The sequence below is a fragment of the Coturnix japonica genome, chromosome Z (genome assembly GCF_001577835.2).
Source record: "Coturnix japonica isolate 7356 chromosome Z, Coturnix japonica 2.1, whole genome shotgun sequence".
Taxonomy (NCBI): Eukaryota; Metazoa; Chordata; class Aves; order Galliformes; family Phasianidae; genus Coturnix; species Coturnix japonica.
The window spans coordinates 46,142,980-46,287,158 of NC_029547.1; the positions used below are offsets into that span (position 1 = coordinate 46,142,980).

The 144,179-nt window shown below is 42.3% G+C and overlaps 2 protein-coding genes and 1 long non-coding RNA gene across 7 annotated transcripts; 2 read left to right on the forward strand and 1 right to left on the reverse strand.

Moving 5' to 3' along the window:
- The first annotated feature begins 9,648 nt into the window (after positions 1 to 9,648).
- Positions 9,649 to 22,765, forward strand: CLTA (clathrin light chain A). Of its 3 annotated transcripts, XM_015849509.2 has the most exons (7): positions 9,649 to 9,946; positions 15,825 to 15,862; positions 17,409 to 17,526; positions 18,510 to 18,621; positions 20,001 to 20,054; positions 21,271 to 21,306; positions 22,333 to 22,765. In XM_015849509.2, exons 1-7 carry the CDS (start codon positions 9,739 to 9,741, stop codon positions 22,502 to 22,504), a joined length of 738 nt encoding a protein of 245 aa, XP_015704995.1. In that variant the 5' UTR covers positions 9,649 to 9,738; the 3' UTR covers positions 22,505 to 22,765. The 3 variants fall into 3 exon arrangements, with proteins under 3 accessions (XP_015704995.1, XP_015704996.1, XP_015704997.1); XM_015849510.2 differs by lacking the exon at positions 21,271 to 21,306 and having other exon boundaries at positions 9,650 to 9,946; XM_015849511.2 differs by lacking the exons at positions 20,001 to 20,054; positions 21,271 to 21,306 and having other exon boundaries at positions 9,652 to 9,946.
- A 2,940-nt stretch (positions 22,766 to 25,705) lies between these two features.
- Positions 25,706 to 55,795, reverse strand: GNE (glucosamine (UDP-N-acetyl)-2-epimerase/N-acetylmannosamine kinase). Of its 3 annotated transcripts, none has more exons than XM_015849508.2 (12): positions 55,743 to 55,795; positions 40,327 to 40,535; positions 39,307 to 39,758; positions 38,680 to 38,832; positions 38,045 to 38,257; positions 37,273 to 37,360; positions 34,378 to 34,588; positions 31,325 to 31,454; positions 29,279 to 29,500; positions 28,854 to 29,036; positions 28,214 to 28,330; positions 25,706 to 27,901 (listed from the first exon to the last, which is right to left on the reverse strand). In XM_015849508.2, exons 2-12 carry the CDS (start codon positions 40,488 to 40,490, stop codon positions 27,666 to 27,668), a joined length of 2,169 nt encoding a protein of 722 aa, XP_015704994.1. In that variant the 5' UTR covers positions 40,491 to 40,535; positions 55,743 to 55,795; the 3' UTR covers positions 25,706 to 27,665. The 3 variants fall into 3 exon arrangements, with proteins under 3 accessions (XP_015704994.1, XP_015704993.1, XP_015704992.1); XM_015849507.2 differs by lacking the exon at positions 55,743 to 55,795 and adding an exon at positions 52,765 to 52,891; XM_015849506.2 differs by lacking the exon at positions 55,743 to 55,795 and adding an exon at positions 44,037 to 44,130.
- Positions 55,796 to 59,338: 3,543 nt separating this feature from the next.
- LOC116652555 lies at positions 59,339 to 65,431 on the forward strand. Its single transcript, XR_004305704.1, has 2 exons — positions 59,339 to 64,439; positions 64,947 to 65,431. It is a non-coding gene; the product is annotated as an uncharacterized LOC116652555 (long non-coding RNA).
- The last annotated feature ends 78,748 nt before the right edge of the window (positions 65,432 to 144,179 follow it).

Consider the following 144,179-nt stretch of genomic DNA (forward strand, 5'->3'; position numbering starts at 1 on the left):
GGGGGAACAGGTTGAGAGTCTTGTGGGTTAGGATTAGAGATGGGACTAAGAAGGCCAGCTGGTACTAGGTGATACTACAGGCTAACTGAATAAGGGAGGCGTTTTGACGAGCGCTTTCCTTGCTCCAGAGTGGTGAGGTGTCTGGCTCACAGGCTCCTGTTCCTGGTGGGGGACTTCAACCATCTGGGCATCTGTTGGAAAACCACACGGTGACTGCAAGAAGCTCCAGAAGGACTCTTGGACCTCCATTGATGATAGCTTTCTGGTTCAGGTATTGGACAACCGACCAGAGGTGAAGTGTTGAATGGACCTGCTGCTGCACCCACGCGAGGGAGATCATCCAAAGGCATCAAAGGTTGGAGGCTGCTGGGCCCAGGCGACCATGCCCTGGTTGAGTTTGTGATCTCAAGCGATGTGGGCGCTGGCAAAGAGAGGACCAGGACGCCTGAACTTTAGAAGAGCAGACTTCAAAGCTCTCAATGGATTGGCTGGGCCAAGATCCCTGGCTCCCTGCCCTCAAAGACAAGGACGTTGAGGAAGCTGGCTGCTCTTCAAGATGCCTCCGGAAGCACAAGAGGTGTCCATTCCCTGAATAAGAAAGTGGGCAGGCAAGGTAGGAACCGGCATATGGCTCAGCGAGGCCTGCTGAGAGAACTGAGGGCGAAGAAAGGTGGGTGTAACAAGCGTCTGGAAACAAGGCGTGTGTCACTGGGAAGAATACAGGGGTGCCATCCAGACTTGCAGACAAGGGATCAGGGAAGCCAAGGCGCAGGCAGAACTGAACATGGCGAGGGACATGAAAAACAATAAGAAAACCTTCTACAGGTCAGTTGGCCAGAAGGAGAACAGGCAAAACGGGCGTACCGTTTGCTTTGGTAAAATTTAAAAGGAGAATCTGTGCTTCACAGCAGATGAAGAGAAAGCTGGAGGTGCTGAATGAGTTCTTCACCTCGTCTTCACTGGTGCCAGGATTCTAGTCTTTTTCACGACCCTAAGCCCTGCATCCCCAAACCGTCTCATGTGGGGACCAGAGGTAAATCCTCCCCACTGTAAGGTAGAGGCAAAGTCTGAGAGTGCCTCCTTAGAATGAATGAGTACAAGTCTATGGGGCCAGATGGCGTGCACCCAGGGTCCTGAAAGGAGCGGCTGAGGTGGTTGCCGAGCCGCTCTCCACCATATTTGAGAATCGTGGCTGTCAGGTGAGTCCCCGGACGATTGGTGGAAGCGTTCCAGTCACTCCCATATACAAGAAGGAGAGCAGGGAGGACCGCGGGGAAAATACAGGCTGGTGAAACTCACCTCCGTGCCTGGGAAGATTATGGACAGATCCTCCTGGAGCAACATGCTCGTCACATAAAGAATGAGCATGTGATCCGAGACCGCCAGCCAGCTATGCTTACCAGGGGAAGGTCATGCTAAGCATAATCTTGTGGCCTTCTATGATGGAGTGACGGCATTAGTGGACGAAAGGGAAGGCGGCCGATGTCATTTACCTGGACCTGAGCAAGCCCTTTGACATGGTCCCCGCCACATCTGTCAGTGCGACACATCTTCATCTCCAAATTGTTAGGATGGGTTTTGATGGGTGGACAACTAGATGGATAAGCAATTGGTTGAAATGGCGCGGGCAGACAGACGGTGGTGGTCAATGGCTTCTATGTCCAAGTGGAGGCCGGTAACGAGCGGATCCCTCCCTCAAGGGTCCTTTTTGGACCGGTGCTCCTTTTAACATCTTTATTAATGACATTGATGAAAGGGAATGGAGTGCACCCTCAGCAAGTTTTGCTGACCAAGCGGGCAAGCTGAGTGGTGCGGTAATGACGTGGAGGAAGGGATGCCATTCAGAGGAACCTCAACAGTCTGGAAAGCTGGCTCGGGTGAACCTTAATGAGGTTCCACACAGCAAAGTGCAAGGTTTGCACTTGGGCCGGAAGACCCTAGTCACCTGTACAGGCTGAGAGGAGTGGTCCTTGGAGTGCAGCTCGTCACGAGAAGGAGCAGGGGGGTCCTGATGGACGAAAGCACTCAACATGAGCCAGCAGTGCGCTCTAGCAGCTTGGATAGCAATGGGATCCTGGACCACATCAGGAAGAAGGGGTTGTCAGCAGGGATAGGGAGGTGATCTGTCCCTCTCTATCTGCTCCTGTGAGGCCCCATCTGGAGTACTGTGGTCCAGGTGTGGAGCCCATGAGTACAAGAAAGACTAGAGATTTTGGAAGGGTCCAGAGGAGGGCCACGAAGAATGACAGGGGTGGAGCTGGAGCATCTCACCTATGAGGAACAGGCTGAGGGAGTTGGGACTGTTCAGCCTAAAGAAGAGAAGGTTTGCGGGTACCTCATTGCAGCTCTCTTCAATAACCTGAAAGGGCTGAGCGACAATAGCAGGACTAGGGAATTGGTTTTACGTTAAAAGAGGGAAGAATTTAGGTTGGTGTTAAGGGGGAAATTCTTCACTGGAAGGTGTTAAGGCCCTGGAAACAGGCTCCCAAGGGAGCGTTGTGATGCCCGTCCTTGGAGTGTCAAGACAGGTTGGAACGGGGCCCCTGGCACACCTGAATCCTAGATAAATTCGTGGTTTTTGGTGGCCCTCCAGTGAAGATGTGTTGGAACTAGCATGCCGTGATGCCCTTCTAACCAGGGTCATTCTGTGTGATTCTGTGTGTGATTCTGTGTAAGCAGAGCACATTGTAAAGATGCGGTTGCGCTTGACTGGTGGAGATGACCCACCTCATGCCCTGCATAAGAAGTATAAGCGGTGCTCCCGTCTTCCACATTTCCCTTTGCAGTGTGCTGTGGGAGGTTCCCCAGGAGAGGTAAGCAGCGAGCATTGGAGCCTCCAGGCCCAGCAGAGGTCAGACCTGCCCTGTGCACGGCGCAGACGGATGCACTGGTGGCAACATGAATAATTTTTATGGAATTTTATTGGGGAATCAATTCTTAGGAAGGGTGGATAAGGGTAGGACAAGGGGAAATGGTTTCAGGTTAAGGGAGGGAAGATTTAGGATGGATGTCCAAGGGCGGAAGTTCTTGTACTATGAGAGTGGTGAGAGTGGGGGAACAGGGCCCATGAGGCGTGGATTGCCTCACCTGTAGGTGTTGCAAGGCCAGGTGGATGGGGCACTGGGCAGCCTGGTGTAAGAAATACGGAGGTTGGTGGCCCTGCCTGTGGCAGGAAGGGTTGAAAATTGTTGATGTTTGAGGCCCCTTCCAACATGGGCCATTCAGCGTCTCTGTGGTCCGATTCGGTCCGAGCCCCTGAGGGCTGCTTGTGGCCTAGTTGCAAGGCCGGGTCCGTGTTCTGGCCAGGCTGGGGTTGGTGTCCTAGCACTGCCCTGCGGGGTGGCCTCTTGGCAGAGGTGCAGAGTCCTCCAGGTGTGAGTCTCCTCCTCTTTGGGGCTTCGGCCGAGGCGCCCTGCGTGAGCTGCATCCTGCCCGTGCTGGCACTGTGGAGGGACCTGGCACGCCATCCCCCAGCGCCCTTGGGCGGCTTCCTTGGGCCATCCACCGGTTAGCCGGGTTGGATGGAGGCTGGCTGGGTCCCTCACAGATGGCACTGGTTGAAGGGCCAGGAAGCTCCTCCTCCACATTGCCTTCCCAGGTGCTGCTGGAGGGCTGTGGCTCAGGAAGGTGTGCTGGGGAGGCTTCTGCTCCATGGGCTGCTACAGGGCTGCTCTCCTGCCCTGTGGATGCATGGGAGGCATCCTGGGCAGGCTGATGTTGCTGCTCCCTGCCGCACAGCTGCGCAGCTCGGACAGCGAGCCATCGTGCAAAGCGGGCAGCCTGGCTTTGCAGGAGCTGATCAGCGCGCAGTCAGCGCTGCCTCGTCCAGGCCAAAGAAGGACCGGCCTGAGCTGACAAGGGCGGCTGTACTGGCAGAGCGTGCCCCCGTGGTCAGCCCAGAGAGCTGCCTCAGCTGCCTGCCGCAGCATGGGCACCAGGGCTGGGACACAGACCGGAGCTGGAGGAGTGGGGCTGCCCCCTGTGTGCCGCTAGTGCGCAGACTGGCGTTCGTCTGCGTCCTCTTCTGGCCCTTGGCTCATACTGTCGGAGGACAAACTCTTCATAAGTGTTGTCAGCACGCACCAAGTGCCGGATGGACATCACCCTGCCTCTGCACAGGGGGCACTTGCGCCTCCTCTGGAACCAGCGCCGGATGCAGCCAAAGCAAACCCTGGTGCATGCACGGCATTACATGGCTGGCAATCATCACGCTGTCCAGGCAGATAATGCGCGATAGTCCATCCACAGTGGCCATGCTGTTCAGGCTGTGATGGAGGACAGGAGAGCTCAGGCGCTGAGGGCTGCTCCTCACCACGCTGCTGCAAGCAAGCAGGGGTCCACACCTAGGAAAGGAAGAGAACGGCCACAGTCACTCGCTTTGAGCCCGGCAGGGGAGGAACAAGTGCCCACGTCCCTTGCCAAGTGCCCAATTCCCTCCCTCCCAGCTGCCCAGGGTGAGGTGTCCCCTTACCGGCTCCCTTTGCTGCTGGGGTCTTCTGAGTGCCCCGGCTGCCTGAGCCAAGGCAGTCGGTGGAAGAAAGCTCCGGTGGCTCTGGGGACGAGCACTGAGCTTGCTGGTCAGCAGCTTCCCAGAAACGAGACCGAGCACCAAAGGCAAGACTTGCCGCTCGCTCCAAACCTCACAGACACGCTCGGCTGGAGTTCAGGCACAAGCCAGACTGAGAGAGAGACTCTGTGGCCCGGCTACAAGCAGTGAGGGCCAGGACGTCACAATCCACCTTAGTGACGTGCTGCGTGTGTCACTGCCAGTGACATCACAATGGGGCCATCATCATCTGCTTTTTGACTCCCAAACCACAGCAATGGCGCTCAGCTTTTCCACAGTTCTCTTCCACTTTATTATCCAACATCCATATTGAAACTTGCCTGCTTTCTGGCAGTGGATTGTTCTGGAAATGTACTGAATGCGCACTTAGAATAGTAAAAAGGCTGCTTAGAAGATGAGAGTGAGAGATACATTATGAGAGAGATACATTAATGGATCATGTTCATGCAGCAGAAGTAAATAAATCAGAAACTGAGCATAGGAAGATCCACGACAAATATGCCAGGAACTGTTTATGGTGAGGGTGACAGAGCACTGGAACAGGCTGCCCGGGGGTTGTGGAGTCTCCTTCTCTGGAGATATTCAAGGACCGTCTGGACACTAGCTGTGCAAGGAAGAGGGCAAAATAAGGGCCACTGGGGTTGAAACGGGTCATTCAAGGGATTGTACCAGACTCCGTGGGCAGATATGGCAGAACTGCCAAAGGGAGGGAGTAGGGCAGGGGGATTGCTGGGGATGCTGCTGTTGCTAGCGGATCTGGATCCTTAGAAAGGTGTCAGGATGGACAGCCCCCGGCTGAAAGAGCCCTTCTACTAATGCCACTTCACCTGAGTGACAAAGAGGAGGAAACTGGGAAACTGTGATGCACTCGGAAAGTTATGACATCTGTTGCTATCACAGAAACGTGTGGGAATGACTCCCCACAATTTGGATACTGCCATCGACAGCTATAGACCTCTTTAGGAGAGATAGGCAAGGTGGAAAGGGGGGGGGAAGTTGTTTCTCATGTAGAGATGTGGATAAACTTGTGAGGAGCTCCCTATGAGAAAACAGGAAAACAGGTTGAGGCTTGTGGGTTAGGATTAGAGATGGGACTAAAAAAGGCAGCTGGTACTAGGTGTATACACAGGCTACCTGAATCAAAGGGGAGGCTGTTGACTGAGGCTTCCTTGCTCCAGATGTGTGAGGCGTCTGCTCACGAGGCTCCTGTCCTGGTGGGGGACTTCAACCATCTGGCATCTGTTGAAAAAACCAAACGGTTGAGCTGCAAGAGCTGCCAGAAGGCTCTTGGAAATCCATTGATGATAGCTTTCTTTGGTTCAAAGGTATTGGACAGACCGAACCATGAGGTGAAGTGTTGCTGACTGGCCTGCTCACAACCGCTTGAAGGAGATCATCAAAGGCCATCAATAGTTGGAGGCTGGCCTGGGCTCACAGCGACCATCCCCTGGTTGAGTTTGGTGAATCTCAAGCGATGTGGGCCTGGCAAAGAGCAGGGAACCAAGGACGCTGATACTTTAGAAGAGCAGAACTTCAAGCTACTCAATTGGATTGCTGCCAAGATCCCCTGGCTCCCTGCCCTCAAAGACAAGGACGTTGAGGAGAGCTGGCTGCTCTTCAAGGATGCCCTCCTGGAAGCACAAGAGGTGTCCATTCCCCTGAATAAGAAAGTGGGCAGGCAAGGTAGGAAACCGGCATGGCTCAGCGAGGACCTGCTGAGAGAACTGAGGGCGAAGAAAGGGGTGTACAAGCTCTGGAAACAAGGCTGTGTCACCTGGGAAGAATACAGGGGTGCCATCCAGACTTGCAGACAAGGGATCAGGGAAGCCAAGGCGCAGGCAGAACTGAACATGGCGAGGGACCGAAAAAACAATAAGAAAAACCTTCTACAGGTACATTGGCCAGAAAGAGACAGGCCAAAACGGGCGTACTGCTTTGGTAAATTTAAAAGGAGAACTGGCTTCAACAGATGAAGAAAAGCTGAAGGTGCTGAATGAGTTCTTTCAACCTCAGTCTTCACTGGTGGCCAGGATTCTAGTCTTTTCACGCCCCCTAAGCCCTGCATCCCAAACCTCTATGTGGGGACCAAGGAGGTAAATCCTCCCCACTGTAAGGGTAGAGCAAGTCTGAGAGTGCCTCTTAAGAATGAATGAGTACAAGTCTATGGGGCCAGATGGCGTGCATCCCAGGGTCCTGAAGGAGCTGGCTGGGTGGTTGGCCGAGCCGCTCCCCACCAATATTTGAGGAGTCGTGGCGTCAGGTGAAAGGTCCCGGACGATTGGTGAAGGGTCATGTCACTTCCCATATACAAGAAGGAGAGCAGGGAGGACCCGGGGAAATACAGGCTGGTGAAACTCACCTCCGTGCCTGGGAAGATTATGGAACAGATCCTCCTGGACAACCATGCCTCGATCACATAAAGAATGAGCAATGTGATCCGAGACAGCCAGCACAGCGTTCACCAGGGAAGGTCATGCTTAACTAATCTTGTGGCCTTCCTAATGATGGAGTGACGGCATTAGTGGACGAAGGGAAGGCGGCCAATGTCATTTTACCTGGACCTGAGCAAGGCCTTTGACATGGTCCCCCACCACATCTTCATCTCCCAAATTGGAGGAAAGTGGGTTTGGATGGGTGGACAACTACATGGGATAAGCAATTGGTTGAATGGCCGCAGACAACGGTGGTGGTCACTGGCTCTATGTCCAAGTGGAGGCCGGTAACGAGCGGTCCTCCTCAAGGGTCCTGTTTTGGACCGGTGCTCTTTTTACATCTTTATTAATGACATTGATGAGGGAATGGAGTGCACCCTCAGCAAGTTTGCTGACCACGGCAAGCTGAGTGGTGCGGTAATACGGTGGAAGGAAGGGAATGCCATTCAGAGGAACCTCAACAGTCTGGAAAGCTTGGGCTCGGGTGAACACTAATGAGGTTCAACACGGCAAAAGTGCAAGGTTTTGCACTTGGGCCGGAAGAACCCCAGGCACCTGTAAGGCTGGGAGGAGTTTGTCCTTGAGAGCAGCTCGGCTGAAAAAAGACCTAGGGGTCCTGATAGATGAGAAACTTAACATGAGCCAGCAGTGCGCTCTGGCAGCCCGGAAAGCAAAATGGGATCCTGGGCTCCATCAGGAGAGGGGTGGTCAGCAGGGCATAGGGAGGTGATCGTCCCCTCTCTACTCTGCTCTTGTGAGGCCTATCTGGAGTACTGTGTCCAGGTGTGGAGCCCTCAGTACAAAAAAAGATATGGAGATTTTGGAAAGGGTCCAGAGGAGGGCCACAAAGATGATCAGGGGGCTGGAGCACCTCCCCTATGAGGACAGGCTGAGGGAGTTGGGTTTGTTCAGCCTGGGAGAAGAGAAGGTTGTGTGGGGTGACCTCATTGCAGCCTTTCAGTACCTGAAAGGGAACTTACTCCAGGAGGGGAGTAAACTCTTCAAACAGGGCTGATAATAGCAGGACTAGGGGAAATGGTTTTAAGTTGAAGAAGAGGAAGATTTAGGTTGGATGTTAGGGGTAAGTTCTTTACTAGAAGGGTGGTTAGGTCCTGGAACAGGCTGCCCAGTGAGGTTGTGATGCCCCGGTCTTGGAGGTGTTCAAGAAAGGTTTGGACGGGGCCCTGGGCAACCTGATATAGTAAATGTGTATGTTGGTGGCCCTGCTAGGCAGGGGGGTTTGGAACTACATGATCCTTGAGGTCCTTCCAACCCGGGTAATTCTGTGATTCTGTGTGATTCTGTCAGACATGAGAAGCCTGACCGCCCGTGAAGACTGGGGCTCTTTGCTCATTCTGTGAGTATCATTTGCTGATACTCATTGGGTATCAGCTTTTTCTATGTCTGAGGAAGCCAGCTCCCCCATTGCCTTTCATCAGAGGGGGACCACTCTCCCTTGGCAATGTCTCCTCCTGCCTATGTACCTGTGAACCCCTTCTTGTTATCTTTCACATCTGTTACCAAGTTAAGCTCCATCTGTTCTATGGCTTTCTAATCCTATCTCTACACACATGGACAACAGCCCTGTATTCCTCCCAGGCTACACAACCCTGCTTCCACTTCCTGTACATGTGTGTGTGCTTTCAGGAGAAATAAGGGACAAGGACAGTAAATTTCAGTGTGAGCATGACATGCGCTTCATGGGGCAGTTTAATTTTTACAGTCTTCTGTTATGAATGAGGCAGTCACTGCTGTTATTCTTTATTCCTTCACCCTTCCTGTGGCTGATAGAGATCCATTAAAATAAATCTTAAAGGTCTGTTAAAGCGTTTAACGATTCTGCGGTTAGTGGCAGACCTGGCTGTGCGTGGTTAACACTTGAACTCCTCGGAGGTCTTTTCCATCATAAAAGATTCTATGATTCTTTTGCGGCTCGCTGCGATCACAGAATCACAGATTGACCCGGGTTGGAAGGGACCTCAAGGATCATGTAGTCCAACCCCCTGCCTGGCAGGGCACCACAACATACACCTTCACTAGATCAGGTTGCCCAGGGCCCCGTCCACCTGGCCTTGACACCTCCAAGGACGGGGCATCCCACAACCTCCCTGGGCAGCCTGTCCCAGGGCCTAAACCACGTCTCCTAGTGAAGAATTTCCCCCAACCTAACCTAAATCTTCCCTCTTTTAACTTAAAACCAATTCCCCTAGTCCTGCTATTGTCAGCCCTTCAGGTATTGAAAGGCTGCAATGAGGTCACCCCGCAACCTTCTCTTCTCTAGGCTGAACAAGCCCAACTCCCTCAGCCTGTCCTCATAGGGGAGGTGCTTCGGGTGCGATCCCAAAGCACACACAGCACAGCTCAGCACTGATACCGGGCGCCAGGGACACAGCCCCACGCTGACGGAGTCACGTGACCGCTATCGACGGTGGGGGGGGGGGGAGCCGCGCGCGCTCCCGCAGCCGAGCTTGCGCGCTCCCGTCCCCACGTCCCCTTTCCGCTCCCCCCTCCCTGCTCCCCACCACGCTCTTGGCGCTGATTGGTCCGAGCCCGCTGAGGCGCGCGGAGGATTCCGTTAGCCCCGCCTCCGCCGCTCGTTGATTGGCTTTGCCTCTAGGCGCTGCTCGTCTCCCATTGGTCTGTGCGGAGGGTCCTCCACTTCCGCGCCGATTTCTGTGTGAGGCGCAGGCCCCGCTTCCCGCCGCCGCCCGCTCCCGTCCGGTGCTGCCGCTCGTCCCTATGGCCAACATGGAGTTCTTCGGCTCGCAGCAGCCGCCGGCCACCGCCGGTAACGGGGCGGCGGACGGCGCCGAGGAGGATCCGGCCGCCGCCTTCCTGGCCCAGCAGGAAAGTGAGATCGCGGGCATCGAGAACGACGAAGGATACGGCATTCTGGAGAGCGGCGACGTGCCCGAGGCGCTGCAGGCGGCGGACGGCTTCGACTCCGGTACGGTGCGCGGCCTCTCTCTCCCCCATCCCCGTTGGCCTCCGGGTCGCTCCGACCCGGTGTGGCCGGCTGGCTGCATAGCGCCTAAAGCGGCGGGCTGCGCTCACAGGAGCGGCTGGGCTAATGTTTAATTGTACTCAGCCTCTGGCTGTTGTGTCTCTGTAACCTTTGTACCGAAGGTGAGAAAACTGACGCTGCAGAACGGGTTGTTGTGCTCAGAGTAGTTCTGTATTATGGGGATCTGCGTGAGGGGGTTCTCCGTTAGTGTGAGTGTGGGTGAAGTGATCCTGAGCCTCTGGCACCAGTGCCTTTAATCTGGATTCTAAGTGTAAAGGAGCTGTGAACGTACTGAATGCTGTTCCTGTGTTGCTGCCTCGAGTTCATCTCTGCGCACAGGGGAGCGTGTGTTGATCTTGAGGGCCATTCCTTTGTCGCTTCCTGAACTGGCAGCCTGCTTCTTCAGTCTGAGCTGAATTACTTTGCTTGCCAGTTCACTATTGAAAGTTCTTCAGATTTAAGTTTTCAACATGAAACACACTGAAATGAGTCGTTTGTGGGGCTGTTGGTTCAAAATATCCCTTAGAACAAAGCGCAGTTAAGTTAGCTGAGTAATGGAGACCTGCTGTATCCACTGCTAACCTAGAGGTACTGCAGCGCTTAGAACCTGGCTCATTCATTAAGGACTGGCTATACAGACTGCATGTTTCCATGCAAATATCTTTGTCACATGAAGTAACATCCTCAAGCACTAAAACACGAGAGTTATCATTAGAACGCCATCCTCTTCCAATAGCAGGTATAATGTGACTCGCAGACTTTATAAGACAGAAACAGGCTGTGTATGAATCCCCTCTCAGAAGCCCCAGATGTTGTTCTGTAAGACTTTATATGGCAGAGAAGAAAGTTGTTGGATGTTCACATCTCAAAGGGTGCTGGAACCAACTGGACTTGTGATTTCTGTGTGTGCGGTCTGGCTCTTGCAGTGTGATTCCTTGCCAGCTTGTTAAATGCTTCCAGGTTGGGTGGAAATGGAAAAGTAGTTCAGCTGTGGCTGAAGAAATTTTTCACTTCCTTTGTGAAACTGTTACTGGAGAACTTCCTGTAGAAGGAGAGCTGTAAAGCAGTGTGTGTAATAATTTGATCCAAGCATTTACAAAGTCTAGGTGTGGTCTGTATGTCATTTTGCTTTTTGGTATGAATTTGGATTTTCACTGATGCTCTGGCCTGTTGTACAGGTGTAGCTGATAATCTTTTTTGGAGTTCTGGTGGTTGCCTTGTTAATACAACATCTATTTGTTGACTGTTGAAGCCTTTATTCCCTATTAGGAAGAATAGAAGGTGCAGTTTGCAATAATGCAAAGTGTGCTCGTTCAGGTGAACTCCTGATTTATGGATCTGCTGGATAATTTTGTTTCTTTCTCAATGCTGTACAAGAATTGTATCTGAGGCAATTCTCTACTAAAGTGTGAAGAGCTTAACTTCAAATGTTATGAGAAATAGTCTCCAGCTTCCTTAAATAAGCTTGTGAAAAACATGCTGTCTCACACAACAAACTGTTTAAGCTAAGTCTATTTAGAAAAATAAGTTAAACTCAAGGTCAGTGTTGAACTTCATGTACTTAGGCTAATGAAAACATAGTTATGGTAATTGAAACTGTATGCCTGTTAATTGTAGCAGCATTGGGTACTCTGTGTTTGGGGGAAGGAGCATAATGTTGTTGAGCTCACATGGGCTCACTGAGCTTCACTTCATATTGCTTCTGTCAGGTCTGGAATATTGGCCCTTATGTACATAGCCATTCCTGGGCATGTAAAAACTAGTCTTGTTTTCACTTGAAATGTGAAGCATAATCAGTATCTCAGAAGACAAATGCTGTGTAAATATAGCACTATAGAGCAGTTGTCTGGTTATTTGTATCCTGATCTCTTGTGGGATCCCCTTTCCAGTGAGGAAACAGTTACAGTGGTTCACTTGCTGTGTCCACTCAACAGGAGTGAATATGTTTGTGTTGAAGCATCTGCATGTCAATGTAAAAATCCTGTAACAGCTTGTTGGTGGCTTCCTACTGAGAAAAACACTCAGTGGCAAGCAGTTCTGTGTTAACAATCATGAAAATACTACTCAAGTTTAAGATAGTCTGTCTGGTCTTAAACATTGACTTCAGTTTCACATTCAGTTGTCTTTACGTGAACTTCAGGGAGTGATGCATCTCATCTTCTGAAGAGAAGCACATGAGCCTTATGAGGTTTTGGCTGGAAAGCAGATTTCTTCCTCAGTGATGCAAGAAATTATCTTAAAAGAATAAGGAAGCAAAGCCCTCAACTACTTTTAGAAAATAAGCCATGAAGAGAATACTCACTATTTAAAAGGTATGCTAGAAGTAGCTCATAAAAGCAAAATTTTACGCAGTCGTATTTTAGTTAATTTCTCTTGTGTGGGGGATGTTGTCTAAAGTCTACTTGATAAGAAGAAATCAGAAGGAATTAATCCATGAAATACAAAATGCCTGGGCTTGAGTTAGAAATGTTACTCTTCATGGTCCTCTGTTTGGTTCTGTTAGCCTTCATCTGTTGTGTTGACTGTAAATCATTGCAGAGGCTACTGAATAAGGCTGAAACCATTTTGTGCTGCATAGCTGTGTGGTCTTAGAGCAAGGCATTGCATTTGATTTAAAGAAGAAACTATGGAAAATATTTTGTTAATGCTTGCTTGCAATACCACAGTAGTCTTTAGATGTTGTGGATAAGTGGGATTAAGTTTTGCAGAAGGAGAGGTGTTGTAAGACTGCTCTGCTTTAACAAAGCTAAAGAAACGACAGTGGAACACCTAAAATGAGACAGCATTAAGATGTTGCCCTTTTTCTTCCTTATCTCTGTGTACAGACGTTTCTCCAACTGTCCTTGCATTCCACTGCAATCTTTAGGATAAAAGGGGTGTTGGAAGTAAACAGCTCCTAGAAGAATGCTAGAAGGACTCTAGATGACCCTGAAGATCGCCTAAATAAGGCCATGTCTGTTGGGCAGTCGTTGGGAGTGGATAGGATAATGAATTTGGGAATGTAATGAATATGTAATACATGTGAAAATATAACCTGTTCACGAATGATCAACTGGTGGAGCATTCTTGGAGAGTTATCTCGATGCTACCCCAGCGCTGCCAATAAAGAATACCTTGCTTAACGGTAACAAAACTTTGCTGTTAAGTTTCTACTCATCAGTTTCTTTAAATCACTTTCTAAATCAGTTGATCTTCACTTCAGCAAGCTTGACAGCTCAGTTGCTGGAATTCAGTTCAAAGCTAACTTTAAATGAGAATTGTGTCAACTCTGAAGGCCAAACCTTTCCTTTGGCACTGGGATTTGTCTGTAGTTTTTCCTTACTTAGTACTACCAGGAGAACAACTGCTTTCGGATTAATTTTATTCCAAGTCCGGTGCTGTCTGCTTGATCTGCCCTGGTCCGGAAGTTCAGCTTTCTTGGTTGTTCCTTTCAGCTTGAAGCTGAACTTTGCAAATTAAATGCATGCTAACTTGTAGGACTGAAGTGAAAAAACTGCTCTGATCTTCAAGGTACATGGCCAATTCTCTTGTAAGCTGTTGTACATTTGGAGGACACTGATTCCAGCTGTTTCTAGCAAGCTCAACTGTTTTTCCCTCCTGTGCAGGCAGACAGTGGATACAGCTGATACAGCTTCTGCTTAACTCACAGGCTCAGGCTAAAAGGTGTCTGGGTGGAACTCTGGAAGTTTGTTACTTTATTGCCAGCATGTTCTGGAATTGTGGATACTTGGATATTCTCTGTGCTTTGTCCAAAGTTCAGAAGGAAGCACCAAGGAATATGGGTTGTCCTTAACTTTATCAAAAAGCATGGTGTTAACTTCCGGAGCTTTAAGGTGCTGTGTTAGGCATGGATGGACTCTGAAGGCAGTAGAGAACTGTCATTGTTCATAACTGCTGAAAACATTTTTCTGGGGAAGTTGTATACAAAATGACGTCCCTTTGTGAACAAGGAAATCTGATACACGGATTGCTTTGCTTTCTGAAACAAAGATTGGCTAACTTTTTTTTTTCTATATTTCATAGTGAGTTACACAAATACTGAGACATTAGAGCTGAAGAGAGAATATCTGACTGTTGATTCTGTTCCCATTAGTGTACTTGTGTTGGCACATGATAGCACAACAATAGTGTTCTTTTTTATTTTCAGCAGGCAGTGTGCTTTGTCAGCATGCTGACTCAGCATTGTAATCACAAGTTCTAAGGAAGCTTAAAACAGATGAGAATCTGTAGTATTTTTTAATGCCTGTGACTTGTGTGCCCTCTAACCATACTTTCTGCTGTACCAATTAATGTCTAAGCAGAAGAAAAGTAGTCTTAAGACAAACACAACTGTTTTTCATCCCTGCAGGAATGTTGTTCCTTTTACCTCTTGCAGGCTACCAGCTTGAATGCTGAAGACTTCAATGAAAGTTTTCTCTTTGCATTATGACAAGAAAAATCTTAAAGATGTAATCCCCCTTGCCTAGCTGGTCCATGGAGCAACTGCCTTCCCTCCGGATATTAGAACTACATTTATTTCAAGACTAACCTTTCTTGGGTTCTCTCTCCAACTAGGTTCTGTCTGATGGTGCAGGTTGCTCTTGGCTCTTCCCATGTAGGCACTGTGGACAGCTAATTTGTATTGACAGAAACCACCAGAACAAGTTACAGATCCTGGCTTAGCTGTAATTCCAACCCAGTCTAAAAAGGTGAAGAGCTGCAGCATCCTTTTGTAGCGTGAAGTGTAAGCAGGTTTCCTTTGCAGCCTTTGGTCTTCCTGAATCTAATGAGGACAGCTGTTGGTTGTGCTTGGTAAGGCACCAAGGGCTTGGTAACAACCAGTGTTTAATGGTAAAGGTACAAGGAGAACTTGCAACAAATAGAGCATGCGGCATCATGACAGTCTGCTCCAGGTGAATTAATGACCTTATTTAGGAAGCTAATGTGAAATGCTTGAGTTTCTGTCTATTGTTTGTTGACTTTGGTACTATCTCAGCTTTCGCTGTAGAGTGTGTTTATGTGGCAGAAACACTTGTGACGGGCTTATCCAGGGTAGCATTATGGATGAGGCAAAGTTGTTAATAACTTGATATATTGCACAGGTACAGAAAGTGGTTCCTGAAAATCTTGCTGCCTTCTGCATTGTCTGGAGACGCTTTTCACAGTTGATGCATGTTTCCAGGTCTTTCTTCTGATGAGATTCTAAGCTTCTGTGGCAAGGATTCCAGCTGATTTTGTTCCAGAGACTCTGCTGCAGTGTTGTTTCAGAAGGAGTAATGCAGCTGGAATTAGGAAGCTATCAAAGATATCATTGCAGGAGAAACGTGAAAGGTGATTTTTGGTGGGGATATTAATATAAATTTTGGACTTGCTGGGAGTTAGGGGGTAACAAAACCATGATAAGATTTAGGAAGTGTTGCCCTATCAGATTGTTAGTCTTCCAGGTAGTGTGAGAAGAGTAAATCATATTTAACTTCTGAACAGTTGTCTAGTATTCATTTTCTGAGACAGGGATGAGAAAATTAGAGAAACTCCAGGACATTCCCCAAAGCAGCTTCTCAGCAATATCAGCTCTGCTTTTTGAGTAGCCTATGGTGAGACTTCATAGTGAAGAACTGGCTTTAGTTCTGAAGAATAATGACTCACTGTCTCTTGTGTCCTGGAAAAGGAAGAAAAGTGTAGAGAATAAGGAATTGACCCTATGGGGGATTGAGTAACATTCACTTACATAAATGTCCTACTGGAGGTGCCGTAACAAAGGATTTCAGACAAATAACTGTCTGTAATAAATCTAATTGTATTGTTTTTCTCAGATTGTTAAACTACAGTTATTTCTCTACAGGTGCTGTTGATGGAGTGATGAATGGAGTTGTCTATCAGGTAAGATAGAAGTAATCTTTGCTTAGAATGTGCTGTTTACTGTGAGAACTTCAATCTTGACTTGCACTCACCATTGCTTCTCTAATGTGCTTGTCTCATGACCTCCTAAAGCTGCTGGTGCTCCATCTCTGAACTTGAGGGCATCTAAAGGCAGCAGTCTATTTTGAGCTATGGTTGAATGGGACGTGATCACTGTGAGCAGGCTGACAGGCTCTGTAATATGACTTAACATTTACTTGATACTGCCTAATAAACCGAATAGAACATGTTCTGACTACCTACTTCAGAGTCAGGTTTTATAAGTTGCTTATTCTTTGAGGGTAACTCATGTTGTCTTATCAAAGTTGGTCTTACGAGGAACAAATTGACTGAAAATATTGTGTATTTCTTAGTGATGTAAAGTTGCATCACATTAAATGGCTGGCAAATGGCTCATTCACATTATGAAAGCATGTTTGTCGTATTACAGACAATGTTTTGTCTGTGTTAGGGAGAAACAGCATGCTCACACAATTGTTGTGGAATAGTTGAATTAATACCAGTTTGGATAAGGCGTTGCTGATTGTTAAGAGAGTTATTTGGGTAGCCCTGTTTACTTAAAATACTTAAAAGAGAGCAGGATATAAGCTACTTTTCCATAGACATAAGTGAATGCTGAGATGGATGGAGACAAACTGCTTTCACTGCTACCGTTCTTATATCCTCACTGTTGCTGTTAGGTTCTTGGGAAAACTGCTCTGTGTCGCATTATACAATAAAAGGCAGATGAAATTCCTTGATTGTTTTATTCTTATCAACTGCTTTGTTTGATAGAGCTTCCACTTGATGAGGTATTTAATCTGGTATGGGCATAGTGAACCAATGGAAAGAGTTGGACTTGGAGTATATTCTGTGGCAATGCGCTCATCTTTGAAAGTCTAATGTGTTAATAACCCTATGCACTGTAAGTCTTTGAACTGCTGTATGTTAAACTGCAAGTGCTAGCATAGCTTTTAACATTTAAGGAAAAAACCAACAGTGCACCTTGTGTTCTAAGCAGCTTATAGCAGTCCCAATTCTGTAATGCACCTAACTGATATTAGAAGCCAACTTCCTTTGAGGCTTGCAAATTTCTCTAAAGCAAACGTGCAAATTATAGAGAACACTTGAATCTCCTGTGCACAAAAAGACTCTTCAAAAATATACTTTTGTTGCAGATATTTAATGTGAAATGAGCTGGGTTGTTTGTAGGCCTACAGCTGAGATTCTAGGAATCATCTTCTGCTTTCTTTGGTCATAGACCTCTGGCACAGTTTGAATTCCCAGTCAGCTTGAATTTGTTTGATCCCCAGTTGCTAGAGGCAAATCCACATTAGTTCACAACAGTTGTGCTGCCCTCTGTAGCAAGGGATTTTTCATCACGTGGTACAAATGTGGTATAGCATCAGAAGAATATCATACATTCAGTTCAAGTGTCTGCTTCTATGTAGCTTGCAGGTAGTTATCTGAAATGTACAGTTTCAATGTATAAATGACATTACTATTCTTTCTCTTCCTTCTCCCCAAGGAGAGTAATGGCCCAACAGACTGCTATGCTGCCATATCACAAGTAGATCGACTGCAGTCGGAACCAGAGAGCATTCGTAAGTGGAGAGAGGAGCAAAAGGAGCGCCTTGAGCAGCTTGGTAAGAAGAGTGTTTGTTGTAGTAGTATTCTATGTTGGAACTCAGAAGTGGCAGTTTCTTAAGCAGGAAACCTTTTCAAACAATGGCTTCTAGCTCTTTGGAGTTTAACTTGCTGCTTGAGCAAGACTTGCAGTAAGCAAACTTTTAATATTGGTGAAGGACTTAGGTAGCAAGTGGTTCTCTGAACTCCTTTCCGAAACTACTGAAGTGACCTGTGCTTAACTTACCAGTCAGTTCCTCATTTCTGTAAACAGAAAATGAACAACTTTTATCAGCAGAAAAGGATTGAGTAGATACACCGGTCAGCACTTTTTTCCAAGGGAGTAGATTGCTCATTTTAAGATTGCTGAGGCCACTTGTTGTGTAGGTATTAATCCAAAAGCATAATTAAATAACCAAGTAGTAACTAAATTTATCTATCAAAGGCAGCCATACCCACCTGTGGGCTGATCCTATAAGCTGATGTTCTTTCCAGTTTCAGGCCTTACTTTGAGAGTGTCAGGACAGCCTTCTGAACATATGATTCCAGACAGAGCTGAGCCTGTTGTTCCTCTTTTATACCAGTTACTACAGACGAGTTTATCCTGAACTTACGTGTAAAGGCAAACTGACTATCACATTCCCTTAATTTGTTTAACGTAGAGAGTTTACTCAGCTTTATTCTAGAACAGTCATAGCAAGGTAACAGTTTTTTAGAATGGTTTGTGGGCTAGCAGACTTACTGAATTATAATTAGTCCACAGATGCTTAGACTAAACTGAACTAGACTGTCTCAGTGCTGTACAGAGACATTCTGTTTAGCTCACCTTCTGAATGTTGAGGGCATTAGAATTCTCGTGGCCTAAATCAGGAAAAAAAAAATCTATATTTGAGTGGACTAAATAACAATTTGCACTAGACTACACCCTTGAACTATCAGTTGAAATGATAATGAAATCCAAGTTGAAGAAACATGACTGACAAATCTATTCTTGACTCTTTAGATGCTAATTCAAGAAAACAGGAAGCAGAATGGAAGGAGAAAGCAATAAAGGAGTTGGAGGAGTGGTATGCCAGACAAGATGAAAAGCTCCAGAAAACAAAAGCTAGCAACAGGTAAGGTTTCTCCAGTCATCTGAGGAGCTATATTGCTGGCTGTGGAAGTAATCAGGTGAGGGAGAGAAGAGTAGAATGTCTACTGTATCCTAAGACACTGGTCCTTTAGCCGCTTAAGTAACCTATCCAATTAAGAGATGAGTGTCCAGTTGTAGACTAGTCTTAAGTTTCTTTAAAGATTAGCTTAAATGAGAACACTAAAATTATGAGCTATTCCAGAAGCTTCCTTAAGACAACATTTGAATTTGGACAGAGCTGATCAGTCTGCTTGCTGCTCTGTATGTATGCAGCTGTACTACTCTTCAGTGACTAATTACCTGCAGCTTGCAGCCTTTCTTGCCACTTCTCAGAAACTTGAAAGCAGTCTTGTAGTAATTTTGATACAAATCATTTTGTTAGATATCTTAAAACATTTGGCTGCTGCTTGTGGAAGTTTGAGAAATAAGCAGAGCTCTGTGAGTGAAGAATTAAACACTGACTGCTTAACTCATTAAATGTCATGCTTGAATTAGCTCATTATGGGCTGTGGAACAGAAACAAATGACCTAGACATAATCTAGTAAATTCTTACATTTCCTTAGAAGCTCCCTGCATTTTGACTTCTGGCTACATAAAGGTAAACATGATAGTGCTGACTTAATAACACTTAGGTCTTTACTTCTGACCTAAGGCTGCCAGAGTCATTTTCTTTAGGTAATCATTGGGGCTGCTTTAACCTTTGGAAATCTGTAGACTTAAAGTTGAAGTGATTTTTGAAATGCCATAACCTGAAGGGCTATCAGGTTTATTTTAAGTAGTCTTAGGTAGACTTTACTTACTAAATGAGAAAAGGAGACTTTGTACTTCCTACAGAACTATAGATTTGACAGTCCTATTCCCTCAGATATAGTCTTTCTGTTGGGCTGAAAACAGGATAACTGCTGTTACAGGTAGTGGCAAGAGGTCATTACCCCTTTAGCTTGGCCAGTGGTTTTAGATGAGAGAGTGCATTCTGGAGAAGGGTCGATTTTAAAAAGAGTTGCAGTCAGAAAATTAAAGTGTTTATCTGAGGGAGTGTTCAGCATTCTCACCAACCTGGTGAGATCTCTCTACTACGAGTAGTCTCTGCTACCTGGAGGTGATTTAATGCTAACACAGAGTCTAGCCCTAAACTAGGTGGTCCTAATTTTCTATGATGTAGGAGGGTATTTGTGTTGCCTCTCTGAGTCAGCAGCTTAATTGGTATGTTCCATATGGTAGCTGCTTCCGTGTTTCAGTGAGTGTAAGTGATACTAGTTAAATCTGCTTTTTAAAACTGCCTTCAGTTGTGTTCTGTACTTCTCATCCTTATCTCTTTTCTCCTGCCTGCTTGCCTGCCTGTTGGACTATTTGCTACCTAGGGTGGCAGATGAAGCTTTCTACAAACAACCCTTCGCTGACGTGATTGGTTATGTGTATGTTGCTTAACTACTAATTCTGTTTGCTAGTCAGCTAGGTAATGAGGAGGGTCAGAAATAGCACTGAATGTCCAAAGGTGTCTTCTGCCAAATATTTCAGCCACTATGAGTAGAATAGCCTTTTTTCCCTGTTGTTCCGAATATGATCTGCAGCATTAAGTGCTGTTTTTCTGTAAAGATCATATCCAGCACGTTTAAATTATGCAGAATACATACCACTGGAATTTTGTCAGTGATTCAGTAGCCTGTAATGTGTTGGGCTTCACAGTTTACTGACTTTCCAGGCCAATACAGCAAGATGCTTTGATGCATATATAGGTTACTGTCAGATGGAATCTCATGTGGGTGCTGTATTTAGTCCCAATCATTCCCATGGTTAAGTATAGAGTATAACTGCATTTTTTTTTTTTTTTTGGTAATAGGCATTGTGTGCCTGGTCTGTGCCACTTGCCTAAATAACCAGAAAAATATTAAAATGAGGTTTGCATATTGTGCAAGAGGAAGAAATCACATGCTTTAATCAAGGTAGAAGAGGTGCCTATAGAATTTAGGATGCTATTAGAGAAAATGTGGAAAAAACAAGATGATGGTACTAGATGGCTAGCATTAGCTGCTGGCAAGAGAGTGTCTATGTGTGGATGTATTGCCAGCCTCACAGGTCAGTGAGAAGGCAGCCATGATTTTCAAGCCACAGTAACACAGTAACTATGCTGATTTCTGTGGGGAAGAGGGTTGCAATGTTCATTGGCTCGTTTGTGTATTTTAATTTCTCCCCTTAATTTTTAGACTTTAATTGAAATATAGCCATGTCACAGATTCTAAGGTGACACCTTTAGAAGGTGTACTGCTGAATCATGGTGTGTCTTTGTGTGCATTTATACTGCAGATCAAGTGTGGAATTAATTACCTAATTGTAGACAGATGTAAAGCAAGACTTGTGAAATGATGGATTTACAGGTGGTGTTTGACTTTGTTCTGAAGTCTCCTGGAGTTAACTTAGATTTTTATTTTTTTTTTCCAATAAAATCCTTATTTTTCCTGTAGCGAATGTGCTGTGCAAGTGCTGCAGAATAAAATTGGCAGCATGCTTCCTGAATGTAGGCCGAACTGCTAGTGCATGTTGAGCCAGCTGACCATCTGCATTAAACTCATTCTCATTTTCTATATCTGACTTAAACTTTCTCTCGTTTCTTTTCTTCTCTTCACCTTTAAGCACAAACATAAATCATCCTTGCTACAGCCTAGAACAGTTAAGTAAAAAATCTTCACTGCCCCTTAAAAGTGTCATGTCACATAAAGTAGCAGTGTTGTAGTGATCCTTGTCTTCAGTGGTGTCTGTAACCTTATCATCCCTGTGAACAGTGCGAACCCTCATGGGGGAGTCATCCTCACTGCTTTTTCTGTACTGCTTGTTGGAGTAGATGGATTTGGTTTGATCTCTGAATGCTTACTGCTCTTTTACTCAGGTAGCTACCAAAGCTCCAGAGTTCCAGTAAATGGTACTGGAGCGTTACACGTGCGTTGAAGCAGTGCTGTGGGCAGCACAGAAATGCCAGAAGGGTACTTCTGGGAAGCCATTGGTGCTAACCTGTTCATATTGTGTAAAGCCTCCTTAGGGTGAGAAGAGGGGGAACGTGTTTATCGTGCTAGCTGACTTCAGATGAGTCATCCTATCTGCCAAGATGTGCTTTAGACTACAGCACCCACAGGCATGGAATTCATTAATTACATTCCTTCTGATTTGTGCTGCTTCCGTACAGCATTGGGAAACATCAGCAGATAGTTTTATGATGGCCTAAAGGCCTTGAGACTGATTTAAATCCTCAAGTGGAATCTGTTTTAAGATAAGCTTGCGGGGAACTGTATATTTCTAGTTGGCAAGTGTCCAAAGCAAGCCATCAAGCAGCAGAAGCTTAAATATTTAAGACTTGGGTGTTTTTTCCTTAAATAAAATGTCTACATAGGAGTATCTTACCTTCTGGCAGTTTGGGTGGTGACCCCTGCTAGGCAAAGACTCAAAGACTACTCTTAAAACCAAACACCTGTATTCCAACATTTTACACAGCAATCTTTTGCACTGCTTGTGCACAGCATACTACTGCAGCCTACTTCCATCTCCAGGGCTGGGGCAGTGGGAGCTTAAGTAGCCATAATGTTCACAAGCAGCTGTCAGGTCACATTTCTTATGAAACGTGCTGAAAGGAACTGCATCCTGTAAGTGGGAAGGAGTGCCTTATGTTGGGCGTTAACACAAGGTCCATTGCATTGCTTTCAGGGCAGCTGAAGAAGCCTTTGTGAGTGATGCAGAAGATGTTTTTCCGGGCACTGAGTGGGAACGTGTGGCTCAGCTCTGTGACTTTAATCCCAAGTCTAGTAAGCAAGCTAAAGATGTGTCCCGCATGCGTTCAGTCCTCATCTCACTCAAGCAGGCTCCGCTGGTTCGCTGAAGGAAAGCACAATGGAAACACTACAAATGCAATATCTTAACCTTACTCAGAGAAGCTATGTTTGCTGTAATTGGATTAATTGTTTCTATGTCTTTGTTGGACCAAACATGATGTATCTAGAGTCGATCATTGTTTGATTGCATGTTCTTCTTCATATTGTCTTTGTTTTAAATGAGAGTCTTCTGAACTGTAGTCTGTGCTGTTTGCACTGAGAAGTCACTTCCAGCGTTACTGATATTAAAGATGTGTTAAACTGCAAAACGTGTGGAGTCTGGATGAATTGATAAGCTCTCCTGCACCCTTTTCACAGAGAGTGTTTTAGTCAAGTGTTTCTCTTAATTGGCGATTTCACTGTGCTAGTGAACAGCCAGACAGCAGTATCTCTAGTTTCTCGGAGGCTTTCCAGCTTGTGTCTCTGTAAGCTTTCTTTAAGCTCTTGAGAGTGCTAGTTAGAACTGCTTCCTTATCCAATTTGTTACACAAGACAGAAGCTTTGGGAAACTGGAACACCAGGCTTGTTAAGGAGCTTATCTTAGTTCTGGTGGAACCAAGGACACCACCTTCTGCAGGTAAGCAATTCTGCATGGTTTTCTACTGTGTGTGTCAGACTCACTCCAGCTATAGCTTTTAGGTTAGTAAAATAATACAAGGGCACTGAGTTCTTAAAGGCTCTGACATTCATCTGCTTGTTGGGCTGTCTGTTTTGTCATATAAGTATTCAACACTGGTTTCATGTGCAGAGCCCTTTTGTGTGCAGGCTGCCTGCAGCTAAGCTGCCAAGCAAAGGGAGGGAAAATTCTGCTGCTGCTTGTGTAGCAATTGGATTGCAGCTCTTTCCCAGAGTGGGTTGAAACAAACTTGCTTGGAGATGTTCCTTCCTTGGTTCTTCTGCCTCACCCAGCATTCAGATCAGATTGCAGCTTTGCTCTGGTTGGTACAGTAGCTTAGCTGGTGTGTAGAATTTCTTAATCTTTAGTGCATGAGCTGAGAGCCTAACTCAGTTTGGGGAGGATTCCAGATGCAGACTAAAGCTCTCTGGAGTTTAGAGGGAGCTTTCTGTGTGCCAGTGTGTGCCCCTTGTGTCCTGTCCTGGCACTGGATGTTTCTGCAAAGAGCCTGACTCTGTTTTTTTTTATGCTGTCCCTCCAGCTATTCATACACATTGATACGATCCCCCCGAAACTCCACTTCTCCAGGCTTAACAGTCTCAGATTTGGTCCTCTTCCATCTGATGCTGTTTGTTTATTTATTGGAAGTTGTCAGTAGCTATGAACCCCCTTTATTTTTTCTGTGCAGCTCGTCAAGAGGAGAATGCATAGTTTACTGGCAAGTATTTGAGAAGGGACAAGGGATTGTCTGTTGAGGTTGACAAAAGAGGATTCATCTGGTGGTACCTGTCACACGGGCAAGCTTGTTCCTCTGCAGAGCAGTGATGCTGCAGCAGCATGCTGGCACTGAGCGCAGCCTGCGCAAGGCTGTGCAGTCTGCAGATCTTCACTGTCAAAGGTTGTCAATGGAGGCCTTTGTGCAGTGACTGGGTATGGGATGCTCTGTTTAAATTAGGAGTTGTAGCAATGGTGGCCTAATTGTAAAAGCAAAGCAAGAGTGGTGAGGGGAGGTACTGTCTCTTTTTAAGCTTCTGGAAAAAAAAATTGTGAGCTCTCAAACAAGACTGTCTTCAGCTAAAAGTTAAAGCTTTGTAATGATTTGTGGTTTGCTTATGGTACTGCTGATACCTGTATGGGAGCGGGAGGAGGGCTGCAGACATAAAAGCTCTCCTCAGTTATGAAAGTAGCAGAAAACTGGCTGTTTCCCATGTCCTTGTTGCCTTCCTCACTCTGAAAAAGGAGTAATCTTAGTCTGACTTCACACCAAACTGGAGCGTACCATGCAGTCAGTGTTTTGGGCATCATTCTGTTTCCACAGAGCAGACTACATAGTTTGTGTTTTGTGTGAATTAGCTGATGGACCAACCCAGAAGTGCTACAGTCATGTATTCAAACTTCATCCATGGACTTTAGCTGTGTCTTCTTCAGAACCTCATGAGCATCTTTAGCTGTTTTTAAAACACATACTTACAGACCCAGAGCGCAAAACATCTGCTTTCAGAGTACAAAGCAAACATAGCTGTGTGCCAGACTAAAACACAGCTGTACTAAATGCACAGCATTAGCAAGGGTATTTCAGCTGCCAAAGCAAGGGTTTCAGTGTGCATTTGATGAGCAGTTTTCCAAAGTTACTTGGACTTCCTCGAGGGGTGCACAGTTCCAGCATTTTCCCCTCACTAATGGCTGTGAACTCCCCGCTGCATTTGAGAGACGTGGTAATCAGATTTCACCTAGGCAGGTGACTGAATATAAACTGTTGCTGTGCAGTGTGATTTGTTTCTGCAATACAGCATTGACATTATTTCTACTGGTTGTGCATCCCAACTTCTGATAACTTAAATGGAAGGATCACCAGAAGGCTGAGGCATTTGTTGATTTTGACTCCCTGGATAGCAGATCAAAGACAGAAAATACTGAATAACTACATTTGCTGCTCAGGAGACTTAAAGAGACATTCCAGACATTGTTTGCAGTGCTGACTAGCTGTGCTGCTTGCAAAGCATTGGCAGGAATCAGCGGCAGGCAGAACTCAGCTGCCCCCTCACTGCTCCAGCTCCTGGCTGTGTCTGTGCACAGGCAGAGTTGGGTGGAGCAGTTTTTCCTACCAGACGCAGCAGTGCAGCACTGTGGACTCATAGAAGTTTTGTAATGATTACATTAGTTGTAAGGTACAGCAGTAAGCCTGCATCAGTGTAAATTACTTGTCAGCCTTTTGGCACTATGCAATTTCAAGTACTGCTGGTGCATGTTAATACTGATGATTGAAGTGCATGTCCCAAGGGTCTCCTACCCGTGCTCCTCAGTGCCATATGCCATCTGCTTGGAGGGCTGACTGTGGCATGCTTGGCAACACTGTTAAGGCTTCAACACAGTTGTGATATGACTTTCAAGGAGTGGTGCTTTAAAGTGCATAAGGCCAACATCAACTAACCAAACAGTGTGGCACTGCAGATGTTCTTCCCTGGCACTCGATAGAACTGGGAGTCAGTATCTATGAAACCTCTGGTTCAGAGAAAAGTGCCTGAAGTGTAACAGGATTCTGAACATGGGAGGAAGAAATAACAAAACAAGTGAACAAAAGTCACTGCTACACTTTTAAGTATGAAGATCTTTTTAATTTTATAAGCTGACAAATGTCTCAGGAAAACCCAAGGACTTCTGCACCACTTGCCCCTTTGCAGCTGGTTTTTGTCCAGTTGCCAGAAAAAAAAAAAACCAACAATTTCAAAAGCATTTTAATAACCATTTTCTCAAAGAGAACAGACTTTAGGTTTATTTTATCAAATGCTCTGAGATGTTTAAATATCCTTCCTATTTTGTCACTGCCTGCCATCTCCCTTCAGCTGCTAAGGAAAGATTTTATCTGAGATGTCAAAAGGAAAACAGCACTGGGAGGTTTGGAAAGCAGAATCTGGTCCCACTTTTAATCAGACATTCCTCATTGATGCTGGGAGGATGGAAAGGTCAAATGATAGGGATTCTCCCTGTTAGAGCCTCAATACTGTCACCCCCACCCTGAGCTGCTGTCACTGTAGATCAAAACAGAGTTCTTGGCCTGCTCATGGAGCTACTGCTCTGGTATTGAAGTTACTGGGACTTGCCCACAAAATCCAGACACTAAGGGAAAAAGAACACATAAAGCCTGATGCAACTTAGTAAAGGGTTAAGAGCCAGCACATCCTTACTATGGGGCAGATGGCTGAGGTCATTAAATGCCAGAATACAAGATTGTTTCTCTGGCAGCTGTCTTCTTTCTGAGATAGCTGACCACTTATATTGTCCTGTTTTTCAGTTTTTTCTTGTATCAAGTAATTGTCAGTATTACAGCATCTTGAAAGCATGCTAAAAAGCAAATCAATAAAGACAGAACTATGTACCCAATATGTCAAAGAAACCTGCCTTCCTTAAATGTACAAGAGGATCACACTGTGTGATCTTCGGCCTTTACCCAGGTCCCAGAAAAGCCTTCTCTCTCTCCCAGAATGTTTCTTGTAGAAACTTCCACAGTGTCATATAAATTATCTTTTAATGAAGCAAGCCTTCAAGCCAAGGTTAGTTGCACCAAGGCTAATGAATACCTTGGATGTGAGGATGAGGCTCAGATTTGACTTTGCATCCTCTGAGCTGATGGTGAATATAGGACATCACTGACACTTCACCTGCAGCCCCAGCACCACGTTATGTCACTGCAGTGAATGAGATATCTCCAAAAGACAGTCTTTATGGTCATCTGTACCGCATTACTGGCTGTCCCATAACTGGCCACCGATGAATAAAGTCCCCTCTCTGCTAATTTGGGAGACAAAGTGGTTGTCTGAGTCCCTTGAGAATACCCAATAAAACGAAACTCAAAGTCAACAAGAACATTATTTACTGCGGGCTGTAGCCAGAACACAAAGGCGCTCGCTGCTACACTTGTCAGTTTGTCTGGACTCCTCTTGCAGTCTGCAAGCTCACAAGACGATTGTCTTTTTCCTTCATATGCAAAGCTTCTAAAACGGGACTCTGCCCTCTAAAGGCAATGTAATAAATAACCTTATCCTCCAAGTCCTTCGCAAACCACTTCTAAACAGAGCTTCTTTGTCTGTGGAGGCACCTTCCCTTGCTTCCACCTGCAGAAACTAACACCTGCAGTTGGTGATTGTAAATAGAAAAGCTGGTCACATCTGTAGACTTCTCATTTCACAAAGGTGAAAAATGAGAACTGGATCCCCAAGTATTAGCTATAATTTGACACAATACGTGTATTCCCTACCATACATCAAGATACACTCATAAATAATTCAGCTACACTTAAAGCAACATCTGGGCTTGCCAGCAGAGGTGATTAAAATCAAGAGAATTGCACAACAGTTCCTATGAATTCTGGTGAAATTTAGAAAAAATACAAAAAGGCAATACTTCAATTAGGAAATGTTGAAGTAGTCACTAACTATTCAGAACATCGTTACTCTGATTCTGTAGCTGCTCTGGTCAAAGAAAGATTTTGGGCAAAGTATTCCCTCCACCCATATGGAATCTGAATAGTTCATTTCTGTAATTCTTCCAGGCACCTAGTATATTCTACGGGTAGTATAATCCAGTACCAGGCTAGCAGCTCCAAGAAGAGCAGGGTCTGCTAGATTTGAGACCACCACATCCACAGTTTTAACAGATGACAGAGCCTGTCGATGTATCACATCCTTGACAGCATTAATATAGTGGCTGGCTAGGACTCCGGAAAGGATCACAAGAGAGGGGTTCATGGTGTGCAGAATGTTCACAACTCCAAGTCCTAATGCTGTACCAGCTGAAAAAAATAAAGTGAAAAGAAATTACACGGAATACTCAAAGCAGAGCAAACACAATTTTTTGAAATAGATCTGATAGCAGAAAATAACTTAGTATTCAGAAGAGTGTTTTCTTCCACATGGCAATGAGTTTTGATTGTATGTTATCAGACTGTATTAGTCTGTCATTAACCTTTCCTTTAAGGGGAAAAAAAAGTGCAGTAGTGCATCATTCAGTGATATGGATGTGAAAGACCAAGCTGTGTATTACCACACTTGTACTCCAGAAGAAAATAGCAAAGCATTATTTTAACCTTTGGTTATCTTCTTACCTGTTCTGAGAATGCCCTCTGCCTTTGTGTTTCCAAGTTTAGCTGCTTGAATGAGATGTGCAGCACTAACAACCTCTTCGATCTTCATTGACATTCCTTCTACTAAAAGCAGATCCTCTGTTTGAAGGAGAGAAGAGAAAGCCAAGAAATAAGAATGGTGATGTGTTAAGAAATGGAATAAACAGGCAGTTAAGGTTTCTGCCATCTCTACTTACACTCTGAAGTCTGAAACGTGAGCTATCGGCCCTGCCCTGAATTTAGCAGTCACAGTTCAGGGAACTAGCATCAAATTCAAATGAAATAATTAACTAATATGATCACCTGCACCAAACCTTCATAAAATCAAAAATAAATGTTATCAACCTCAGTCAATAAACTGAGAAATATGGCTTGTGGCATACTGCCATATGTGACAAAGAATTGTATGGTACTAATACAAGCTGTTGCAGCTCCTCCACTGCCTATACACAAGACCTCCTAGCTAGCTGCCTGTATACCTGTTGTTGTCTCCTCCTGGTGGCAGCTCTGTTCTTTTTTTTCAGCATCTCCTTTGAATTTTTGTTTTTATTTTTATTCTTTACTATACTGAAGTTTGGGAATCATTTAAATATTTTCAAAAATAAAACACATAGCTACGTACCGTCATGCAGTTTCTTAGCTTCTCTCTGCAATGCTATTCCAGAGGCATATGCTTCTATGCATCCTTGGCTACCACACAGGCACTCTGGTCCATCTAAAGATACTACAATATGCCCAAGCTCAGCAGCACAGAAAGAACTGCCATGGATCAGTTCATGCTGATGAATGATTCCACCTCCAATTCCTGCAAAGACAGGAAATCAGCCCATAGTAAAAAAGCCAAAATGCAGTCTTCAAAGTTCAGTTCAGTAGGACATTGAAACTGGCTGATTCTAAAACAGATGGGAAAAAAGAAAGGGGGAACCATGGTCTTCTGATTGGAGCCCATAAATGGCTCAGGTGTTTATGCTTTTAAAACTAGATGAGCCTCTGAGTGACAGTGCTGGCGTTTTGACTTCATATTTCACTGAACAATAATGCACTCACCTGTACCAGTGATGAGTGTTACGAAATTTTCTATTCCTTTTCCATGACCAAATTTCCTTTCTGCTAGTGCAGCACAGTTTCCATCGTTGTCCACCCAGACTGGCAAGTGCAGAGCATCAGATATTGGGGTTCTGAGGTCTACAGAGCTCCATTCTTGAATGAGTTTTGTGGAGTGAAGTACAATTCCTTCTCGAGGGTTTACCCGTCCACCTGTGGAAATACCTAAGTATACAGGAGAGAAAACGCAAAACTAAGTCTATTTAAAACCACTAGTATAAGTTAGCTTTTCTCTATGCACTGAGAAGTGTTATTTCTCCTGTCAGTATTGAAGCACAGTGGTGAATATTCTATGTATTATTGGCAGTATTACTGCTGCTACTGACATGTGAAGAGAATTCACAGAACTAGATTGCTCTGAAGACAACACACTCAGTATCTCAGGACTAGCTAGAAGGGGAATGGTTCATGTTAGTCAACAGAGAGTTAGTCTTCCTACTTCAAGCAAGACTGCAGCAAATCTTAATATCTGCATTTCTTTTTAGTAATGCATGAAAGACAACAACATAGCAAACTGTGCAAAGTAAATCATTAAAACTCTGAACAGTTCAGTCTACTGAATGGAATCATGGCTAATAATTGTTACCATTAAACAGTTTTTCTCCAGCTGGAGAGGATTCCAAAGCTGATGGACTCTTTCAGGACCTCTGAGGAATAGGCCACTCTATTATAGAGATATTTAGTTCTAAACACCACAGTCTGGGTATTTTAGCCATAGCTCTTGTGTAGACATTATCTAATTCTGTAGTTTATCTCAAGATACTCAGGAAATCCTTACCAAAAGAAAAAATTATTCATGCTAACTCAGCAAGAACTTATTAAAACATGCCTTTACTTTTACCATTACCTAAGATAAATAATCAGTACTACTAATAGTGGCTCTAGGATCACGTCTAGTTCTTCTATGTATTTGCAAGACAGAAGAGAATACCCTGAGTTTATGATTTTTAGCCTTAGGGAAATAATGATAATCTAGCAAATCAATTATTCACATAGAAATTACATGTCTTTCTCTAAAAGAAACCTTAATTTCAAGTAACATCCTGACTCAAACTATGAGACTGAATGAGGCAAGTATCAGACAACAACAGCAAAATAACCTGGTACAAAATGTATCTTATTCTGTAGCAAAACTTTTCCCTTTCTTCAGGAGCAACCAAACAGTAATGGTCAGTCACAAAGAAAGTGGGCTGACAAGTAAATAGGAATGTAATTCTGGAATAATTAAATAAATGAAAGAACAGTTTTTTTCCCCCATATAAGAACTCTGTATATTGGCTCCTGTAGCACATAAGCTGCGGATGCCCCATCCCTGGGAATGTTTGAGGCTAGGTTGGGGTAGTTTGGGCAACCCGAATGTGTGTAGAGTAACCCTGCTCATGGCAGGGGCACTGGAACTGGATGGTCTTTAAGGGTCCCTTACAAATTAAAACATTCTATGATTCTACTACAGTGTAAGCAAAATGGAAATGAATGAAAAGGTTGCTTTTGTCTCTGTTAGCTGCAAAACTGATCTAAGATTGTAACCTTTTTACTCTGCCTAATGCAACTGAGAATTCTACAGCACAGCCAATCCTGGCCATAAAGAAAGGCTTACAGGATTCAATGGAAAATGAACGCAGTTGAAGTTGTTTCAGGAGCTGCTTCAATACAAAGATTCTGCAGGGAATTTCACAATCCATTTCTATATACTACAGACTTCATGCATGTTTAATTTAGAGAACCTTTCTGCCATTCAAATTTAGAATAACAGAGACAATGTAATACAGTACAGCAGATCACCTTCCTGGCTGTTACAGACAAGGGCAGCTTCAGTATTTATAGTCAGCTTCCCGTTTTCATAAAATTAATTTTTTCAGATGCAGGTAGGAATGTAAGAGTTCAACACACAGGATCAGTGTGAAGGAAGTGCTTTATGTTAGTCAGTAGTGATTTCGTTACATATTGAAATTCTCAGATGAAAAGACAAAAAAGTATTTATTAACTTACCTACTCCCAAAATTCTGCAGTTCAGATTTACTGCCTCTGATGCAGCTTCTACACACATCCTTAGAATCAAGCTTAGTCTGTCTTCATAAGTTTTAGGGTTGAGCTGGGTATACTTCTTAACTATTTCACCCTGGAAAATAAAAACCATAAGTCTTCTCCAGAGAAATTTGCTCTCTATTGAAATTTCTCTTTAATTTCAACACAGATCAACTTAAAAATTGACAGTTTTTTTCTTTTTCTTTTTTTTAAAATACAATATATAGCTTAAATGTTGGTCCTACAGAACTGACTGTCCTCTGATTGTCCCCAGCTCAGTTCTTAAGTAAGTGTTAAGAAAATTCATAATAATTGCTAAAAAGAGGACAGAATCCACAGCAATCCACACAGAATGAGGTGTTCCTAATCTGACCATGTGGAAATTTGATGTTGTTGCAGACACTGCTATTTTATGCAGTTGCATTTTGTTGCTATACCAGCCAGAGAGAAGTGCTTGGAATTTTAATGTACAACTTACTATGCTTTCAGAAATAATCCCTCTTCTAAGTGGTTATGACTCTGAGTCACTGGAAATATTTCTGGAGTACCATCTACTGCGACATCTGATGTATGTGGGAGGGAGGATGCAGAACCAAGGGATTATTTTTAAAGCCTGCAAGTCATGCAGTGCTAGTAAAAAAAAAAAAAATTATGCATATCTGAATCTGTGGTACAAAAGAACTAACCTTAATGTAATGATAATATTGCAGGACAAGGCAACGAATATGCAGAAGATGAGATTTTGTTTAACAAGGCTGTTCTTTGTATTATATAATGAGTACTCTATAAAATATACCTAAGCGAACAGCCATGTATTTGCATAACTAAGAACAAAGGAATAACAAAGTCAGTCAGTCTATATGCAGCACATCTCACATGTTCTTGACAAAATAACTAAGAAAATGCCAGAATTTTGATCTTTTTGAACACTATATTTCACTCTACCAGCACCAGCGATGGTGTTTCCTGCTGTTGTTACTTTATATGATGCTCAGTTTACTCTTCTAGTTTGGGGAGGAAGGAGAAACAGAGGAAGTTATTTGTAAGACCAGGCTACAGCAGACCTCCAAAGACAGCAGCTTTCAAAAGGAGCACTTCCTGAGTTCTTGAAAACTACTATTTTCTTCACGAAAACCTCACCTTCATCTCTGCCACTTGCTGTTAAATGCTTAAAACTGTGGTGTAAATTTTATTATGAAGCTTCGATCATTTTGCTGTAATTTGCTAGCACTTTAACTTTCATAAATGCCACCCAAACTACACACTGCAGAACAGACAGCATTTTTTCCAATTCAGTTACCTTCATGTTTGTGTTGGCAGAAACCACGGTATTAGTTTGATTGCTAAGAAAAATTACACTTGATAAAGTTTTCTTTCAGACCTTAGCTGCCACACGCACACTTTCAAGTGAATACAAACATTCTGAACCATAACAGTCAACTTAGGCAGCTCTTCCTATGTCTGCAGGGAGGATATTTTGTCCTCCCATCTAATTATGTCTATCTGATTTAGTTATCTGAAAGAACCCAGTGCAAAAGGAGCAGTATTCCAACACTACTGAGAATAAAAGCCAAAAGCTTCCTCACACAACTAATCAAATCCTTAAAGTGCTGCAGAATTCAGAATTTTTATTTTTTATTCTTTTGCTTTCCAAAGCGGAAAAACTGATGTTTAAGTGAGTTAAATTCTTCAGTCTTAACTGTATTCTCATCATCACCTGGGTAATAATTATTTCAAGTATTTTAACACGATACCTAAATAATACTTACGTCATTATTACCCCTACCTTGAAGCTCACAAGTTCAAGTAGATATTCTGTAATTCAGGGAAATCAGCTGATGATCATGGGGGTGTATTTACTTGTTTCTGTAAAGGACACCTTTGCAAGTGATCCGACACCAGGCTGATACTGATGCCATTTTGGTAGCTTCACTTATTCCTTTTAGGACTTCAGTTTTCATTACCTTTCACCAACTATGTTACTAAGTCAGTTGGCGAGCACTCATGACATGCTGTCTGTAAGAAGCAAAGCTATGCACACAGTGCATCCTTATCTGTTCCATGGCACAGGCAAAGAAAAGGCTCTCACTGTACCACATTACCAGACAAATGGGTAGGTGAAGTTCTAAGCATTAACTCTCCATACACACTCTAACAGCTGTAATTTCAAGCCTATTTCAGAAGAAGTTCCTACTATTTCTGTGATGAAGATATCATACTATCCCAAACTACCTATTCCAGCTTTTGAATTTACAACTAAGTCAGATAGTAAAAAATCCTTTAGAATAATTTTCTACTCTGTAGTTTTAATCCATTGCTACTGCTTCATATAAATGCTGAACTGATTTTTCTCCTTGCAGAAGAGGCTTCTACATAACTTTTTTTTACCGCCAGTTTTTCTTCCCCATACTAAACAATTGCAGCTTGTTCAACTCCTCCCTGTTTTCCAGGCTTGTAATTAGTCTTTTATTTTTCACCTGATTCTCTACAAGTGGTCAACATCTCAGTGGTGTTACATCTTACACCAAATGCTTTTCCATTTACGGTTTGGTGCCATTACTGATCATGCTGCTGTGTAGGAAGATAGTAAGATTTTTGATTACTACCTTTTCTTCTCCAGATAGAAGAAATGCAAAACTCTGTATCTTGTGACCTCCCACTACCTCCTCTGAGCAGACTGCTTTTATACATACTGGCTGTTACTAAAAATGGTTCTCTGCATCTGTCACAGAGCTGTGTAAGTAAACAGAAAAGGAATGAGACAGGGTATGGAACCTTTCCCTCTTGGTTGATAAATGAAAAGCTGCACGGTGAGTTCAGGCAGCTTCTACAGGAAACCACCACATCAGAAACTTGCCCTGTACTTCTAAGACTGTATGACTTCGTTCAGATGGTAGACAACTAGGACCATGCTGTTTCTTTCCTCAAGTCTTCTGCATCCAAACCTATATCCATCGTAGGAAAAGAACCATAAAGCCCTCAGAAGTCTGCAGACTAGTAAGAAGGATAATATTTACCTTCATGCTGACAATTGCTACTCGGAGATTTGTTCCACCTAGGTCCACAGCCAAAGCACTCTGCGTTTCTAGGATGTGGTCTATATCTTGAGAGATATTATCTTTGACGGGAGGAAAACAGAATTTCTTCTGCAGTGGCTCTTTGAGATCAATAGATTTAAGGAACTTCAAAATCCTTGGAACAGCATTACCATCACCGTATATTTTTGAGCTAAGAAAAAGAAAAATAAATAAATCAATTTAAATGGAAGTAACACTGCAATCTGCAAATCTTTTTAAATGACAGAAGGCTGTAATATTGTATCATTACAAAATTCTGATATCGCTATTATGAGAGTGCTACACATTGGACTAGTATATTGTGGGATACAGTAGACAGAGTACAGTAGCTTGAAGATCACACACAACAGATTGTGCAAGCCTGACATTAGCTTCATTTAGGAATATGGAACATAGGATGGAAAAAATGGAAAGCTTTTAAATAGAAACAAACAAAAAATAAATAAGAGTTCAAAATTAAAGGCCCCTCAAAATAACAATCTAAAATCACAGATATTACGAATTAAGCTTCCGAACATGCTACACACACAGTCAATATATGCTTATCACAGAAACGATAAGTAGTAACAGTAATAAATGGTATGTTCACAGAATCATCGGGGTTGGAAGGGACTTCAGAGGATTATCTAGTCCAGCCCCTGGTAAAACAGGTTCCCTACAGTAGGTCCCACAGGAGAATATCCAGATGGGTTTTGAATGTCTCTGGAGAAGGAGATTCCACAACTTCTCCGGGCAACATACTCCACTGCTCTGTCACCTCCACAGTAAATAAGTTCTTCCCTGTGTTTGTACAGAACTTCCTGTGTTGCAGTTTTTGTCTGCTGCCTCTTGTCCTGTCACTGGGCACTACAGAAATAATCTGGCCACATCCATTTGACTCCCACACTTCAGATATTTATAAACAGTGACAAGATCCCCTCTCAGTCTTCTTTTCTTCAGGCTGAAGAGTCTGAGATCTCTCAGTGTTTCCTTATATGGGAGATGCTCCAGGCCCCTCATCATCTTTGTGGGGTCCTCTGATGGAGTCTCTTCTCCCCGTTCATTCATGTAGGTCTCCTGCCACCTTTGCAAAATTTCTTACTCTTAGGGATGCACTGATCTTGAGCTTAGAAGTGGTACTTGAATGTTAGCCAGCTCTCTTGGGCCTCCTTACCTTCCAATGCTCTAATCCATGGGATACCTCCAAGTAGGTCCTTGAAATGGTCAAAGTTGGCTCTCCTGAAGTTCAGAGTGGCCATCCTATTTAGTGCCTTTCTTCTTCCACACAAGGTCCTGAACTTCCCTATCTCATGATCACTGCATCCCAGACTGCTCCCAACCTTCACATCCCCAACCAGCCCTTCCTTGTTAGTAAGAACAAGGTCCAGCAGCACAGCTCTCTGGCTCCTCCACAATCTGCCACAAAAAGTTACCTTCACCTCATTGCAGAAACCTCCTGGACTGTGTGTTCCTGACAGTATTGCTTTTCCTGCAACTATCAGGGTGCTCAAAGTCTCCCATTAGAAACAGCACCTGTGACTGTGAGACTACTTTCAGCTGTCTGCAGAAGGCCTCATCAACTTCCTCCTCCTGATCAGGCAGCCTGTAGTAAACACCCACAATGGTGTCACCCATATTAACTCATGCTTTACTTCTCACCCACAAGCTCTCCACTCATTCATCATTCATCCCAAAGTGGAGCTCAACGCATTTCAGTTTTTCTTTCACAGAAAGAGCAACTCCAGCAGCTCACCTTACTGGCCTGTCTTTCCTAGAAAGGACATATCCATCCACGACAGCATTCTAGTCATGTGAGATGTCCCACCATGTCTCTATGGTAGCAATGAAATCATGGCCCTGTGACTGCACATAAGTCTCTGTCTCCTCCTGTTTATTCCCCATGCTGTATGCACTGGTATACAGGCACTTCAGAGAAGAAAAGGGAGCAGAGGATGCAGGTTTCCCTAGAGGGATGCAAGAGGATCCCCTGTAGCTATAAACAGCTGAGAGGCAGCTGGCTTTGTGGCTCCTGTCATGACACACAGCTAAAAAACATCTGCCACTATTCTGGTTGGCCTGATTCATCCCCCAGTTGATTGCAGTGGAATTTTATAGTCTCCTTTGGTTCTGCCCATGTTCTGCTTTACTGTATCCTCCATGCCCACATGAATGAGCAAAATGGGATTTGAAGTCTGTGCTCTTGACAATCTGTGGTACCCTCTCAGCAATATCCTGGATCTTGGCTCCTGGGCAGACCTCTCAAGACTCCCATTCACGTCAATTTGCTACAGATAAGTCTCATTTCTAAATATCTCTATACATAATATTATCAGACATTTAGTACTCCATTGTTTAGTTTTATTATTATACTGAAGTCTTTAACAAATATACTCTTGAGTCTTGTCCTTAATTAAACATATGTAATATCCTATAGTTTTTAAGAGCTCAGATGTCTTATAACTGAGGGTCAGTACTGGAAGTATGAAGAGCAGTGAATATATCCAGCAGCCTTTCTGAGAGCTTGCACTCATGGTTCTCCATTTAGCATGACTGAAGCCAATCCAGCTACAAAGTAGTGTGTCTTTCAAGCAGGTGTCAAAGGTAGACAGGCAGGATGTTCTCCCCCATGCTCTGTGTTATACTATGGAACGAACCATCCTCATAATTCTAGTCTAAAATAATGCATGAATTTTCTCCTCTTTGTTTTCTGCTGGATGTTAAACTACCAGTTATACCAAAGCATCATTAGTAACCTCAGATTAGCACACTAAAAGGTCTGTGATCAAATACCACAAATCATCTCTAAATGCTTTTCCTCTACCACTTCAACATCCTCCCAGAGTGAAACATACTTACCATGGATACTGTTTACCAAACTGGAGCTGTAGTGCATGCAGAATTTTATCCTGTGTGTCAGCATCACGAACATGAAGAACATTTTCACCTAAATGGTAAAAGTTAACAAAATAGGACAAGTCACCTACAGAAATGATGCCAGAGGATAAGAACTGCTTTAGATGAATCAGGAAGTAATTATTTTTGTTTCTTCTGAGCAGGAAACTACAGTCAAATCAACATTACTCTTCACTTTATGTGTACTTTCCAAATAAAGCAACGTTGACTCCTAGAGTACATTATCATGCCTAGCAGAACGTGTAGGGCAGAGTACTACTTTTCAAAAGAATTCTGTAAGTACAATGAAAACCATGGGCAAGTGGTTATTTATGTCAAATCTGCATGACTGAAGTATCACAATACAGACAATTCCTAATGTGGTGATGAGTTCCTGTTTCTAAAGTGAAAGATGCATACAAGTGAACATGAAAATAGCTATAGAGGACAACAGTTAGTTGCCTCTTCTGCTAAATGGGAAGCACTGCAAATGCAGTTATATATTTAACTTGTATACATATTAATGCTTCATTATCTCATCACTAACATGATACAGATATACAGGAATAGCCAGCAAAGCTGTAACAGGCCAAAAATTAAGTTGCACTGACACTGTAGGACAGTCTCTGTAAAGCATCTACTTTGCTTTACCAAGTACATTTACATTTACTTTACTAAGTGAAACAAAAAACCTTCAGAACTACAAAGAAATTGAAGTAATTATGCAAACATTTACCTGTTTCTCTTCCTGTCTGACGTGTCCCCAAGTTGATGACAGGTGTGCCAAATGCTCCCACTTCTCTGACACCACAACTGCTGTTACCAATCATGCAACCCGCATGGGCAACCAGCTGAATGAACTGGTCAAATGGGACATGCTTCACTGCCCGAAAATTGGGATGATGTTCAATGCCCTTCTTCCTCATCACCCGAACCATCTCTTTGCTTCCTACAGAAAAACAGAAGACATGAATAAATGAATCAAGTTCACTGAAAGTCTCAACACACAAAGAAGCTAATAGTCTACTGAACTGTCATCTCTGAGTTGTTTTCATTCTCTTTCAGGCATTTAAGTTTAATCCCCAAAATCATTTCAACAAATCTAACATATTTTTCAGTTAGTGCAGGAGGCATTACACATTGCTTCCACATGTAATACACTTTCCCTTCATCATCCTTCCCACACTGAAAAGCTGAAATGTCCTCCAGCAATTTGGACACGGAGTTGCAGTGGATGCAGATCTGATGCTGAGATCATCCAGCTATTTCCATCCAGCTGGAGATTCTGGGAAAAAGCACTCTGTGTGAACCAATTTATGCTTTACAACCAGTTGTAAACCAATTCTTCTGTCATGCAGGCATTTTACTCACCTGCATCTACATTGGGGAACAGAACAAGTGTTCTCTTGTTAAAGGAAATGAGTGCATCTAGTGTCAGTTCAAACATCTTTATGGAATGCTTAATATCTGTGGTTACAGGATGTTGCAGAGCAACTATATAATCTCTGGGTTTAACATCTTCACCTGTTCAAATGGAAAAAAAAAGAAAGTGTTTGTTGTTTTTCAGCAGCAGAGAACAGTAAGAGGAGTGAGTGATGTAACAGCTTATTATTTGCCTCTCTAGACATGATTCACAACTTTTACCTCTCCAAAGCACAACACACTGTTAACTTTCAGGCCTAGATCTAAATCTCTGCTGGTCTAAACCAGAGCCAAGGGCTGTTCTCACATCTCTCTAAGTCTGTAATAACACGACAGCTCTGAAGCTGCTCCTAACTTGCACTGATGGCAGCAAGAAAAGAATCTACCTGAAGGGCTGCTTCACAACAGGAGACAAGTAGGTTTGATCAATCTTACTGTGATTTGCGATTCTCATTATCATTCACTGCTCAGGTTTTAGATCCCCAGTTGATCCCCACAGCACCACAGACCATGGATTAAGAACTCAGCGAGTTTGTCTAAAGTCATTTGAAAACCATAAAGAGGTGAATTGCTTACCCAGCCACATGCGTATAACGCTCATGTAGTCCTTATTTTTGGCAGAGAGAAGCTTGTCATACGAGGGACAACCTGCTAAAAGGATGCGATCGTGGTCTTCACACATGGCTATCAAATGCTGCTCTGCACTCCTTGTGCAGCACACGTGGTAATGGGCCAGTTTGGTTATAGCATGTCTAATAGAGTCGTCAATGGTCCCACTGACTTCCCCACCTTCAATGTGAAGAATGCGAATATTCATCAGGGCTGCAGATGTGGCTAGTGCCAAAGCATCGAATCTGTCACCATGAACTATCATTATGTCAGGTTTCAGACGGTTCAGGACATCTGGTAACTTCACTAATGCGAGACCTACTGATTCCACCATGGCTGCTTCATCCTCCCCTCTCACAATAGTGTGCAATCTTGTATGAATATCAAAGTCATCTTGTTCAATCATGCGATAAGTGTTACTGAAGGTAAGAGAGAAAGTGTTAGAGGAAATAGAATTTGGGTTTGCAACAACACAGCTTGACAAAATAACTGCATACTAAAACACTAGAACCGTTGTACTATATTTGAACTAAGGCCTGTGGATCAAGTCTCCCCCACCATGAAAACTAACCTGGGCACACTCTAGTCTATACAAAGATCATCCCCCCTACTCCAATTCCATCAAGTTTTCTGGACACCTTTAATAAAACGTTTTGCTGAGCATGCTCCAGATTCTATGGTAAGTCTGAATGAACTGAATTTCTCACTTTGTTAGAAACTGTTGAAAAACTCAGTTCCAGCACTTACACAAAGCTTTCTAAAGTTCCAAGACTGATTCATTAAAAATAAATAAATAAATAAATAAATATAAAACAATCTTAGAAGATTCTGAAAAGTGAAACAGAATATATCAATAATGTATGAAAAATGAGGTTTAAAATTTTGTTATGTGCTTCCGTGACAACAAGGATTCTGAGACCCAGTATTCATGACTTTACTGCCAACATTTCAGAAACAGAATGGGAGAGGTAGAAAAATCCACCTTACCCATAATCATCAATCAAGTGGGAGCCAAGCACTACGACATCAAGCTCAAAGAACTGTGGTTCTGCCTTAATACCAAACATAATAGGAGCTAATTTAGAATAATCAGCACGGTTGCAAGTAGCAACACAGACACGAAGTTTGCGGTTGTTTCCATTCTTCTCCATGTCTTCTTTTTGTTTCTGTCTTGAAAGATTCTTGAAATACAGTTCCTGTAAAATAAATGAACAAATAAGCAGAAACTATTAGTAACAATCGTATAGCAAATAAATGGCACACTTAATATATCATATAATATAATCATACATATGTAATAGATCATGCATAACTGCAGCGCAGAAGTATAGACATACTGCTTTACTCAGTGACAGCAGACAACCAATGCCTTGCAGTACAGATTTTAGAAAAAAAATAGGGTTGCTTTTTCCATTTATTTAGAACTCACTACTTAAACACGTTTTCTTCTATAAGTAAATCATGTATTCTACCTGAAGAGTATTTAAATACTATAAAATTCAATTGTAACTTTTAAACTGTGGAACACTGGAAAAGGGTGCTGGCAATGTAGCAAAACTACAAAGCTGTTGTCAACTTTGTCAACATTTTAATTTATTAATGATTTGGATGTGGGGATCAAGTGCACCCTCACTGAATTTGCTGACAATAACAAGTCAACAGCAGCAGAACATGAACCAGCAGTGTGCAAGAAGACCAACAGCATCTGAGCCTGTATCAGAAACAGACACCAGCAGGAGCAGGGAGCTTACTGTCTGCTTGCAATGGTGAGACCAAACCACGAATGCTGCATTCATTTTTGGGCCCCCTTGCTGCAAGGAGGATATTAAGTTACAGAGAAGTGTTCAGAGAACAGCAACGAAGCTGGTGATGGGGCTAGAAAGCAGAGTCATGAGAAATGACTGAAAGAAATGGGCTGCTTAATCTGGAGGAGGTTGAAGTGAGACCTCATCACTCCCTGGAAGTACCTGAAAGGAGGTTGCAGCAAAGAGTGTGTAGGTCTCTCTTCTCAGGTGATAAACACAAGGAGGAAAAACTCAAGTTGTGCCAGGGATTTTTTAAAATAGACATTAGGAAGAATTTCTTCCTCAAGGGTGTGATCAAGCACTGAAATAGGCTGCCCAGAGAAGTGGTGGAGTCCCCATCCCTGGAGGTATTTAAGAGACGTGCAGAGGCATAACTAAAGGAGATGGATTAGCAACCAGATTTGCTAGGTCAGGCAGCTGGTTGAACTTCATATGATCTTAAAGGTTTTTTCCAATTTAAATGATGCTGTAATTCTGAACAATAGAATGATTTTTTCTTATTCAAATGGAAATTTAAAATTTCTAGCTAAGAAAATTATTGGCACATAAGTAAATCAAAGGAAAAAAAAAACACACAACTATAATAAAATCACAGAATGGAGAAAACTGCTCAGAGATACATTCACTGATAGATTCTGTAAACAAAAAGAAAGTTGTTGCTCAAGCCAGTTTATGTATCTGTCAAACACAGTTTGGTGAAAGGCACTGAGTTAAATATTGACTCCTAATCCCTTTCATTCTATGTTGCAGGCCAAAGTACATCAAGATATTAAATAATACAACATTAGGTTAGGTTACTGTAAAAGAACAATTTTTGGAGTTAATAATGGCAATAATCATTTGTCGAGCTGGAGTATATTTCTGGGTGCTGTTGTTGTTTACTTTTAAAAAGGAGTCCTTGACAGTGAAAACCAACTGAATGTTTGGTTCTTGTGCTTTTTTGTTGTTTTTTTTCTTAACAAACAACACCAGCAGTTAATGTAACAAGACATTTCCTCTAATGGACTCTTCCAACCTGTTAAGTAGCTGATTAAGCTTTGTAATCACGTTTAATGTTTACCTACCCCACGTTTACCATTTTACCTTGCTCTTTTGACTTACTTCAGCCAAAAAATATACAGGAACCCAATGTACACCACTGCCTCCCTTTCTCCCCCCAGCAGAAACCACCGTTTTGGTAGGAGAACATCAGACCAGGTATGTTTTTGCAGTTCTCCTTCTGGGAATAACTGGATTTTAAATAAGTACTATCCTCAGGGTATGAAATCCGATGCTATGTCAGATTTTTACTGCTTTTTAGTGGCAAGTAAACAGGAGGTGACTTCTTCCAGCTTAATGCACAAGGACTGCTCACCTCTGACACAGATACAGCAGCATCAATCTCTCTACCCGTTCTGATAGCTAGGGAAGCTCTTCCCAAGCAGCTGCTGTGTAAGCATGACAATAACACTGACTGTCCAATTTCACGCTCCTTTAATTTTTGTTTTTTTACAGTGCAATAAAAGTTTGCTGTGGGGAAAACAGAGAATTACTCCTGCAAGGTCTTGGAAGGATCAGATTTTGTACTTTCACAGAAGATTCAAGGTCAGACGACAGCCTGGGGTTACATGCTGTGCACTGCACACAACACAGAAAGGAGAGATTATTTTTTTTCCTAATATAACTCCATCAGTCAGGATTCACTTTTGAGAACGAAAGAAGAGCAGCAAAAAGCAACGACAGCTGCCATGACTGAGCTCATCAGAAATGGCATTTCTCATTCAGCCCTGTAATCCAACAGTGCCAACCACCTCAAGCAGAAGAGATACAACCTGGAACTTCAGCAATTTATTCTTGTGACAAATAAAGCTGAATTCTATAAATTCAGCCACAAATTAATAGCATTTGCTCTACAGTGAGCTGTTACATTTGTATTTTCATTAGGCTTAAAAAGCACTGTGTTAATTAAATGCTGGTTTACACTTTCAGATGGTCACACCTCAAACTAATTACTTCCTCCCGCCAGAACTTCCGCAGTTATGTGTTTAGATGGTGGCTGCTCTAATTTGACCTCATCGTTCTTTGCATCCAACGGGCTATTAATATTTTAAGTATATGTATGGTGTTCAGTCCCTCGAATTGAAAATGGGAGAAAAAGTGCTTGCAGACTCCCAGAGACACATACCATTAGCTCAGGGTGCACGTTACCCTTTATCACCTTGAATCACACCACCTGCACTCAGACCTTACAGCATCTCTGCTCCCCCAGCTCTAAACCAGCCCCTTCTGGAGATGCTCCTGAGCAGGACATCCCAGCTCTGCGTGTGTAAAAACAGCGATGAATTCAAATGAAATCACAGGGAAGATGCACGCGTGTCTTTGAAGCTGCACGAATGACGTTCCCAGATCAGACACAAACCTCTCACCAGAGTCCCCTGCCGCACACACATTCCACATTTCAGTTTCGGTCAACGTTAAGTTTTGGGCAGCCCCAAAGCGGGATTATTTTTAGTACCTTGCTGACCCTCTGCAGCACAACTTTAACAAACAAACCGCCGTGAGCCACCCGCAGGCCTCGGTTCAGGCGGCGGGTTCGGGAAAGACCAGACGCATTTTCCCGAACCTCGCAGGCTCCCCCCTTAAGACAAACGACCCGCAGCTCCCCGAACCGAACCACCCGCAGCAGCAGCAGCATTGAGGCGCTCCTCCCCACACGCTCGCTCCTCCTCCCCCCGGGTCCCACCGCCTCACCGGGGCCCGCTTCCTCCCCGCGCCCATCTCCGCCGCGCCCAGCCATGCGCGCCCCGCCCGGCGATGCCCACAGAGGCCCCGCTGCTCCGCCGGCTGCCCGCAGCCCGCAGCCCTCCCTTTACCGGGGCCCATCCGCCCCGGTAGGGCCCGCTGTGCAATCACCTCAGCCGGCGGCCGCCTCTCCCCTTGCCGCGCAGTACCGTGCGGAGCCGCGCGCATTGCAGCCCCGCCCACGGGGGGCGGGGGGCGACGGCCCGCCTGTCTGTCAGCGGCTGCCCGGGGCCGTAGACTGTGCTGTGCAGTGTGGCAGATCTGTGTGCTTCAGATGACTGTAAGACACGTAATTTTCTCAGACTGGGTCTGACCTGGATCTGGGTTCTATTCCTCTACACCCGCTACGTTTCCCTATGGAAGCAGCTAAATAAAATGCTGTAGTGCCACATAATCCTGTAGTGCCGCATAATCGCTGACAATAGCAGGACACGGGGAAATGGTTTTAAGTTAAAAGAGGGAAGATTTAGGTTGAATGTTAGGGGGAAGTTCTTCACTAGGAGAGTGGTTAGGCCCTGGAACAGGCTGCCCAGGGAGGTTGTGGATGCCCCGTCCTTGGAGGTGTTCAAGACCAGGTTGGACGGGGCCCTGGGCAACCTGATCTAGTAAATGTGTATGTTTGGTGGCCCTGCCAGGCAGGGGGGTTGGAACTACATGATCCTTGAGGTCCCTTCCAACCCGGGTCATTCTGTGATTCTGTGACAAAGGAGGGTTCTCAGCTGCGATTTTCCTCCCTGTGACGGATCTCTGATTAGTGCCGCTGAAGCCTGAGAAACTGACAGACTGATGTGGCAGGGCCATCCATCCTCAGACACTTAGAAAATACCAAGCTCATGTCACATTCATCTATTTGGCACCTATGCTCTGACAGTTCTTCAGTCCAAAGCGTATCTTTATTCATCCCCCCCCCCAAGGGCTTCTCAATTACTATAACACTGGCCCACGCCATCAGAGGTGGTACAGCAGTAGAGGTGGATCCTTCCCACCACTATCCCATTACACACTGTTGTCGTGTGACTGGTGGTGGCAGAGGGGCAGTCTGACACCACAGCAGCTGACATGGAAGCGTATATGAAGCAAAGGTGTGTCACTGAATTCCTCTGTGCAGAAAAAAATGGTACTCATTGGCTTTCATTGAAGCTTGGTGAACTTTTATGGGGACCAAACAGAGGATGTCACATATTGAGGTGGTGTGTGGCATGTTTCAGCAGTAGTGACAGTGATGTGAAAGACAAGTCATGTTCCAGATGGCTACACACAGCTGTCACACCATGAAGCTAAGAGCGTGCTGATCAGCTCATCCATGCAGATAGGAAGATTATGAACAGAACTGAATATTGGCTCCTGTGCATGATGGTTGCAATGTCAGAATAGCACAAAGTTTGCACTGGTTGGGTGGGTCCCACAAATGCTCTCACAGAAAGAACACCATATGCAAGTTTGTCAGGACCTACTGAACCAACATGAGGCTGAAGATGACAGTTTCCTGGATCACATTATTACCGGTGACGAGAGGCGGTGTCTCCACTATAAGCTGGAGTCAGAATGGTCATTCATCAAGTGGTGACAAGTGAATTCCTCATCAAAGAAAAAGTTCAAGACACAGCCCTCAGCAGGTAAAGTGATGTGCACTGTCTTTTGGGATAGGAAAGGGATGACCCTCCTGGATTTCCTGGAAACCAGACAAACCATCAGTTCTGTCTGCTATGTGATGACACTGACTAAGATGCAGGCTCAAATGTCCAGCGTCAAGTCAGAGAAGAAGACAACCTTTCTCTTGCAACACAGTAATACCAGGCTCCATACCAGTTTGAAGATGGTGGAGTGCACTGCCAGTCTTGGTTGGACTGTCCAACCATTCCCACCACATAGAGGGGTACCTTCCAACTTCGTCTGTTCAGGCTGATGAAAGATGAACTCTGTCACCAACATTTTCCTGGCAACGAGGTAGCCTTCACTGGTGCACACTGATAAAAGAGCAGCATGCAGGCTCTGCTCATCACTGTCAAAAAGCACAGCTATTGGTGGGGACTATGTTGAAAAAGAGTGTTTTGTAACTGAGAATTTACTCTTCAAAACAGTGCTGTTGTGCTCTTTGTTGTAGTTTTCTTGTAGGTAAGTAGGAGACATTACTTTCAGATCAACCTACGTAATGTGTGTTACATCCCTTCTGCTTTCAATTTCAGCTTCGCAAAAAAGAGAAGCTCACAGCACCTCCTGCAGGCAACTCAACTGAAAAAAAAAAAAAAAAAAAAAAAAAAAAAAGTTGCCTTTTCTCACAAGGTTTTGATAAACAAGTATGAAAATTTTCAGCCATAAAACATCTTAAGAGGCTTTTGTGGCAATTTATTAAGGAAAGAAAGAAACAAAAAACAATCCACCAAAGGCAATACTTGTCCCTGGGAATATTTCAAACTCTACTTGAAATTGATTGTTTCCAAGAGAGAAAGAATATCTAAGCTGAATCAGTAACTGAAGATGGGCTTACTTTTTTTTTTTCCAGAGAGGGCATGTTTGAATGGTTGCTGACAGTGCCACTGCCTTCTGCACGGAAATTACCTCCTCCCACCCAAAAGCACAGGAATGTGTCTTTTTAAATCAACATCTACGTCAAGTGTAGGTGTTATCTCCCTCCTTAACTCCCCATTTACATCTGTTTGATTTATGCCAAAACCAGTTGCTGAGTATAAGGAAGTGAAAACTCAGTCTAAGAGTTTCACAAGTAACCAAAAGCAGCCGTGCATATCCTTGTGCATTGTGCCAGCAAAAAAATGCATGAAAGAGCTTGAATAATAAAGGTGAGGGCATAGTGCTTCCAGGACAGCTGGTCCCTCTGATGCAGCCACTCTTTCTGAAGAAAGTGGTGTCCAGCAGCGTTCAGCTGCTGTGAATGCACTCTGTTGTGAATGTACCTCATAGGAAAAGACTGGGTAACAACTACTATATGATATAAGGAGAATACAAGCAGATGCACACAGCAGGAAAAGCATAACAAGATACTGCCTTTCTGCATTTTCTTCTTTGTTCTTCACAAAACTACCAGGTGAGCAGTGCACAGTCAATACTTACAGCAAGCAACCACAGCAGTTTTAGGTCAGTATCACCACAGCATGGGCTTGCAGCTTATATCTGATGTTTCAGAGGAAGGGGAGATAGGGAAGATGAGACAAAGTTGTTTATGCTATGCAAGATTTGGGGTTTTATTTCCTCCCCCTCACAGCACAGATTTCTCACATCCTTGATAATAATTTAGATGACATGGATGCTGGTAAGGTTTTTGGCACAGAGTTCCTTGCCAAGGAAGAGGAAATTAAAGAATATCTGAAAATCAAAGAATATATGATAAAATGAGGTCCATCAAAACCAGGTGAGGAGAACTGAGATTGTCATTGAAATTACAGGAATCGGATAAAGGCATCACAAGACTTTAAAGTTGCTAGTGTTCTATAACAGATTAATAATCTCTTTCTTACGGTTATGGTAACATCATGGTTTTTGGTGGATTATTATATAACTTATATTTACCTATAGAATTTGAATCAAGTTTCCAGTAACTTGCTAGAGTAGCAATAGTCACATAGTATGAAAGGCAGCCTCTGTTCTGGTGGGCTCTTTGGCCAAGGAGGGCTAAGATAGAACATATCTAAAACCCACGCAGAAGAGTGCTTACGACGTCAATGTGATTTATATCACTTCATTCAATCTCTGATGACTTGAGCCTACATCTTCAGCTGAAAGAAACTTTACACAAGTTGGGTGTTTTTTTTTGTTTTGTTTTTCCCCCCCACCCTGTCTCTCTAAAAATAAAATAGTGGATCTGATCCACTTTCTGCTGCCATCACATGATCCACTCTGCTTGTGAGATCAATCCAGTGCTTTAAGGGTCTGTTTTCTTTTACTCAGGTTAAAAGCTCTTAAGGACGTGGTTTGTCTGTTTCAAGTTCCACTCGTGTACACTTCTGCTAGAATAAACATGATTGCTATTGCTGATTCATGCTTGTTGACACACGTCAAGCATCCACTAGGGGATACAGAACACTTCAAGCTGGTTTTGAAGCAGCTGGAGTTGAATAATGATGGCAGCCTAGCTGGGGTGATGCTTGTAGCAGGATTTTCAAGCAGGATGGCAGGATGCAGTCTGCTGAAGCCTGTGCTGTGTCTAAGCCTCAGATAAGCAGAGAAGACAGTCTACTTAAAACTGGCTGAGATGTGTTCAAACAGGAATGCATACAGCCACTGTACCTAATTGAGAGAATTTGGACAAAAGCTAGGGAGGAATCAACTTGATTGCAAGCTGTTGTCATTAGATAAGAACAGTGGTAAGTCTGTCAACAAACAGATCTCACTTTTCACTTCATCTTCCCTTGGGAGTGGTATTTGTCAGGCATACTTGGTAAGGGAAAACATGAAGAAGAAATGGCCAAGTTAGCTCAGTGCAAATGCCTCTCAAATGTGAAGGACAAGAGAGCAGAACAAAGTTCTACTTAGCTTTCTCAGTTCTCATCACTCTGAGCTTCTATCACAACTTGTTAATTCACTTTAAAGAGGCACAGTTGCAAAGCATAACTTGATCTGCTATCTGGCTTTCAAGAGGAAGCTAAAGCTGCATCTTTTCTCCTCCATGCATGTTGTATTAAAACAACCCTAAAGATGTAAGATACCAAAATTATGATCTGCCAGTAGTGCTGTGGCTCTAATCTTGTGTTCCACATTCCACCCAGCACTTGGCCCTCACTGCAACCTTCCTTTCAGTGATGGACTGGTGCTGGCCATTTTTGTCTCAACGGGTGCAGACAATGAGGGCAGATCAGACTCCCTACCCATAGACGAGTTTCTGTTCTTGTGGGTCTGTGCAGGTTTGCAAGCTCCAACAAAGGTGCTGAGATGTGCTGCCATGGAACAGGAAGTGCGACAGGCCAGAAGCAGAAATGCACATCTACTGATAGGACTGCCTGATTTTCCCTACTTCCAATTGAGATATGTTATTGAAAATAATATTAAATGGCCGGCAGTGAGGAATGTTGCAGCACCAAACTCTGTCCTTCTGTCAGTATTAACAAATACTTCCTGCACTGTGAGCAGGTCTGGAAGTTTCTACTTGTTCATCTTGTCCAGATAGTACATAAGCTTTACAGCTTTTTTATAGCTCCTAATGAGCCGTGTGTGTGTGTGTGTGTGTGTGTGTGTGTGTGTGTGGTGTGTGCATAGCAAGAAATGGGCAAATCTTCCTGACTCGTAAGCCTGTAACATACCGGGTCCAGTTACGCAAGCATCATTTTTCTTTGTGTGACTTTTAGAGCAGTCTTAAATCCTACACTATTAAGTGGCTGTTATCTGGTCCTGAAACAATGTTGTATTTTGGTATCCTTGCAGAAATGCTGTGAAGGGCTCAAATGACAGTCAAAAGCACAACATGGTTGGACTAGATGATCTATGGTTGGACTAGATGATCTTCTAGGTCTTTTCCAACCTTGATAATTCTGTGATTCTGTGAACATTTTCTGCATCAAGCACTATCTAAAAGTATATTTTTATTTTTAATTCTGGGTCAGGGAGAGAACAACCTCCTTCTTCTTTTTTTTGTTTTGTTTGGACTATCTATTGCCCATATTTTCATTACTAGCAATCTCCAGAAATGGTTTTGTTCTCCAAACAACAAGCAAAAGTCAAGGAAAAGTAAGAACAAGCACACAAATTTAAAGGAGGCACCATCTCTATGGACTGTGCAAGAAGACTGCCACAGACCTTCCGTAAACGTGTTCTACTTGGGCAGGAAGCCAGGACTTTGTAAATGACAAAGAGCAAAGTTTTATAGTTCAGGGTGACATTTAGAAAGGGAAAAAAAAAAAAAAAAAAAAAAAAAGCAACTCACATGGTAAATGATAATTTACTTCTTTCCTTCCTTCCTTTACACAGTTAACTGGAACATAAAATCACGTCTAAAGTATCTGAGTGATGATCAGCAGTTATTCTTAGTTAAGTTCCAGGACAGTCTCATTTTCTCAGCTGGACTTCTATGCGTGGTATTTCATTAGGGCTTTGATTTGGTACTCAGTGTTTGAATGAAATAGTCTCAGATTACAAAGTAAAAACTACTGCTAAAATATTTACTGACTTTGCGGGAAAGGCAGCACTCCCAATAGGTGCTCCATGGGCTGTACTGAGGCTCTATGGGAAAGGCCATATGCCTGAAACACCACCAGAGACAAGCAGCCTATTTTCCCAAGGCGAGATGTGTGCCAGGATGTAGAAGGCCACCCAGAGCCATATGGTTACAGGCACCTTCTGATCAGCTTGGCTACGGAGGCAGTCATGTTAAAAATCAGCATAAGCATCCCTGCCTTTGACTAAGGGGACTATTTGCCAGTGCTTTCTAAAATCCTGCCAGGCAGTTCTGGAGTACTGACCCTGCGTAGCACACTCTCGTGTCTTACACAAATCCTTTGAGCTATCTCATTCTTTTACAGTAGAATTATGAGAAAAATGTGGCAATTGGAAAAGGATTTTCAAAAGGATGTTTTGCACATTTAAAGCAAGGTACTTAGCGGGAAAATCACCACGACCAACTCCCACCACATGGGATTATGCAGGTTTGCAAAAAAATGTTAGGGGGATCCTGGATTCTGCCCTAGTCTCATTTTTATGTAATGCATAAAAATCCCCTTTTCTTGAGCATCACAGGATTCTCAGTTCCTTAATTATTTCCCATGGCGTGGGCTGCCAACTGTCTCACTAGCTAAATACTCCAGGCTGCAGGTAGACTGGTTAAATATAACATGGCACAGGAGTAGCGAAGCAGAGGTGAGAATCCTTCTGGTAGGAGACCAAAAGTGAAAAGGTCCTCTCAGTTTTTGTGTAGTAACATTCTACTTTAAAGCCTGGGGGGGCTTCTGTTGCCCTCTGTAGCCATCTATGCTGCTCACTTCCTTGTTATGAATGGGGAGCTTTGACAAGGTTAGTTCCCATCTCTATGCTGGTTTACTCTTTTCAGATTCTGATGTCATGACATGACGGTGTCGTCTTTAAACTTAGGGCACCATGGGGAAATGCAGCTATAAGAGGTCAAAAAAACTTTGACAAAGAACTTTTTACTTAAAAATAAGGACTAGAGACACATTTGCAGTACTTGCTGGAAATCCACATTTTTAAAGATGTATCTTAGATGGATGCTGTCATTGGAGGATATCCAGGATAATGTTATTTCTCAGCACCTGCAGGGAGACTGGGAGCCAGATCTGAGCTCAAATCTGGCTGGGAAGCAAGAGGAAAGCCGGGATGTATAAAGACACACTTTGGAGAAAGAGGAATTTCTAGATGACATGGTAAGATTATTCAGATTCAAGCAGGACAAGACCTCTTTGCATGTACAGGAACACATCTTAGGTTTTGCAATTAGACAGATATCACAGAATCACAGAACTGTAGGAGTTGGAAGGGATCTCTGAAGATCATCCAGTCCAACCTCCCGCTAAAGCAGCTTCCCTACAGGAGGTCACAAAGGAGAGCATCCAGGCAGACTGTGAATAGCTCCAGAGAAGGAAACTCCTCAACTGCTGTGGAAAGCCTGTTACAGTGCTCTGTCACCCCCACAGTAAAGAAGATTTTCCTCATGTTCAGATGGAACTTCTTGAATCCCAGTTTGTGCCCTTTGTCCCTTGTTCCATTACTGTACACCACTAAAAAGAGCTTGGCTGGTAAGTACTGATAAGAACCCCTCTCAGCCTTCTCTTCCCCAGGCTGAACAGCCTCAGGTCTTTCTTTCTCTTTCCTCATAGAGGAGATGCTCCAGGCCCCTCATCATCTCTGTGTCCCTCCACCAGACTCTCTCTAGAAGTTCTCTGCCTTTCTTAAACAGAGGAGCCCAGAACTGGACACGATACTCCAGATATGGCCTCACCAGGGCAGAACAGAAGGTTCTGCTGGCCACACTCTTTTAAAAATTCAACCCAAGATACTATTGACCTTCTTGGCCTCAAGGGCACACTGCTGCCTCATGGCCAACCTACTGTCCACCAGCACAACCAGATGCTTCTCCACAGAGCAGATCTTCAATGTCTTTTCTACATCCTTCCTGCGTGCAGTCATACCTTCTGGTCACAGACACAAAAAAGGATGAGCAGCCATTGAACCTGCTCTACAGGTGGTACTTAGCAGCCAGTGGTAACCACTTTGGGCACAGCCAACCCTGTGCTGGGAGTGCTGCCCAAGGGGAAGAAGCAGGGACCTGCCCGGGGCTTGCTGGGCACCTCGAACCCCTTGGAGACACCTCGTCAGCCCCCATGGCTCAGCATCCCCTTCTCCCTGTGTCTAGCTCTTTTCTGCCTTTCCCTCAGCACCACCTTCACTTCACTTCCATTAGCTAAACGCCTTCAGAGAGAACCTACCCAGACATACTGCCCCACAGAGATGCAGCTCCCACACCCACCCACTGCCCGTATCCTGCTTGGGATGTGAATCCTCCAAGGCTCCACATCTTTTTTCTCAGCGCTCCCTTCAGAGCATCTGGCACAATGGGGCCATGCCTCAACGCCACCAGGACAAGTCACAAGAAAGACGGTGCCGGCTGAGCGAAGGCTTCCAGCTCCTGAACCTTAGTACAGCCTACCCAGTAAAGCCGAAGCCGCGCAGCACGGCGGACCTCCCCGCAGGGCGGCCAGCATCCCACGCGACACGCGGGGATCGGGGGCTCCATGGCGCATCCCGTCCGCCCGGCGCCGGCCCCGCGGGGTCCAGGTACGGCATCTCCGGGCGTCGCCCCGCTCCCGGGGGCTCCCCGCGGCCCCCACACCGCTTCACCCCCCTTCCCCGCGGGCTGCGATGAGCCGCGCCGCTGACTTACATGGGGGCCTTGGGCGGGCGGCTCCCGGCGCGGCAGCACGTTGGTGCCCATGGCCGAGCCGCTCGTCGCCGGTGCTGCCGCTGCCAGGCCGAGCGAGCAGAAGGAACGGGAGAGGAGCCCTGAGCCGGCGGCAGCGGCGGAGCCGTAAGCACCGCCCCGAAGGGCGGGGAGGAGGGAGGAAGGGATGCGCGAGAGAGGGAGGGGGCGCGGCGGGGGATGTTGCTGAGTCTCAGGGTCGTCGGGGGTGTGTGGTCCGACGGTGCCTTGCACCCCTGGAGCCTCGTTCAGCTCAGCTGCAGGGGCGGGGAGCTAGGGCCGAGGTGCTTGGGAGGCAAAGCCTACATGGCAACTGCATCGAACAGCGGTGCTTCCAAGTGCAGGTCCGGGAGGCAGCAGCAGCAGCGCGGACTTCGGGAGTCTGCCCCCAGCTGCTGCTTGCATCCGTGTACCCCATTTCAGGGCTGCGTCCTCTGTGGCTGCTTGCAGCTGCACTCCGTCCCCCGGGCAATGCTGCACGCTCACCCTGCTCCCGGACAGACCCTCAGCCCACACTCATACCGAGCTGCTGCCGCACCCGTGTGGCCCTGACTTGCAGGTTCCATGGTACAGCAGTTCTTCCCTGTCTGGCTTCTGGTCTTAGGCATACAAGCCTCGATATGTGCAGAGAAATTAACTGTCCCCAACCGTTCTCTCCTTTCCTACTGTTTTCCTGTGTTCTTGTCATAGAATCATAGAGTTGTTAAGGTTGGAAGAAAACACTAAGATTTTGTCCAACGATCAACCCACCACCGTTATGCCCAAACACATTCACCCTAACACCTTTATAGCACAACAGCTTCAATAAGCAGATCTGTGTCAGTTCTACTGGGCAGCTCCCACTCTGTGGCCAGATTTGTGCCTACATGTAATCAAATCTGCAGTAGTGGTCATAACCATCACCAAAAAAAATTGTAACTCAGGACCCACATGCTGCGCTAATGACTGCTTTCATCCCTCCTCTTGTAGCCATAGAAGTTTATAGTTTTACATTTCATTGCCATTGCGTTTCTGGTTGCTTGTTTTACACTGTTACGTACCTAAAAACCAGGCAGCTATAGGAAAAGGTTTCAAATTTGGACACTTGTAGAATAGGAGCTTGAGGAGGTAGTTTGCCATGAAACACATGTTGTGTTTTTCCCTGTTCTCCACACACATAACTGGCATAATTTTTTTTTTTTCTTTAAAGTGTTTTAAAGTACTTTTTTCCCTGTTCTTTGCTTTTTCTGTGTCAGAAAGTTACCTTAAATTTTTCTGTCAGCAGTCTGAACTGAAACCCATCTGTGCTACACTCTCTTCTATTAAGCCACATCTCTCCTTTATATTTTTGCAGCTCTTAGTGCTTCTCAACATTGAAACATCAACAGATTTTCTTCCCCCAGAGCAGTATTATGCGTATGTATGTATTTCCATATGTGCATAAATATACATAAGTCACTCTGACAGAAATGTCTCCTTTCTTAGTTCCTAAGGAAACGACCACAGGTACAAAGAGTGCAATAACACTATTTCAAAGAGCTGTGCATTTCCACCAGCAATGAACAAGAGCCTGCATGCAACTTTCATAACAATCTGCACCAGCAGAGGCAATCCACTGTTGGTATCACTGTGGCTGAAATGCACCACCCACTGCCTCACTGTGTGACATCTGCTGTTTGATCTCCATACACTTTCAGCAAGCACCGATAAACATCAGTGGGTACCATTTTTTTTTCTGCATGAAGGAATTTAGTGACACACCTTTGCTCCATCTGCACTTCCGTGTCAGATAACATTCTGTCAGATTGCCCCTCTGCTGCCGTGTCACACAGCAACAACATGTAATGGGACATTTGTTGGAAGGATCTGCCTCTACTGCTGTACCACCAACACCTATGATGGTGTGGGCCAACATTACAAAATAGGAGGTACTACTTTCTGAGAAGCCTCGTATAAGCAGGTATGTGGTTTTTTGAAGATTTACCTGTTATGGGAGATTTCAGAAAGCAAACTGTATCCATATGTTCCCATATCAATTGCTTGGCTACTGAAATTTCCCCAGTGGTAACAAAAAAGGCCTGTTAGAATTGGAGCACAAGGCTTTCTATTTTCTCTCAAACGGTGCAATATTAAAATAAATAAATAAATAACAAAAGAACCCCACCTAAATTCCCCCAGGCCCAACTTCCTTCTTACTGTACTTTTCCACCTTAGCAGAGATTGGTCATCTTGCTTCCCCAGACCTCAGTCACCACCTGTCTGGCATGGGACCTCTACTTCCTACTCTCCTGATGATTAATCCACTGCCAGAACAACTGGCCTTTGTTCTCGAGGGATAATAATACAAACTCATTCATCCAACTCACTTGTTCCTCTTGTACTATGTTAGAAAGCACTGAGTCTGCTAGGAGCTATGTCTGTGGGGGCACTTCCATTTTATCCTTACCTCCCCACATCAGGCCTTTTATTATCAATTAGCCCTTTTTGCTTTTCCTGAAACCTCACAAGAGCAAAAGCCACTTGCTGGCTTGGTCAGTCAGCTAGCACATAGTTCAAAGCAGCCCTGTTGTCTGGTAGTGAGAGAAGGGAGAAGTTTTAACTCTGTACAGCTACATGGGATATTAATATGTTTACAGTGATATATGGACTACACAGTGATGGCACTGAAGCTACAAAAATTCATACCTACCAGGGCATCTCCACATCCTTATCCTGGCCTTTCCTACCAGGATGTAGGAAACACATGCTTTTCTCTCCTAATTTTCCATGGGCTGTCAACACCTTACAGGTTCATGTCTCCTCTGTTTTGAGGGCTATGTGGCTTGGAGTCCTCTGGTCTGACCAAGTGGAGAGGCATTAGGCATGGAGGGAACTGAATTTTTTGCAGTATTTTTCTGTTCTTGTTCAGGAATCCAGAACCCTGAGCTGGTGGTGCAGGAAGCTGAGAGTAAATAATAACTTACCTGACCTCTTCTCTTTGCTTTGAGGCAGGGAGGAACAGGGAGAACTTTCAGAGCAAACTCTGATTAACCTTGCTACACCAGCTCTTCTTGTTCTACCCTCCGCTATGTCCCTTTATTTGTCTGTTGGTGGCTCCTGCTAAGATGACGTGCAAAAAAGATCTACTCAGAAAAGAGAAGGCACTTCTACGTAGTTCATGCAGGCTCTGTTACAAAAAAAGGCACTCCACAAACACTGAAGGAATTCAGTATAACAATGAGGGCAATCAAGTTACTGAAGGAAAAAGGAAGTGTATCAGTTTTTCCAGTATGACACAAAAAGAGGAGGTTTCACCAGTCACTGCAGTGAAGGGCTGTGGACACCTCCAGCCAAATGGGGTTCTCCACTGGCATTCTACAACCCTCTTGGGGTTAGCCAGCTTTAGCTGATAAAGTAGAGATGAAGCAGATGGAAATCATGAGTAAGTCTCTTTTCCTCCTATACAGATAAAGCCTGGCCAGCCAGTCTTGTCTTGTCAGGAGTGGAAAAGGGATTTTGGATGCACAACAGTAGGGACTCTGAGTTGAGAGGGAGAAGAATGAAAAAACTCCATGAGCAATATCTCTATGCTTGCAAATTTAATGAAACCCACTAGCTTGTTCTAACAGGGGATGAAGATTAGCTGACCCATATTCATTAAAAAAAAACATCAAAGCTCCATCCAAATATCAGAGGGTATAAATGTGAAAAAGGTACATAGGTTTCTGTAGCCAATGGCATAGTGTGGTCAGTGGCTCATACATTTTGCCAGCCACAACTCATTAAAGTAGAATCAATAACATCTTTCAGATATTCAGATCTTCAGATGACCTCTGTGCTACCAGGAACAAACAACCAAATTTGTCTCCACATCTGTAGCCTTTTCCAGCTGTAAGCGAAATCAGATTTTATTCCTGTGTCCTGTGTAGTTTTAGAGGTTTTAGCTAAGTCCTGTATAGCAGTACCAAAAATGTGACTGTATGTAGTATGGTACACAAGCCACGCTGTGCCAAAGGAAAGCCTTCTTACCCCTTTGTGGTTAAATTCAAAAGCTTCAGGCTATCCTGCACCTGTAGGAAGTATTTGTGATAGTTATTACTTTCTGATTTTATCTTCTGATTGCTTAGGTCTGCAATCTCAGCTGCATTCATGTGGAATAGGAGTCTGAAAACAGTAGGTTTGTATGTGTAAAGATGTGTGGGAGTAGCCTGGAGAAAGGATTCACCAGGGATGGGATGGGATGTTTACCTAGAATAGAAGAGGGGCCTCTTCTGTAAAAGGGAAGGAAAGGGAAGGGAAGGGAAGGGAAGGGNTTGGCTTTCAGGGTACCAGTCTCTGGGCTCTTGAGTGGAATTGGCTGGACTGACACACTGGAACAGGTTGCTCAAGGAGGCTGTGGATGCCCCATCCCTGCAGGCATTCAAGGCCAGGCTGGATGTGGCTCTGGGCAGCCTGGGCTGCTGGTTGGTGACCCTGCACACAGCAGGGGGTTGAAACCAGATGATCATTGTAGTCCTTTTCAATCCAGGCCATTCTATGATATGATTCAAAGAAAAACCTGTAGTTCTCTGTGCTCTCAGGGTGTCCTCAAGGCAGGCCATCCAAAACACACAGACAGCCTGATGCCAAAATTAAATGCAATTATTCTGACTGAGTGAGAACAATTGCTCTGATACAGACTGTCCCCAGAGGTTTCCTAAGCACTCCCTATCACCCATGTAGAAAGCTTTTCTGATACTTGCAGTTGGCTTTTCTGCATGGTGTGAAGGAGAAAAAGAAAACTCAAACTCTATAGAGAATAAAGTTGTTTATAACACTGGCCACCTAATAGGGGTCTGATGAACCTTTCATACATGGAGCTGATTTATTAGGCAGAAGCATGAACGTTCAGTGGGCTTAGCTGTGACCATGATTTAACACTTGGAGTCCACTCATGTAGGAAGAGGCAACACAATGGGGTCTTATGGTTCCTCCTCAGGCTCCATGTTTGCCTTGTGAGAAGTCTGAAGGAAAAGGAGGCCAGGGTGGAGAGAGAAACACAGGGGGAAGAAAATGGCACAGAGGAAAGATCCTTGAGGTTCTAATGGTTTTACATCAGCCAGCAGTGTGGGGAAGGGAAAAGAAGGGAAAGGAAATGGAAGAGAAGGGAAGGGAAGGGAAGGGAAGGGAAGGGAAGGGAAGGGAAGGGAAGGGTGCTAGGTGCTAAGAAAGTCAAATGAAAACAACAGATATTCTCAGGGAGTTGAGTGATTAGTTCAAGGACAGCTTTGTGGATTTCAAAGAACACTGAGGAGGCCTGTGACCATAATCAGAAGTCATGAGACCTAATTAGTTCCTCAAAAAAGAGATCCATGTGACTGATAGACAAGCTGGTAAGAAAGAACATGCAGAAAAATGCATTTGGCTGTTACACTGAGTATGGCCCTCAGACAATTAATTCCCTTTAACCAAACTTGGGAAAGATACCTTTACTTTTTTTTTGCCTCACTCCTGCGATAGTTACTGATGTATTCTCAGCAGTCACCTTCTGCACTCTACCATTTGGTTTTTTGATTCTGTGGTACAACAAGAAGACTAGCCACAATCCAGTGTTTTCCAGTAAGCCCTGCTTCTAGATTCGACCATTTAAGAAGATAGAAAAGCAGTCAGGAGTATGAGTACAACACAGCCTTAGCTGATGGTTCTCAGGACTTCCTGTCAGGTCTCCCCTAGCAGGTAAGTGAAGTGCACTGAGTGCCCCTGTCCCAAGTCTCAGAGATGGGAGATGGAACTATCTGATCTTGAAGCTCCCTTCCAACCCAAGCCATTCTATGATTCTATGATTCTATGATTCTATGACTCTATGATTCTATGATTCTATGATTCTATGATTCTATGATTCTATGATTCTATGATTCTATGATTCTATGATTCTATGATTGATTCTACATGTCGAATGCTTTGTACAAGTTCAGGTAGGTGATATCAGTTACCATCCCCTTATCCAATGCTGTAACCCTGTTGTAGAAGGCCAGTAAATTTGTCAGACACAATTTCTCCTTAGTGAAGACTTTTTGACTGTTATCATTCACCTCCTTGCATTCCATGTGCCTTCACAGGGTTTCCAGGAAGATCTGCTTCATGATCTTGTTGGATAAAGAGGGGAAACTGACCAGCCCATACTTCTTTTCATTTTCATTTTAAAAAATGGTGGCTATGTTTCTGCTTCTTCAGTCATTAGGAACTTCATTAGACAGCCACAGTCTCTCAAATATGATAGACAGGGGCTTAGCAACTTAAAGCACTAGTTCTCCCAAGACTACAGATGCTTCTCATTAGGCCCCATGGGCTTGTACACCTTCATGTTCCTCAGATAGTCATGAACCTGATCTTCTCCTACAGTGGACAGTTCTTCACACTCCCACATCCTGCCTTTTCCAACTTGCACAGTGTGGCTAGAGCACTTTCTGGCAAAGGCTGAGGCAAAAAAACTTAATCATAGAATCCCAGAATCATAAAAGAGCCTGGGTTGAAAAGAACCACAATGGTTATCTAGTTCCAACACCCTCCTGAGGGCAGGGTTACCAACCACCAGACCAGGCTGCCCAGAGCCACATACAGCATGGTCTTGAATGCCTCCAGGCGTTCAACTGCCAACAACCTCCTTGGGCAGTTAGAATGTATGTCTATGTCTTCACATCCCCCTGAGCTGTGCTGTGGTCAGCCTCCTCACTGCAATGAACAGTTCTGTGTTTGCTTACCAATACATTTGGAGTGACTTTGTATAAATATCCACAAGGCTGAGGGGAAAGTCTGGAGAAAGTAAGAAGTACTCTTGGTGGAAGACAGCCAGGCTGTGGAATACTTAACAAAAAGGACATTGGCTGTAGACCCTGAGCAATGCATCCATGTGCGCTGACAAAGCTGTGTGACATCATTGCAAAGCTGCTGTTGATTATCTTGAATGATATGGCAATGGGGAGAGATTTGTGAGAACTGGAGGAAAACAGTCTTGAAAGAGGGCAAGTAGGAGAACCCAGAAAAGCAGAGGCTGGTCGGTCTCACCTCAGTCTCTGGGAAGGCGGTGGGGCAAATAATTCTGGAAAGTATTATGGAAATACTTGGAATACTTGGAAAGAAAGTGATGGTTATTAGTGAGCACAACTTTACTAACAGGAAGTACTGCTTAACCAGCCTGATAATCTGTGGTGTGGTGGAAGGACTGGTTTGGTAAATAAGAAGACAATAGCGGATGCTGTCTACCTGAATCTCACTAACACTTTTGATGCTGTCTCCTCAGACAAAACTGATGAAATATGGGCTGGATGAACAATGACATTGTACTGTAAATTGGCTGAGTGGCACATGGGTCTGGTTGGAGTCTAGTATCTATCATGTGTGTAATCCAGAGATCAATACTGGGTCAAATACTGTTTCATCATTGTCATTAGTGATTTGCATGATGAGGTAGAGTGTGCATGTTTGCACGTGATACAAATGAACTGGGAGAACTGGCAGAAACAAGGGAGTGTCATGCTGCCATCCAGAGGGACCTTGACCTCAAGTGGTTCAGCAAAGGGAAATGCAAATTCTGGCACTTGGGGAAGAATAATATCATAAACTAGTACTTGTTATAGTTCAAACAGGTGGAAATCATCTTTGCAGAAAAGAACATGGGTTTCCTGATGGACACCAAGGTGAACATGAGCTAGAAATGTGTCTGTCTTTTCTGCAATGAAAACTAATGATATTGTGAGCTGCATTAGGAAAATATTGTTAGAAGGCTGAAAAGAGGAAATGCTCTGCTCTGGTGAGGTTGTGTCTGGAGCACAGTGTCCAGGCCTGGATCCCCCAGTACAAGAGAGACATGAATGCAACTAAGAGTGTCCATTGAAAGGCATCAATAACAAAAGGCCTGGAACAACTCCTCTACAACCAGAAGCTGAGAAAGTTGAGACTGTGCAGCCTGGAGAGGAGGGTCATATCAATGTATATAAATGGCTGAAGGTGCAAAGAAGGCTCTTTTTAGTGGTGTTCAGTGCCAGAACAAGAGGCAATGGACCCAAACCAGAACAGACTTCCTCTGAACATGAGGTAACATTTCTGTGCTGTGTGGCAGAACACTGGCACAAGCTGCCCAGAGAGTTTGTGAGATCTCCCTCTTGGAGATCTTCAAAAGCCATCTGGACATGGTCCTGGGCAACATGTTCTGGGTGTCTGTGCTTGAGCAGAGGGGGTGGCTGTTGCTGTGTGCTTCCTCGCTAACGCCTACAACAGGTGGCCAAGGTGACCTTCAGAGTTCCTTCCCAAGTTCAATCATCCTGCAGTTCTATGATAAATATTGTAAAGAAGTAAAACACGTATAAGGTCCTACAAATATTTTACTGGTAGCTGGAGTCTGTGAGGCATGCCTAAATTTCTCTGAACTGATGCTCGGCACCTATGTTTAAACAGCCAAGTGTGTCTTGGCAGTAATTTCTCCACCTGTTCTACTTGGTGTTGGAAGGAACAGGTAACAAAGCAGGTGCAGGATGTGGATCCTGTTGAAGAGGAAGAAGATATTTGATTTATAGGTGTTGGCCAGTGTGGTGTTTCAAATGACGCATTGTGGAAATTCCTGTAGTTCTTTTCCAAGACTGAACATTTTACAGTGTTTCTTTTTGCATTATTATTATTATTTTTTTTCATGAGCAAGTTTTGATTCTATTGTCCGATGGCTTGGATCATTGTAGAAGCACATATATATTTAGCTCTTTCTGTGAAAAGGGACTATTTGAAGGCTGTAGCCTCAAATATCAAGGTAGATGCTGGGAGCCTAGATAATTATGTACATCTGAGCCTTACTGCTTGATTTAGAGACTACGGTTCCCAGCCAAGTGCCTGGGACTTGATGCTTTTCATGAGCAAGTCTAGGTCTGCAAACTTTGATGGAAGAATTGCAATCAAGGGTGGACACTGGTGTCTTGAAACTGAAGGGCTAGGATTGGGGTCCTTTTGGGATGTGGAGTGTGCTGAACTGCAGGAAAAGTCCTTTTATTGTTGAGAGAAAGTATTCAGGATTGTGCTACAAATGCTCTGTAGGTACACAGTCTTTTGATCTGCCATCTCTGGCTTCTTGTTTTTGACTACTAACTAGACTGAAACAAAAATCTACTGGAACAGATATCATTTTACTGGATTCCTCTCTGGGGAAAGATTTAGATCTGTATTTGATTTCTGCTTCCTGGTGCAAACTATGATTGACAGGACAGTGTTATTTTCATGACCAAGTTTTTCTATTAGATCAGTCTCAAAAAACAGAAGGCCTAATTCTGTCAGGAGAGTTTCAGTAAAATCTGAAATATGTTTCGCCTGAAATGTATTGATCTACACTCCAACAGATCTACATTCCCTTTGCAGTGCCCCAGGGTGTTTGTCTTCATAAATGTCATGGATGTGCATCCTTTCAGAAAGGATAAGGAAGGATATGTGGCACAAGTTTCAAGCATTCTTGGAATTAAATAAAGTAAAAAGGAGAAACAAACAAACAAACAAACTAAAAAAAAAACCACTTCAGCACTTCAAATACAGAAAGACACTGCTTTCAGATGAGCCTCAGAAGTTGCTTAGTTCCAGGATTCCTCTTGGCTCTAGCACCTACTGCACTATGATCCAGCCAAGACCTTTTGCTTACAGGGGCAGCAGTGCATCTGGAGAAGGTCTTGTTAAGGTGCTCAGCTTTGTCCTGAAGCAGAGAACTCAAAGGCTTTAAAAAATCTAGAATACAATCATTCTGGTTTGCAGCCCGGACTGCAGGCAGGTATTAAATCGGCAGAGGGACTGGTAGTACTCCAAGCTGCCCTTCTCTGTCTATGTTGGAAGACTTGCAGCAGTGGCACAGCAGGAGGCAGCACATGGTTAGCGGCACTTCTGCTTCCTTCTTCCCTTGAGGTTATATAACTGTTATAACAAAAAGGTGCAGTTCTCACACCAAATCCCTGCTCTGTCCTGTGCATACTACTGGGCAGCCTGCTTCTGTGCTCCCTGTAGCCAGTCAAATGGCAAGAGGGGCTGCTTTTACTCCCTTGTAAGAATGGTTGCTCTCAGGGCTCGGTTGCAGTTGCAAGGATCAAGGGCACATCATTCTGATAAAGAAGCAGTGAAGGGCATGCACAGCTTTGTTGTATGGCGAAATGTGTTAAGGGGAAATAGCTGTAATATTACCGTGAGAATAGTGTTCCTAACACTCAACAAGCTTGAGAATGCTGGTGTTTGGCTAAAATCAACAAAATGTAGAACCTAACACAGGCCAGTCTTTTCTCCCCCCACCCCCTCCAAGCAAACAAACAAAAACAGATGAAAAGAAGTAAAAAATAGCACACAAGACCTGCTTCAAACATTCAGGAAAGACCAGGTCTAAGGGCAGGGCTGTAGTAGATATGCTGCCCTGGCTGCAGGTAATAGAGTGACCTTCTCCATCAGACCCTGGATATCCAGTGCTGCCACACAAGTGACTGTTCCTTTACATACCCAGTCCATGTAACTTGGTTTAGACATACATTTAAGACCAGATTACTGTGACACCCATCCGCATGCTCATGAAAGTTGGATAGAATGAATAAATCCTTCAAAATTTACCAGATGATATTGAAACTGGTATGAAGTAAATCCATACCTTGCTACTTTGCTGACTGTTGCATGGCTTCTCTTTTCCAAGGGTCTTTAAAAGCTATTGCTTTTAAATGACTTTAATTCAGTGCCTTACTTGGTCCTTAGGCATTCTCCACTGCAGGCATTTGATGATGACTGCAGGGTGTGGTTTTTGAAATCCACAGACAGACTGATGTGTGTGCAACATTCCCTTATTCACATAATTTTATTGCTGTGTTCATCGGAAAAAATGCATTGTCAGGTGATATAATTCACATTAAAACTAGTAGCAGTATTATATAACTATAAACACTCTGTAAAATCAAACATTTATGAGGGCTGTGCAGAAAATAATGTCTCCTTCCTTATGATGCTGGCCTTCAGTGTCAGAGGTGGATGTTGGTGGCATAGCAGTAGGGGTGGAAGCTTCCCACCAATATCCCATTACGTGTTGCTGCTGTGAGACAGAATGGGGTCTGACATGAAAGTGTGTATGAAGCAAAGGTGTATCTCTGAATTGCCCCATGAGGAAAAAAATTATACCAATTGACATTCACTGATGCTTGGGAAGCATTTATGGAGACAAATCAGTAGATACAAGCACCTTGAGGCAGTGGGTAGCGCATTGCAGCACTGGAAACAGTAACAGTGTGTCACCTCTGCTGGTGTAGAGGGTTCCAATGTGGCATGCAGGCTGTTGTTCATCACTGGCAAAAAGGCAGAGCTCACGGTGGTGGCTATGCTGAAAAATAGTGTTTTATAGTTGAGAATTTTCTCTGTTGAATATTGTCATTATGTTATTTGTACCTATCATATTGCCCGTGGAAACTAATAAAAGACATTACTTTCAGAGCAACCTATGTTGTACCTATTTCCAGTATTCAAGGCAATGGGAGATGTACTGAATAAAACCTGAGATACATAAAGCTCACAGAGAACTGCGAAGAAAGAACTGTTCCCCACACTTCTGCAAGAGATGCCATGCCTCCCCGTCTGCCCCATCTCATTTCCAAGCCCTTACATACTCTCTCAGTTTCAGCTGGAAAATAATTTGCTCCTGAACTCATACTTGGGTAGGTGATTAAATCTGAGTATGCGATCAGGATATACTAGCTTTTTGTCAGAGAGAAATGAATGCTGTGTCTTCAGGACTGGAGGGATTTAATTCCCTTCCACCTCCTAAATCAGCTGGCAGCAGAAACTTCATTTTATTTATGGTTTATTTACCTGGTCTCCAGGGACCTCAGTTTTATTTGTTCTAAAGGTGTCAACAGAAAGTGACTCATTTTTCATTTTCAGCAGAAACCTATCTGGCATGTACCAACTGTTTGTTGACAGTCAATTGGTATATTAACCAAGGTGTGTTATATTTGTTCTTTAACCTGTGTCTTTTCCAGTGCATCTTTTAGGGAAAGTCAGGGAAATATTACATTCTTTAACAAAGATCAGGAGGGATTTTCTCTCCAGAAATGAACTGAAAACGCATGGTGTCAAAATCCTCCATTACCTTTTTGGGGAATAAGAAAATGAAAATAATAATCTTCCAGGGATTCTCTCATCACCTCTTTGCTTTCTTACAGTCCATTTGAATCCAGGTTCCTTTTGGGAGGAGAGGCAAAATACGTTTCCTAAAATGCCAAAGACTGTAATTTAAGAAGATTTTCAGAGAAGTCTGGTATCCTGAATATCTGCATACCTGCAGCTGAAAGAACAAGGGAGTACTTCAAGAGAAGAGGGCAAGGGAAACAGGCCAGGGTCATCTAAATCTGATGGAATCTTTAATATTTGGAAAGTTTGAGTTGGATTTGGCCAGGACTGCTTTCCAGAGTCACCACCAAGAAGTAAAGAATTGTCAGTGTGAACAACCAAAGTGCATGTCTCATGATACCTAATGTTTCTCATTAAGTTCTTGCCCCTGTCACTTTGTCAGAATTTTGACTTTCAAGAAGCAGCAAAATTAATTTGTAGACTTTGGGACTGAGATGTGAGAACACGTGCTTCAAAGACAGGTGGAGAGGTAAGACCTAAAGGGACTAGTTGTGAAAAACAAAAACAAAAACAAAAAACCCCACATTACTCTGTAGCTGCATTACTGTGCTTCTGTTCTGCTTGCAGTCTTATTTCCTGCTTATACGTTGCCAAATGAAATAAATGTTAACCTTCAAGATAAAACAAGAACCCATATACTGGACCTTTGGACCTCTGACAGATACTTCTAATACGGAAGTATTTTTCCCAGTGGGGCAGCAGCTCTATCAATATCAAAATGGTGATGTTCAATGTTTAACATGCTGAGGAGTGCATGTCACCATAGTGCTAGTCAATGCTTACTGATGGTGGCCTGGCTCTAGCACTTTTCTAACACTGCTTCTTTAATCTGCCAGGCCAAGGCTTTTTTCCAGCTTCATTCGCAAGCACTGCACAACAGGAAATCTGCAGTGATATACTCAGGGATTGGAGGACACTTCTCTTTGAGGAACAGTTTGTGCTCGGAACTGATGAGAGCTGGAAGACATGATTTTTTTCTGTTTCCAGAATAGCTAGTGAGTAGAGAAGTGATGGACTGTGTAGGTATGTGGTGACCTCAGCTCTCCTGAGCAAACTTTGCTAGCAAACAGGAACTGACTTCAGAAGACAAGTTGTCTGGAGTTTCAGGTCAGAAGGTGCCATTTAACAACAGGCTGTCCTTGCTTCCAATGAGAGCTCCTCACTGAAGCCAGATGAAATTTCAGTCTCTTCTTCTTCAGTGTATTTTTCAGTAGTCTTATTTCTCTTCTTTACTTGGACACAAATGATGGGGAAATTCCTGTCCCTGTGGGCAGAGAAGACCTTCTCTACCCACTCTTTTAGCAAAACAGAGCGCTTCATGCAAAATACTACTTCTGAAATTCCTGGAAATGTTTGCTTGTTTAGAATTAAGCATGTGCTGTAAGACACTGTAAGACATCAATGCAATAATTTCATCCTCCATATATATATTTTTTTCTCTTGATTTTCTTTTTAGACATTTACTTGCGCCCATCTTTTCTGCTTTGACTGTCCTCACTTGTAGATGTGTACATTTGCTGTCCATTCTGGGTTTTATTAACAGAATATTTCCAAAGATGTTGATAGTGCCTTGTAATGCAAGACATACAGAAAGTTTAGGGCATAGCTCCTGCTTCAGACAGCAAACAGACCTGATACCAGAGCTCCCTTCAAGTGATAGGCCAGGTGGTGAGGACAGGAAAAGGAAGTAACGTGTGCAGCTTGGCAGGTAAAGTCTCAGCTCTTCTAAGGGTGGCAATAGGGACAGTGAGTAGTTGTATAGAAATAGTGCAAAAGGGTCCCCAAATGCTGTGTTTCGTATGGTCCACTTCCACCTCTGGGCAAGGTGCTCCCAGGCACTGGAGCATTTTATAAATGGTTCTGACTGCAGCTGTCAGTGAAGGCAATCTTTCCGCTCCTATGACCACTAGCTCTCAGTAGACAATTATTGAACTCTGTGAGTTAAAAATAAGCACAATGCAGTCTGAGAACACCTTCTGTTTTACACAAGTGACTAAAAGGTATTTCTTGAATCGGTGGCAGTCATGCAGACAAATTTTCAATGCAAGCCAGTTCTAGCTGGTCTTTAAAGGTCATTATTTCTGTGCAAATGTTTGTTTAAAAGTTTATGTGTAATTTCCGGTACTGAACCTGCCTTTTTGGCTCCCTGTCATCTTTTTGCTGGCAGTGCAGAGTGGTGAGATGGTGTTCAGGCCTCAGACAGACAGGCGCTGTAATTTCAGCTGCCAACTTGCCTGTGTGGGCAGCAGTCTTTCCTGGTGTCCTGTGCTGATGCTGGGGTGGTGGTCAGGAGGCTGCCAGCTCCCTATCTGTGCTGATCAGGACAAGGATAAGGGCCATGTGCAACAGCAGTCTGGCTGTGCCTAGGGAACAGCCAGGCTGGTACATTACAGACATGGATATAAATGTTTCTTGCTTCCCATGATGGCTGAATCATACCTTGGTGGAATATTCAAGCTGAGGCTGGGCTTTCAGACCCATTTTATCTGCAGGGCCTGTGCTTTTGTGCTTTCCCTTTTTATTCATCTGCTCCTGTGTTTTTGGTTTGTCATTTGGTGAGCTTTTTCCTTGTTGTTTTTTTTTTTATTTCTTTTTTTTTTTTTTTCTTTTTCTGTGAGTACCTTCCCTTTTCCCTTTTCACACAGACCTCCAGTACAGCCTCCCATATCATCTGAGATCTTCATAAGGTTTTGGGTGATAGCAGGATGGAGCAAGTAAATAGTTTCTTATCAGCTCATGCACCTGTAGAACCAAACTTAGTGGACCAAGGATTTGTGAATATTACTAGAAGCTGACTATTTCATAGTGAATGCTAACTCATCCTCACAAATCACTGGCAATTTTTATTTTAATATGGGGGCCAAGATGAAGTTGATATTCATTTAAGGTGACAGAATGTTCACCACATAAAGATTTCCATCTTTTTGGCCACCTGGAACCCTTAAGAAGCTTATTTAGCTAATTTTGGCTTGTTTAAGATTCGGGTGAATTAAATAAATGATATAAAATGTAAATGGATTTTTTTTTAAGCCATGAATGCGTAACATTATAGGAGAAAAAACCCATCTCTTTCTCAAAAACTGGATTTGCATTTGAGCAAATGATTTGTTTCACTGAAATCTTCTCCTTTTTTAGCAAAAATCTTTCAGTTAATTATTTTTGTTTCACTCTGCTTTTCAGCTGAGGCTGAAGAAAATGTGCAGCAGCCCCTTCTGGGAACAGCTGCTAAAACCCTGCCTGGTAAATTTGGCTTCTTCAGCTATATTCTTGTTTCTATAAATTCAGGGAGGATGATGTCATGCCAAAAGCTCTCTCTCAGCACTGGAAAGAGTTATGTATGTGTAACCAACCAACCCAAACCTACGCCTCTGTCCCATAGGATTTGCTGTTCTCAGGAGCTGAAGCCACAGACTATAACAGAGGGAGGCCAGAGAAAATTCCAGTGGCTAAGGCCATTTGCAGAAAATGTAGAGACCTGCAGGACACAGCCAGGATATCCACACACTCCTTACTTCCTCCTCCTGTAGTCAAATCCCAGACCTATGGTTCTATGATTCTGTAAACACTGCTTTCATATCTAGCAACCAGAAACTGTTGTTGGCATAGAAATTTGTGAACCATCATGCTCATTGGCACAGAGTGCTGCAGATCTCTACTGGTATAACAGGTTAACTTGGCTCTTGTTGACTGCTCTGGGAGGGAGCAGTCCCAGAAGTGTTCTGCTTGATGAGCTTCTGAGATGGGAGGGAGATATTGCTTCAGGTCATGCAGAAGCTGTCACCAGCTCCATTGTCACTGCTGGGTTTGGGAAAGGTACTCCTTTAAGAAGTGCCCTATGCTCCAGCAGTGGACATTCCACAAGAGGTTTGCAGCCTTACAGCAATGTCAGAAGCCAACTGTTGTCCCCCTAGTGCTGGCAATGCATCAACGCTGCTGCATCATCAACGCCATACCACTGTGTATTCATTTAACCAAGACTAGTGGGAAGCCTGGAGTTTTGCACTGTGGAATGAGACAGCGAGTAAGTCAGCTGATGATTTTAAGTGTTAGAATTTTTGTGCATGTCAGATGCTCTAAAAACATGACTTACTGATAATCAACCCAGATACTATGTGCTACAAAATACTGTAATGCAGAAAGCTTCTGCATGGATTACAGTCTGTGAATCAGAAAAAGGACTGAAGAAACATCCATCTACCTGGAGAAGTGCATTCTTATCTGTACATCATACTCATGTTAAACTTGTTTAACTTCTGTTAGAGAGTAGCACTAAATGCAGCTTAGAAACCATCATGCATACAATATGATTTTGTTTACAAATTTTCCTGGTGGATGTGAACATTCAGTTCCTACTAAGAAGAAACTGGTCAAAACTGGACATATCTGATACCCAAGTATTTAAAAATACTCAGCAAAAAAACCCCAAATCAAACAAACAAACAAACTAAAAACCAGTAATTTTTGATCATTTGCTTTGGAAAGCATTTTCAGTCCTTTGCTTCAAATAAAACTCCTGATATTTACTTAAAAATGATAGAGCAATATATATTCCCTTCTGCTTACTCTCATATTTGAGTTTAGTTTTTGGATCTTTTGTACTTCTTGTGTGTGTGTGTTTTTCCTCTGCAGCCATGAAAAGCAAAACCATAATTTCTCATTAGTAATGAGCAAGTCAGATGATGTGATTCCAGGATCTGGCACTTCAGGAAAAAATGCAGTGGTTGCCTTTATAGTTAGTTGAACCTTCCCTCTTCAAACACTATCACAGTGTGTATTTTATTTAGTCACCATATCAGGCTCCTGGGATGGTGTGGATTGTCCAGTGGGCAACATTTCTCAGAGGCTGGTTGTTTAAACCACAAATCAAGTGACTCTGCACAAAGCATTCCTTCTTTATACACAGGGAAGAAATTCCTTTTTGACTGCGGTAAGAGCCAAACAATCTCTGCCATGTTGCCAGAGTTAACTGAATGGAAAGCTGGGGTGACCCTGCCCTAATAAGATTGCACTCCAAAGAGAAGCGGAGTGTAGTGCCAGCTTTCCCTTGTACTTCTTCATATCTGCTCAGATAGGAACCCACTCCTGTTACTGCACTGAGATTGCTTCCTGGGGAAGAGCAACAGGGGTTCAAGGAGATGTCAGAGGATGGCTGGACTCTGCCCTTCTGCTCCTGCTCTCCATTCCTCCTCTCTTCCTAACTTGCAATTCTGTTCTATTTTCAGTCTTGAAGGGAAGGGAAAGGGCTTTTCCCAGCAAGGTGAAATTCCCTCCTAAATGTTTCCCAGTAAGGGGAAAAAAATGCATTCTTCTCTTTTGTAGGTTAAGGCCGACACTACAGTTGGAGTGTCCATCACACAGATGGAGTGTGGATGGCAGAATCTCAACCTCTAGAACTGAACTTGCTGAAGACTGCATACTGTTTCCCTTGGTTTCCCTTGGACTCCCTTCCAGACTTTTGGAAGGGAGAAAGGTTGCAAGCAGCAGACAGAAATACTGCCTCCATTCCTTTAATTCTGTAGTCAGAAAATGGTGATGAAAGGTATCTGGGGACAGTTTTCTCTCGTAAAGGCAAATCCACCCTGAACAAGCAATCTTGGCACAGTAGGTTGTGATCATACCCAGTCTACCAGAACATGTTTGAAATGGTGTCTGTAGTAAGGAAAACGGTGAAGTCTTTGAATTTGCAGAGGAGTAAACAGTGACCCAATAAGTTTGTCACTAAAACAAAGTGAACATGTTGTGTGGTTTGATCAAAACATATTAGCAATGGAGCTGGGATTTCTCCAGGAACTTACCCACCTGTCCAAGCCCAGCAAAGAATTTAATAGATCGTGCATACATTACCTCTGCTATTTCACTGGAAGTCTCCAACAGAAATCTATCGCTGCTGTACTTTTGTAATAGGAAACCTGAATGTCACTGTGCATTGGCTAGCCAGAAAGGGGAATAACTCGGCCATTTTTTTACACTTTTCTGTGCCACTGAATAGAGCTGGTTAGAATATTTTCAACAGAGTAGCATTGTCTGGGAAATACAATTTTATGGAGTGATCCATGAAATTGCTACAGTTTTAACAACAATTTATTAAGTTATTTCTGGTGCCTGACACCTGTCCACTGAAGCTGGGCTTCTTCAAGAGATTACAAGAGTTTGGGGGTTTAAACTAGACTCAGAAGAGATGATAGCAGAGCATGGGAAAGAGATCTCATGCTGCACAAAGGGAATGATTTGTGAACTGTTCTCAGTGCTCTTTGGTGCACACTGAATCACTGCACATGACCCACGCTTTATCATGTGCTTCTTTTCCCCTTTTCAAGGAAAAGCACTGAATTTCTCTTATGTCTCATCAATCTAAATTTTACAAGGCAAGATGACTAGCCTTCTGGAGCAAGGAAAAAAGCTAACCTTTGTAGGCAGGACAGCAGGATTTATCCAGGTAGAACCGTGAGAAAAGTATACAAGGCTGGTTTCTCCTGTTGATGAACAGGAAAGATGGATACTACCTACATGGCAGCACGAACATTTGTTCACACACACATGAGAGAATGCGGGACTATTTTTGTAGGGGTGCAAGGCTGTGGATGGGATCTAACCTCAGTTTGGCATGTATGGAGGAACTCGCAAGTTCTTGAATGCCACTTTGGTTTTCTGATGTTAGGCTACGCTTCTGTGAGAGTGCATTTGGATGTGTCCCTCACTTTGCCATCACTGGGATGTGAGTAAATCCTTGCTGTGGGGGCAGGCAAAGGACAGAAATCAGCTGTGTTTGGTGCAAAAAAGGTCTCTCATATGCTGAGGGGAGTCACCAGTTATCACCAGGCTCCCTAAATGAGAAGTTACAGACTGATGGAGAGATGGACTCAGCAAATTGCTGTGCTGGAACTTATTCAAAGAAATACAGCATTTTCAGAACTGTCTCAGCACCCTTCTTAAAGAAGACTGTTTAAATGTCCATTAATTGTATTTAAAATAGCCTAAAAAGCTATTTCCAGCAAAATAATACAGTTCAACAGCCTATAAACCTGCTCTTGTCCTTTTCAGTTTGCTGCTGGGAGTCAGAACAGTTGTTTTTTCTTCTTTTTAATGATGTTGAAGACTTGTATTTGTTTTGGCTAAGCTGGTTTCCTGCCTAGCTGGCAAATATTGTTCCTCCCACCTCAGCTTTTCAAAAGTCCACGAAAGTGCTCTAATATGTTATTCAGTCTACATATTTCCACATATTTCTGAATGCTCAGAAACTTATTTTCCAAAATGGAAATCTACTGAAATCTCACAGGGTTTATAATACCATCTGCACGCAGCTGGTGATTGTGTTAGAGGACCTGGCAGGACATGAGTATGCTTCTCACGGTCCTACAGAGTGATCTCCCTACTTGCCCAGTGGTCTCCCTAGATGATCTTTCTACAGGTGCAGAATTGATCTTTAATTTTTAATTCCTTTTATTATTATTATTATTATTATTATTATTATTATTATTATTATTATTATTATTATTATTATTATTATTATTATTATTATTATTATTTTCTGCCAGCATCATGGGGCCACAATTCTACTGAGAAACCAACACGTCCTGTGAATGCAGGGAGTACAAGATCTTTGCAGTCCATCTTCTCATACTCTTGCAGCTATGCAGGCATGGCAGCCTTTTCTACTTCCAGGCCCCATGCACAAAGGGCAGATGGCTGTCCTGCACATCCTTGGTTGACACAAAACCAAGGAGGGAACAGAGCACAAGCAGCAGCTAGGGATTCACCTTTCAGGAGCTGAGCAACTCTTGTAGACCTATCCCAATTCCTTATCTTAGCATTGCCTGGAACAGGTTTTTGCCTTGACTCTTGTTTGAGGTAGAACAATAAATGTGACACTGGGAGAGTTGTTTGCTTTGGAGACACTCATGAAAAACAAGAGTAATGATGTTCCTCACAACCAGTGCCCTCCCTTGGCACATGGAGCTGGCGGATGGCTCCTTTATCTTGCTGAAAGGAGCCAGAAATCTGTCCTCATTTCTGCAGACAGGAGTAGCAGGAAGTTTCAGCTCATGCTGGTAAGTGCAAAGGGAATATACAGCCAGCCAAAGTGTATGCAGAGATCTGAAAGCCCAGCCCAGTGGAAATTCCCCTCCTTTCCTGTGCTGCTTGCTGCTTGCTGTGAAGGAGAAGGTAGAGGGAGTGGAGAGTATGGGTAGTGAGGCATGAGCTGTCCTCTCAAAATAACAGGGAGAAACCATCAGGCGTATCAAAGAGAGGTTCAAGATTTTGGTAGCACCAATCAACCCTGTAGGGGCCCCAGTCCTGAACTTCACTTGGAAAGTCTCTCTCAGCAAAACATGTCATAGCTAGGCTGGGCTTCAGGAAAGCTGTGGTCACCGCCCTTGCTATATGGCCTCATATTCCCTGATGCAGTCAGAAAGCTGGAATAGAAGGGGCATCCGCCCTGACATACCCACCCACAGCACAAGCAGCAACTTCTGGGAAAGTCATCAGAGCTGGGCACAGAATATGTATTTGGAAGAAGAAACTGAGAAAGCACAGTTGAAGTGCTGGCTGAGGTGTGAAGGAATTTAGGCTAAGGCTCTCATTTCTTAACTCCTCTTGTTGTCTGTGATAGGTATACATTGTGCCACTTGTGGAAATAGAATGACAGATTTACCTTTTTTCCCCCATTTCCTTTATTTTTTGAATACAAATACTATGTAATCCCTTGAGTTTTATTGCTAACTATTCTAGTCAGAGGATGCTGATCCCAGCAGAGGCTGTACATAAGTATGACACAAGTGGTGTTGGAGAGAAAGGTTGAGTTACTCTTTTCTATCTCACTTTCACCCCTCTTCAAGCCGTCCCGATTCTTTTAACAAAGACACCTGCCCTGAGCAAACACCAGAATGCCGAACATCCTGTTCCCTGCTACGTCTCTGCAATTACCGGCCGTCATTAGTGTGCATGTGGAGTAGCAGTGACACCCAGTGGCCAATAAGTAAATTCAGAAAGTCCGTTTCCACTAAAGCCATCCGTGCTCCAGGCCTTCTGATCTGCGAGGCCTGGAATTCCTGAACGCTAGCTTTGCTGCACTGCAGGCTGAGGCAAAGAGGGCATCGAATATCTTGGCCTTCTTCCTGTCCTCTGTCACCATTTGTCGTGCTTTCCTAGCCATCCTTTTGCTTTTTAGCTACCTGTAAGTAGTATTAGCTGCACTAGTGACACTATGATTTTTTTCCCCTTGTATTGGTGTAGAGAAACAATATGCATACTTGTTAATTTGTTCGTATTTGTACTTGAGTCACAAGGACAGCGGTATTTGTTCACATCTTTCTGCCACAGAGACACACAGTTACAAGTATGGTTTAAATATAATGAAAAGTAGGAGGGCTGACATTCTAGCGTGTGCTCTTGGCAATAGGTGTTCCCAGGAGAAATTCTGTTTTACCCTTCAGGTAAGGATAGTCCTTGGAATTCTAGATGCTTTTCTGCTGTGCTGCAAGACACTTACCTGCCAGAGAGAGAAAGGAAACTGCAGGCTTTAAAAAAAGAAATCACATGGCATTTTCCTTCAGAACTCCTGCTAGAAGCTACACTCTTTAGAAGCTCTCAAGGTCTTTGCTCTTAAATAACTGAAAGGTAGCCAATGAAAACAACTTTCCAAATGGAAAAAGAAACTTCCTGTAATATTGTGCCACAAGGGTTAGAAGAGTGTCTTAGTTAGGGTTGCACTTGTTTAGATATTTTCTCACAGTTTTCTTCTGCAGGGATCATGTCATGCCCACTAACAAAAGTCAATGGGATCATTGCTAGTGACATTTGCTCCCATCTCAAGTTTCAAGCTGATACCCTCAAAGACTTCCTTAATCCTCTGCTCACTTTGAATAACTATGTCAGCCTGACTCCCTCAGTCTTGGCGGACCTGGTCCTAACTCAGTTCTTAGCCCTGCTTCTTCCTCTTTATTCTGCGACATAATGCTGTCGTGTGAAGGATGATTGTGACATATATCAACCTTACTGTGGTTCTGGTGAAGGCACATTCATGATCTGCATTCATATAAGTGGCTATTTCTGCCACAGTAATATAATTAGGTCAGGAGGGTCCTCTAAAGATCATGTAGTCCAACTGCCTGTTCAGAACAGGCCTAACCACAACAGGTATAGGGCTGTGATCTGGTGTGACCACCTTATGATATATCTTACTTTCTCAGTATCTCTAGTTATCCTTAGGTCAGCTTTGTCCTTATAGGTGACTTCAGCCTTCCAGATTTAAACTGGGAATGCCACACATTCTTGTTGCTTGTTAAAACAGAGTCTTGGTGAAGTGGTGATGTGTGGCTGCCCTGCCCACTGTGACCAGTATAACACAGAAAGGAAGACCAAAGATAACACTGGTCTGTTACTTGATGGTGTATATTTCCTCACAAATAAATATTTAGATAAAGCAGAGATGTTTAATGCCACCTTTGCCTCTATCTCTTTAGATGGTCTTGGGAATCTAGAGAGGTCCCAGTAACCTGGAAGCTGGCAAACACTTTCAAGAAGGGTAAGAATACACTTATAATTATAACAGGCCTGTCAGTCTTACAGCAATCCCTGGCAAAATAATAGAGAAGATTATTCCGAGTTATTGGAAAACACTTGATTGACAGTGCAATCATTAATCATAGCCAACATGGGTTCAAAAGGAGCAAGGCCTGTTTAGAGAAGTTAATTTCTTTTTATGAGGCACAGGTTACACAGGTAATTGGCCAAGATTTCCATACTGTTTTTCACAATATCCTCCTGGACAGTATCCTTCTGGAAAAGAATGTTCAGTATACAGATGAGCAAGAAATAATGCAATGGGTGAACTTCTGCCTGACAGATCAGCCTCAGAGGGTTGTAATAAATGCAGTTACACCAGGCTGGTGGCCAGTCACTAGTGGGGTTTCACAGGGCTCCATTTTGGGGCCAGTTCTTTTTGTAAATGTTGTCACAAATTGCCTGGATGGTTGACTAAAAGGCATACTAAGTAAGTTTGCAGATGATATCAAATTAGGAGGAACTGTTGACTCCCTCAAGGGCAGAGAGGCCTTGCAGAGAGATTCTGACAAATTAAACAGCCAGGCAATCACAAACCTCATGAAGTTTAATAAGAGGAAGTGCCAGATTTTGCACCTGGGATGGTGCAACTCTGGCCAGCAGTGTGCCATGGCAGCCTAAAGGGCCAATCATACCCCGGGGTTCAGCAGGCCCAGCACAAGGAGAGCTTGTCCCTCTGCTGTCTGCTTTGCAGCCTCATCTCCACCACTGCCTGCAAGGTGGGTGCCACAATTTAAGAACAGCAGCATAAAGCTATTAGAGAGCATCCAAAGGAGGGCTATGGAGATGATAAAGGTTCTGAAGGGGAATAAATAAGAAGAGCATATCTATCTCTCACGAAAACATAGAATTCTCATCATAACACCTGACTGCCAGGATGCCTTCTGAATGTGAATTTCTCAGCAGGTAACTGCCCTTTCCAGATGCCTGCTCCTTCTGCTTTCTGTGGACCCTCACAGCACCAAGTAACCAAGGATTAACTGTACAAATATAGTGGAATGATTTTCTGTTTCCCTTTATCACACTGAATCTTTATGTAGGTTTTTAGTAAATAAATGCACCAAAGTGTGTGCTCATGCTCAAGAGGTTTAAGGGTCTACTGCACAAGCTTTCCTCTTGAGCAGAAAAATCTGCCTGGACTGAACCTGTTTTGGTGAATAAAACGGTTTGTTTGAAAATGATAATCTTTTTTCATTTGAGGATATCTGATGGATATGAAGCATGATTTTTTCCTTGGATTTTTTTTTTTCCTGCTATGGCACTGTAATCTGAAGTATTTCTCAAAAGCATCACAAAAAAAAAAAAAAATTAAAATAAAATAAAATAAAATAAAATAAAATAAAATAAAATAAAATAAAATAGCCATAAACAAACTTACAAACAAAAACCTCAACCATGAGATTATCTCTGTTTTCTTTGTAATTTGAAGAAAGTTCCCAGGTCTAAAAGGCTTTCTCTGTTTCTGGGCCGCAGAAGTTGGCTTTAAATGTAATTAACTGTAATTAAGCTGCTCAAGGCAATTTGCAAACAAGAAGAAGAAGAAAAGGAGAAAAATCATCTTGTATTGTATTTGCTTTGAATTATTTGCTAAGGTCCATAGAGGGAGCTGATATTCCTACTAAAGCTCTCTAACATCTCACAGTTGGTTCTTCCTGCCAGACTTGGATCTTCTGATACAAGTAAATTATGATTTTATTATGATTTCTAGTGTAACGTTCATATAACAAACACACTCCTTCTTCCTCACCACTTCTGGTTCATGCATTGCCTGTGAAAAGTTAATGACATCCTCTTTTTTATTTTATTTGTTTTGTTTTGTTTTGTTTTGCAAGCCTCTGTGAACAGAAGCGAACCTTGATACACGGTATATATTAACAGCTGTCTTTGATCCCATTGGAATACGGAGTTTCTTCCTTGGTAACTGAAATTATGGATGGAGTTAATGAGAATTTCAAATGACATTCTTGATTTCTGAAAAGAATGTGGAACTAAAAAATTGATCCTTACATATGAAAGTAAAAATTAAACTCCTTAAATTGTTTGAAGGCTGAACATAAGTATCTATGGAAAATGAGGTTGGACTTGATAGGTTTACACAAAGTTCATTGTGGAAGAATGCAGAAATACAGAGATATAATTACAATAACATGTAAACTTGCAGGCCTTTGTCTTTTGTCTTTCTTCTCCTTTTCCCTCTTCTCCCCTCTTTTCTCTCTCCCTTTCCTATATCTGTCTGTTTCTGAATCAGTGTATCTCTGTCTCTCCAAATGACTGCCCAAGTGCAGAGAAGGACTTCTGCTCCCCAAAACTGCCCTGTTTCTTCCTGTCCTATTCGGTGACCTAATTAAAACTATGTATTTTTTTCCTACTTATAAACCCCCACTGTGCTAAACACGCTGTAATAGAAACAGAGAAGCATAGATATATAGATATTTTAAACCTACAAGAAACAACTCTCATTTGAACTGCCTGCACTAAACTCATTATCCTCAACAAGAAAGGGATTCTCAGGACCAAGACACAGAGGCTGAATTAAAATGTTTAATGGAAACTGGGAAGACTGAAATGGAGTTTGAGAGGCAAAGTATCTCTTTCTTTCAGTACATACTATCTGATAAACCAAAGAAGCAGTTTACTGAAAAGTGGTGCAATCACCTCATAAGAGGAAAGGATAATTCACTTAGAGGGACTTGGCTGCATGGCAACATGTGAACAGAAATGTTATCAGAACTCATGAGATCCTAGAAAACTGGTTTGTCAAAATAGTTGCTCTGTGATCTTTTGTTCCCACTCTCCATGCAAAGGCAGAGTCTAAAAAACCTGAATGTTGGACATTTAGAATTCAGGATGAGATCTAAGTCCCAATTTAGAAGACACTCACTGTCCTTACAAATTTCCTGCTCATACATTTGCTCCATCTTCTAGCTTTGAAGAAGGCATTTTCTGAAATTAGCACCTGAGTTTGTCAGAGAGAATAGGTTACTTTTTTTCAATCCACTTCTGAGACTTCAATTCTACTGGTGTGGTTTTGTTTGTTCGTTTGTTTGTTTATCCCTATCTTTCTACCTGATGTTACACACTTTTGTTGTGTTGCATACAGCTGAGAGATGTAGGTTGTAGTTTCACAAACACATTAAGCCAAGGAGGTTGTCCCAGATAAAAATGCAGTCCACCTTCCTTATTTTAGTTCTCTGGATGCCTGAAGTATGTTTTTACTGGTGCAATAGAGGACACAGTTCTGATAGTAGGAATAGGAGGAATAAAGAAGTAACCCTTTTCTTTTGAGGTCATTATTGCGATGTGTGGCCTCATACACAGTTTTAATTCCTGACCCTCACCAGATTTTGTCCAAAATGAAGACCTTGAACCAAGCTCATAATTTCTCTTTACAGTGTCCTGCTTCACTCAGTCAGTACTTAGATACTATGACAGTAGTAAGGAAAATAGTGAGATAACATGGTAAACTCGTCTCCCTTCTGTGGATTTACTGAAGGGATTCAGTGATATTTTTACCTATGATAGGAGGATGTGTTTTGATGGTCAGTGTCCTTCTCTGCTCTACATTTACCCATGAAAGTACTCCTTCAGATATCTGGCTTCATAGGAACTTATTTGTCTGAAGGACAAGAAACTGTTGAATATTAGTCATTGTTGAATTCCTGCTGAATTAGGAGCTAACTTTTAAAAGAAACCTTTCCTTGTTGTTATTTCATCCTATGGGATCTTGCTTCCATCTCTTGCTGAGGACAATTTCCTACTCTGTCTTCTACTTCATCTTGATTCATAGAACATAGGATCATAGAATGGTTTAGTATGGAAGTGACCTCGAAGATCATTCAGTTCCAACCCTCCTGTCAAGACAGGATTGCCACCCACTAGATCAGGTTGCACTGAACTGTTGTTCTAGATAAGGCGGTTACCTATCAGAAATAGTCCCCTCCCCTCCCTTCTCCTTTCTGTTTCACAACCACTATTTTCTGACCTTATCTTAATTCTCTTCTTTAGGAATATTTTCTCTTTATTCTAGCAGGAATTGGTCATGGGCCCATTTAGTCAGCCCCCACATTTCTTCTCTGAGTTGGTACTTCATGTAATTAGTGATGGCTGTGGAAAAGACATCTATATGGCAGGCTTTCTTGATCGTGTGAAACATCAACAGTAGATGTAATTCTGCTGGACAGGTAGACATATGGTGTTTAGGCAATTGTCCCATATAGTATTTCGCAAATTCTCCCATGTGGATGATTCAAGCATTGTAAGACTCCATTCTTTTTCTACAGTAATAGTCCTGGACATCTCTGACTGAGACCTTCCTGGCAAGTCTGGCCCCCACCACCTCTGACTTCTCCAGACACAACACAGAGCAAAGTGCTAGACCTGGCAAATCACTCATTGAGTAACTGTGACCCTGACAGCACCTTGTAACTCAGCCATTGGTGAAGCAGGGCTGTGGACTAGTCCCCAGTCTTGGAGGCAAGTATGGAAACCATAGGATGATTTCATTTCCTTCTGGCTGACTCTGCTGCTGGTGTGAGATACATGTCTATGGAGAGTGTTTCCCTTAGCTTTCCCTTTGCAATGGGGCCGTATAATGCTACTTTCCTGTGAGGAATCTGAAAAATGATCCCAGATGCATGCATATCGACAAGTTAAGTTCCACGGCAAGTCAAGAGCAGATGCTTCATTTTGGGGTTATTTTGGGAAACTGCTGCTCCCACACATGCTAACAACCTGTTGTACATCCTCAAGCAAATCTCTGCCAGGAAAGGACATGGGTATTGAAACTGTCTTCGGCAACAGAATTGTAGCCCTTCTTTCTTTTCGCCTCTTCACCGATCACCAGAATTGGGTGGAAGAGCAAGAAGAAGGTATAAGAGGGTGAGGCCCCTTTCCTGACTTTTCAAAGGAGCTTTGGCAGATTATGATGTATGCACAGTCTGCGTGGTCTGCATGTGCTGCAGATGTTTGCTAGGAAAAAGGTACTCAGAGGAGCGCTGCTGTAGAGTTACCTGTTTATGCAGAAACTTCTGGGATATAAAGTATCAGCTTGCCACACCTGAAAATATTGACCCTAATTCATATTTTGGTAAGAGACTCTTAAGTTCTATTTGTGCTCATGATAATAACACCCTGCTGCAGAGCAAGGCAAAAGCAATAGTCTGTTCCTGTGGATGGATTATGTCCTTGCCTATGTTGCCAAATGTTTGAGAATTGTGCAGCTGTTATCATTATGGATATGAGAATTTGCATTTGGCAGACACTTCCATGCATGCAGCTCATCATGCCAGCTCTATTCCACTTTCAGGGGCCACTCAGGAAGTACAGTCCCCCTCCGCAAAGTCCTGATAACATGGGAGGGTATACCTGTCTTCAGTGTAATATCTTGAGTGCAAGTAACAACTCTGAGAATTTTTCAAGGCAATGCATCATGACACAAGCCTGGATGAATTACAAAATCAGAGTACAACTATCACAGTTAAAACTGTTGTCACTGTAGATGAATCCAGCCCACCTTTTTTTCTGAAGGTAGACTGTAGTACTTTGTCCTCAGGACTCCTCTTTAAAGTTAAAAAAATATTTTGATGCTGCACTCAGAAGGAACCATTATTATTTATTGCTCTTTAGATGAACTATGCATTAAAGTTTTATGTCATGCCCAAGGAATACTAGAGATATCTGAAGTCTTTCCTAGTTGCTCATAGACTCTGGAAGATGAGATCTGTTGGCAGTTCTATAAAGAGAGGATTTGCCTTTTTACAAGTAAAAAGGCAATGTATTCACGTACATTCAGTCTATTATTTTAAGCTGCCATGGTAAATCAGGGGACACAATCTTAAAAAAAAAAAAAGAGAGAGAGAGAGAATTTATGTAACACAGGGAAAAAGTGGCTTTTAAAAATACCTCCTTCTGAAACAACATACTGCATTTCAACTTCGAATCATTATTCTCAAGTATCTGCTAGTGCCCAGTGTGATGGAAATTCACCATGACAACCATCACACCTTATTGTATTTTTACATCCAGGGCATTAAAATCCTGCTATGGCTGAGATTTCTGTTACGTTGATTGGTATGTGAACTCCTTTGGATCCAAACCACCTCATTCATGGTCTCTATCAAGCTGCTGGTACAAGACTTAAAAGTTGCCTTTCTCACAGTATGCTGTTTCCCACCTCAGAACAAAGGTGCGAAATAGAAGGAAACGTTCTCCATTTGTCATTGCAGTTACACAGGGAGATTCCTTCTGAAAGTGAATTTTGAAACACTGAGTTTTCTACCTTTTACAGCTATGTTCTTTGTGTAACAAACACCAAACAGGAGACTATCACATCAGCTTCTTGGCTATCACATCAGCTTCTTGGCACCTAAACAACCTATATGCTTGCTCCATCTGTTTTTGTAGGAAAATTAAAGAGTGGTGGTGAAAGCACAGTTTAAAGAAGCAAAGAGCAATAGTATATGAGAAGCAGCCTCTTAGCCTCAGCTCAAATTCAGCTGCTGGGGTGAGTTTGATCCCAGTGAGTTTTTGCTTGAAACTCAGGTCTTACCTCCAACATCCTGCCTACAAACAGCTATGCATAGGCAACAAATATAAGCCGTAGATATTTCTGTCTGTCTCCTCTGTTGAGCTGTTGCTCTCTGTTAGGATAACTCTGTCCTTAACGAGCACATAAACTAAATTCAGAGAGAACACTGTATGCAGATCCTGGCACTGCCCTGGTTTAAAAGCAACAAATAACTCCTTTTTGTGTGACCTCCCTGACATGAGAACAGTTCCACTTATTCTCCCCTGGAAAAGATGTAAATATCACATTCAAAACTGATCCTTAGCTTTCTTCTTCCCTGCACAGAGTCTGGAAACACAACATCCATGTCAGTAGCCTTAGTGCAGGTAGCATTTATTTTACTCTTCTGGCAGCACTGAGATGCAGGCCTTAGGAAGATGTTTGAATATTCTAAGGGAGGATTGCTGAATGCTTCCCATGCTCTTGAACAGTCTTGAAGATATCCACTTCTGGCCATAGCTTGAGGTGAGACCCTGGGCCAGTCTTACACTTTTACTCTTTTACTGTAGCCCTCTACTACAGTGTTGTTTTTACTAAGTTTGTAAGGATCAGGACCTACTAGGATTGCACTGCCAGGGCTTATCTTGATGTGCCTGAAACTTGCTTCACATGATTCAGCTGTAACAGCATTTTATCTAACTGACCAAAAGCTTATGGCTTACAGGCTTTTTTTGTTTGTTTGTTTTTTGTTTTTATCTCTGTGTGATTTTATTTCTATAACATAATGTAGTGCAGAGAAATACTACATGCTATGTAGTATTTGCGATGACAGCACATTCCTTGAGAAGTGTGGGTAGAGGGTGCTGTGTCAAGGACAACAAGCATGGGGTGATAAGAGATGGGGTACAGGGATGACAGTGGAGATGCCATAGTGGTAAAAAAACACAGCAGAGGTCAGAAATGTGGCTCTGGGGGGTCAGTGAGAAGGAGTCAGGGCACCATGGAGATAAGGCAAAACCTCAGGTCTTTCAAAACCTAAACTTAGAGCTCAGTGATGAAAGATGGCCCAATACAGTGTTAAAGCTGTTTTCTGCTCTTCATGATTAGTAAAGAGGGACTTGATAAGGTAGCTCAGAAGGCACTATAGATGCCTCAGGCACTTTTGTTCTGTTTGCCCAGTATAAAAATACATGAGCAGTATGCAGTGGCTGTGGTGAGCCTGATTCCATCACGCAGTGGGTGGTTTACATACAAAAATCTGAGGAGGCAAGCAAGTGCTCCTCTTGACAATGTGGCCCTGATACTGACAGCTGATATGGCAGAGGTGTGAGTGTAACAGGAGCAGAACTGTAGGTGTTGAGTGGGAGCTTGCTCAAAGGCTGGCAGTGCCACAACAAATGCAATAGTGATGAAGTCAGCTTGAGAAGGACCACCAGAGAGACTGAATGATAACCAGGGGGGCTATAAAGAGTTCCTTTTTTTTTTTTTTTTTTTTTTTTTTCCGAGCAGAAGATAATTTAGCTACAAAAGAAGTAGAAAACAACTGTGAAAATATGGTGGTGGGGAACCCTTGGAGAGTGGCTGTGAGGTCAGAGCAGTATTCAGAATAAATCTGGCACTGAAGGAAGTGGCCACGCTCGTCTCTGCCACCAGCACAGCATGGAAGAGCAGCCTCCCACCACCAGATGCTGCACTGCGTCTTGTGGGGTGCTTAATGAGTGCAACACATGGGGACCAGCCCTGGGCATGTAGAAGGACCATACGGCAGTTCTCCCACCAGTGTGAGTGTGCATAGAGTGTCTGGAGCTGTTTGGGCACACTTGAAGTTCAAGCAGCTTTGTATCCTACAGTGTACTTGTGTTACAGAGAAACCACTTTTGCTGGGTGTGGGGATGGCATACAATCCACACATTCCATTCCTGGAGGCTGGAAAGGATCTGGACATAACCACACGATTGTGTGGGTGGGTAAGAGGTGTTGGGGACAGGAATCTGAAGTGTGTTTGCAAACTGGTGGGTGTTTACGAGCGTTTAATAGGGGTCTTGCATCATCTTTCACCTATTGCAGTGCTGATGCTGTTTGTGAATGCATGGTTTGCTGACAACCAGCTAGTTATGTGCTGTTAATAAATGAGTAAAACACTTTGAGTCTGCCTGGGTTGTAACAAAATGAGTAGAGCAGATTTTTCTGGTGACTTAGGTCCTTTCCTTGCCTTTGCCCTGTCCTGACAGAGTTTCTTCTCTAGGGGTCCTTTTTTCTTTTCCTTTCTTCTGTCTCTTCATCTGCCCAGATGTGGTGGTGAGGAGCAGGTATTGCTGGGTAAAAATATGCATAATACAGCATATTCCTGTAGAGATTTCAATTTAAATTTCAATTGGAATCCATCTAAGAGTGGCTTTCCATAGTCTGACGCCTAACTTTGCAGCCTGGGAATCAGACATATGGTTCCCATAGACTAGAAGCATAAAGAGGTGCTTATGCACATCCTGTCATGGGGGTGGGTCTTGGGTGACTGTGCCATAGTCCTGGGGCCTTTTTACTTCTGCTTGTCAGGTGCACTTGCAGCTAGGGGTTCTCTGCTGGACAGGAGTTCCCCAGGTCCTCAGTTTTGATGTGACCCCCAGAAAATGTGCTTCTTGCCTTGTTTGCAACTCTGTGCTGAATGATTTCCCCAAAGCAGCACAGATATCCTCTCCCTTCGCTATGGAATGGGCCTGCTGAAGGGAGAGACTAAATTTTATAGCCTTTTTCTATTGTACCAGAGAAAATCAGGCTGAAGAGGGTGAAACTTCTCACAGGACAGTCTTGACGTTGTCAAGTGGGATCTTGGCAATCTCCTCCCTGCAGCAATGTGTCTTAAGGAACTCAACTATGACTGTGGTCATGGTGACTAGTTAGGGCACCCATGAGAAAAAGCTCTTCATTCTTGTCATAGTGCCATGTGTGATGCATCTTTCTGTATCATGTATTCACCTGCATTGGGCTGCAGGGCCACCACTGTTATCGAAATATCTAGATATATCTATGTCTGTGACAGGGGGTGGTAGGCCTGTGGGCCTCCAGCCCCCAAAAATGGGAAGGGAAAATGGGAAGGGGGTAGGGAGATGGGAGCTGGACTCAAGGAAACAAGCAGAGAAGCAGCAACGATCTAAGGAGGAAAACTTATTTTACTAACTATGATATCGGAATGCAGGTTAACACAAAATAATACAATCTAATTGAAACTGAGGCTAATAAATCAAGCAAAATAAGAGATAGAGTTTTCCAAAGACCAAGAAGCCTACTTTGAAATTGAAAGTACCACGGCTTGAAGCACACCCACACCTGCTGCCAGGCAGTGAGAGAGAGAGAGAGCGTCACTTCCATGATGTGTTTCCCTCTCCAACCATGAGGTCTTCTGGGATGCTCAGAAAGCAAATGGGATCCTGGGCTCCATCAGGAGAGGGGTGGTCAGTAGGGATAGGGAGGTGATTGCCCCTCTCTACTCGGCTCTTGTGAGGCCCCATCTGGAGTACTGTGTCCAGGTGTGGAGCCCTCAGTACAAAAAAGATATGGAGATTTTGGAAAGGGTCCAGAGGAGGGCCACGAAGATGATCAGGGGGCTGGAGCACCTCCCCTATGAGGACAGGCTGAGGGAGTTGGGCTTGTTCAGCCTGGAGAAGAGAAGGTTGCGGGGTGACCTCATTGCAGCCTTTCAATACCTGGAGGGAACTTACTCCCAGGAGGGGAGTAAACTCTTCAAAAGGGCTGACAATAGCAGGACACGGGGAAATAGTTCTAAGTTAAAAGAGGGAAGATTTAGGTTGGATGTTAGGGGGAAGTTCTTCACTAGGAGAGTGGTTAAGCCCTGTAACAGGCTGCCCAGGGAGGTTGTGGATGTCCCGTCTTTGGAGGTGTTCAAGACCAGGTTGGACGGGGCCCTGGGCAACCTGATCTAGTAAAGGTGTATGTTTGGTGGCCCTGCCAGACAGGGGGGTTGGAACTACATGATCCTTGAGGTCCCTTCCAACCCGGGTCATTCTGTGATTCTGTGTAGTTCTTCTCTGTGCTCCACATGATGTTATGATGTGGAATACCAATAGAAAAATTACAAAACCATGACAACCACAAGTCTTGCCATAATTTGCTGATGTTGTTCCTCAAAAAAAGTCTGTATGACTCCTACATAAAGGTCCCGTGGTTCTTTTGTTACAGACTACATCAGAAATAAGAGCTGAGCCCATTTATTTCTGGGCCTTTATGATATATGAAGACTAAAGTATATGGATACATGTAGAACAATTTAACAGCTGCATTGTTGTCTACTTTATGGTGTCAAAAGTCATAATTCAGAGCACAGAGATGGGACAGCTGATGTGCAGTCCCTGAGGGTACATATGATCTACCTTGAGGTGATCTAATCTATTGCTGTTCAAGGCAGAATAGGTCCTTTCTGAAGTACTCCTAACACTTGTTTTTCTAACATTCTTTTACCACCTCCTGTAATGAGAATCTTTCTTTCCCAAGCAGGTTGGATTTGAATTTTCTTGTCATTAAAAGGTATTTCTAATGCCACTAGAGAATACCTCTTTATGTCTAGTAAAGCTCTACCATGATGCAGTTTCAGCTCACTGTCTCTGTTACTATTTTTTTGGTTTCTTTTCATTTTTGGCCACTTCTTGAAGCATTTAGTGTCTCCTGGCTTTCCATCCCAACCATGAGCAGTAGAAATTACCATTAGCTAAACAAAGATGAGGTTGCTCAATAAATTCCTTACCACCCTAACAAAAATAGTAAGGCCTTACAGGAAAATAGCAGCTTTTTGGAAAATCATGATATAACTTGGAGAGGTGGAATTGCTTTAGTCAAGTGTGCTTACAAGGTACTCTATACTCCTCGTTTGGCAAAGACAAACCCTTTCTGTCTGGAACCAGGATCTTTGGCTGTAATGCTTCTGCCCCTGCTTAGTAATGTCTGTGCTTGTCTAGGCAACTGTTGGAAGACAGAACAAGGCCAGTAAGAAACTGACCTGTAAACACTGAGGCCTTTTCATCTAGGAGTTTAGCTCCTCCTCAGGTGCCTAGCTCCTTCTGCAGGAAGAAGTATAGAGAAGGTACTGGTAGAAAGATGCTTCCAGGTGTCATTTCCCGACAGTACCTTAAGGAATAGTGCCATGTAATGGTGACCTGTTGGAGCTCATAGAGAAGGAGTAACAAAAGAAAAGGTCTGGAGGTAGCCAGTAGCAAGTTACATCAGTATGGGTCAGCATTCTTGATCCCAGCATTGAATGGACACCAATAAATCCTGTTGACAGTTACCTCCCTCTGTGCATTCTGCAGTGTGTCAAGATCTTACTCCAGGTAAGCTGCTGATTCTCTTCCTCTCCGGCAGTACATTGGCTGTACCAATACCATTATTGATGAGGTGTCTCACCAATGGAGATTGAATAAGGATGAAAAATGTCCATGTGGCACAGATCTAACATTAGAAATCAAGAAGCTGTCAGGAGTTATAAAGCAGAACAACTGGGAGAGCTTTGTGTTTCTATGGAAAGAAACAATGAGAATAACCCTAACAAGCAAGAGATGTAGCAATGTAATTATTTTGTCAGAGTTGTGAGTACTGGCTGTAGTTCATATTGGGCAGGTGGGCTTAAATAAATAAAGATGAATGTAATGCTGTAATTTAACTGTGGCAGCAAAAAGCAGAAACTGTGGGAGTCAAAAGACAGTCAGATGAACCTGCAGAGCTGATCTCAAGGGTTAGATGGTGTAGTAGGAGACTTGTAGATGACACTGTGCCCGAGGAATAGGGATCTTAAACTGGCCCTGTAATCAGAGCCTGAACGGCTTGAAGAAGTATGGAAACATGCAGCAGTGCTCTGTGCTGGAATATGCCTGCATATGGGTAGGTGCTTTGAAAGAGGTAATAGTTTTACCTGCCAGGAATTTTTCTAGTTCCTGAATAGCTTACTAATATAATCTATAATTTACAACACTTTTGAGAAATACAAACTGTAAGCAGATGAAGCAGTGGGATGATCATTACACATCAAGGAAATGATGATCCACACAAATGAATGCAGCCAACTCCTTGTAATAGAGGAGCCTGCTGCCAGCTCTCACTTGCTACCAGCAGTTATGATACTCACAATGTCTTTGCCTTTATCTACAAGAACAGTGGGAAGTTCTCATGCAAAAAGTCTTTATAAATAGAGCTATTTTCTTCTAAGAAAATAATATTTTGTCTTAAATGATTGGAAAGAAATGGGATTCTCTTCAGATGAGATCAGCACAGTGTACTGTGGGAAAGTCCATCAGGGTCTGCCCAATGCTGCACAAATGCAGCAGGGTTCTGAACATTTGAAACAGTGTAAGACTTATGTGATGTTTCTGTTCCTGTTTTTACTCTGTCTTACTAAAAGAGGCATTTTTAAAACCATTTGTTGTCGGGCCTTCCACTGTAAGATGCAGAAGGAGCTTTGTGCAGACTCAGCCTCTCTGCCTCTGCTGGTGCAGTACAGGTGGAGCTCCATTGGCAGCTGTGAAGTCTGTGCAAGTGCCCTCAGTCAGCAGCACTTGTGAAAAACATCCATGTGGGTCTAGGAAGTAGGGGTCATAGTAAACACCTTTCCTCTGAAATATTACCTTGGGAGCATGTGCTGCTAAGTCTGCTGAGCATCTGCTCAGTCAACTTTCACATCTGGAGCTGCTACAAACTTTTAGTTGAGCTGTGCATGCATGTGTGTGCGTGTAAGTATATGCATGCAGAAACACACAAGCACACACATGCACTACTTTCTGGATGGTAAATTTGTAGAGTGACCTTACTTAGCAAGCTGATTGTTAGCAGTGCCTTTTTCAGTATGGAAATAACTTCTCTGCTCCTCTGCTCCTTTATCCTCCTTGGATATCTCATGCACTGTGCAGCAACACCTAGTTATAGTAGCATTATGCACAGTTTTTTTCATTTACTCTCAGTGACATAGAGGTTCCTACTATAATTTTATTTACTCAAATTTTTGCATTTTGAGGGTATTTGTGTTCTTATTATACAAGACAAAGGCTGTGATAGGAATTCTACAAGGTAACAGGTATAAAAGTCCTAGACCTTTAAATTCTGCTTTGGCATCTCACTACTGACCTCCTTCTTTTTCTAGGCAGCTGCTTTGTGCCGCTCCCTCCAGGGAACTAATCCTCATGGCACCTCTCTGCAGCTGGAGTCACACTGCTAGTCAAAGTGAGGCTGTGTTTTGTGTACTATCATTATTGTTTGGAGTCAAAAAAGCAGAACAGCTTTTGGAGAGAGGAGTAAGGTAGCATGGAGACGTATAGGAGACGCCATCACTAGATCTGCTTCCCAGCCTGACTTTCTAGTGATCTTGAAACAAGGCCAGAAATAGAAATGTTGCATAACAGGATGGAGCTGGGCTGAGTGCTGGGGATCCCTTATGCTCCTCCATCACCGGGAGCTCAGACAGACAACCACCCATTAAACCTGCTTCCCTGTGTTGGACAGCTATAAACCCAGTAGGTCATGAGAAACGCCAGCAGCAGACATTTCAGTCATAGGAAGCAGAGTGCTGAGGCATTTGCTGTGTATTTCTGGGGCAACTGACAAAGGATGAGAATTGCTGCTAATGATGAACAGCTGCCTGTGCCCTAATCTCCTTTAGTTTCTGGGGAAGCCAGAGCTATGGTCCCCTTTGGCCTGCACTTCCTCCTTGCATGTGGTTGTTACCTTTGAAGGCAGACCACATTCTGCCAGCATTTCAAGTATGTGGAGGAGGGAATCTTACAAAAGGGAGGACACTGGCTTTCCATGTGCTGATCAGTCTTGGTGCTTTGCCTCTGACAGGCTCCAGTTGCCACTCTGCAGGCTCCCTGCTGTCTGCAGACACAAAGCTAGCACCTGGTACCTCATCCAGGATCAGTTCCTTGGTGGCACAGCAGCTCCTGGTGTGTAACTTGAGCTCATTCTCTGCAGCTAAGGAGCAATGCAATTAATTCACATGGGAGCTTTCCAAACAATTATTTGATCACTTTATTACTCCATAATCTGGTAGGTGTGGTGTGTCTCAGAAATGAAGTCAGATACTTGGAAGTGGGATATTACCTGACACTTCAAGCCTACATTCTTACTCCTTTGAAGCTGCATGTTGCTGTTAAGTTCAAGAGCTGATTAGATACATGGACACATGGACACTCAACACATGATGTTGTACATCAGACCTCCTGTGGTCTTCTCAGTTTGTCAGCAATGAGGGAGAAGCAATGCTAGAGATATCCTGCCTTCCGGCTGTGGTTACTAGTCTTTCATGTTTCTCAGTTTAACAGGAATTGCTCCCTTCCAGGAGGGTGAATGGGATGGTCCTACTGCAATTTATGTAATCTGGCTATGACTAATGCCTTGCTCTTATGCAATTTATCACCTTCACAGGGAAGCTGAAAGACAAGCACAAGTGGTTGCTCAGCTCTGGGTGCCATCTGTTAATGCATGTCTTCAAGCTGTTAGAAATGATCACATTTTTTCCATTGGAATGTTGGTTCAGTGATAAGATAAATATATACCCATGTATGTGTGACTGTAACCAAATTTCCTATGGTCTACCCTTTGCAGACCTATTCAAATTTTCTATTGCAAACCTAAGTACAGCAAAATTAAGAACACAGGCATGCCAGTACTACCTCAGATGAAAAGCCTTCCTAACGGACCAGCTTATCCCTAATTGTGTACAGAAGCGCAAGTATATTTGATGCTTCCATTGAGTAATCCCTAGACTTCTGCTATTTTTATCCTAGGGGATTCTCTGACCATGATGTGTTTCTTTCTGTTTAGCAAGTCTTATGCAAGTACTTGCTCATTCTTCCTTCAAATATGTGTCAACTTTCTTCACTCACAACATGCTACAACAACGAGTTCTGGAGATCTACTAGCACCTGAACTGCAGTTTCAACCCTAGGTGTCACAGAAGTGGTATTTTTTTTTCCTATTGTGTTCCAGGTATGTTCAGTTTTACTAAAATGAGCACATTTCATCCACAGAGATGAGACAGACCTGAAGCCGAGACAGACCTGAAGCCAATCCAGCAAGAGATGGTCAGGGTCTGCAAGATATATTGTCAGGCACAAGTTTAGGCAGGGATCAGTGCAGCCACCAAGCCAAGAGGTGGAAAATGTAGGGGTAGAAGTTCCAGATGAGGTTTTTTACAGCTCTTTCTTATCCAGCTGTTTCCAGCAGTCTCAGTTACATGGATGTACTTTGTCAGAGAAGGACTTGTAGACAAGCAGCCAAATCCTTGGAGAGCAAGAGTCCCAATTCTCTTTTTTTCAAATGACTGTATGTCTTTTTATCCCTTTCTCTAACACCAGGGGCAACCAACCTTCTAATGCCACCATGATTTTTCAGTGAGAATCATGAATGGTGTTTTCTGTCAAGCTGGAATAGTGGCAGCTCCTGGTGATGTGTACACCGGCTGGCTGGCAGGCACACACAGGCAGATGGGCCAGCTGAGAGAACAATAGTTGTTAAGAGTTAGGACTCTGGCTTAATGGCAGAGGGGACGCTAATTTGCAAACCCTCAACAAACTACTTATTTTCAAGAAGCCCCAGAGAGTGTCTTGGATTTCCCCGTGACTGAGATCTGCTGAGGCAGACTGATAACTAAATTGTTGAATTTTTAAGGAATTAGTGCCTATGCCTGCTTGTGCATCCCCACAACTGTCTGTATTATAGGCTGAAGAAAATGCTGAGAAAATGAAAACAATAAGTAAATGTGGAAGAAAGAATGGTTCAGATCCTTCTGAAAACACGTTTTTTTGTCAGTGTGCAAATCCCTATGAAACTCTGTACACGAGAGAATTCCCTTCCTTAAAGGAACCATAATTGCATGGTCCTTGGATGAACAATAAATAAAATGGTGTTGTCAATCAGTTGTGCAACCTGTAGAAATGTTAAGTTTTGTGAGAAGTTTGATACTTCCTAACAAACTCTAAAAAAAAATTAATCTAGAGTGTTTAAGTAAATGCCCACTTTATTAGCAGCTTCCAGCTTCATGTGGTCTCCTCAATGTGCCACCTTACTCAGATCATTGTTCTGGATTTGCAGCTCTGCATCACAGATGTGTTTTTCTTTCTACAGATTTGAACTTTTTCTGCTGATCTGAGAGACCAAAGTAAAGTCTCCTATACTCCTTAATGAGGTTAGCAGCTACCAGGTCAATAGAAGACTCCAGGTTCTCACCCACATACACAGGAGTGATATTACATTTAAAAGATTTCCCTCATACAGGTCATCCTTGAAATACCTGGAGGTTCCTGGTCGTGGTAATTCTGGTAACCTGGCTCTAGGCAGTGTAGTCTAGCAGTTGGCGACCCTGCCCATGACAGGGGGTTTGAAACTAGATGACTTTTGAGGTCCTTTTCAACCTAGGCCTATCTATGATTCTATGATTCCATGATCCTGCAAAATACCTCTTGAGCTACAGAACATCATTCCATGACCGGTGCTGATCTGGGTTTATGAATGTCATTCTTTGGCTTCTTTCAGAGTCTCCAAGATCCTGTCTCAGGGTGCTCTTGCTTTTCCTCACTTTTCTGCTGAATATTCATCCTCTGCTTTCTGGGAATGTTTGGGCAGATATGTAACCAGCTAAGACCCACAGCTTACTCACTTAAGAACCTTCCTTTCTTGCCCTCTCCTTTATGTCTCCTTTATGTGAGCCGGCATTTTTTTACTGTGAAAGACTTGTACTTTCACATTGTGGTGTGGGTCCTTGGGATTGATGGACTTGTGATACTTGCTTATATTAAAAGAATGTCTGTTTCAGTATGTTTATCACATACACTTCAAAGATATAAAGTGTAAAAAAAAATAAGAAGAGAGTTTTCCAGCTAAACTAGAAGCCTCTTTTCTTGCAGATGGCTAAAATTGACCGAGTTATATTAGGAGTAACCTGAATTATTCACAAGTCTAATTTTATGATTCCTATTAATTTTGACACAGAATAAAAATGGCAATATTTTCTCAGCTTTGAATGATTTTCCATAACTACATGTACTGCCTCTTTGGTGTCTATTAATAGCTTGAAGGACATCATTTTAATGAGAATACTAACAGTACCTTTCAGTTAGAAATGTCATTTAAGCAATCTCTTAAGAGCAATTACAATCATTAGTATACGACCTTAGCTGCAGCTGGAACTTAAATCTTTTCCTGTCAAAAACAGTTTAGGAGGTGATCACTACACTTTCTCCTAAAAACCTGTACACACGTGAGGAAGGAAAATTCCATTTTCTTAGAGTGTGGAAAATCTATTTCATTATTCTGTCTGCTTCCATACTAAGCAACCCCTCCTGAAGCAAACTTTTGAGGAACTGAAGATGTTTTGCTGTTCGTGCTTCCCATCTTCTTCCTATTTCAGACAAATTCTCAACAAAATCAAATTTCTTTTGTTTTAACAGTATTGGGTTTTTGTTTGTTTGTTTGTTAATTTGTTTGTTTTTAAAGTCAGAGCCTTCTTAATGACATCTGAACTCACTACAGCTTGTTATGTTTTACTTAAGGTGAGGAGAAGATAAAAATCTTCTGGCTTTATCAATACAATGTGTAACCTAATGATAGCATCAGAACTGAGCCCCAGGAAATGGGTATACCTAAAGCATGTTTGTTCTTGCACCCCTAAGCTACAAAACACAGTTCTTCAGAGTCTTATCTATTAACCTGCTTCCAGCTGCTAAAGTCAGGTCATAGGTCAGGTTGAGTTGTCTTTCTTTGAGTTTTCTGAACAAAGATATGCACAAGGTGCAGACAAGCAGAAAATATGGGAACTGAGATCTCTGCAGGCAGTGTATGCCAAAGGGGACACCTAGACTGACAATGAGAAGGAAGCGCTGTGGCTGAATATAGTTATGGAAGTGCAATATTAGAAAAAGAACAGCAAGAACTTGAAGCAACAGTGTGAAACCCTTTAGAAATGTGCAGAAAGCTAAAGCCCTGCAGGTGACCAATGCAGTGGATCATATAGTCTTCTTCTCCTCGATGAACTGTCTTAAAAAATATTATACCAGTAACTTGCTAAAGACACAAAGGGAGAGGAGAGTGATTTGAGTTCCTTGGGGCTGTTGTAATAAGTGGGAGCAGTACAAGGGAATGAGAATAAAACTGGGCTGATGCCAGCATTTATGAAGCTCAATAAAAGCCCAGGAGCAATGTGAATTTACCTCAGCAAAACATCATCCATGTCTTCAGTGCAGATCCATCATTTGGATTCAAAAATGGAGTAGGCAAAGCTTTCATGGCTTTGGTTTCAGATGATAATCTCAAACATTATTATGCTGCTGCCTAAATCTCAGATACCTTTATCTCAAAAAAAGATGGAGAACTTGAAGAAATGCCAGTACAGTCACTGTGGCCTGTACCGTACACCACTGGAGCCATGTTAAGTCTGGTCAGAAAAAGAGTTGCACTGAATATGGAAACAGGATATAAGATAAGTACTGTGCTTCAACTCAGTGCGTAGGGATAACACAGTGAATATTAGGAAAAAAAAAAACAAAAAGCAAAAACAAACAAACAAACAAAAAAAAACCAACCACAAACAAACCCAAGATGAATGAAACTGGAAAATCTGGTGTCACTATGTGCCATGGATGCCAAATATTTGAGTGATTCTTAGAAGGAATTAGTTATTTATGGAAAAGCCAACAGTGGTCATTGTTAATGACAGCCAAGATGCAAGCTTAGTTCAGAAATCCATAAGCAGAAAAATAACAAAAGGAAATAATTAGTACATGATTGCTTTGTTATGCTATCTTTTACATTGTTTTTTTAGCTCAATATCCATCAGCTGCTGCCAAAGGAGCAAAACTAGTGAAGAGTAAAATCAGAACAAACATGATACTTTCCTCAAACTTCCACTTGTAGCCGCTGTTGGAGACAGGAATGAGGACTTGTGGCCCCTTCTGATACATGAGCATACCTTAAATTCTTTAAAAAAAGCTGAAATCAGTTAGTACAATTATGGCTAAACAATACTAATGGAATAATCAAACTGTCAATATGGAAAATCAAGATGATTAAAAACTGTCAGTGGTATAGACTCACCATGGTACATGGTGGTTGCCCCATCCCTGCAGTGGACAGCCCCTGAGCAGCCTGATCTGGTGGGTGGCAGCCCTGCTCACAGCAGGGGGATGGAACTAGATGGTCTTTAAGGTCCCTTCCAATCTACACCATCCAATGATAAGATCAGATGATGATACTATTTTGAAGGAATCTGCATATGTCATACCCACAGCACAGCACTCATCAGGAGGAATGACAGTAACTATACCTCAGGAGTCTCTGCTAGCATGAGCATGATAGGATAGATAGACAGTTGTGAGTGCCAGCATCAGACAACAATTTGACAGGGAACAAGTAAGCTTCATAGGATGGCATGTTTCCATGTGTGGAAACAAATGGTGAGAGAAGAAATCCACATGAGGAGGACAGCAACAAAGAGCATTTTGGAGTAATGTCTATCACACGGAATAGAAAGGATAGAGAAAATTGGAAATCCAGCCCTGGCCTCTGATTTGGGATATCTGATCTGGAAAACTGAGAGAATAGATTGATGTACCACTGCGTCCATTCCACCCCTGCAGACCCACATTGACTCTCCAAGGAAGAATGTGAAACTCTCTGCTTCCCATTTTCAGAACAGAGCTTTGAGAAATTTTCTTAAATGTACTGCCATTGCCACCCTGGTAAGTGCTATTAAGAACTGTGCCTTGGGATAAGAGAGGCATTCAGAGGCTCTTCTTCCTCTAACCTGAACATTCTGAATAAAATAAAGACATGCCCATAATGGTCTAGAATTCCTATATCCTTTTTGTGCAGGTTACTTCAGCAGCTTTCTGAAAAGAGCTGAGAGATGCTTAGGAGCTTGTGAGTAGGTTTCAGGGATTCTTTGAGGAGCAATGTGGACCAGTTTTTATCTGTTTTTTTCTGAAGCCATGAGACAGAATTCTGTTCCCAGTAATTAAGCAAATTATTCTTGTTAAAATCTCTGATTTACAAAAATAGATCTTATTTAAAATGCTCTTGGTAAACAGAGGAGGGTTGATTAAATCTCAAGCATAAATTAAATTCACATTTGCTTCATTTTATTTTATTAATTTTACTATAAATAACAAATGGCTTTAGGTCATTTAAATAACAGATGGATTATTTAAATAGCAGATTACATTTTAGCATTCAAATAATGTTTGACTTTGGTCATCTACTGAGTGTGCAAGCTGCTAATGTGCTCTTGTACACACAGATTCATTGTTTTGAATGAAAAAATAATGTTGTTGGAAAAAGTAATTTCTTTTCTTCTTCCTCTGATTTCACTATCATGATTGTAGATAAACAGGGTAGTTGAGGTATCAGGCCCAGAATGGCAAGAGCTGTGTTTCCATCTCTGCGAACAACTCCCTGTATCCTTTGCACAGATTGCCTGAACAATCTGTTCCTGCAGGATGTGAACTGCTTATGGTATATGACAAGTTCTCCTGAAAATCATGAAGAAAATGGAATCATATTCTGTCTTTGTGAAGGGCATGCATATCTGCAGACTAAAATTGAGTGCTTGATGGTAGCTATTCATGGTGCCCTTGGATGATTCAATTTTGGAGATAGTTTGAGCAAAAAAATGTTACTTTTCAACCCAAAGGCATACAAATGAATACATATAGAAAAACATGCTTAGAATAGCATTATGAATTTGACATATTCCGGCCCTCATTGGCTACTAGTGGGAATGAGATGTTTAGGAAGTAAATGGGTCTTGGAAACATAGCCTGTGAGAACAGCAAGTGCTTGCTATATAAACACAGGCATTAACTTTTCAAAATTTTGGAGAAGCTGGGAGACAAGGGGCTCCCTGGGTGGACTTTTGGGAAAATATCAACCTTTGATTTATTTTTGTCATCTGCATCAGATGAGAAAGAAGAGGTGAGATCATATTTGAGTGCCTTTCAACAACAGAGATTGTTCATGTTTCTCCAGGACTGCATGGGAGAGCTCTAGATCTTTCTGCTCTCCCAGGGCTCATCTACGTGTCTTTCAAACTCTTGGTTGATATATACCCATTTCTCTCACAGTACCATCCCATATAAGTAGTTCCCACGCTTCATCAGGAAGCAAAGTGTGCTTTCTTCTCCTTAGTAGATTGGGAGCCAGGAAGAGTTTGGGATTATATCATCATGGCCATCATCACCAAAGGAGTGACTCATAGTTGCAGAAGTAAGAGCTATTTGTTTCAGCCTACTCCAGAGAATAGAGCTGGCAAAAACAATGCCTATCTTTTTCCAATAGAAAAGCTTAGCGTATGTAAGTGCTGTAACAGCATAGTCTTTGTGCTAGAAACACACTCTGAGAGAAACCACCTTTCCCCTCATTAACATGTGTAAATGTACACAGAATACTGGAAATACAGATGGTGTAGGATTGGTTCCACTTCTGCTACTGGCTTACTCTGCAAATTTCATAGAAATCACTTGGCATGCTCATTGCTGATTTTTCTATTTGGGCTGGAAGTTTTTCAGAGAAGAACTGCTTGCACAGAGCTGGACTGATAATCTATGCATGGAAACATAATGATACATAATGTGAAACAAGAAAGGAAACCTGCAAGAGACGATGGTGTTGCAATGATGGCTCTGTCAAAGTATTTGATCATATCTATTTGCATAATACAAACAGCAGAAGTTAATTCTAAGATAAAGAAATCAATCTGTTTCTAGAGTGAAAAACGAACAGAGCAGTGCTGGGACTTGATTTTCTTCTCAAGATCTATCAGTAAATTTAAGAATTACATTTTGCTTGATATGGAAGGTACGTTTCCCCTTAAGTTTCAGACTGCTAATAGCAGGGCAGTTTGCCTCTTGAGATCTAATGATTGTGACTCAATAGCCAGCCAGACAGTACCATTTTCTCACTGCTGACAGTGTGATTTCCTCTCCATACTGTGGTTACACAATTTGACAGCTTCACTACCAGAAGTTCCAGGCAGTGACACCCAGTATTGCTTGGGAAAAAGTGAAAGCTTTCTGTTTCCAGGGTTATCAGCTTACCTCGTGCCACCTCTTGCCATAGAACATGGATTTGCTAGTGGAATGCTAATAATGGCATTGCTAAAGAACATAATTGGTTGGTTTGGTTGGGAGAAAACTACTCCTCTAGACAAAATCTTTTCTGGGCATATTCTGTGATTATTAAAATCTCTGTATTATGGGATTGCCAGAGTGGTTGAAAAATGGGGTCCACTGTGGGATGGGGCAGATACTTATGAGTCCCCGACCCACGTGGTGGAATATCTACATGGTCTAAGCAGAGATATACTAATTACAAAAGAACAACAGTTAGCCACATCTGCTGTGGCGTGGCTGTTGTTAATGGCCTTGACTTGACTAGGTATATCAACTCTGGAAAATGAGAATCCATTACTACACCAACTGAGTCAACAGACTTAACATGTCAGCATACTAATTGGGAAAGAAACAAAATCTCACTATCCCCCTAAAAAGAAGTCGGGAATTAGAAACTAGCAAGGCCCCTGAACAAGTGGGCTCGTATCATCTAGATTTTGTAAACAAGAAAGAAAACAAAAGGTCTGCTCTTCAGGCTCCACTTGAGCAATAACCTTTCAAGATATGACCTACTGTGGCACAAAATAAGACTAGTGGGGGAAGGGAATTAAGGGAAATGATATGCAACTGAAACCCTAAGTTGGAACAATAAGTAGTCTTCTTCTCCCTGCCCCTGAGAATTTAGATCCTACAGCCCACAAGGTAAGATGTCCTGGGAAACTACAAGTGAGGCCAAAATGGTGCAGAGTACTCACACCATGGGGGAGATAATTAGAAGGGGGAGGAATGGTAACACCATCAGTAACTGGCACACGGTCAAATTATAATACATACCCAATTTTCATCTTGAGGAGGACCCTAATTACATATATATATGGCAGATCAGAACCACCCCTTTGGTACTTGAAATAGTTAATCAACTGTCAATATCAGGCCAAAGGGTGTAAGTATAAAAGGCCTGGACATGCCCCATCCAAGAGGAAATTTTGACTCAGGACAGGAATACAGGAGGGCAGATCTGCCTCTCTTAGTGACAATTAAACATCTGTTCTACTCCGCCTGAGATCTGTGGCCTGTCAGGGTGGCTGAAGAGAGGCAGAAGTGTGTCTCCAAAGAATTACCATGACATCTTGTTCTTCAATGACATTTAACAACAGGTTTTTTGAATGTCTTTCGCAAAGGAAGCTGGAAAAACATGTAGCTGAAAACTATGGACTGTTTATGTCATGATGAGAGAAGCTGTACCAGTATTGTATCAGGAAATAGTATCAGTGTTAAGGCAAATTCTACCCCTGTCATGACTGCATTATGAGCTAGGCTGTGAAAGACAGTTTTACTCTGATAGGCACAATCATTAATTCTTGCTGTGAAATGGTGGAGTGTATGGGAATCATTAAGTCTAGGCTCAATCCTGTGATTGAGTACCTGATATAGATCAACAGTATGCCAAGAGAATGGTCACCCTTTGAGTAGATACTCAACCAACCAAGGCAAATTTCCATATTGGTGCCATACTCCTGGAATGACAGCCCAGGTAACTAAGGATAAGGAGGTAACTAAGGATAAGGAGGCTCTCAGATTGCTCTCATACAGCTTGTTAACTGGGAACATCTTCTTGCTGTGCTGCATGGAAGATCACACTATTCTCCTCTTCCTGTGAGGTTAAAATATTCTGTTCATTTCCTTGTGCTAAGATGCCACAGCGTTCTCAAAAGTTGTTCATTTATTTGGTGGGTACCATGTAAAATTCTTGGAGTTCAAGAGATTGTACTTGGCTAAGAGTCTATCCAAAAATGCAGTTCTGACTTCAAGGTCTTCAGGGGTCTGGAGTGCTGTATTAACAGAAAGTAAAAGACTAGACAGTGAATATAACATGATCAAATGAAGCTTTTTTATGAAATGTCATGCTTCAACATTGTACCTTAAAAAGAATACAGATAAAACTTTCCAGATACTTTAATGGCTTCTGAAATTTGAAGCTGGGAGAGAGCGTTACATTCTGTACCCTCATCCCTCCCCTATACCACTCACAAGAAGGAGCTGTACTCAGCATTTTTTGCACCACTGCATTAGTTCCCTACTGAGCTATTACCACAGCCTGGCAGCCTGTGAGCAGGGGAAGAACTGACTGCTGAACTGTGAAGCAGCTGCCTTGCTCATGTACACAGTGACATATGAATGTCACGGAGTGATGCTGTGCGAACTATAAATTCTCAACCTATCCCAGATCCAGCCTGACAACCGCCTGACCTCACTTCCATCATGTGAACAATTTCGAGCAGAGCTTCTCCACAGAGGGATATACAGGGATCTTGGCAAAGCTTACAGAGGCTCAGGTCAGGAGAGGTACGATTCTCCAAACTTCAGCTTCTTTTTGTGGCTGGCAGCAAATCCCAAAGGGCAGGCCACGGTGTTAACAGGAGGTCCATTCCTTTGATCTTTCATGCAATTGTGGCTGATGTACAACATAATTCTAAGGCTACTCAAGGAGCTCTCCACTTCATTTACTTTTTTCTGGGCTCGACTCCCACAGGCTCCCATGCCATGGTGTAATTCGGTCTGCAAATCCCTCTCTTACAGGGCAAAAGCATTTCCCAAGTTGGGTAGATCTGCTTTTTCTTCTTTCACTGGCCTATCTTTTGCAGCTTTTTTCTCATTTCTCTCTTTTTCTTTTTCTTTTTCTTTTTCTTTTTCTTTTTCTTTTTCTTTTTCTTTTTCTTTTTCTTTTTCTTTTTCTTTTTTTTTTTCTTTTCTCCTTTTCTTTTCTTTTTTTTTTCTTTTTGCTTTCTTTTTTTCTTTTTCTTCTTGGAAATCATGTTAATAATTCCTGTGAATTTAATATGTGCCTACCACAAACAACATGCAGAATTACCATTTGGAGCCTGTGATGTTTTTTGTTTTTTTTCGAGAGGAATGATGACATGAATTTAAGAAAGGCTTGTAATCAGATTGTCACCTGTTCATCTATGTTATAAGTTTTCCTGAGTAAAAGAATTTATTCTGCCACTGCAGTATCTCTTCCAGGACTCTATATTTACCTGCGCCTCAGAGGAATTCTTCCCACTCTTATCCTGTGCAAAGCAGTCAATCTTGTTTTGTGGCCAGTTTTGAAGCAATGCTTGACAGAATCTTTTCTAAAAAAGAACAGATGCTGAACTGGCATGTTATAATTGAGTGCTAAAAAATAGTACACGGTTCTAATGAAATAAATCCGGCATGCCCCAGTAAACCCCCTTGCTACACCTACCTTTCTGCGTGATTTCTGTCGATCAAAACTCATCATCTGTTTTTTAAAATTCTATGACCTCCATCCTCCCCTGCCATGGAAGAGGCAAGCATGGGGAAAAAGAGGCATACACTAACAGGATTTCACGTTGCTAGCCAAGCTCTGTGTTCATTAGTCCTTGTTGCGTGCTTTCAGATCTGAGGGCATTTATGAAGACCAGCTGCCAGCAGCTTATAGATGCTTTAAAATTCAAAATGGGAAAATCACCTGACTCTTTTTTAAAACCTTGTCAAGTGCTATTACTTCTTCTGTTGTTGTTGTGCCCTGTGATGAACTGATACAGTGGCACAATGTGATGTTTCCCATGTTGAGCCACTACTTAGCTGAGAATCTACAGCAACTGGAAGAATGATGACAGCCAAACCAGGCGCCCAAACTCTCAAGAGCAACAACCTGACTGTAGGGCATGTCGCTTGATGTCATCTGTTATCAGTGTGGACTTATGTCTTTAATGTAGGAATTCCAGGTTTATATGTTGGATCATACTTTTTTTGTTTGTTTGTTTGTTTCTGCAGTTGCCCTGCTCCATACAAGCCTGTGAAAGTGCTTTTCTGGCATGTCAGATCAAAGAAGTGATTTACCATTATAAGATCTCTCTTCAGATACCTCAGGAAATACCAACTCCCAACTCTCCTGAAGGAATCAGAAATCCGAAGTGTCCCACAGTGATTCTGATCATTTATGTTTTGTCCGTCAATCCATGCCTGGAACAATCAAGTTTCCACTCTGCTAATAACAACAATGCTTTTTTATCCTTTTACAAATTTTGCGTGGGCAGAAATGTCAACCTTAAGACTTGAAATAATCAAAGCCCTCTTCTACCAGTTTACAGGAAACATTTAAAAATTACCCCTTAAAAGCTTAGTCCTTACTTTTAACAATGACAAGATAAAATTGACCAGAAAGGTGTACAGGGGAAAAAGAAAAGAAAAGAAAAGAAAAAGAAAAAGAAAAGAAAAGAAGAAGAAGAAAAGAAAAGAAAAGAAAAGAAAAAGAAAGAAAAAGAAAAGAAAAGAAAAGAAAAGAAAAGAAAAGAAAAAGAAAAGAAAAGAAAAAAGAAAAAAGAGAAAAGAAAAAGAAAAGAAAAAAGAAAAGGAAAAGAAGAAGAGAAGAGAAGAGAAGAGAAGAGAAGAGAAGAGAAGAGAAGAGAAGAGAAGAGAAGAGAAGAGAAGAGAAAAGAAAAGAAAAGAAAAGAAAAGAAAAGAAAAGAAAAGAAAAGAAAAGAAAAATAACCTTTAGTTTGGCTGTGAAGGTTGTTTAGTACTTCAGAAGCCTTTTCTGTGACTGACAATAACTCCTGTGACCTGAATAGAGCTCCCTGCCTCCAAGCCTCCACGTCTTACAAAAGATAGTGTTTTTTTACTGCCATCTCTATGTAGTAAAATAGACGCATAGAAAAAGTGACTCTTCTGAAGCTGCTGACAGGACATAACTGAGATGAGTTCTGAAGTCTCCTGGCTCCCGGTGTCCTGTCAGTCAGCTTGCAGTACAGTGTGAGCCTCATAGTACCTGGGAGTCCGTTGTTCCTAACTCAAGAAGAATGCAAGTTATCAACCATCCCCTGCTTGAAAAATAAGGCTGTATGACTAAAGCAATATGAAATCCGTTTACTTCTGTAGTTACAGTTGGATAAGCCTGGAGTAATATGGCTGCATTTATTTGTACCTGTCACTGATATTGCAAGAAAAGCTGACCTTGGCAGAGATCTGAACAAGTCTATCTGTGTCTTCTTCTGCTAATCTGGACTACTTCTGCTCACAGGGATGGGCCAGAAGGATTTTTGAAATCTGGGGACAGTTGCTGAGGAATAATGAAGGATAGATAGACTCCTTTTTATTTCTGAGCTTGTTTACAAGTGTGCTTCATTTTGTGTTCAGGAACTATTGCCTCTTGTTGTGCTGTTATGTTCTTCAGTACAACTTGGAGACGCAGACTGTCCCTAGGTAAACAGTTAGAAGGCCAGGAATTCTTACTCTTTGCTGGTTAACTTTTCAATGCAATTATTTTATTTTTAATGGGATCCTTTCATAAAGCATTTTTTTTCTCCCCTCCTCCCCTCTTTTAGGAAGCATTTCTTCCTTCTTCCCCTCCTTCCTTCTTCCCCCCACATCCCCCCTCCCCAAGCACAAACTGCTTTTCCAGCAGCACGTACACTTCCCCTTTGTATTAGACATTATCTTCTGGAGAAGCATAATTTATATAATCACATACTCATCCGAGTCAATGGGAAAGTACTTCTTCCTCCCTTACCTGTGTGGCTCTTTTGCTGCTGCATTCCCAAATCAAAAAGGGTGTTGCCGAAGAAGACAGAGATCACTTGGGCTAGGCTGCAACACATGGTGTCTATATTTGGCACAACAATGCTAGGCAACTGAAGATGTCTTTCCAGTCTGTTATAATTACTATAGCCCTTACCTCAGATAAAGAGGCTGATTAACCCATATTTGTTGAGCCTCTAAACCTTTACTTGAATTTTAAGGACAAAAAATAGTAGCAAATGTAGATAAATAGAGTTTAAATTTGTGATGTTTTCCATTCTGATGGCTTGAATTTTCATATCATATATAGGTATGTAATTGAATAAATTGTGCTATGCTTGTTAGACTTGAAGACCAACTCACTTTGACTCACTGGACTTGTTATTTAACTCTCCTGGAGAGTGAAACTCTAAATATATGGGAAGCTGATATCACATTGTCTTCCTTTTATATCTTTGTTCCTATGTATAGCCATAACTGCTGGAAGTAATTGTCAGGGAGAACTGCTTACAGAAGATCTTTGTGCAGAGAACATGAGAACAAATATGGCATATTCTGAGGGGAGCGGACTCTGCTGTCTCTCAGACTTCAGCTCAGAGGACATCAGATGGGTGCTTCTCAGCACAGAGACACTGGAACTAATGTCTTCTGTAGATGGCTTAGATTTTTATGGTTCTCTCAATAGAGAGAGGTGCTAATGATGAGGATGAGAACAAATGGTATATGTTATTGTCCTTTACATAACCTTAAGTGAACTCTTACAACTAATGCACAGAATTTGTTGCACCGCATTCCCTGTGACAAAGAAATGCAGATAATCTCATCCTTGTAGTCATTCTTGGAGGTTTACAGGGAAAACAAAACAAAACAAAACAAAACAAAACAAAACAAAACAAGTCTCTCCCCCTCCCCTGCAACAAAAAACATGGCCAAGGAACTAGCTATTCATAGAAAAAGAGAACAGTGCAGAATAACTAACTTCCTGGTGGGAGGGCTTTTTGAATCCCTGCGTTTCATACAGGTTTGTATAATGCCACATTTCTCTTTATAACCAAAGACGTGGGAAAGGATCCAGTACAGTTTCAAGAGATTAAAGTAACTTTTCAAGAAACTTATTTTGGATAAGCTCTGCTCAATACATACAAAACAATGTGTTTCATGCGGTGTTCTTTTGGTCCCTCTTCCATTGATGCCAGAACAAATTCTTACCATTTTTAATGTTACATGTTCTGAGAGCCCTTTCTTCAGAATCTCATTATTTGTTCAATAATGGCCAAATGTCTGTGATATAAAGGAAAACTGGAGTCATGGAAAGTCTCTGATCATACTGAATGCCCTGGTAGTTGCACTGAAGGGAGTCAATCACCCTTTTTAAAGGTAAGAAATTTTTCCAGTGAAGGATGCCTATTGTATCAGGTATTTATACTCCTTCATGCCTTGCTATTCATTTACAATGTATGCCTTTATGTCAACCTCCTTCACTGAAACATAGCCTGGAGACGAGAATGGAGAATGTTCAGTCAGTACAAATTCTGCTTTGATTCGCTGAGGCTGGTAGCAGCTGTCAAACATGAGGCTGAAGTGACCCAGTGAAAAGCTGCAAGGGTTTCCAACCACATCTGCAGGTCAGCACCAGAAGCAGAACTCCATACATCTGATGTCTTTTACAGACTAGTCTTGGCATTTATTTTTGCCCTAGCTCTGTGCATTTGTGGTTTATAAACATTATTCACAAGGTATCACATGCTCATTTACATAAGATAAAAGCCTCGAGGGAGGAAGTGAGTTATAAAAAGATGTATATTTACCCCTTATTCAGCTACTTCTTTCCTTAAGACCAACACATGACTTTGTTTCCACTGCTAATCTTCTACAAAATTCATTTCTTATACATCTAATTAATTCCTTACACCTACTTACCCTCTGCTCTGAAGGCACATCACTCTTCCTAATAATTCTGCAAAGCCATTGTGCTTTGAGCTGTCTGAAAGCAGAAAGGCTGTCTGAATTGACATTAAGCCCCACGGTTTGAGAGGTGGGGGCTGAGTTTCTCTTCATCTGCAATGGGCTCTGTCAACCATCTCTTCTGCTTGCTGGAACTGACAGGAAAAAACATGCACTTCCCACTGAATTACCCATACAAATAAGTGTGGCACTTATAGCTTCTGCTGTTCTTTACGCACTTTCTGCAAGCCTCAAGATGTAAGTCTTATGCAGTTGGACTGGTGAAGAAAATACATTTATCTGACTGTCAGACCTTCTGTTTCTCCTGTACTCCAAGAAAGAACACTCAAACAAGCAGCTATAGGAGGCAATGGGATCCTTAGCTGCACAAAGAAAGATGAAACAGGTTCTAGATCCATCTAATTAAAACAAGAGGAAATGGGAAATGGAGGGATTGTAATGGGGAAATGTTCTGGCAAATTGCTGTGCCTTTCCCAGAAACCAAACCAAACCAAACAAAGAAACCCCATCAAAACATCTAAAATGTTTACTTTTTAACAAAATTAAGTGGGAAGTAAAAAACTCAGATGAAACAATCCATTGCATATGGGTTCCACTTAAGGGCTTTATTTAGGAGTAAAAATAATAAAGCTTCCCTTTAAAGCTAAACAGAAAGCAGTTTAAAAAATGTTGTGAAAAAACTGGAAGTACAGAAAGGTTTGTGAATCCAGCTCAGATTTATAAAGTGCCCTCATACTGCAGAATGTTTTCCCAAAAATTCCACACAGCCTTATGCTAAGGCCAATATCTTCAGACTTAAAATTTGTATTTTCTCCTTGGTCTTGGCAAATGAATTTATGACACATTTTCACTAGCTGTCCCCTACCTTTATTCAAGCTGCTGCAAGTTGATGCAATTTTCACCAACCTTCCAAAGCTAAGAAATCGTGCAATCTATTTGCAAAAAGCTCGTGGATCGGCTTTTTCAGCCTAAAATTTCATTTCTTACATCTAAATGCAAATTTAGCTTAGCTCTGGGTTTCTCTAGTTTACATCTATTTTCCTGTTTTGCTTTGATTCCATAAGGAGGTGCTTATATGTAGGTGTGAAGGCTATGCCTTCAGTTGTGATTTTCTGAGCAGTGGCTGATGGGGACTTTGGGGCCCTCAGGGCAGCTGATCAGAGACATGGGTGAGCAGATGCAGACAGCAGGAGAGATCACAGCTGTGCATTTAGCAGCAGAGCCTGACTGGCTAGTGGCTGGGCTTGTTGATTAAAGGGAGGAATATCTGTGCAGGCAGCAGTGCAGCTGTAGTGGAACTTGCAGTAAGGCAGGGCAGGATGCTGAGGGTGAAATGTGCCTGTTCTGCACATTGGGCTTTACGGCCTCATGTTTAGTTAAGACTCTGCAAGTACAGGGTAACATGTATGATGCCTGGTGCTGGGGATGTTCTCTCTGTCTGGAGTCTGACTAGGGTACTGAGGGCTCTGCATATAGGTACAGTCCTGTGAGCAGGTTGCTGAAGCAGGAGAAAGGAGCATGCAGGGTTGGCATTAAGGCTTGAGATTCAACTACCACCATTCTACTTAGCGGTTGTGTTCCCACACCACAGTCCTGCTCCCAGAGATGGAGAAATCAAAACATTTCCCAGATGAAGCCACAGAGACAAAAGTCCAAGTCCCAACCTGGAACAAACTGAGGTTGTGAGAGGACAGGTGACACATATCACTCCTAACTCTTCTCTTTGCACAGACAGTATGAAGCACAGACTCCTACTTGCATACACAGCAGCTCAGAAAAAAACCACATAATTTCAAGTACACCTGGAGTACTGCATCTACATCTGGGACCCTCAGCACAGGAAAGACATGGAGCTGTTGGAGTGGGTCCAGAGGAGGCCATAAAGAAAATCAGAGGGCTGGAGCACCTCTCTTCTGAGGAAAGATTGAGGGAGTTGAGTTTTTTCACTCCAGAGAAGGCTCTCAGTCAGTGAGGGAGACCTCACTGTGGCCTTCCAATATATAAAGCAAGACTATAAACAGGAAAAAATCAACTTTTTACACAGGTAGATACTGATATGAGAAGGAGGAATGGTTTTAAACTGAAGAAGGGAAGACTGAGATTAGATGTCAGGGGAAATTTTTTTACAGTGATTTGAGTCCCTGGCACAGCTGCCCATAGAAGCTGTGGATGCTCCATCCCTGGAGGCAGTCAAGGCCAGGTTGGATGGGGCCATGGGCATAGGGTTGGGGCTTTAAGGTCCCTTCCAACTCAATCCGTTCTGTGGTTCTATGATTTATTGATCCAGTGAGTCTGTGACTCTGTGATAGAATTTTACTTCCTTCAAAGAAGTAAAGTATAAATACAACAGGTTGCTGTAGCAGATACAGGCCTGCAGCAGTAGATAGAGGGACCTCAGAGACTGAGAAAACAATCAATGTCTCCCTTTCTTGTCAGTGTCTTACTCACAGTATCAGTCTTGACCTCTGGAGAAGCACAGTTCTTGTCCTTCATCTCAGCCAGAGAGAAGGTCGGTGCTAAAGAAAACGTCTGAGGCATAAAGAGTAGCAGGTTCAGACTTGAGAGTTTAGAAATAAGACAAAAAGCTGAAAGACTGTAGAGCATTCCAGGTGTAGTTTTGTCTGATGAGGCAGTCAGCAAAACTGAACATGTGTCCTTAGGTCCTTACTCTGTTCCTGAGACTGCTGCTTTGTACCTGAAAATAAGCCATACAGTCTTCTTTCCTTCTGGAACTCTGGCTTGTGTTCTCTTCATAGTTCTCCTGGTTTCCAGCTCAGCTGAGACAGTAAATTAAAAGTAGTCCCACTGGTAACCTAACAGTTTTTCTGGTTTCTACAGTTGGTGTGCTCATATTGATGCACAAGTTCAGAGAAGACATTTTAGGAGTAACATGTATGTGAAAAGGATTTTTTTTTTTTTCATTTTTTTTCTATTTTTTTTTCTGTGAGAAAAGTAGTAGATTTGAAGAAAACATTTTTGAAGGGTGAATCCTGGGTAGGATTTTTTAAACCAAAACTAGAAGTGGCATTGTCTGGCACTGAGAAGGACACAAAGGTCAAGTTCTCTGTTTTGTTGGGTTATCTGTGCAAGCAAGTAGCTGTGGTAGAGAGGACAGGAGATCAAACTTCCTGATATTTCTGTCCTTAGGATTTCTACCACTGCCTTTCCAAAGTGGAGCCAGTTGGCACCTTCAGATGGATGAAGTGGTAATTTTGAAAGCATTACTTCCAAGATCAGCAGCTGCAGTGGTTATGTCTCCTTGTGATGACTTCACACGATCAGACAGCATTGAATTTTATTGCTGGGTCACCAGAACAAGAAAACAGCTGGAGGGTGAAGTCTCATATGCTTCTTAGTGTTTCCTGAGGCTGGCAAGCTGGCTTTGCAAGGGAAAACTTTGGATGTATCAAAAAGCAACTCAGTCTTAACATTCAGACTTGCTATTAATCACGTTCTTGAAATTCTCCTCTAGACTGATTTGCTATTTTTGTTTGTAATTAAGGTTGAAGTAACTTTTCTTGGTACCTGTGGGTTCTACCAGTTCATTCCAAGGTCCTCCCACCCACTTACCTTCTGCTCATTTTGCAATTAGTTTTAAATTTCAGTTTAGATTTCTTCAGCATTTTATGGAACTGATAGAAATTCCTTCTCTTCTAGAGCAGATTAAACTGTACATGTGATGAGAAAAAAATGTGATCCTGTGAATGGTCGCAATTACAGTTTGTTTGTTTGTTTGTTTTGCTAAGATATTGAAGCAAGCCTTCTTGCTTGCTTCTTCAATACTACTTAAGTATTTATGAAGTTTATAAGCAGAACATATGTTCTATAAGGAGAACATTATGCTTAAAAACAGAATAATGCACCTGCTTGCATTTAAATCTGGTGGGGTTTATAACTTTTTTTTTGTAGGACTGTAATAAATGGATTAAAATTTTTCTGCTAGAAATAGGTCCGGCTTTTCTTGTGCTATTTCCCTTATGAGCATAAGAAAAATAACTGAACGTTAATTGATAAATATTGGCAGTCTAACAGTATCTGAATAACTAATGACTTCAGGACCAGTTTGTTTGGTCTGGATATTTTATTTATTTTCTGGTTGCCTAGAACAGTAAGAAATTGGAATGGTAAACATGAACTTCCTGGGAATTCATAGTCCAACACAGTCTCTGTTAAAGCAATGCCAAGATGTTAGAAAACAACATTCGACTTTCAGGACCAGCCTGAATTACTGCATAGTGTTATCTGCTTTTAAACCATGCAACAGTACAAAAAGGCTGTGTTACTGACATTTGCTTAATTATCTTCTTGTGTGAAAATGTACACGGAGGACAGAGCTGATGCCCCTCTGAGACAGAGACTCCAAAGGACGTGGAAAATATACTTCTTGTTTTGAATCAGTAAGCCAATGAGACCAGAAAGCTCCGAAGCACGGTGTGTAACCCTCTGCAGGAGACTGCCTCAGTCTGATTACAAAGGACCCATACATGGAAGTGGGAAGAAAGTACCAAATGCAGCGTGGGAAACTCCAATCAGTCCCAGAAGTTGGAAATGAGTCCTGCATGTTCAACACCTCTTAACATCTTCCAGTTACTTGAGGACGTGGAAGAGATGTAATTCAATTGTCCAATTGAAAAGCATGTCCTACATTATATTTTTCTTTTGTAAAGGGTTGCACGGGTCATCTTTGTGAAAGATCTGTCTCCCGAGGCTTTGTATACAGCCTGGCCAGCTGACCAGTGCGGAGACCTCTGAGGCCAAATGCATGTGGGTTCTGACAGCAGCAGCAGTTGTGCTGACACAACTGGTATTGAAATTGAAAGCAGAGCTGCAATTCAAACCACATAAATCCATCTTTACTTGCTTACCACTGTGCTGAGCTGTAATGGCAGACAGCTTTGCAGCCAGAGGAGTCAAGCGGATTGCATACTTGAGATGCTATTCTCTGGCATGTTGCAAGAATATTATTTAGAGTCAAAGTGATAATTTTCATTAAAAACAGATAAATGAACAGTTTAAATGCAAGAGTGACAAATCCTGTCTTGTGTGTTCTTTCAGTCTGGTGGGATATGATGGTTGTATTACTGGCTCTTTTCTTGGCCTTAAGGACAGCACAGTTTACTCCAGGATCACCAAGAAAAGCTCACAACTAAGGCAAAGGCAGAGCCTTTTATTTTTAAGAACTAGTGTGTTGATATCCGCTGCTGGCAACTGAAGTCTTCACAGCTGTGATGTAATCTAGAACACTTTCTTCAGCACTACTCCAGGAATTGATAGGAATGGGATTTGAGGTACTTTCCACAGACTTAACATCTCAGATCAATGATCTCAGGTCCTTTCAGACTCATGTAAAATTTCTACAAGAACAAATTGCTTTTCTTAGTGAAACATGTACATCTCACCATCAGTCTAGTCTAGCCAAGGACTGAGATATGATACTTGCTCAGTTGGAAAGAAGAAATCCACAACCCAGACCACTTGGCTACCAACATAGTCAGATTCATAGGTACTGTTTGATAATTACATAGGTAAGTTATTCCTGTCAACCCCTCTTGACTGTCCTCATCTACTTGGTGTATGAACCAGTTTCCACAGACTGAAATGTGCAGTGGTCATCCAGAACAGAGCAGCTCTGTCTCCCTGTGTTCTGAAAGAAGCCGCATCACATGAAGCCGGGCTTGCGTTACACAGCACTAAAGAGCGCTGGACTCCAGTGTAGAAAGTTACAGCTCAGTCTCCAGACAGTGAATAATAAACTCAAATCTGACTAGAGCAGCCCAGTTAGAGAAAATGCAAGGCCTGTAAAGCTAACTGTGGAACACTAAAAAAACCTGTGGGAATAGACACTGTGAATGAAATGGTTCTTGCACACCAGCTCTGCTCCTGGCAGGATGTTACTGGTGTCAAAACAGTCCTGAGGCATTTCATCTTTCCTCATGGAATCTGTAGGATGTGGGTATCCTTGAAGAACTGGATTTCAGTCATGAAGTAGTGTATCTTGACTGCACAGCAGTCGAGAAAGTGAGAAATGTCCTGCTATATTTGTATAAAGGGGTGGCTGATGACTTGCTATCAACTCTCATGCAATGTTCTGAAAACCTAGAAGCACTGTTAGCAATATATGCAATAAAGCAGACAAATTCTGCCATTCTCTTTATTTAAACCATTAAATATGTTGTGTGTGATTTCAGGGTAACAGAATGAATAACAAATTCCTCCATTTCCCCATGTAAAGTGATTGTTAGAAATGGGATTTGAGGTACTTTCCACAGACTTAACATCTCAGAGCGAAATCCAAAGATATAAGAGAATGCTGGCATGGAAGAGCGCTTCCCACATCTATTTTTACCCATGGCTTCTTTGTATATGCCAGGCTAAAGGAAAGAGTTTATAATAGGCTGATGTGTGGGACTCCAAATCAGTGCAGCTTGGCTGTAGAAATACTTGTTTATGCACAATGAGAACCCACACAAACATTATCCAGAATACAAAAAGCTACTCAGAAAACATTCTGCCACAGAGATGATAATACGCATCATTTTGGAAGGCTTTTGGGGAATCTTTTGTTCTCCTACTGAACATCCCAGGCCAAAAGACCTCACAAACCCAGTCATTCAGATGTAGCTGTCCACCTGCTCCAGTGATGAGAGTAGCAAGAGTTATTTGTGTACACTGAAATACTTTAGTGAAAGAGTAAAGGAAATTTTCTCTGGGGACTGATTAATCAAGATCACTGCTTGAGTTCCCAATTATGCACTTTTCCTCTGTGTCTTTCTAAGACAGGCTGTTGTTAGAGTTGGAACGTGTGTATTTGAGACCATCATCAGCTGTACTGTGAAGCTATTACAGGTAATTACAGTGAATTGCCCTAATTTTCCTAATCAGATCAATTTTTCAGGTGAATACCAAAACACCTCGTTAGAGATTCCGACTAGTAAGAATAGGCTGTGCGTAGACTAGTGAGCTGAAAAGTTCACACACACCGAGATTTCAGTCCTTTTTGTGCATTTGTTGATGCACCCATAGATACACGGTGATTTTCACTGTGACTCTTCACTGCGGTTCAGCTTTCACCTGGATGTGACACCATCAGTGGAAATGGATTTCAGTTCTTGTTACCACCAGTGTAAGTGATAGGGAAAAATCAAACACAGCAGAAAGGTTTGTTTTTTGTTTTCTTGTTTTCCAAGAATAAATCATTGAACAAAAAGATTCAACATCGTAACATATATACATATATTATTTATTTTTTGCCTTTAGTTGTTTCCTGTTTCACTTGAGAAAATGCAGGGCTTTAGCCCCTGCCTAACAAATGTGGAGCTTAAATCACAATAGACAAGGCAAACTCAATTTTATACAAGCAGTCTTCATTCCCACAAGAGCACATTGTACTTTGTAATCAAACCAGCAGCCTGATCTCTTCTGTGAATTTCTGTGGCAATTACTCGGTTTAGGATTTCTGTCTTGAATACATAAAGACAGAGCAAAGCCTGATTTACCTATTCGCTTGAAACAATGCCTCCATGCGTCTGTCAAGCTCAAGAGCTCATGAGACAAACACACAGCTAGGTGTGGTTGTCCTGAAGGGAGGACATGAATTGGGAAAGTCCTGTTCAAAGGCACACGTCAGAAACATCTCTGGGTTCTTCCAGTAGATATTCTGCTTTCCAGACCATCCTAAGTGCAGTTAATTGAAAGGGTGAGCGATTACACTTAAATCCAGTTTCCCACAGTCCCACAAACTGTGGTAACCTAAGATAGACTGCATTCTAGCTTTCTCCCCAGATGAATAACATAATAGGGGTGGAGCCAAGCTCTTCCTTTAGGGCTGACTACCACTAAGGCAGGATCTCTTTCTGGAGATTGCTCCTGTGTGGAGTTTACAGTGAGCCTCAACATTGGTGAGCATTTATCATTAATCCTCTTTCTATTACATAACCTCTGTTTATCTGTCAGCTTTATAACCATACAATTGTAACCGTACACCCAGTCTTCATCCAAGGCTGCTTAAGATAGCATTCAGTGACAGTTTTTCCTCTTACACACTTTCTGGGCTTTTCCCAGAATGATCAAAAGCTTCATGTTTCTGACAGAGCTAGTGTAACAGAAATGTTTTATGCTTTGATACAGCACTCTAAATGAAACCCTGATTAATCTGCCCACAAATGTTGTTAGGTCAAACTATCTTTGTGCCTCCCAGATGCTGAACAACTTCTTCCTGGTTGCTGTAGGTCAACAGTACTTACCCCTTTTTTCCCTCCAGACCTCAGAGTCCTGGCTTCTGGTGACAGAAGTGTTTCCTTTAATGACAAAACTAATTGCCAGCAGCTTGCTTAATGCCATGAGCAGCCATCAGTATTCTTGATGATGCACTGAATACAATATAAAAAGAATTAATATCACTTATCGCTTGTCATTGAAGAGAAAATACTTGGTACTGAAAAGCAATTTTCATTTAGGATCTCTCCTTTCTGTGCTTAGAACTTGTGTTTGGACATAAATATATGCATATTTGGAAACTTGCAGTAAGACTCTTTGGAACAAACATTACCTCACACAGGAAACACATTAGTACTGACTTGTAAATGACAACAGATCCACAGTTATTCTACAAAAGATAAGCGCACATCATTTATTTCCTCTGAAGAATCAACAGCTTGCTACTTGACTTAATAGAATTACAGGTCTGCTAGAAGTAATGGAAAATGAAGTTCAAAATGGATCAGCTTTCTGGCACTGAAATTGCACCTGAGTCATGAATCTAGAAAGTAATTTGACACAAAAATTACACATTTAATAACAATAGAATAAAAACCCTGTTTCTTCCAGCACTTAGCAAAAATTGGGGTGCTAACAAAGACCTACATACTGGCACATAATTCCTTGACAAAACCCAGCCTTTAGTTAATGTCTGTGCAAAACAATAGAGGAAAAAGCTTCTTTCAGACCTTGTAATTTTTGTCGGGCAGAAAGAGCCATCAACTTTAATCATCCTCTATTGGCACAATCTTGCCCCACAAAAAATCAGTGTGTCCTATGGCTTCTTCCATGCACAGTTCTGTAATCTGCCAATCTTCTTACTGCAAAATGGCATTAATTTCCAGGTAGTTTGTAGACAAATTTTGAATAGCACTATGCATGAATTTATATTTTCTGCCGAACTCTACCTTTTCCATGACAGTTCAGAGCTTGTCAGAGGACAGTTGCTAGACAACACACAAAGCCACCATTGCTGAAGTGAAAATATATCATCTATGAAATGTATGAAAAAGAGCAGAGTCCCTGCTTCAAGAAAAGACCAGATAGTCCAGGAGTGTGCAGGTAGGTGAAAAGGGCTTTTCTCTGCTCTCAACTAGTTAGTCTCTCTTCTCCTGTTTCTGAGATGGGGCAGCTGTTTACACAGTCCAGCAGGCAGTTTCTCGTGTTGCCACCTGTATGCTACAGTTGACAGCCCCACACATTGTGAAAGACCAGGAAGAGATTCTGTCATATAGAATCTGAAAGCACATACAACTTGTGAAAAAGGGATGGAAAGTGAGTAGAAAAACAAGGATAAGGTATCCTTGCAAAATAAGCTGAAATTGGGAAGAACAAAGGAAGGATATGGGGTCCCCTCAAAACAAGACATAGAAAAAGCTGAAAAGAAGAATTTCAGCCCCAAGGATCTGGTTAAGCAATCTTATCTTGTAAACTCTTGCAGGCTTGACAAGATGAAGTAGAGATAGACTTTGCCAAGCAGGGTTCAAAATTAACTCAAATTGAGCAAAACAAAGAACTCTAAAATCCACATTTCAAGTCTTCTATGAACAAAAAGAAACGAAGGCATACTCACTGTGGGGGGTATGATGAGTATATGATAAATGGACCAGAAAGACTGTAAACTCTTGAGTACTTAAGCCAATTGGGAAAAGAGGGGGGATAATATAGTTGGAAACTTAGGATAAAAAGGGGACTGTGTGTGACCCTAAACAACTTGAGAGGTTCCTTGGGGAAATGCCCCCAGTAGACTCTCCATTTTTTCAAATAAAGAAAACCGAAGACTTTCCTTTTTTTTTTTTTTTTTTTCCTGTGATAAAATAATTGAGTGAGACTATTTAAGCAAAATTTTCCTGACAGAAAGTACTGATATCCATTTGTAATGCCCATCTCACTAGCTTCTCTAGACCATTTGGAGACTCAAAGGATTTAATAGCAACCAGGGGAGGATACATTGGCACAACCCATCCTTTTTATTCCTGGCCCAGGAATGTGCTGGCCAGATTAGTTCTGAGTGAGCACAGCCTCTGCTGTTGTGGGTGCCAAGAGAACAGGTACAGAGGAGATATCACTAGATCTTGCTAGAAGCACAGCCAAAAGTACTTTCCATTCTTACACTGATGAGAGAGGCTTGCTGATATTCCTTACAAGATTGTGTGGCATCACAGCTGACCTGCTGTAAGACAACCATGTGGAATCGTGGCAGCACCTGGATAACAGCCTTTGGAATGTGGCCAGAAGAAAGGACTGATACTGCTGAAAATGAGACATTGGCTTCACAAAAGCACTGACATCTTCTTTCTCCTGAGCTAGGAGAGAATTATCTTCATTCCGGAGACAGAAAAATGCCTCCTTTTGCCCCCCTGCCCTCATTGCATTTTGTTGTGCATTTTGCAACTTGTATTCATGAACTTGCAGCCCATTGCAGCAATTGCTCTTCTCACATCGCTTCTTCAGTGAGGTGCATCTGGGGAGTGGCTGACAAAATCACTTACTGGGGCAGCTGTTTGTAAACAACGAGATTAAATGAAACAAAAGCTCCCAGGCCAAAACACTTATCTTCTTTGCTGTAAAATTCCACACTTGTCTTGTTTGATTTTCTTTTATCTGTGTAGAGGAAGAAGGATGCAGCATAATGGAGACAGACAGGCAGGCAAACAATAATGTTCCTATTAAAATTTAGAGGTTTTTGACGGTGAAGTTTTTGGTAGTCAGAAGTAATACCTTGAACTAAAAACATATACAGCCATAATTCAATGTGCATGAATAAATCTGAGGCAAACAGGCATTTTTGAATTATATTCTTGCTTATTTTTTTCTGGGCTGACAGAAGTTATCCTAGTCCTCCACTCCTCTCTGTATTTCATGAACACTTGGATATTAGTGGGAAGGTTTGGTGTTGTGTTCTCCATACAGGAGGAGTCCTGCCCCCATACACAACCAGAGGAATGTTGTTGTGTTGCACATCTTACTACCTGACTAGAAGTGTTGACTCATTTTTTCTGTCATCTCTAGGACTCTGGACTTTTGCTCTGGGGGCAAATTGGAGTGCCTGAAAATTATTGCCCAGATATAGCGCAGTTTCTGTTCTTGCTGTTTTTGCACATGGATGGAGAAAAGGGCACCAATAGAAGCAGAAGAGTACTGAATTTTTCACACTGTTCTTCATGACATAACATGTTCCCCATTCTGTCCAAACATTAGGGTGAGCTTTCAGAATGTTTCTGAATAAAGAATCAGTCTTCTAAGATATAGGCAGAGAAAGAAGGGCGTTTCCACAATAACTGGTGTATCTTTTGACTGCAGAAGCATGCAAGAAATGCTATATTGGACAGAATATCCTGGCGTGAAGTGAAATGCTTATGATGGGTATGTCTGAGTATCAAAGTGCACAAAACTAGCTGCCACCACTGTAAGAATTTTGACATTAGTCAAACATAAAAGAAGGCAATGCAAAGCCACCCGGCTTACTGGATTAAAGCCTATGAGTAACAGGAAAAGTTTAGACAAGATGAAAGACACTCCCGAGATGTTTCCAGCTATTTTGTTCTAGTGTGCTTGAGGCATTTATGTTCTTCTTTGGTAGGACAGCAGAGAAATGCTCACGAGCGTATTAATGCAATGAGGAGCTAGATGTGGTCAACATTATCAAGAGAATTATTTGGTTTAGCTTAACTGTTTATGTCCATGGATTTGTACTTTGATAGCAACTGAGTTCTCAGATGAACACATCATTAAAAGATCTGAGGTCTCTAATCAGCAATGCTGCTAAGCATGCCTCACTTCAAGTGGCAGAACTGTGTTGTATAGTTTAAGGAGCTATTTAATGCAGATTTCATTCACCAGGTACTTAGTTTTAACAAAAAATAATTCTATTTACAGTGTTTTTTGTTGTTGTTTGTTTATTTTGTTTTGAAAATCCTCATGGTCCCAAGAAATGTCTAGATGTTGTACTGGGGTACGTGGCTTAGTGGGAAATGTTGGTGATAGGTGGATGGCTGTACTGGATGATCTTGGATCCTTTCTAGCCCTAGTGATTTTATGACTCTATTAGACTGTGATTATCAGCGTACTTCCTTCAGTGCTCTTTTGCATCCCCACAGACAGTAATGAGTTGTCTTCTAGGGTATCTAAACAACATGCTGATTCCAGCTTGTGCTGGGCTGAATTTCTTATGTGGTTCAGTGCAGGCAGTGCCTGGGTTTGTCACGCTTTTCTCTTTTTTGAGCTGCAGTGTTTATGTTTGAGAGAATCAGAGCCAGAGGGTCTGCTTCTGCCACTGCCTATATGGATTCATTGCATCTCTGTCAAAAGAAAGAGAACAGTATCTGACTAGAAAGTTAGGCATGAGTTGGATCATTCCCTACAGTAGTGTTTTAAGTACTTGTATCTTCCTGTATTTAAGTGTAGTATGAAAGCATGTGGCAGTGACTATTTTCCTTCAGTGTTTGTCTTCAGGAATAGTACTGAAAACCAGAAAATATAACACAAGCAGAAAGAAACTCTGCCTGCTCATATGTGTCACTGCAGGCAGCTGGAATATGGTGCATGTTGCTGAAGGAGTGTTCAAAGTGCACAACAATAATTCAGCTCTTCCAGTTCTGGTAGAGAGACAAAGTCTTCCCAGGCCCTTAGGTCCTTCAATATAGCAATTACTCTTTTGACAAATACTTTTCCACCCACTAATCCTGCTCAAATTCAGATAAAAGGGCTCTTTCTGCAGCTCTGGGTACAGTTTGGTGTAGAACAGCACTGCTTTTATGCTATGATGGGAGATAAAAGAATCAGAAGTTGATACCTAGTCAACCCGGACTTGGATTTTTCATATCCTGACAGAATAAATCTAAATGTACGAGGTTATACGGGTTATGTTAATGTTATGCTGCTCATAAAATCATAGAATGGCTTGGGTTGAGAGGGACCTCAAGGATCCAACCCCCCTATCACAGGCAGAGTTGCCAACCACTACAGCAAGCACCAGATCAGATTGCTCAGGGCCCCCTCCAACCTGGTTTTAGACACCTCCAGGGATGATGTATTCACAGCCTTTCTGGGCAAGGTGTTCCAGCACCTCATCCCTCTTTTAGTAAAATACTTCCCCTTACATCTAATCTAAATCTCCCCTCCTTTAGTTTAAAAACATTCCCCCTTGTCCTATTACTATCTGCCCTTCTAGAAAGTTGATTTTCCTCATGTTTATTAACTCTCCTTAAATACTCAAAGGCCTCAATGCTGTCTCCTCTTTTCCAGGATGAACAAGCCTGGTTTCTTGAGTCTGTCTTCATTGGATAGGCACTTGAGCACTTTGATAATCTTCATGGTCCTCCTCTAGACCTTCTCCAAAAGCTCCATATCTTTCCTGAGTTGGGTGCCCCAAACTTGCGTTCAGTGCTCCAGCTGGGGCTTCACGAGGGCAGAGCAGAGATCACCTCCCTAGCCCAGCTGGCCACCCCTCTTCTGACGGAATCCCACATACCATTGGGTTTCTGGGCTGCAATCTCACTCAACCAGGACCCCTAAGTCCTTCTCAGCAATGCTACTCTGAAGGAGTTCATCTCCCAGTCTGTATACATGTACACCTCAACCCATGTGCAAAACTTTGCACTTTGTGTTGTTGAACCTCATTAATTTCACAAGGACCCACCTTCAGAATTTATCGAGGCTTCTCTAGATGGCATCTCTTCCTTCTGCTGTATCAACTACACCACCCACCCTGGTGTCATCAGTAAACTTGCTGAGGATCCCATCATCTGTGTCACTGATAAGAATGTCAGAGTACTGATCCCAAGATGGACCTCCAGGGGACCCTTCTTGTTACCAGCCTGCACCTGGACTTACAGACATGGAACACTCTCTGACTGCAACCTTCTAATTCTTTATGCACTGAATAGTCCACCCTTCAAATCCATATCTCTTCAATTTAGAGATAAGGATGTGGAGAGGATCCATGTAAAAGTCCTTGCAAAAACTCCTGTACTTGCCTTTTCCCTCAGTCTGTCCAGCAGGTCCTTGCAAGCCATACTGTTTACAGCCTCCCCTTCCCTTTTTCTTCTGAGGGATTGAGAGCTCTTACACTCTCAGTAAGGCATCCTTAAAGGTTTGGTCCACTCCTTTGTCTCTCAGGAATTCTTCCTAGGAAATCTTGTCCAACAATTCCTTACAAAACCTGAAGTTAGCTCTCCTGAAGTTCAGGGTCCTGACTCTTTGCCAGGCCCACATCCCTTGGGATCACAAACTTAAACAAGGCATGGTCACAGCAGCCCAGGCTGCCTTTGGTCTTTATATCTTTAACAGTCTCCTCTGCATTGGTGAGCACCAGGTCCAGCAACACTTTGCCTCTAGTTAGTCTGTTCAATACATCAGGGTAATAGTGAATGCTGATGTAGTGTCTCCTATGACCACAGAAGTGTACACAAGTACTATGCAACACTATGCATCTGTTTAGCAGGAACACAGCAAACTGAAGAATTTTTAGTGTTAGAATTAAGAGAGAAAGTCCAGATTGTATACATAGGAAAAAAAAAAAAAAAAGAAGACTGTGGAGAAATTGAAGTGTCTTTATTTTTTGAGGAATTAAATTCAGTGTTTAATCAAAAGTCTTCAAGTTCAAACAAGCCAACCATGTCCGTCAGTCATGGCTAGATCAGAAGATCATGTTTATGCTAACTGTAGGGCAGTTTCTTCCAGATTCCATCCAGGTTCCATCAAGAAGGTGTTAACTATGTGCAGATAATAAAGGAGACAGTGATGGAGCAGCTGAAGGTTGCTGCAACTACAAATGTTGTTGACTGCCTCAAATTACAACCTGCTGTATTAGTCATGTAGAGAAGGGGCATCTGCATATGACATCAGCTCCTCCTAGCTAAATAAATCCCATCCAGACTGAGATCTCCTTATATCCTGTTAAATCTAGGTATGTTTGTTGCTGATTACAGCAAGCTACCAGCAGAGGGTGGGGGGCACTTGCTCTTTCTCCCTCTCTCAGCAGCATTGCTGAATGCACACTGTTCAGACTCATCTGGCAGTACTACTCAGAACAGATTGCCTGCAGTCTCTCCTGTTCGATGGGTTACAGTCTTTGCATCTGTGGTTAGTGTGAAGCAGAAGTGGAACCAGAGTTGGAGAGCTTTCCTCCTTTCTTTCAGGGAGTGACTGGAACAGAAGAAAATAACCACTCTGGTCTAGTTGCTTCCCTGCTGCAGAACATTTATCTTTGTCCCACCCAGCTGCCAGGACTGCTTGGTGTCCATCGCAGCCCCTTCTCATTCCACAGGGTGAGAAAGCTTGTCTGAATGCTGTCTCATATTGTCATGCATACTATGTCACTTTTATAATATAAAAATACTATTAAAAAGAGTAGTGTATGAAACAGTCTCTTTTCCTTCTGCTCTGTGGATGGCAAGGAATGAACTTTCCTAAGAGAGACAATAAGAAAATGGAAAGAACGTTAGCCCTCCTTTCTACTTGAATATCCATGATCCAGAGTTTCCTGCAACCCCTGCAAATATAAATATATGCCTGTGCATCCTGAAATATGACTACAGGCATAGATGAGTCTGCAGGATTTTCCCGGATCTGGCACTTGTTCAAGATTATCTTTGGGTTTGGCACAAACCCAGCTAGATGTGTTTAGTGGATATGGATGCTTGCAAAGCTGCAGCACAAGCTGTTATGTAAAGGCAATAAAACTTCTGGGCAAGAAAGCTGAGTTTGCCAACCCCAATAAAGATGTTGCATTTAACGTGACGTCAGTACTGCCTTCTTTGCATGGGATCTTTGTAGAAGGTTTTCCACTGAGGCCCATGGAGTTTTGCTGATGACAAAAGAAGCAGATTCATGGATTAAATACTCACAATCCTTCTTCAAGAAACACATCTGTGCTTACAGCACAGGGAAATAACTAACTGAGAAGCTTCTATTGTAGCTGGAGTATTGGATAACATTTTGTGCTGTGAGGATGCTGCTTTGTCTAGCTCCTTAGCTCTGTATCCAAAGGAACTGTGCCAAAGTCAGAACAAAGGTTTCATTTCTGATCTTGTGTAAGATGTACATCTTGTCCTTATACATTAATGGTTGATAGCCTGTGGGGAAGGATTTGCCTTACACACCTTGCTTCTCAATCTTCCCCCTCTTCATACAACTGACTCAACAGACTCATTTCATTCTTCCTTTCATGCTTATCTTACTGTGATATCTCTTCTTGTCATGTAAAAATTCATAGATCTCTGATCAAAAATAGTGGTTCCATATTCCAGTAGATGACTGCTAAGGTTTTAGTTAGCATATGACTCTCATGGCTTTTCCTTATCCACAGAACAAAATTGGATCTTGATCCTGAACAACTGTTGCCACTTGCATAATACAGATTTAAATCTATTTTTAAAAAATGGGGAGAAAACAGATTTTTTTTGGCAAAGCCTGATGCAATTTTATAATGTCGCATACTTGGCAAGTGTGATTGTGTTGCTATAGTAATCTTAAATTATGACCGGTATATATATATATATTTATTCAAGGCTAATTTAGAACTCATCTGGCTCAAAACCACCTTATCTACTTCTGTAAGCCCTAGAAGAATCATTTGGATCTCCATAAATGTTGGAACCTGCAGTTTTCCAGTTGTTTTTGATTTTCTTATTCTTGTAGTTTTGATAAAGGTTCCTTAAAACATATCCCTGAAATACGTTTTATCAGATCCTGCCTTAACCCTTCTAGAATATGCTGGTGAAAAGGTCATTGCTGGTTTTGTAAGCTCTAATGCATGCCATATCTTGGGCATCAAAGGATAATGCCCAGCAGCATGAGGGATGTGATTTTCCCTCTCTTCTCCGCCCTTGTGAGGCCCCCAGCACAGGAAAGATGTGGGACTGTTGTGGTTCCAGAGGAAGGCCAGGAAGATGCTCAGAGGGCTGAAGCAGCTCTCCTACAAAGGAAGGCTGAGGGACCTGGGCTTGTTCAGCCTGGAGATGAGAAGGCTTTGGGAAGACTTCACTGTGATCAGTACCTAAAGTAATCTTATAAAAAAGATGGGTAGTGACTTTTCAGTCCGACAGTGACAGGACAACAGGAATGATTTTAAAATAAAACTGGAGATTTAAGGTAGGTTTTAGGAGGACATTTTTGACTCAGAGGGTGGTGAGGCCCTGGCATAGCTACCCAGAGAAGCTACCGGTGCTCCATCCCTGGAGGTGCCCTAGGCCTGATTGGATGGGACTTTGGGCAGCCTCAGCTGGTGTGTAGCAGCCGTGCCTATGGCAGGGAGTTGAAACAGGGTGGGCTTTGAGGTCTTCTTCAACTCATGCCATTCTATGTTTCTCCAATTCTGTCCACATTTTGGTATGAAGTGAGAACAGCACACATCTTATTGCTCTCTACAACTACCTGAAGGGAGGCTGCGGTAACATGGGTGTCAGCCTGTCCCATGTAACTAGCAATAGGATGAGAAGTAATGGCCTCAGGTTGTGTCAGGAGAGAGTCGGGTTGGACATTAGGAAATACTTTTTCCTCTGAGAGAACGGTCAGGCACTGGAATGAGCTGCCCAGGGAAGCGGTGGAGTCACGAAGTCTGGAGGTGTTCAAGAAATGTTTAGATGTTGTACTGGGGGACATGTCTTAGTGGGAAATGTTGGTGATAGGTGGCTGGTTGGACTGGATGATCTTAGAGGGCTTTTCCAATCTTGCTAATTCTATGACTCTATAATTCTTATGAAAAATTTCTGGCAAAGGCTTTGCCCCATTTAACTCTTCTGTAGACTATTTCATGGTGTTATTAGTTCTGCTTAATTCTGTACCTGCCTGAATGCTTACTACGGAGCTGGAAAGGTCAGTTTGACAGTCTGGTATTTTATGAGGGATACAGTGCAGAAACCTTAGAAAAGGGCATGCATATATGGAGACACAGAAAGCAAAATGATGTGAATTTAAATCAGATGCCTAAACAAATGAAGAAACTAAAAAACTGACTGCTTTGTCACCTGGCTAGACTTAGAGGAGAGTGGGCTAATCAGCAAGGAAGAGTTTTTCACTGAGTTCCTCCTCAAAACAACCACAGATAAGCACAGCCGGAGGTTAGCTCTGGGCCATGCTTTTGCAGCTTAGGCCCTGTCTGTCTAGTGCCTGTCTTTTGTTTTCTTAAGCTATGATAGAGTTTTCATATTCTCAAACTTTTTCAGCAGTGTCTGGAAAAATCAAGAAACAACAACTGAAGATAAGAATGGCTGGAGAAGTAAGCTCAGATTTTTGGGCAGGATTTAAAAAAGCCTCATCTTTACCAAAGAACAGATATATCAGTTTTTGCTCGCTTATAATATCTACTTCTCAAAAAACAAAGGCAGTCTCTCTAAACCTGCTTGCTTCCATTTATATCTTTCTCATTGCTCTTAAGAAATCCATCTTAAAAGTGATAAAGAATGCTGTTAACTGATGACCCAATCAAAGGTTTTCCTGTTTTTCTAGTGAATAGAAGTCTCATGCAGTTGTGGATAAAAACAGATATTTTTCATAGACTGCCCCTATTTGATTCCTAAGCAAGACTTCACCTTCCTTAAAATAAAATAAAATAAAATTAAAAAATAAATAAATCTGACTTGAGAGAACAAAAAGCTGTGTGCATTTACTACATATCTGCAATATGATGGAAGGTGTATGATCAGTGTAATGAAGCATACCCATGCTGCATGACTTGCACAGTCCAGCAGTATTTTTCCATCTCCAGATGCATTTATTTGGCTTACACATACCTCAGATAGGCGTCAAAATCAATATATGCGAAGCATACATTGCTGCATAGAGACAGATGGTTTTTTTGTTTGTTTTGTACAGTAGGCAAAGCAGTACAATTCCCAATGGGCAGGTGGTCATAAGGACAATAATATGCTTAAGGTGCACAGCCTATTTCCCTTTGTGTTATTATACTAGAACCAACCTGTTGGATAATCAGGACTACTTATTGTAAACAAGACTACAACCTGACATTAATCTTAGTGACTGTAGAAGCTCTTGTGTCTAATGTCAGATTCCCAGTCCTCTCAGCCATTTGCAAGTATTCCAACAAATGCAGCAAGTGGTTCCACTGTTCCTTCTGTGAAGGCAAATTTCCTTCTTTAACATACAGCCATTTCCTATGAATCTTCTTCCCCTGAGATTTCTTCTCAGCCTAATTCAGTCTCTGCTCACAATGTAAACAACTTGTCAAGTTTGAACTTGACCTGGCTGAATGTTGACAGCTAATTATGCCTCCAAGATTTTGCCTTTTTCTGCTTTAGAGATTGCCTGGGAGGAGGATGGATATTCCCTGAACAACAGTGCCTAGTACAGGATCTAAACACAAAATATCTACTGGGAGCTTTGTTTTACAGCCAGTTCTACATGCTTTGTGACCTATACTATGTACAACCAAGTGAGTAGTTCATTATGCATAGAACAGCAAGCTAACTCAGAATTAAAAGCTAAATATTATCTCTGTGTTTGGGACAAAGGGACAGAAATGAACCATCAATATCCCCTCTGATGGCTACCAACATTATGGCATGACTGCAAAAAAAGTATGTGCTTTCTTTATGAACTAGTCTAGAAAAACTTGAAAGAATCCTGGGGACATCAACTTCCTTACAGAAACTGCAAAAATGAGAATCCCATTGATTGCAGTCTGGTTTTGAGCTCTGTTACTGTGTTCATTAGCATGTCTGCAGTAGAAATGTCTCACTGATAGTTATGGGCACATTTAAATCACCAGAGGTCCATCAAATTAATTAAATCTTGTAAGATGCGAGGAATTCTGTTCTAAATTCAGCTTAGCTACATAGCTTTTGCCCAGTTGAAAAGAAAACCTGCAGGGTTTTATTTCTCCATTTGTTTTTTTTAAACTATTAGCGTAACTGATTCTAGGCTATTTTGACATAACTGGTATTCTCTTGCAGGCTTACACTTCAGTAAACAGTGAAATACAACAGTTTTTGCTGAAAACAGGAGCTGTGTTTTCCTGTGTTCAGCACAGAAAATGTGCTTTTTAGTTACTTTTTGGAATCATACGAGTTTCATTGAGACAAGATGGCAGAACTCCAGCACGTAGTATTTAAATTGGAGGGATAGGCAGTCCAAATAGGTGTATGCCATGAAAGGAAGCAATGCTATTTATGCTCTGGACAATCAGAAAATCAGTGCGCTGTACTAAGAGCTGCTGTAATGTACTGCAGTTTAAAAGTTCCTTGTAATGCCAGCTGCTGCATTCAGGCTCAGAGGTCTTGGCCAGGCTGAAAGGTGAATTCCATTACTACTGCCCCAGGAAAGAGCCCCAGAAATGTGATAGCAAAGCCTTTACAATTCAAGCTCAAGAAGGCACAATGTGCACCATGAGGGATACACATACCTGAAAAGTGCCTTTTCAGGGTCACCCTCAAAGTTTGTTTCATAGACAGAGACTTCAGAGCAGTTCTTGAACTGCTGGCTTAAAGTGAGTCAAATTCACTGCTCCTAGGCAGACTTCTTCAGCAATACCCCACTCACATGCTTTTGGTCTAGAAAGATATCAAATGGTAGAACTCAGTCAGTTCTTGCCAGCCAAGCTGTTGGCCAGGCTTCACCTGGTGTTCACACTGATCAGTGTAGCTACTGCTTTTGTTAACTATTTCCGCTGGTTGTTGTTAGCCAGTAGTCATATCTGCTTGCTAATTATTCCACTTAACTTTTCTCTAGTCCCAGTAACACTCTCTTCAGAGAATGCACCTCCTTAGCAGGACTATGATGGTACAGAGGTCTCACACATGCTTCTAACATTTAAAGAGATTTCTCCACCAAAACACATTATTTATCTTTCTTACAGTAATCCTGAAAAACAGCTATAAACAACACAGAAATGAGGTGACCTCTCTCACTGGGCTTGCTAGTACCCACTTTTCACTCAGTGTTACTATGACTTTGCTAGTTCCTCTGAACCCATGTCACATTTGTTTCTTATCATATCCAAAGACTGAAGATTGAATGCACTCATGCTTGTCATCATAGAATGGTTTGAGTTGGCCTTTAAAGGCCATCCAGCCCAACTCTTCTGAAATAAACAGGAACACCTGTGGCTGGATCAGGCACTCATAGCCCCTTCAGCCTGACCTCGAATGCCTCCAGAGACAGAGCATCCATCCCCTCTCTGAGAAAAATGTTCCAACATCTCAATACCCTTATTGTAACAAACTTCTTCCTTATATGCAATCTAAATCTTCCCTCTTTTACTTTGAAACAATTTTCCCTTGTCCTATCACAACAGACTCTGCTAATGGCTCTGTCCTCCCTCTAGATAATGAAAGGCTACTATCAGGTCTCTCTGGAGACTTTTCTTCTTCAAATAAATCAATTACTGTGGAGAAAGCAGAAAAACTACAATAGATGAGAACCCCTGCCTTCAAACCAGCTCTGAAGCCAACTGCTCCACCTAATAATGCTATTCTTCCAGTGTGACTTTCCATTACATGATTCTATCTCTTCCCCTCTTTGGAGAGGGTTCAAGAATGCCACTAAGATGATCAGAGGGCTGGAGCACCTCTCCTATGAAGCTAGGCTGGATGTCCGCAATCCAAATTAGAAAACAATACAGAAGGGAACACTGAAAGGACACCTCATTATGGCCTTCCAACATTAAAAGCTAGATAATAAACAGGAGAGAAATAAACTTTTTAAGTGGGCAAACAGTGATAGGACAGAGGGAAATGGTTGTATACTGAAGGAGGGAAGACTGACATTAGATGTTAGGAGAAAATTTTCCACAGAGAAGGTGGTGAGGCCCTGGCACAGCTGCCCAGAGAAGCTATGTACCATCCCTGGAGGCAGTCACGGCCAGGTTGGATGGGGCCCTGGGCAGCTGAGCTGGTGGGGGGCAGACCTGCCATGGCACAGGGTTTGAACTAGGTAGGCTTTAAGGTCCCGTCCAACCCAAACCTTTCTGTGATTCTATAATTCTGTGACATGATTCACTGCCTCGTTGAGCTTGTATCTGCCAACTGCACATGGCAACATGGTAAAGTGGGACACACTTGTGAACCAGTAACTGAGAAGAAGCAATCTTCCAGGGAAAAAAAATCTATATGCATCCAGCTTTGTGGAAGTGGAAGTGATTTTCAGGAAATGCAGTGACTGCAGGAAGTGTTTGGAATGTAGTCATCTTAGGCTGAAATGACATATGTAAGTAATCAGAGGTAATGGTATGAGAAGGATGTAATATTTAATAGTAGTATCATTTCGTTGAATATGTATTTTCAGCTCTGGGGAATGTAGCTTATAAATGCCAACCAGTATATTATCTGACGCATGATTCCAGTATCATTTATGCTACTTGCTTTAATAATTGATTCTATGTTATGTCGACTACAAGACTTTTCTCTGCAAATGTAAGATAACTATCTCCTCCTTTCACAGATGAGAAGGTGTAGAGAGCATGAGATCTTTTTCTGTAAGTTCTTGCACTTTGCTAGTTGAGCTGATATGATATTGGTACACACAAATGAATGTATACTGAGAAAGGAGGAAGGGAATTCAGGGGAGGTGTCTGTTTCTCCAGAGAAGCCTGGAAGTACTTCCATCTGTGCTGTCAGATGAGTTTAAACCATCATGGTATACAGCTAAGCAGCCCCTGACAATCATAGATCTCTCCTGGTACTTCCTTGGACATTATCCACACTGCTTTCCAGCTTTAGACATCTTTTCCCTTCCTTATTCCTTCATAGATGCTATGCCCTTCTGCTTTCCCTGTAACATATCCCTTTATTGTTTAAGAATTAGAAGTCTTGGTCATTCCCTTTCTCCAGGCCAAGGCAGAATCTCACAACCAGCTTTAAAAGTGTAGCATAATAAAACCAGGTCTTCTCAATGCAGAAGATGGAGCCTTTCAGTTTTAATTCTCTTGTGACTGTGGATATTTCATCCTTAAAATCTAAATAAAAGGGAAAAGAAATTGGGTTGGGGGTTGAGAGGTGGGCAGGGAGTAGAACTCAAGAAATACTGCATGAATTTCAGTGCAGTAACAAACCTGCCACTGTCCCTTATGAATCTGTAGTAATGACTAGCAGCAGGAGAAATTGCACTCAAATGGATCTAATAGCTGCAAATAGCATACCCTGCACCTTTCCTGTGCTTTGTGCTTTCTTCTTCATCCATCTGAATTTGGTGCACTCTCCGCAATCTCTAATAATAATAGCATGCATTCTGATTGAGCAGTGCTCAAAGTATTTTTTTTCCTGTGTACCAAACCCTTGCAGAAGCATAACCTATCACGAGACACCAGGAGAAAAGCCAGAGGAAAGCCTGCATTCTAAAATACTTGGAATTTGAGGTATTCAGACTTCAGGGTTACAGAGACCAGATAGTTAGGTGGTTGAGATCCTCAGGTTATTTCACAAGAGAGGGGGTAAACTGCTTGCTGGAGAAACCTGTGTGCACTCCATATTACTGTAGAGAGATGTGACTGCAATGTACTTCCTATTCAGGTGATTAGTCAGTTAAAGTACATCCCATCATATATCAAATATCACCCCTGGGAACAGCTTCAGGGAGACCTACTAATAGAGTGAAGCACTGCAGTAAATTGTATCACATTGAGTAAAAATCATAACTAGACATACACAATTATTGTGCAGTACTCATTGCCAGAGAACATAATCTGCAGTGGTTTGGGGAAAGCTGCAGTTTCGCTAGCTTTGGAAAAGACAGTATGGTATTATACATTTCTCTGGGTAATGAGAACCCACAGAGTTGCCTGGGCAAAATTGATGATTATTTTTCTGTGAAAACTTAAAAAAAAAATAAATTCTGATAAAATTTGCCCTTGGGAAAAAAGGTTTAGGTTGCAAAAAGTTGGGTTTTTTTCAGCAAGAGCATTCCATTTAACTACCTACTACTTTCTCAATGAGGACAGAAGAATTATTCTTTATTTTATTTTTTTTTATTTTTTTATGAAGGGAGAGGCAAATTATCCTTCTGTGATGGCCTGAAGAGGTGGCTATTGTTTTTCTCCTCAAAGCCTCTGCTTTCCACGAGAGGAAGGCAGAGGCTTTGAAGAGAAAAACAATAGTCACCTCTTCAGGTGGCTTCAGGTGAACTGAAGCATTATAGCACTGTCCTATGTTTCTCTGTGTGTACAGAAGAGACTGGATTGCCTGTCACTAGAAATTTGGGTGTGAGAACCAAGAACAAGAACAAAACCATGCTATCATGGCACAAACGTCAAATTTAATTAAGTGGAATGAATAACGTAGGTTGGTAGCAACTTCAGTTGTAAGATTGCTGTTAAGTCTTAAAAAACACATGCTGCTGCCTACCTCCTTTCTCCTCTGGCCCTGTCTACAGTGATACCACAGGCCCAGGGAACTGGGCAGACGTGGTGGCCCTCTGACATGTCCAGATGCTGCTCAGATGCTGCATATAATGTCTGTACCCTGAGCACAGCCCTTTTTATGGAACTGAGTATCAGCATGTGCAAGTTGCCTGCTGTTTTTTTTTTGTTTTTTTTTTTATTATTTTTTTACTGTATCACAGAATCACTGAACCACAGGTGCTGGAAGGCACCTCTGGAGATCACTGAATCCAGCCCGCTGCTAAAGCAGCTTCTCTGCAGCAGGTCACACAGAAAAGCATCCAGGCATGTTTTGAGTAATATCTCCAGAGAAGGAGACTCCACAGCCTCTTTGGGAGCCCTGTTCCAGTGCTTTATCACTCTCACAGTGAAGTTCTTCCTCGTGCTAATGTGGACTTCCCATCTTTTCTTTAGAAAATGAGCAAAATAGTAGAGTGAGAATTTTAGTCCAAATCATAATGAAATTTCAACCTGCACCTCACAAAAATTCTCAGAAAAGTTTTGAATCCTGAAAAGGATATTTTGCACTAAATCCTCTCTTTACAGAATTATACCCAGCTATGAAGTGCATTCTCTGACTTTAATAAAGGAGCCTAAGTTCTTCAGCACTTTTGTAAAGCAGAATGGCTGTTCAGATACAGAGATGTGATTTCACTGAAGCTTACAGTGCAAGAACAGGACCATGGTGAAGAAGTACATGCAGGAAGGGGGTTTGAAACCCCATGAGTTATTTATGGCTCATCAGCAGCTTGAGCATTACGTGATGACTTACAGATGCTATTATGGAAATGCATCGTGTCTGCAGTGAGGACAATAAAACACATTAGCAGCAATTCCCTGTATGTCCTTAAGGATAAACATTTTATTCTGTGATGGCTAGATATGCAAATATGGTTTTGGCTGGAGATACTTCTGAGGCACTTTAAGGTGCTGAAAAAGTTGCAAAATAATGGTATTTCCTTAGAAGCAGGTTTGGGTTTTGCCTATGCTACTGGGCTCGTGTTGGCATCCACTGTGCACATTTCTCTGCTCCCTCTTCTCACTTGGGCAGCTGATACCCAGGAAAAAGTCTGTATTATACATGTCACTGAGATAATGCATTTCTTGAGGTGGTACCATCCAGGTATTTACACATGATTAGGAGAAACAAGCTGCTTCCCCAGAGTGCTAGGAACTGCAGAAACACTAAGCTGTTCATCTGCCTGGAACTGAAGTCTGTGTCTTCTATGAACATCAGTAGGTGATTTTATCTAATTACTTTGCTATTTAGCTGTTTAAATTGGAGGTAAATTCACCAGCAGATGAATAAGTAAGCTAATGCTCTCTACGGGAACCATGTCCTTCCCAGATGTTAAATGATGGGCTGCAAGAGCCACTGTGGGCTGTCCCAGACATTCATTTATTGCTTTTCTGCAGGAAGACATGGAAGGCTCCGCCAGAATTGTACCACTGCCCAGTGCATATCTGTGCTGAAAGGTTTGTATGCGATGTCAGATGATAGAGCATGAACATTGCATATCTAAATGCAACTCTTAGGAGGCTTTCATCTTTTCTTCTGAAGAGGAAATATGAAATAAAGCGTGATATGCATTCTGCATATTCTACTTTTCAATAAAGGCTTTAATTAAGCTGATTTATTTGCTTTGACATCTTGTAATTTTAGCCTTCACAGAGACATGAAGGAGAAGAAGGAAGCAAGAGAAGGAAAATTGCTGTGGAGAGGTCACAATCATCAGTCAAACTGGAATTCATAGGAGATTTTTGTCTATATCTGTGTGAAAATCTTCTCTTCAAATTGCTTTAAGGGAAAAGCATTAAATGGTGCAAAATAAAAGATGTGGATGTGGCTTATGCTACAATCTTAATTTATTTTTTAATATGCTTTTATTTTTTAAATGATATGTCACGTTGGCCAGAGTGAAAGCTAATTTATTGTATTTCCTCAGAATTCCAAGGAGTATAGTTTGGCTGTCAGAAAACCTGACCGATTATGAAATATGTCTTATATTTTCATTTGAATTGACTTATCTGTTGTTTAATGCAAGGTAAACAAACATCAGAAATGACTGTAAGTAGGTTGTAATTTATTAAGAGAATGCATCAGTCAGTGGACAGGATAAAGGTGAATTCCATGATCCTCTGTAGCACTTGCAATTTTACATGTGCTTCACCACAGTGCATCAGCTTATCAGGGCATGGTGTATACAGCAAAAGTCATCACATTTGGATAATGAACAGGAAAGAATTCTCCAGCCTGGGAACTGGTGTTTGTCTGCCTTTCTGTGCTGTTTCCATGTCTGCTAGGTCTGTTAGGCTGTATCTGCATTGTCATGTAGAGTATCATTTCCAGGAATGAGGCAAAACAATCCCCTTGTCACTCACTGGCCTACTTCCAAAGTGGGGTTGTTGATGTCATGTTTGCTGATGTTATCTGGGAGAAATCTTGAGGTGCCTGGAGCCTGGAAACCTTCCTTCCACAAAGCAAGGTTTACCAGGAGGTCCAAGCTCTTTCTGATATCCAGTTTTATTCTCTTTCCTTCAATTGCTGAACTGATGCATAAAAGGTGACAAATGTTCTTCTTTGACAGTAACACTAGCTTCTTCCCAGAAGGTTATGGGTGTTACCCACTGCTAGAGAAGATTAGGATCTCTGAGCAAAGCAATTATGTGTGCCAGACTGTTGGTAGTCTTGGAATCTTGGATGGCCCTGTGTGAAGCCAGGGTTTGGACTCAGTGACCCTTATGCATCCTTTCTAATTTGAAATATTCTATGATTCTAAGAGTCCAGACTCACTGTTTTAACAAGTCTGATTTAAATAGCAAATTAACTCTAGTGGCCATATCCTGAGCCCCTGTACTGTGAAGAACAGGGCTGATTGCTGCAAAATCAAATCATAGTCACCTTGGTAGCAGTTGTAGTTCACTATTACACAAATATACAACCTTGTTCTGCTGTTTTCTGTTGTTGAGATCTATCTTCTCTTCAAAGTGGAGGAAAAAAACAAATTTCAAGAAGCATAAAATTCAGCACATGAAGTTTCTGCAGATAAGCAGTGCAACAGGAGCAGGGTGCAGTTTTCCTGCTGATATTTGCAGTGACCTGGGTAACAATTTCTGAATCCCAGTTGTTGATCACAGCTGCCTGTTGCAAATCAAGTGAGATTGTGCAGTCTTGGTGTTTCTAACCTTACCGATTTAGGAGGCTGACCCTGGACTTGAAGAGAGACACCGTGGCTTGTCAAATCACTATCTGTGCAAATAGAAGCCTTTAGTGCAAATAGGTCCTTTCTTCTTTTCAGACATTTGTAGACATGGACAGATCTTTTTTGGTACAACGTGGCAGTGATTATTTATATTGCTATGTGTTCTTACTAATTTCTTTTTCCTTCAGTATAAGTAACTGTAGGGTGGGGAATATTTTCTTCCCAACTTATTCTCAATATTTTAATGTTCTGCTCAATGATTAGGTAGGAAGACTCAATGGGAAAGACTAGCTAGGGTGACTTTTTATAGCCACTGAATTTCTAGGACAACCTGTATCACACCAGTCTCAGACTCAGGAAACACGGGGACATTTTTAGCTTCAGCTCATAGCCTAAAAATGACTGAATGCCCTTCAACTCAATAACAGCTGTCAAACCTTGTAGAAAGTCAGAAAGAAAGGAGAATCAGGATAACTGTTTCACATCACAACTCAGCCAATGAACAGCAATGGCTGTGTCCACTTTGTGGAGCAGATTCTCTCTCTGAAACATGTAGGAGGTTCATTAGACTTGGAAATCACCACTCTGTGTTATCCATACTGTATTTATCTTTGATCCTGACCTTCTGATCCAGAGTAAAACAAATTACTTTTTAGCGGGGAATCTGAATATAGTGTGGGCCAACTGTGGTCCAGGCATACAAGATGGCTGCGTCTCGTACTGAGTTTGTTTTCTTCCGTTCAGTTCCTTTTATTCCTATGTAGTTCAGCAAGCACACTTTGTACTTCCCTGTCAGTTTATTCTGTGCCCCTAGTATTTGCCCTCATTTTAATTTACATAGTATCAAAAGGCTCTTACAGGTATACCCTCACTGAACATAGTTCAGAGTGTCATCCAGACTTGAGAACATACCAGGTCACTACTTAACTGGTTGTTGTTGCTGTTGTTGTTCTTCGTTGTTGTTGTTGTTGAGAGGTCTTCAAGCAATCAATCCAGAACACAAATAAAAACAGCGCTGTATAACTTTGTAAGTACTGGTTACTGTTGTGAATTCAGGTTTCTAGAAATGAAGGCAGCACCCTTCGAGGCTGTGTCTCTGATCTGGTGAGAGATGCACTGGGCTCTTTTACTTGAAGCTTGCACTGTAAAGCTCTGTTGTCTTGGCCTGAAGAGGTTGATGTTCCTGGCAGAACCTACTCCTTTGATGCTGATCATCAGCTGAATGAAAGTAATAGGGCTGGAGTGGGTCACTCTTGTCTCCAGCTTGAAAGGCCTGGACTACTGTGCTAAGATTTGTCAACAAAATTTGAGTTGGAAGAGGAATATACACCAGTCCATGTTTTCCTTGGCTGTGTCCTGGATAGCTTTCCTGTAACCTAGACCTACTTCATATTTGCTTTTCTCCTTGTAGCTAATTATGCTCGCTTATTTGAATGGTCACAGTTTTTCAGCAGTCCATCTGTTACACAGAAATGTACTGATATTAAAACACCTGCTTGCTTGCATTACCTGGGAGAAATTCAAGACATGCAATTCCTTCCCAGACATTATGTTCTGCTTTCAGATGCATCCACATGCTTCAGTTTTTAGGACTTTATATGTAAAGGAACTGGCAATGAAAATCTGTTTCTATGTGGGAATCTCAATGGAATAGCTAATAAAACTATTCTTCCTGAAAATCAGCAGGTGCTTTCTAATGAATTTCAGCAGTGATAGGATGATGTTGTAGTAGAAGACTCGTGAGAAAGAAAAGAAGGTATTTTCTGTGGGAATAAGTGCAAGGAAGCTGGGGATAAGGGTCTGTCACATGTCTTCCCGCTTATAGAAGGACTTGAAATAACACAAAACAAAGATCAAATACAAAAATCTTGTGCCAATGAGAGTGTAGAGACTGAGACGTTATGAGCATGTCCATTTAACAATTACTAATACATATAGACAAAGATTGCTTGACAAGAGGTATTATGTGACTTCTTTAGTAAGCCACAGGTGGATTGTTATTATTTCAGATAGAGGCCAGTTTGATGAACAGGGGGATGACACCAGTTTGATGAGCAGAGCTGATCCCAGTTGCATCAAAATTATAAGTAAGGTCACCAGGAAATTTTGGGCCATAGTTCAAAGGCAAGAAAAAGATCTATTAATAAAAAAATAATATAAAAAGCAATTGCTTACGGGAGTTGCTATTCTTTATGAAGCCTGCCTTCCTGTTCTGTTCTCTTACCCAGTCTAGGACTCTCAGGGCTAGAAATAAGCTTCGTAAACTGGACATGGGTAGTCTCATCCAGCAGCAAGAGTGCAGGATCTAGATCAAAGAAAAGAGCAGTAAATATTGCAAAGCTGATGGCGTGTTTTGTAGGAGATGGAGCCTGAAGAATGTACTGGCAAAAAATCTTAGCAACAGCAGTAATACTAAAAATTCTTCCAGCATTCACTATCAGTGGTGGTAAATGTTCCACCTACATAACAATTCAAGTTGTGTTAGTCCATAAGCACCTTCTCTACATATTAATACAATCCAGAATGCCAAAACCCAGTAGTACTATGGAGATACCTGTTCAGTTAAATTCTAGGAAAAAACAATACTTGTATTGTCCTGAATCTCCACTGCCTGTAAAACTTAGCCTAAAATATCACTGAATGAGAAAATCACAGAACATCCTGAGTGGGAAGCAACCCAAGGAGCACTGAGTCCACCTCCTGTCCCTGCACAGGACCACAAAAATTCAAACTCTGTGTTGGAAAGCATTGTCCAGATGATCTCTAGCAGCTTGGGGCCATGATCGTTGCCCTGGGGAGCCCCTTCCAGGATCTGACCACCTACTTGATGAAGAAGGCTTTCCTAAGATCCAATTAGATCATGGAATAATATCCAGAGGCAGAAGATTCCTAGAATGACGTTGTAGCTCAGGTAAACCTATAGGACTGTATGCAGCAAATTTGTGAACTGATTTCAGAGGGCTATTATTAGGCCTACTACGCTGAAATTCCTAGCAGAATTTCAGGAGGAATTGGAGAGGAGATTTCTCCTCTTCCTTTGAAATCTATTTGTCTCCTAAAGTAACTTTGAAAAGTTATTTCCTCTCTTCAAAGACTATGTGTGTGTGTGTTTTCTGTTTCTCTAGCACTGTTCCAGATGCACGCAATAGAATGTTCACGGTACTGATTTACTGTCTCCACTGTCTCCACCAGACTGCAGAGTGCAGGAGAGATGCGAAGTAAGGGAGGGTCTGCAGTAAATTGCAAGTAATTTATCAACAAGTGCATCATCTGTGGACACTGGATAAATCACTAGAATCAAAGAAATAGCATCAAGATATATATATATATTTTGGTGGGAGGTCTATCTTGAATTTAGAAAAAATTATTTGTAGGTTTTTTGGTGTTGCAGTAAGTTCCAAGAATGGAAAGAAAATGTTCTGCCATATATTTTAAATGCCAAGGACTTACTTATGTTGTCTTCCTTTCTTTAAGACTTGGAAAATTCCATTACCTTGTCACTTTGGGCATCCAACTGTTCATATTGTCTGCTTAAGTCAACAGAAAAAAAAAAAAAAGAAAAAAAAAAAGAAAGAAAGAAAGAAATCCCTCTATCAGGAAGCAGATGGTACTTTTCCAGTATGTCTGTTATGGAGCAGCTTTGTTAACCACTGCCAGGCTGGAGGCAGCTGATTGCTGGTATATCTGTGCAGGAGCATGTCGCTGAGCACATTAAATTTGGTGTGAAACATAGCAGATGTTGCATTGGTCAGAAACACTGTACTTGACACAGCAAGGGCTGCAAGAAGAGACACTTGGAGACTCATGTCAGACATCAAGGTTTCTACTATTGAATTTCAGATGACCAGATGCAAACATAAACAAATTATTCTGATTCTCATTATCTAATACACTGCCATTGCAGAGGGCTTGAATGATTTGGATGCTATGCTATATCCCATGTTCAACCTCTGCCACTAGGAATAGAATGGGATTCAGTTTTGATGAGGGCCCTTTTTAGATTACGCTTACCAAGGCATGAAAAAATCTGCCCAGTTTTAGAGAGGGCTTGTTATAAGATCATTTCCATAGCATTGTATTTGGGAAGGTGGATAACATTCATAAATTATCCTAGAGCTTTCAACGGAGCTCTCTCCAGGTCCATCTGTTTAGTGTGACACCGTTACTTAAGGTCTGTACTGCCTTTAAGTCCTGAATTGAAAAAAAACTTGCTTCCTATGTTACTTTAAAAATATACATATTTGCTTCCTTTGTGAATTTAGAATTTAATGCACAGTAACATTAAATTCCAAACCGTATTTATTAGATGAACAAGAACTTTGGTCAGATGTAGTTATGTATTTTGCTGGGAAATTTAATAAAGATTTAACAAACAAACAGTGAGAAGCATCATGTTGCCAAGGGGCCTGTAGCTGGGAAAATCGTATTTTTATGAGATATAGTGGAAATTTCCTCTGCCTGAGGGAACTCTTATCTGAAAATATAACAAAAGAAATAACAACAACAACAACAAAAATCCAAACAGCAATGGGAGCATTTTTAAGATACAGAAGTAAACAGGTATTTCACCAAGGCTTCTTGTGCAAGCCTACAGACACACAGGTAATGATGTCTTTAAAGATGAGAATATTACCATAAATCCAAAATGCTGTAGTATGCTGTGGTAGGTATTCATGAGCATATTCGTGCTGTGAGTGATGTCAGAGTTGTAGTACTTCTCTTGCAAAGGATTAGAAGGGCAATTTTAAGTAGCAAACAAACTTTTCCAACAAAGAGCTCACACTTACGTTCAAGCCTGCTCTCAGATACGTGATAGAATTGAGTTGCACTTGTGAGAATGGGTCTTTCTGGGGAACTTCACAGGTTTGTCCTGACTCCTAGCCTTTGTGCAGAAGACTCAAGGCAAACAGCACAAGTATGCTGGCTTGTCCTAGACTGAATGTAAGCTCAAGCTGGTGAGAAGCCTTTTTAAGCCACTCCTGTGGGCAGATAGAATCTGGCCAAGCGGTGAAGCTTTGCTCAATACGCTGCACCTTCACTCAGCAAGCACACAGTAACTTGGTTATAACATCCGCTATGCCCTGTGGGAGAGAAAGAAAGCAAATCACATAGATATCCCTCTTCTCAAACTCTGACAAAGTACACCTATCTTTCTCTTTCAGTCATGAAAGGCAGCTCTTTTCTCCCCAGTGTTCCCTGATCAGAGCTTTTCATTACAGGCAGCTCCAACAAACCTCATCTTGATGAAGTGATTTCCCCAGTGTCCTACACTGCAGAACACTGGTATTGTATTGCTTCTAATGGCAGAATACATCAAGACTTGGAGATCTTTTGTGAAGGCTTGTTCTCTCCCTTGAGGATCCCAGATGAGTGTACTGTAAGAGTCTAATTCAGTACTAAAGGAAATCTGAACGCTTCAGGGTAGCATTCCACTCAGAAGACCAGCCAGTCCAAGAAAATCTGAAGTCCCTCTACCATGCTGTTAGAGAGAAGGCAGTCTATGAGGTCACCTTTGGCAGACAGTTGCCTCTCTCTCCAAGGTGAACAAGCTAAGTGTGAAACATACTTCCCAGATCAAATTAAATGGTCCCTTGGACAAAATGGTAGCCAGCTATTCAACTATTATGTGCTATGGCCAGAAGACAGTACAGCATTAGTCCCAGTAGGTTGTAGAGATGCTGGATCCAGTAACTACAAAACAAAGAGATTGAATAGCTTAGAACAGCTGGTGCATACAGTGGAGTCCTGCTGAGAAAAGGAGAAGGAGCATAATTAATTGTCCTGCTGAGATTTTATGTTTGTGTATTCAGATTATTCACTTATTCTTTAAGCAAAACTATACATTTTGTTTTATCTCACTACCTATATTTTTCTAAAGAATTTCTTTCTTTGTGATCATTTCAGCTCACTGCTGCCCCATGAGAATTTACTCTATGATCATTACCATCTATTATAAGTACTATTTGAAACCATCTATGTTGCATAAGCACTACTTAAAGCCATAACAAATGGCACATTTCATTTACATGGTCATAACGCTATCTTGCTCCTTGCAGGGTAGGTTACTGTCTGTCCCCTAGGTCTTGGTAGCAGATGGCAAAAACTCTGCTGCTCATACACTTGACTGAATAATCTAACTTCTAAAACACTCTTTTTCTAGCTGAAACAGTTCGCTGTCTAATTGACGAATGACATATAGAACATTTGAGATTGATTAAAGTTTCTGTGACGGATGCATGAATCCAATTTTACAAATCGGCTGTGCGTGTTCTGTGTCAACCCAGTGGATCATCTGCCAAGGTCACAGGGACAGCAAAGACCTTAGACGACGTAGAGGACTGGTTTACAGATTAAAGCTCCCAGGAAGTCCATAAGAACTGGACATAGACACCTTGAGAGAGGGCACTTATTACCTGCTGCTGGGGTTTTCCCATCTCTTAGGCAACTGATAGGAGTCCAGTGTGGTAACACTGAAGATGTGGAGTTCATGACCCACATCAACATTTGATCCTTCCAGGGAATCATGAGAGGTTTCAGTAAAGTGCACAATGAAAAACAGCAGGAGCTGGTACAAAGCATCTCACATGAAAACTGAATTTGATCTTTTTCTCTGCTGGCTTGTATTTCAACATGCAGTTCTGCTGCTTGGCAATAGCCTAATCCCACTTATTTTAGTAGAGGAATAGGAACCCACTGTGATACTGTGATCCAAGAAATGGATGACAAACTTAAGTGAGTTCCCATGATTCTTTCTTTTATCAAAGTCTTTGTGCAACTCATGCAGCAAATCTGACATCAGGTGCACAGATCTCTGCAATAGCCCCGTGCAGTTGCTCTCCTCAAATAAAAAAGATCCAACACCATATTATCTCCAACTGTCTTTGTTTGCAAAGAGTGACCTTATCCTGTGGAAACAGCAATGCGGAGATTATGTCCAGGTCTTACAGAATGGATTGAAACAGTATTACCTGTATCCTTAGAATGTGCCTGCTCAAATACTTGTCCATTCTGGGCCCTCACCTGAAGTGGAATGGTGATGTTTGTCTCACTTAAACATCCTCTAGAATGTGCAGGTCTTCTTGTTACCTGGGAGGTACTGTCAGGACTTGCAAAGAGAACAGACATCAGATACTTGTGCTAATGTCTTTAAGCAGCTATATATGCAAAAGGATAGCAGCGAAATATATTCCATATAGGCTGAGGAATCCTGTTTGCAAGGACCTGTGATATTTCTTGATTCAAAATTTTTGTGGCTTCTTCCAACTGAGTAAGGTCTATAGAAGTGATGTTTAATGCTAAGGTTTTAGCTTTCTCTGAAGCTTAAGCTTGCTCTCATCCTTAGGCTCCACTTCTTTTCCTCTCTTCACCGCATCACTCCAGGTACCTTGTCAGAGTCTGATAGCAACATTCTGGTCATGGGCTTAGCCCGTGCTTGGCAGCATATATATATTGAGAAGGTCTTCCATAGTTTAAAGCTTAAACAGGACATCTGATTTCCAGTCCCAACCATGCCTATTTTCTGGGGCAGGACTCCCCCCTTTCTATTTCCTGTTCTCAACTACACATCAGGAATCACTATCATACTGATAGAAAGTGATGTCAAACTCTGCTTTCTGGAAACTTTTTTCCAATATTCCTCAGTGACTAGCTTTGTTTTCTCTTTGTGTAAACAGAGGGCCAACTAATAATTAGATGAAATTTATCTCCTATTATGCCTGCAGGGTGAAGACTAAGAAATGACTTATACCTTTATAGCATGTATTCTGATCTCATTTCAGTACTCAAGCAAGCAGGAATTGTCATTTACTTTAAAGTAGAGTAAGATCTGAGATATGCCAGCTCTACTAAGCCAGTTGCCCTCTAATCATCCAAGGAAAGAAGAGCAAATTCCTAGAAAAGTTTGCTAGAGAAATCTCTTGAGCATTTTGCTTGGTATGGGACATATATGCATGTCTGTATAAAATTACTGCTTTGGACAATAGGAAAATAAAAGGAAAAAGAAATAATAATAATAATAATAATAAAAAAGAGCTCAGTATCACTCCTTCATGCTGTGCCCTGTGGCAGAGCTGTAGGAGTGTGCTAGAAACAGCTTTGTCTGGCATGGGGCAGCCCCAGCCTTGCCTCATAGAGCAGTCCTTCAGGCCACTGTTGCCAACACTTTGTCACCAGCACCCATTACATCTTGCAGTGTAAAGTAAGTAAAAACAAAACTACTGACTTATTTATTTCCAGAAAACTCCAGTAAAAACATTTTGTTATAAAAATTCTCTTAAAATTATACAGACCTCTTGTCACAAATGAATGGACCTGTGTATTTTCCAAATTGCTGTGATATTCAGGCATTTAAAAACTACACTAAAGCATGGAAATCTCTCTGTAAATGAATGAGAAAAATATTGTTCAAATGGCATCTTCATGACCTTACAGCAGAGAAGACAAAATTTCCTCTTTGTTCAATGTAAAGGTTTTCAAATCAAATGCAGATACAAGAAAGTGCAGCAGAAAGAAGTGTGTGGGTACTTTAATTAGATAAGAAACAGAATAGGTGTAATAAGCCTTCCGCACTTCTGTCAAATCCCAATAGTTTGCAGCTTAATTAGATCTTTGGCAAGTTGGAGTTCAACAAAAGGAGAAAATAACAGAAGAAGATGGGACATATCTTACCTTTTAGTGAAGCAAGCAATGGGGGCATTTAGTGTTTCAAGAAAATCATCAACCATTACACTTTTCTTGCTGTAATTTTGGATGGAACAAAATGTAGAGCAGCTTTGAGGATTTGGATCCAATATCAGACAAAAATTTAAGCCTCTTTCTTGGCAGATGCTGAAGGATTGAGGCTAAAAATTAGATGACTGGGGAACAGTGTGGAATTTGAACAAGAGTTGGAAGACAGCATAAAAAAAAAAAAAAAAAAAAAGACAAAGAGGAGTTAGAAAGAAGAAAGCAGGAGGGAGAGAGGAAAAAAAGCAAGAGAGAGAGAGATGCGAAGTATTATTTTCACTGTGTGGCAGTTGACCACTATGGTGTGAAAGCAAAGAAGGGCTCAATATCTTTAAAGACCATGTTGCACATACATTTCTAACTATTTCACCTATAGTCTTGAAAAGATAGTTTTGGTACTTCCAACGAGTTTCAAACTTAATGTTAAAGGTATCTGTCTCTAAGGCCTTGATGCATGGTTCATATGCATGCAGCTAAAGTTTACAGTTAATCTGAAACATGAAAGGCTCAGTCCTTGTTTTGATGTATTTCCCACAGTTCTTCAGACTCTGTTATACATATACTGCCTACCATACCACAGACAAGTGGCTGACATGGAAGGTCCTGAGCTTGGAGCTCAAAGACCAGCATGCATTGTTTAGCTCCTGTCATGTCACTTTTCTGGCAGCTTCTGGGGCTGTTTCCCTTTCTGTCTTTGACACCTTTTCACGGGCCTGGTAACTGCTGTTAATCCTCAAGCTGTGCAGCCTCAAAGAAAGGTCTTTTCTTCCCATGCTGCTGAATGGACATTGTGATGATGGGAGCTCTCTGAGTCTGGCCTAAACACAGCCATGGGATGCAGAGTGCTCTGAGCTTCACTTTCTTCAGAACAGTGCTCCAAATCTTGGAGCGGGGAGCTCCAGCATGAATCTGTCAGTTTGTAGAGTAGACACCCAGCAGAACTGCCATTCAAGATTTGCTGTTGATGCTGGAATGTACTTGCAGCTACAGAAAGAACTTCCTGTCAAGGAAGACACGTAAGATGCTATGATTGTGCTTGGAGCTGTTTCACACACCTCTACTGGTGAACATGATGAATTTTTTCAAGATGACAGCTTGTCTTGGATAAGTGTGAGATTCAGAGTTTAACCAGATGATGTTTGATTGGGTTTCCTGCAAGAGAAAAGTTGCAGATGATATTACTTTCCTCTTTTTCCTCTTCCTTTTCCAATGAAACAGGAGGTGAGGAAGGAAGAGCACTGTCCTTGGCAGGTGCTTTTGATGTGCTCTCTGAAATCTTTGAAACATGATGAGGAAAATCAACCAAACCATTCCCTCTGCTTGCAGACTGGGTGAGATGTCAATTTGTATGAACAGATAACTGACTTTGTACTCTTTCTGCCTGCACTCCTGGAGGAAAATAAATAAATAAATAAATAAAAATTTAAAAGTGCAACAATGTATTAAAATAATTTTTAAATAAAAAACATCTTTCCTCCCAAATAGAATTTTGTTGGTTTGCTTCCCATAACATCCGTTTCAAACTGATAAAGTTTATTTTTAAGAAGTGTTTTTTTTTAGTTCATGAGAACCTGAGTTATTAATGCAGAACTGATTACTTTTCACCAGTTGGGAAGATTGTTACAAAGACACAACAGAAAATTAACTGAACAGAGTACTTCAGTTTCTAACATCTATTTAAAAAACACCTAATTAAAAAGCACTCCCCTGTTAGCTGTAGTAAAGCCATGGTTAAGCTACCAAAACTTTCCTTCCACAGCAACTAACTTTGTCTCTGTTAAATGAGAGCATTATTTATGTAATGAATTATTTTAATCCATTCTTCAGGTTTGGAATTCATTGCCGGAGAACTCAGCATGTGAGCTGACTCTCAAAGTGATTAAATGCCCCAGTGAAGCACAGATTTACTTCTGGCTCCTTCTATAAGTGAAATTATGTTTAGACTGTCCAAATAGCTCAGCACAGGAAGCTTCTTAAGGCTACATTTAGTAGATGCTGAAGATGTCTAATAAAAGAAGCAGAGACCTATTTTAACTGCAGAACCACTGTAAGATATCAACAAAATTATGGAAGATTTA

Bases quoted from the DNA above. Each gene is read 5' to 3' on its own strand.
- CLTA (XM_015849509.2), top strand. From the start codon at position 9,739: ATGGCCAACATGGAGTTCTTCGGCTCGCAGCAGCCGCCGGCCACCGCC. The intron at 9,947-15,824 runs GTACGGTGCGCG...ATTTCTCTACAG, and splicing joins GGCGGACGGCTTCGACTCCG to GTGCTGTTGATGGAGTGATG. The intron at 21,307-22,332 runs GTTAAGTAAAAA...CATTGCTTTCAG, and splicing joins CCTTGCTACAGCCTAGAACA to GGCAGCTGAAGAAGCCTTTG.
- GNE (XM_015849506.2), bottom strand. From the start codon at position 44,093: ATGCGCGCGGCTCCGCACGGTACTGCGCGGCAAGGGGAGAGGCGGCCG. The intron at 39,759-40,326 runs GTAAGGTGGATT...TCTTACCTTCAG, and splicing joins CACTTGATTGATGATTATGG to TAACACTTATCGCATGATTG. The intron at 37,361-38,044 runs GTAAATGTTTGC...TTTACCATTTAG, and splicing joins TCAGACAGGAAGAGAAACAG to GTGAAAATGTTCTTCATGTT.